Below are 144,179 nucleotides of genomic sequence, written 5' to 3'. Positions count from 1 at the left end.
AAAGGTGTACGCCTCCACATACTTATATTGCCAATGTAAAGGCAGCATCAAAGAACTGTTGTCTTAGTATTGTTCAATACAGTATTGCAAAAAGTCCATTTGTCCAATACACAGTATGCCATTACAATTACATGCTATATAACTCCATCTTGCCTTATTTTCACCTTTTCTCTAATTCAGTGGTTTAAAAATATTTAGACCTGTTACTTAAGTAAAATTATTAATGCTACAAAAGTGTAAAAAATCCTGTAAAGTGTAAAAATCCTGCATTCAAAATTAATTAATTGGGTAAAAGTTCAGAAGTATTGTCCGCAAAATGTACTTACATTTACTTAAAATCAGTTCAAGTTGTAGATAATTACAATTATAGATTACACATTTTTGCACATTTCTTCATGTGTACTATTTGTATTGATATCTATAACAATGCATCATATTTCATTTGTTAATCATACTATGTAATGTGTGTAAAATCTAAGTCTACACAGAAACCAGTGACAGATAGATGTAAAATAACTAGAATGAAAGGGCTGCATAGATGGGACTTCAACCCTCCTAGTAGAAGTGGAGTAGATATGTGAAGTTGCACAAAATGAAAATATTAAAGTACAACCACCTCAAAATCGCAAATAAGCATGATGCAAATGTACATATCCATGGATAAACATTGTCTTTCCTCTGTTTCCCTGACATGAACTGCTCACCAGACCAGCCAACCAAATGTATTTACTGAACTGATAGTATATGATGGATTATTACAGAATAAACTTTCCAGAGGTACATAAAGCATTTAAAATGAGCTCTGCCTCCTGCGGCTATCAGTAAAGTCATGCTTACATGTTAATGCATTTCTTACAATAATACACAAGTATGTAATGATACAACACTCTAAATGGTGTTAATCTGCCTGATGAGTACTTCTCCTTTTGATGCCTTAAATACATTTATTTTTATATTCACTTTTTTTTTCTTCTTTTTTTACACTTTTACTTGTGCAAAAGTTCAAAAATCAAGATCAAAAAAGAAGTTAGGGAAATTTGTAAGAAATTGCAGATGAGTTAGAGTAGCAACATAATTTCATATGTTTTATATTTAAACATCATAATGAATTTATAGTTTACTACCATGCCTAATTGAAAGGGCCGTTTTTGCTGTGTATGATGAGATGTGAGTTATGATGAGTGGCAGGTTGCAACATGTGTTATTAAGTGTGACTACGTTGGACACTTTGAGATGTCACACAGTGGATGGACTGCAAATTAGCCAGGTTTGTTGAATATTTATCATGTAGAAAGAAAAAAGCACATTTGTTTGAAACATTCGTACATTTGGCACTGTATAAACTCACAAACATCAGATCTAATGTTGATCAGTGTATATCATGGTGGGCCCGGCGCCACGAGGGTGCTTATCCCCCTCAGTTGTATTTTTTCACCCCTCTGTTTAAGCTTTATGTATCTATAGAAAAATAAGCAGTATAATTTTAGAGAGAAAGAGAGAGAGAGCTGCAAGCCGCAAACAGCTGTTTCTATGTGCCTCCCACTGCTGATTTTGACAGAGAATCATTTATAAATTCAAAAAATATTTAGTGCTCTGCTAGTGCTACATTCTTATATGAGTGCTCTGATTGTATGCTTTCTGAGGATATTGCATGGTTAAATCAATTCATTTTATGAAAAAAAATGGCCCCCTTGCAATTTTTTAACAGCCCCCTCAGTCACTTCATCCTGGCGCTGGGCCTGTATCATGGCATTATTGTGGCTTGAGAATATTGTGCTGATTGATACAGTACATTTGCCAAATCTAGTGCCTCTGACTAATGCCTTTTTTAAATGACAACCTGGAATCTTTCCATAAAAAGATAAGCAGAGGATACATTTAAATGTCATGTCTTACAGGGAAAACAAAACAACTCACAAAAACAATAGAAATCAACTGTTGTTAGTGCTGGATTTAATTGCCTATTGTTACAATGTGTGACAATATTTTCAGTGTGGCTGCATAAATGCATGATAGTGGAATTTGTTTTCAGCTATCTAAAGGAATCACTGTCCGTTTCCCACTATCAATGATAAATGTTAGGTTATGGTGTCAATACCTCGGAAAGAAAGAGGGAGAAAATCCCTAAATCCAAGTAGAGATCCCACTTTCACTACTTTAACCTTTTCAGCTGTGTTGCCTGCTAGTTAAATCTCTCAGTCGCTTGGGCAAAATTAAAGAATAAAAAACTACTATCCATGTGCAGGACACAGCCGAGCTATAAAGACTCCGAACAGCATGAAACTGAACCAAACAGCAGCATCATGGTAGTTCAGCTTAGGTTGCACACCAGAGATCCCAGTCCTAATCCTGATTCAGTTTAGTGCCAAGGTGTTCACAGAGCACCACAAATAATTTCTTTGTTTGTACTTTGAACGAATGCTGGCACAGAACACCACAGCATTGATCCCTCTTTGTATTACCTATTTTTCTCAGCTGGAAAAATCTATTGCCTTTGTGATTACTCTCTGAACCTGTACGGTACAGAGAAGCCTGTTCTCTGAGGCCATTGAAAGTCACTGTGGGAAATGCAGGAAATCAGTGACTGAGGCAAAAGTAGACCAAACTGTTTGAGGTGGAAAATGGGCTCACAAAAAAACTAGTCATAATAACTCCTAGGAACACACTAGATATCACCAAAACTGATGACTGAACTAAACAGTATTCAGATTATATAAGGGCGAATTTTTCCTCTTAAAGGGAAATCCAATTATGTTGTTGACCTTGGTGGAAAATAACTGCTTGTGTTCCCACAACCATAAACTCTGAAAACGCAAACACAAGGCTACAGTACAGGCTCAACCCAGCTAGTTTGCACAAAGCAATACATTTTCACAATTCATATTTTAACGTGAAATGTATTCACTAAATAATTTCAAAATATTGAGGAAATAAGGAAAATTTAATCTTGTAAACTGCTATGACTTGGTTTAATACTGTTAGTCTTGGAGTTTTGACCAAAGGATGAAAAAAAGAGATAAAACCTTCAATTAAACTGTAAGACGCACACATGAACAGCACCGAGCTTCCAAATTTATTCCCTTCACTAATTTATTTTCTAATTTATTCCCGTTTATCTTCGTCATGAACATAATTGGGGGAATCAGAGTGTTTGACATGCTGTTATGGTTTAAAGCCCCAGGAGGATATGTTGGATTTGAACGTTTCTGACTTTGGAGACCTCTACATATAGTCTTGCTGCTGTTTGTTGCTGGGCGGGTAGCGTACAATTGTCTTTTAGACTGTTTTTGCTTAAAACAGGACCCTACTGTGGCTGAAACAACAATACTATGAGAGTGGCGGGAGTGAACTAAAATAGTGAGCTGAAAGAAGCTATAAAACTCCAAGTATTTGGTAATTTTCAGTGAGTTCATCATTACAAGTGATGCCTTTCACATTACACATACTTATTTGATCCATTGTTATTTCAAAAATATTGATTATAGCTGCTTTAAGAATTTAATATGTATACATGTTACACAGCTGGTGGTTTGATCCAGATGTCTCACAAGAGTCTTCAACAGTTTCTTAATTTCTGTCTCTCTATCTCTGTCCCTGTCCTTCTTTGTCTGTCTTGCTCACTCATTCTTCTCTCACAACAGCCTCCCCCCGCTGCGTTGATAACAACCTCCACAAAATACCCTGTAGAAAACACATCGTCCTTGATCCAAGATTGCAGCATCCTCTCTGTTCAAAGGCATTACTTCCTTTCTCGGAGACTTGGTTACCAAACAAGAGAGAGAGATTACAGGGTGCTTTATTGATTCATTGACATAGCTTAGTCAGTCCAACCTTGGATTTGTCTGAACTTAAAGGTGGAGCCTCGCAGTCTACGAAGAAGCTCTGTGGGAAAACTTATACCTGTTGCTACAACGTCCACATGTCTGTACTTCTGTTTTCCAGGAAAAAATAAAAATGTTGCCTCCCTTAGTTGAATAATGGCTTGGAAAAGTGACTGATGAAATGTTTATACCACAGCAATATTCAAAGTCAAGGCAATCAGAAGATGAAGTTAATGACAATTCATCATGCATTGCAGCACTCATTTTGTGCAAATCAACTGTGCTTTATGAGGAATGTTTGATTAATTAAACAAAGTAAAACTGTTGTTTAAAAGTTTACTTTAACCTGAAATTCTTGCAAATTTTAATCTCACAAAACCACCTATATCTAAAGGAATTCTGATGATTCATTTATCAGTTTGTACGGACTGCTGTGATGATGATTATACAGTGATATACGTTGCTAAACATTTACATTATGAGACAATACACTATACTGTGCCTGAATGTGAGATGTGACTGTATAAACAGTTAACAGGTCCATTGCAAATGTACTGCGAATTAGCAGCAAGTAAACTGAGATCATTTAAATGAGTTGAGAATGACTTACCTCATCATTCTCACTGTTACAAATGCACAGCTTGCCCCCACTGAATCTTTATTATGTCTTGGCAGCATGCACACGCATTGCCTACAGTAGTTTAATCTTTTTCACAGTTTTCCCATTCTCTCCAGTTTGTCTGCATGCTGTGTTTTCAGCCATTTGTTGAGGTGGGGCAGATTATAAGTACAAAGAAACAGTGCAATGTGCCTTACCTGCAGGCTGCACTTCTGAGTCGGGCCTGAGAGGGAGAAGCCTCCCCACTACGATCCTCACTCGGTCAACAATGCAGCTAGTGTCTGTATGACATCTCTTTTTCCTCAACTTTCTACCCACTATGTGTTCTTTTTAAGTATGCAGTACAACACTTAGGATTTTTTTGTACCAGTATTTATGAAGGGAAGGTTGACTGATCATGTATGCTCTTTTAGCACCACCTGCACTCATATTCACTCAGTTACACCCCAGAGAGCTGCCCTGTGAAATCAGTCTTCAACTGTTATAGCAGCTCCATGAGAAAAATTGGGGATTATATGTCTCTCAAAGGCATTTCAGGAATGGCATTACCCACTGTACTTATAGGATCTTTATGGTTTTCTGCTATTGATAATAACTCCATCTGTTGACTAAATAAAATATTTGTGTTTATGCTCCCTGTTCGGTTAATGTTTAATGACATGAACAGTTTACACTCTACAATTATATACAAAATACGTGTGTTGGGTTTTTAAAGACTGATTCTGATATTAGTTTTACTAGATTTGACAGTCTGTTGCTGTTGTTGTTGTTGTTTGACAAAAAATGAAATAAATTAATCAACATAAAAGGTATTCTCCACCAGAATACAAGGGAGATAAAGTTCAGCTTGAGAGTTCATTATTGACCTTAATGTGGCTGAAGGAATTTACAAAAAGTATAAATTAACACTTAACTTAAATAAAAATAATGTAAACATTTGTGATTTTTCTTGAATACTCAGAAAATTTATTTTGGTTTGGCTATAGTGGCAAGTCAAGAATGTTGTGGGAGTGTGGGATCCAACCGGAGAACTCATGATCTCAGTGTTTCTCAAATCCTGGCTACTGTCCTGAATGAAACAACTTGAAAAACCTGCCACAGATGCTCTATCATGTTTGCTGTAGTTTTGAAATAAAGGGAGATGCATAATACATGAGAACACGTACAAAAATATGCTGATCACAGCTGTTGCAGAACACAGTTCATCTTGGTCAAGCCAGGAGTTAGCAGGCTAACCAAGCGATCTGTCCCTGAAAGATTTTGTTGATGTTTTCTCTGAGATATTTGTCGAATCTAAAGTATCTCACACAGGTAAGAGGCTCTGAGAGGTTTTTACATCCCAACTTGACAAGTTTTAAAGACTCAGCAACACGCAGGAGAAATGGGTAAACAGGGAGGAAATGTGTTGATTTGTTTTTCTCCTTGAAAAAAGGCGCTAGTATGAGAGCTACACTGGGACTCTGAGGTTGTATAAATGAATACAAAATTGGACGGGAGTGAAAAGGACATGAACAGTGATGTCGCCACTTCAGCTCATTAGGACTTTTAGCCTGCAGCCTCAGCTATGTACAAACCGCAGTGATATAAAACACTGCAACACCTTCTTTATTCATACTCGTATGATACAGTAAGTGTTTTACTGGAATTGTCTGGCATCTCTCCAAAGACGGCAGAGTTATTACATGTAAGGAACAGGTGGCATGTGAGTCCGAACACCGCCCCCCCAACCCACCACCCCCCTTCCCCTTCCTCTTCCTGTCTCTGAAGGTGTCTTATAGCTCTCAGAGGCAGGATGCATAAAACTTCACGGCAGAGCACAGGTTTAAATTTAGAGGTGACTAAAAAGTGACGATGCATAAACTGTGAATGTTCATAAAATGCTGTATGCACCACCATTGCCTTGTTATTTATTTACACAGTGACACTCACAGCAGAAGTAGATATCAGCAGGACAGGATACAGTGATAGCGCAGCAATTACAATATGTCACTTCTGTTTGACAGTAAATAAATGAATGACTCTATCTTTCCCCCCTTTTTAGATAGGCATCAGTCTTTTTCCTTCATGTAATAAAAGCTCCACTGTCCAAAATCAGTGCAGCGATTGTCAAACTTTCCTAAGAAAACAATTTTGAAAATGTAACAATTATCCACTAAAATAATAGTAACGCAGTGTAATAGCATGAATGACTGAAAAAAAAGGGTTTGTATTATTCTTCAAATTTGAAAAACATAAGACGACTCCGTTGTAACTGTCAGGCGCTGTCAAGCAGAAAATATTGCAAGCACATCCTTTGGGAGGCTGGTAAGCTTCGCTGAAACTTATCCTCGCTTGATATAAAATAATGTCTCGCAAATTACCACCAACTTCAAGCTGAAACCTGATTAAGAGACATTCCCCAGTTATGAAAGATTAAATGACTAAAATCATGTGAAAATATCAAGAGATCAAAGGAAGAGCTTTAGTTTGATGAAAGCTAAAACTGTCAGTTGTGGATGAGCCAATGGAGAAGGAAGAAAGTGAAACTCTTGCCAAAAACTCCAATGAGAAGATATTTCTCAAAGGGTAAGTATCAGATATTTTTAGAAGTCAGATGCTCATGCTTCACATCATCATCAAAAGCAAAGAAAAAGACTGATTGGGAAATTAGATTAAGAAAAGTGATGTCAATATAATTGAACGCATTTTGACCCTCATCAACAACAGTAACCAAATTTTATTTTTAATGTGTATACATGGTGGAGTTATAAGAAATATTTTTGTTATCATAGGAAGAAACTATTTTAGATGATATAATAATTGATGTAATGGATGGCAGGCTCAATTAAATATGTTTTTCAACTTGATCAGATAGTCTAAAAGTTGAAGAAGATTTCTGTTATTGTAAATATTGTTTGACATGGTGACAAATTCGTTTGCTGCTGACCTAACCTGGTAGTTATCTCCTGTGTCTCTCTCCAAAGAACTTTGTTTATTTCCTGTGGTGAACCTAAAATGATGGTTCCTTTCATCTGCTGTCAAGTCTTTGTTGTGGCGCACATTATGCCAGCTTGCTTTGTGTTGTCGCATTGTTACTGTATATCACGCTCCCTGTCAAACAGTATTTTCTATTGCCAGTGTATTTACTGTGCATGATAATGTGTTTGCTATCTTGTGATTAGAAATGTTGATGGAAAGTACAGTAAGCAGATTACATTTTGCAATTCATTCACTGTTATCATAACACTTCAGTTCTAACCTCGACATTTTCTAATCAACTGCTATGTTTTTGCTTCTATTACTCAACACTGATTTAAAATTCAAAAAAATCCAAAACTTTCCCAACTTTTTTGGCCTGTGACCTCATGTAATGGAGTAAGATCAGCTTGTGACCTCTTGTCACTGTTTATGTCCTTAAAATGGACTTGAGTTATGAGCAGTTCAGCCAAAGACTGAACTTCTCATGCTGTTTCATTTGGATTTTTAAAGGCCTGAAGAGGTGAAAGTATTCAATATTATACAGAGAAAACTAAGAGCAGCTCTATTAGGCTGTACTTAGTAACAGTTCAACTGGCTGATTGGAATAGCATTCATTTTGCATAAACCAAAGTATTGGACAAATAGAAATGTCGACCTGATGATGCTGTTAGGTGAAAAATCAGGCCATCACTAAAGTTAATGGGATTTATACTGGGCAAAGGGATATCTGTACCAAAGTTCATGGCAATCTAATAGTTGTTGAGACATTTCATTACAAATGAAAACAGCAATCTCAAAGAGGCGCCCGAGAAAAAGTTGGGGCAACATGAAAGTCAGACTTTATCCTCTTAGGGACCATAAATGTCTAAAATGTCTGCAATGCATTGAATATTTGTTGAGATATTTCAGTCTGGACGAAAGATTGACTGACCAGTAAACCAACATTGCCATCCCTCGGTATGCCACTAGCATGGCTAAAAATAAGCATAATTTGTGTACCAGAAATGCTGAAGTATCCTTCTTATCCCTCTAATCACCTTGTTACTCCTCAGATAGGTTCCTGCCTAATGGTCCACGTTTGAAATCTTGTTCAAACAACACTTGATAGCTAGGAGTTTTAGTAAACTAAACTTGGTCTGACTAGTTTAAAAAATGATATTAAACGTTTTAAATATGAGAGGCACCGAGCTGATCTGAAATTCTGATTTAAAACCTGTGTGTGTTGCACCTCTTGTATCCAACAAAACATACTGTATCTGTTTTAAGCAAGTGCTCAGTTTAAATAATGAATTCCTATCCCACAGACAGTCGAATCTATCCATCACAGAAACCATGTTGTTGCATAAGCCCAGAGGAGATATTGGCCTGTGAGAGCAGGAACATCTGTATCTCCTCTATACATCTTATGTGCTGATGCAACCATTTTGCTAATCTCAACTCTGATTGTGGAAACTTTGTGGAGATATTTACAGAGGAGCAGCTCTGTGTAGCTAAGATTTTTGTTGCTTGAACTCTGAACTACCCCCGCACATTATTAGACAGTGAACTATGCACTCTCCTTTAAGAGGACACCGTTAATTGAAACACCATTCCCACTGAGATATTAATGATGAAATCACTGCAAGCCTGTGTTTGTTAATCACAAGGCCTTTGAGCTTGGGTGGGACCACTCTCTATGTGCCATATAAGGAACAATACCAGAAGAATAAGAAAGAAGATCAGCAGAGAAGAGTGTTGCTTTCCTCTGGATAAATAGCAGGTTTTAATCTAAAATGCCTTTAGCAGCTTCCCAATCTCTTCAGCTAACTGAAATCCTGAGCCACATACACCCATGTAAGTGATGACTCAGCTGCTGCCTGTGTGAAACCTCAGCTTGTACCTGCAGCTACATTTAGGATCCCATGACAAGTCCTATGGGTGTTTCACTGAATGAACAGATATCCTTGAATGCACATGCTGCATTCACTGTCCCACAGCCTCCTCCATCCACTCAGCACAGTCAGAGGTTTGTGCCTTGGTCCAGCATGACATGTCATCCTTTTTTTTTTTTTTTTTTTAATCCCCTCAGCTGTAAAATGGCTTCAGCCTCCATTGTCCAGTCGACTGTGTTTTGCTGTCTATCTGTCAAGGAGACAACTTCCTCCCTGAGACACTGTCATTGGTAATTATGGCCTGAGATAAACTCCGCAGGAACAGCTGGAGCCAGCCTCCAACATACAGCCCCAAGGTCAAGCTCTGAAGGACATGCAACAGAAATGGGCCACTTGAGGAAAACAGCCATAACAGTAAAGTTGAGTGTCCCTGTGCCAGGTTTTTTTCCCATTGGGGGTTTAATGTAGCTTCTTTTAAGATATGTCATTGTCTTTATAACATAAACTCTGACAAACGTTCCTTTTTATTGTCAAATTTTCCTACTCATCTGTCCCTCAACATCTCTGTTAGCTGTGTTGTAACAGTTTTATGAAGCTTCAGGTGAACAACTGTAATCAGTTTTATGCCAGCGTCTGTGATGGAAGATATTTGGCTCAGGACTGAGTCAAAGACTGTGCTTTACTGTCCCGGGCTGGGCAGCACTTAGAACTGGGAGCCATAACTCTGCCCCCAGCTGACAGATAAAGTGAGCAGGTAGTAAATAATAAGAAGCAGTAGAAGACCTTGGAGGTGGCCCCTGAACTAATTTAATGTCCCTTCTTCTGAATTTAAATTAGGCTGTAATCCACAACTGCTTTTTCAAATCAGATAAATATGCTTTCAGTGCTGTTGTACTCCAAGGCTGAAATGCAATGTGTAGGCTGGTGGTCACCGCTGTGCTGCCTCACTTTGCACAGTAGGAAACAAAGTAAGAAATAAGATACTCCATCACAGATTTTGATACATCGGAAGGAGTCTCGGTAGTATTAAATATTCATGAGACGAGGCTTTCTTTCAATAACTACAAAAACGTCTCTGTCATCAATCTTTGTCATTTATCAGACGAGTGCTCACTTTCACTTTGGAGAAATGAGGAACTTGGGCATATAGATTTCTATCTGAAATCAGTAGGAGAGAAGTAGAAATCAATAATAGGGTTTGTTTCAAATAAAGAGTGAGTGGCACCAACCAGACATTCAGAGAAAAAAAAAAAAAGAGAGAGAGACAAAGTAACGGAAATAATCTGTCTCCTTCCGTTTATGTGTTCCACTTCAACATGCTTACCAAACAAAACATTTTTGACTGTTTCCACTGGGACACATATCGAATGAAGTTAGTGATTCATTTAATTTTCTGGGAAAATGATATAACCAGCATACCAGCAGACAATGTGTCCTCGTTTACCTTCAGATGCTTCTTAACCACAAGAACTAGCCTATTGCTCACGTTTTCATATAATATTTAATATATTTTTAGTCTGAATTTAGACGAATCTACTCTGAATGCACAAATTATCATAAATATAAATGTGCTCATTCTTGACCTTTGAAACAAAAAAAATTGCTCAGAAAATATGCAAAATATAACTGAGCTTTCACAATGACAGCTGAGCAAACTCCATCCACTGAGGAGGACGATGAAATGTGGTTGAAAACACCCACAAACCTAGTAAGTTGACTATGAGTTAATATTTTGTGGCCAAACTACAGTTTCCAATGTCAAGTTTCACACTGAGCTTTTAAGGCAACAGTGATGAAAGATCCTAAAACTGCTCAGTTTTCTGAAGAAGACTGTCAGATGTAGTTGAAAGTTTCAAAAAAGCGATTAAGTGGACCTTGACTTGAAGGGGAACTCCAGTTTAATTGTCAACTTCATCCTGTGAAAAAAGATGTCTAATGTCTTCTGTGGCTCTGAAGGAGCCTCTCTAAAGTCTGAATGTCATAGTAATGTCATCAGGATTATCTCATGGAGACTACAAATTCATAAAAGGAAGCCTGCAGGGAGCACGGATTATGAAAGACGTGAACATTTAGGGTCTAGTGAAAGATGCTATTGAGTTGCATTATGGGTATACGTAGGATCCAGTGTTTTTACTGTAGATCTTGACAGTAAATGGTTGTGAGGTAGAAAAGTCAGAATGTGTCCTGCAGCCTCTGCTGCTTTGATTGTCTGCCTCTTGTGAGACCCCCAACTTTTTGGAAGTGCAATACTAAATCACTGAAGTACCCCTTAAAGATTTATGTTTGGTTTGTTTGTATTAAGAACATCTTTTTGCACAATTGATATCTCAACTCTCTCGTCATCTGTGATAATCTCTATATTTCTTCTCTGATGCCTGGTATAGATTTAATGAGGAACATCTGTACGCTATAATGCTTTCACAGTACCTGGATTAAACCAGTAATTGTACAGCATGACAACAGATGGTGTTTCTATTATCTAGTTTTCAGTTTATATCTGAATTGATGGTTTCAAGAAAAAGCAACTATGCAGAAATATGAATAAACTGAAGCCATGTGCTGACGTTGATTCATGACTACATGTGCCCTAACTAAAAAAAAAAAACCTTTACTCAATGACCACTTATCTTTTTCAGGAGCTTTCAAGCAGATCTCATTATCAGCTTTAGCTGATACATTTAGCTCAGGTTGAGTAGATGGTGATGAAATGCAAAACATTGCTGATTATTTCAGTTCTTTTCTAGAGGTTGTGGTCAGGAGAAAACTGGACAAACAACTGACGTTTTGTATTTCTTTAGCCTTGAGACGTATGAGCAGGAAACACGGGTTGCTGTCATGAGCAGTGCTGGCCTTTGATGCCTGATGATACAAAACACAGTGGCATGTAATGGGGTTGCAGCGGTGTTATTATGCAAAAGAGGCGGGTCAAAGTAGTGTGAGAATGGCAGAGAAAGCATTTCTGAGCGTTCAGATGGCCCATGGGGGGACAGCGAGAGGACAGTTGATGTTAGCATCCCTGGCCACCTGCTGCCTGCTGTGCAGCGAGGAGTCCAGCGAATCCCTCCTCTAATGAAATTTGACATACTGGAGATGACAGGTGCCATGACAGCACTCTGCCAGGATACGGTGGAAAGGGGAGGGGAACGTGAATTCTTATAAGTTACCACACCTGTGCACCCCTGCTCTGCTGTTCCAAGGTGAGAGAGAGTGTGTGATGGAAGTGGTGGTGATTTCTAAGTCGACAGGTGATACATCATTCAGCAGTGGGTCCGCAGAGGTATACTCTCAGCAGAATAATGTCAGGTGTGAATGACATCTGAATAATCGTGTGGCATTAATGTATGAATGTTGAATGGACCTTGACCTGATGTAGTTTATACCTTGTAGATTAAGGTAAAAATTGTCCTCGAGACAGCATAACGGTAGAGAATTGACTGCAGAGAGTTTGTACACCTGTGTGTGTGTTTGTGTGTGTGTGTGTGTGTTTGCGCCCACACACACATTTATGTCTGCCTGTGTGTGTGTCTAATTTGAATGATGTTTCTGTTTTTACGTGCTTTCAATTGCGTTGTCAAGTCTACCTAATTAATTCGCTGTTGGAGTCTGTCTTAGTGAATCATTTATCTCCGCTCTCATTTCACTCACAGATACGCACCTCAGTTGCTGTCTTGGAATTGTCACCGTGAGCAACTTGTGGTCATGACAGACATGACATTTCATTTGATTTTGCTGTCTGTCTTTCTAACGTTCTTGTAGTCAGCTTGTTAAATATCATCAGCTTTATACACGTTAATCCTGAAAGAGAACAAGCTCTTAAAGCAACTAGTTGAGGCTTTTCTTCTCAGTTTTTAAGAATTATCTATTATGTATAAGTTTAAATTTGAAGGTTGCTTCATAAAAATGTAATTTCATTAGTATTAGTGGGAATGGAGAAAATGCTCTTGTCTTATAATCATTAAGACTTATTAATGAGTCGCTAGAGTTTATGGGCTTGCATTGTGGCTACATCTACAACTAGTTCATTCATTCAGTTATGGATTTATGGTCGGGGCTCATATCTGATCTGAAAGACGGCTCCATAGTCGCCAAAACAGGCCACCAGAAGTTAAGACACATATCCATTACAAAAAACTATAAGTATCACAACTTACAAAGCACTCTGAATTATTCAAATTAGAGCCAAATTAGAGAATACAGAAGAAGCCTGAAAAACTCTTTCAGAGGATGAGCAACGTTGGAATGAATGGGAAACTGTCACTGTTTTCTTTTTAAAAAACATCTTTATTGAAATTCAGAACAAATAACAATTACATATGAAATACAGTACATAAAATGTGACCAGTGCCAAAGTGCAAAGTTCATAAGCCAAGTATTTTGAGATTTGTCCAGACTTCTCCTCTTCCGGAGGTCAGCAAGTATCTGTTTGGTTGCAGTGTCGCTGTCGATTACAGTCTTTTGTATTATCATAGGACATCTTGTTTACCACAGTTTTAAACATAATTATCTGTATCAGTTCTGTATGTTTGGATGGCAATTTATCAAAAATCAAATCAAAATGTACACCATGAGCTTTCAATTTATCCCAACTTCCTGAGCTCTGTAACAGTCCATTAGAAGACGCTGCTGTATCTCATCATCATTGCAGTAAATCATCGGACATTTTTTTGTAGTGACAGAACAACTCCAAGACACAACAGCTCTAACAGGAAGTCTTCACAGATATCAGCCACCAGACGTCCCTAATGCTTTCTGACAGATTCTTATCTTTTAGTTGTTTTGTTGTTTTTTTTATCACTTCTGTGCTTTCACTATAAGTCAAATTTTTGTAATGAATTAATCCCCCATATTTAAAATCATTATGTCCTTATAAATCATTTTGCTGGGTCAACCACTCCAGTCTATTTATAAATGTTGGTATTGTGTAATAAAATCTCCGTATAATAATTTATAATAAGGGCCATGTCTTGTTTTGCTTCTCCTTTTTTCCACTTCAAAAGATCTCCAACCCAGAGAGCATTTCTGGTGATGGCAGCAGATGTTTTTTTACAAATACAATGTTTAATCTGTCACCAAACTCTACAGCACCCAAACCACCAAATTCTTTGCTTTTATACATTAATTCTATTTTAGTGACTTCCCTGGTTGTTCCCCAGATTAAGTTGGCACTCTGTTTGTTTAGTTGGATTATTATTTTGTTGGGTGGAGAAACTGTTTCCACTTCTCATAATATATCCATGAACCGCACAGCTGCTTAGCATACACTGTACTGCCAGAATAAGAGCTCTGGGATCTCAACAATGAGAATTAGAGTTTCCAGATGTTGTTATTAAAACTGTGCTCAAATAAAAATTCATGCATTCACAGTGTGGACCCAGCGGAAGTGATAGCCTTCAGTGACATGAAACGTGAAACGATGAATCTAGGCCAACTCTAGCTTGTGATTCGGGATGTTAGACTTTCTGATGCCATAATCTGCTCGTATTTAGAACAGCATGCAGTTGCTGGATATTCAATTACCTCATGTGACACTCTCAATGACGTATGGAGGACATTATCTGAGGCTACAAGTGCAAAAATAATGGCATGGATATTTTTCAGGTAATATTTCAGGGGCAATAGTGTTTTCTAGGATATTGTTGGCTGGAGATTCTGGCTAAAAGTTTGTTTTGTTGGTTTTAGTCTTAAAACATGTACAGTAAAAATTCAAGCATATAAAATAGCTCTTCTGCTTGTTTTATGCATGGAAGCACAATGTATTTTTGTGCATTTTTGTTTCTTCCAAATGCTGCTTTTGAACACCGATGATTGTTTATCCGAAATAATTGTCATCTTCTTCACTCATGCTTAAGGATCATGCAAGTGTTTTTGCATTTTTTTTTATATCCTCCTTGCTACATTTGATTTGAGATCTCTGCTGCAGGCTGCTACATGCTTGTAGAGCAGCTGACTGCTGTTGTATTGTGGTGTGTTCACATGCTGTTCAAATGACTTGGGAGTCTGCTGCTAGAAAGGACCTTTAAACAGAAAATGTACACAATAATTTACACCATGTTGAGCATGCAATATATATATATATATTTTAAGGGTCACATCAAACCAAACTGTTTTTAATAATCTGCTTTAACTTCAAAACGTTAGCTGGTTAGCTAGCCAGCACTGTTGATTATTTAACATTAAGTAAAGAAAGTCCACAAACATACTGTTTTTACTTACACTATCTACAATATTATATATAATAGGACAGCTTTATTTGTTTTTGAATTCCACTGGACAGATCCTTTCTTTGAATTCCCGTAAGAGGGAGGTGAGTATTTTTTCAGACTTTGGTATCGGCCCTTTCATCTCTCACAGTCTCACAGTGTGAGTGACAGCATTGAGGCTGGCCAGACCTAACACTGGGCTCTCAAACTTTGAGAGACAGATGGTCTGACAAGATAAGGAATTAACAACAGGACGAAAAACACTAAAATGACTTCTTTGGTTATTGTAGCTGGAGATTGAGAGACTGAATACACACCCCCTCTTTTCTTCCTCCCTCTTTTCTCTCTGTTAGACACACACAAACACATGCGCACTACCCTACACACACATACATACACACACACACACACACGCAGCACAAAGCCTGGACCCCCCGCTGGTGCAGTCAGATCAAAGACACAGAGTGTAAAATGCATGGACTCTAAAGGGTATTGTCTGAGGACAATTATATTAGCATATTAGTATGTGAGTAAGACCGCATTTTTAAATGTTATTGTGTAACCAAATTGGTGTTTAACCTTTGTGCATCTATTGGCAGTGTGGGAAATCATCTCAATAGCTGATTAGTCATGAATTTATGCTGAAATAATAATTGCTGCTAAACCGTGTGTTTCCTGAAGATTTTATGTGACACATTATCACCTACAATTTATGTTTAAAATCATGATTGTTTGACCGTAGTGATGGGTTAAGCATGTGAAACTCAAAATTTAATTCCCTAAGAGTCAGGAGATATGAGCCGCCATCTTAGGCACAGAGGAGAAGCCACCATTTTAGTTCCACACAAAACTCTGCTTGTTTTGGTTAGTCGATAAAAAGGGCCTGACCGACTTTTTCGGCAGGCTGGTCATCAACTGAACTCAGGAAACTCTTATTTTATCTTGGTTTTTCTGGACATCTTCTTTTATTCTTCTTTTGTTTCCTCACTTAAAGTATTCGCACAACCTTTTCTAAACAAGCTTCAGAGTACCTCAGTATCTGTAGGTAACTCGAAGGGTAGTAACTGAGAAACTGTTTCGTTTTTGCCTTTTTATATTTTTGTACCACTAAGCCTTGCATTTTATAGTATTTTCTTCTTGAAGTTTTGTCGTCTGGTCAACAGAGCTGCCAGCAAGTTCTGTTCAACTTCAGCCACCATCACGACTCAACAGAAGCCATATTGCCAGCCCACATCTGACTGCCTTGGAGAACCGGGAGAGTGACGCATCAGCCTGGAGTGAAACCACCAGACCTGCTGGTAGGCCCAGCTGTCAGGCCCTCGTTTCTCTCGGCGACTAACTGCACCCAGGGTCACCTGGGAACACCGCCAGCCCGGAGGCACCTTCACATTGTGGCCCTGCAGGCTAACAGACCTGCAACTTGCTAGTAGGCCGCACCAGTAGACTCAAAACTGCCACAACTTTGGATTCAGTCAGAACGCTCTCATCTCTACTTCTTCAACAAGTAGGCAGAATCCACCACTTTCTGTGATTAAGAGTTGATGTTAAATAGAGATTATTCCATCTTAGAGAAGCTGAGTATGTTTACTAGTGTCCCACCACTTTATGATAACGCTGAGTCACATACTCCACTTCATTATTGCCCACTTAGTTAAGGTTTATCTCACCATTTAAAGGTTTTCAATTAATTTGTCTAATTCTTTTCTTACATTATGTACTCATTATTAATGCTTCATTTATTCAGTTATTGGTAGGCATTTCGCTATTTTATTTCAAAATTTAATTAAAGGATAAACCCCTTGAGATGCACTGTCTCGTGAGGAGGTCCTCAGGCAAAGTTAACAAAATTTAAACAAAACAAAATACATAAGTAGTAATGAGAATAAATTAAACAACCCAGTGACACAAAACAATCAACATAGTAACATCATCAAGGACATAAGCTGTAATTATACTTTCCGCGTCTGCGAGTCTGCAAGGGCCCACGAGAAGATTTCGTCATCAGAGGGTGTACGCGTACGCTCAGTGTGGACATCCGCAAACCTCCAATTTGTTGTTACCACGCAGACTTGTCCACGCTGGTCTGCACGTTCACAATGCTGTCTTCCTTTAAACGCCGATCTACTGCGCATGTGTGGAACGCGTCCTCCAAGCGAACTCCAGAGGGTAGTATAAACAGAACAACTACGCGTCTGTGGTGTTCGCAGCTGTCCGTGTACACGTCCGCTCGGGAGTATAAATGAAGCTATATACATACACATAAGGGCTCTCACTCTACATCTGTTACAAGTGTCATCTGTACAAAGAATGAATTAGAAGAAAAACACTGAACAGACCAAATAACGTTATGTCAAAGTACTGAGTCTACTTAGAAACTAAAAATGAAGGTAAATACAATCAAAAACAAGAACAAGTACATTTGAGGTAAACAAGCAAAGAAGTCTTGAAGTCATGGAAAGAAGTAATCGATCTAAACAAGTCTGACGGTGCTTTAAACTTAAAAGCACATCTCCCAGTCTCTTTAAAGATTCTAGGCACAATAAAAAGGTTGTTGAGTGTGTCTGAATGAATATGATGATCTGAATGGAACTAAAAGATGTTTTAGGTATAAAGGATAGTTAAAGTAAATGCAAAATAAAGAGCAACCAATGAAAAAGTCTCCTAGAGTGAAGCAGTAGTCATTTAAGTGTATCATACATGAAACGATGAAGGACACCTAAGGACAAATCTACAAATATAAACATAAATATTTAATAAATGAATGAATAAATGTCCTCATTTATCAGCAGAAGTTGTCTAGTTTGTTCTTTGGAGCAGAAGACAGAGGTCCTTGTATCGGAAAGAATTCCTAATCCTGGTTGTGAGACTGATTCATTTAACAATATTTATTTTCCTCCTAATGGAGATGGTGCCCCAAATTTCTTAGTAAATTGAATATAAAAGTAGTTAATACTCCTACAGTTGTATATTGAATGGAAATAGCTGAACACTAAGTTACCTAAAATCAAGTTTACAGTAGATTTAGATCAAGATTCAACAGTGTCAGTGTAAACAGTATTATTGAACTCTGCAGACCTTCTATAATAAATCAGCCATTACAAATGACTTGTAGAAATCCCATGAATAAGTTGCAGCAGTGGCATCTCATATGTGTTTGTGATAAACCTCAAGCAGCTTGCTGACAAGTAAGTTATAACACAGTGACAATTTTCACAGTGCTTGACTCATACATTTGCTCTCATCATTGATGGAAAGCAAAAGATCCTCTTTTATTGACTGGTTGTTCCTAGACTTTGTATAGAAAATATACATTTTTGTATCACATTCACTATAGGAAGCTTCAGTTTTTCTTAAAAGACCAAACTGTGTGTTTTCTTTTGGATTTAAGAAGCAAACTCTACAGAGAGCCGAACCATCACTGACTGACACTGGTTATCTGACTCTGACCCACCACTTCAATATTTATTTGTCTCTCCTCTCTGCCCACTGCTTGTTAAGTAAGAGACCTTTGCAGCTATGAGACACTGCAGATTTGATGTTAACGCATACATATACACTGTATATATATATAACACTGGGGAAGAGGAAAGAAGAGCATGGAGAGAATAGTTCACATCCAGCTTCCTTGGGCATCTCTCTTTTTAGAGGAGGTGTTGATGTGTAGGCCAGTGTATTTGGTAACCATGGCTACATGACGACATCAGAGCCACACTCAATCTTCATGATGTGCATATAATGGGAAGATAGACATTGTGTGCAGTATTTAAGTGAAGTGTGGTCTGCTGCCACAAAATGAACTGCCACATCAACTGCCTCTGTGTGAAACAATGCACATTATTTTGTTTGATAACACATAAAATAGCTCAATAATTATCAATTTAAACTGATGTTCTTATGAATTTGTCACAATTAACAAGAAGCTCACAGCAAGTTATTCTCACATGATGTGATTAGAGACATAAAGTATTATATCTAACTGCCGCAGATAATTAATGGCACCTCCCTTAATGTCTGTCCCTTGTTTCATATTCCACCACAGAAATGTTGAAAAGTAAAACTATTCTTGCCCATTTTAAAACTGTTTTCACTCCAGCTGCAGAAATTGCTTCATACATAATACATCAACTTTTAGTTATTTATTCATTACAACTGTTAGCATCGTTACAGATACACACTTTTCATGCAGTCCTCAGTCTCCTGGTTCCTTTTTCTACGCCATTGCTCTATGACACCAGCGTCACTTTTTCACTTTTTTCTCTCTCATGTTAGATGTTGATTTATCTATTTCAATTTAGATATCAAGTCTGATGAATGATGCATAGTGGTTTTCTTGCGGGTAAGGGAGTATCACATTAATGCATTTCTGTTGGGTTTATTACAAACATAATATATGGTACATATTAATAACTCTTAAAATACATGTAGGCCATGATATTAGAAAAGAGTGTGAGGCATATGGTCAAATGAAAACACTGGATTTTTGTTGTTTAAGAGGCAGCAATGCATGTTTTACAAATCTAGGCCTTTCATAGGTTTACATATAGATACTGTAACAGAGCAAAATCAATTTAAATATTTGCTACAGAAAGAAAAGGTACAAACAAGTGTGATGAAGGTGCTCTTTGGTAGGGAACACAAAAGTTAAAAACATAGACAATACGTGCATGTTAAAATAGAACTGGTTTACAACCCCCGCATAGCAGCACAAACAGCCATCTTCAGGGTGTGTGTGCCGCTACGCGTGGGTTGTAACTCAGCTCTATTTTAACATGCAAGTATTGTCTATGTTTTTAAGAATTTCACCATGAAATCATAAAATAACCATCTGAATAAAGGTTTTTAAACTTTTTTGCCAGAAGAGTGCTTTGGACCTCTCTTCTTTTTTTTTTAAAATATTTGCTATACAGAGTGTGGAAAAGCATATTACATTGGGTATTTTGTTTGTTACTCATTTGGCTTCCAACTTTGTTTTTGTTTTTTTTTAATCTATATCCATTAGACAAAAAAGAATACAGTATAAATTAAAAATGAAAAGGAAGACAGATCATTATTAGTTGTTGAAGAATTACCTTGGTGAGTCAGTAATCCTTGCTATTAGAATACATATATAACAACAAAAATATTTGAATTTGTATTTTTTATCTGCTTTATGTTTGCACATAAGAGTTTAGATTTTGTCACTCAAATCGTTTTTCTATTCACTGTAATTTGGCACAGAACTTGCTCACAGCGCCGTGTATCACTTTGTCTCATGTTCTCTGAGAATTTTACAAATGTGAATGTTCAGAGTAGAAAGTTAATTATCACGTTGTGGTCCCAAAAGTCACACTTTTATGTCACACTTTTACATTTTTATAAAACCAAAATAACACCAAATATCCAGAGGTTTTCCACCTTCCAAAATGTGTCGGAGCAGACTGTTTCTCAGCAGCGACTTTGCTTTCCTGCTTGCACTTTTATCATCAACCTGTCTGGACTTCAGCAGCTTTCTCCTAATCAGCTTCCAGAGATACTCTCTTTGGCCTCTATATGTCTTCAGCCTTCCCAAATTACTGAGTATATCTCCACTCTTGCTATCCGTCCACAAATTCAAAACCTTGACTGTCACACAAAGCCGCTAAGGGTCTCCTCACCATGACGTGGTCCAGCCTCTGTTCCTTTCACCATCCTTCACCATCATGAGTATTGCTCTGTTCAGACTGAACCCCTCTACTCACTGGCTTACCAGCAGAGGAAGTACACTCACTGCATAGTTTCACTCATAAACAACACTAAATTATATCCTCTCTCACAAATCTCCCTTCTCTACTGCTATAATATGCACTCAGCAAAACAACAACAACAAAAAAAGTTATATACTGTGCCCTTTGGTTGTTTTTTTTTTTTTGTGACCTTCTCTCACAGGAATATTTTCAGGGCACTGCGTCTCTGATTGTTGTACCTTTTACTTTTAATTGCTTGTTATGTTCTAATTGAGGCGGATTCTATTTTAGATATAGTTTGCTCTGAATATAGGAGTTAAAACTGAAATCCCTCAAGTAAAAGGAAAATGTGAACGTCATCATCTGTCATAAACTGTCTGGTACTCAGTTCATGTTTTACAGCAAGTCAGAAGTAAAGCACAGATTTCACTGATGTTATCGATCATGAGTGTTGCAGTAAATGTTTGAAGGTGACCTATCATAAGCTCATGCTGGGGTATGCCTCTTTAAAAACTGTCAATGCTCTGACAAAGAGGAAACACTGCTGTAAGTCCAAAGCTTTCTGTTTGTATTTACCCCTTTGACTGCCAGGCAGAGTAAATTTTTTATTTTGACATTTTTCTAATTCTCCTCTCCACAATAGCAAGCTGTTATTGTAGCAAAATTATGCTGCTACAAGCAATTATGGCAAAAGGGCCCCACAAGCTGGGCTTAGTGAACTATTGTTAGAAGCATCAATCCCTTCAAGAATATGAGATTTAATGCATGAGAGGTGAGACTTTTCATTCCACTCTACTGCAATGAAGCTTTGTCCAATATATTTGTTTGGGGCTAAGGTATTGTGTTTGTTGGCATGACAATTTATTCCTGGCCAACCTCATTTAAATTGTCCCAAAGATAACATGCTTAACCGCACAATGCCGTATTGCGTTTTGCCATACGTTTTGCAGCTGTAACTTTTTTTTTTTTCTCCTAGAAATATGTGCATTTCAGAGAAACAATGCTTGAATTGTGGCCTCATTTTATTTTGTATTTAGCTATTGTCATGTTGGCAAAAAGTTTTGAATTTCTGGAAACAAGGAAGGTGCCCCAAAAAATGTCAATATTAAAGCTTGGATGGTCCTGTGTGTTCTGCAGGGTTCATCTGATAAATTTGTTTTCAAAAGCACAGCAGATCCTATTTTGTTCATGTCAGCATTGTTTCCAGTGTTGAGGAAATGACTTTGACCATATGGTATTGTGTCTCAGTCCATTAAGGAACTCTTTAGCCACTTATGGCTATATGCTGTTTATTATCATAGTTAAATGATAGTACCATAGGCAGAGGGAATTCCTATCATCAGCATGGAGTCTTGGTGGGATGCCCTTTTTGTTTAAAATGAAAAAATGCACTTTTCTACTGGCAGTTCTGCACTTTTTCCCTAACATGTTGCCTGTATCTATCGTCTGGCCAAGGAAGCCTTGAATGATAGTCATTTACCCCAAAAGAGGTAAGATAAGGCGCTTGTGACTAATATGCTATTTGTGACCCCCGAGGCTGAGCACTGACCATGAGTATACTGTATATCCATGGTTCTGGCGCTTGCTGTGCCTAACATCGGCTTGGCTGTCTAAGCCCCAAGTGGGTTAGGATTAAGGTTAGAGTTTCCAATGCTGCTGCTGAAACTGCCCACAGGCACAAGTGCAACCATTTCCTTCCTTATTGGTCCTGAAGGAAAGCCAAGAGTTTGGTTCTCCTCAGTCTGCAGGACCAGGCCATTAGGAGCTGGGCCTCTGGTACACCTGGGGTCATGGTCCACTTCAAACTGAAAGATACAAGAACACACTGCTACCTCAGGTCTCCACTGTAAAAATAAGAGTAAGAGAGGCTTGGTGTCTTAGAGTAGCTACAGATTTTTTTGAGTTATTTAGTGCTGGTTTTTCAGTGTCACTTATTTTGAGATGACAAGTGTTGATTGGAAGGTTGGTGGTACACTTGTGGAGCTGATATAGCTCTGGGGCGACTGCTCATAACTAGTGTGTTACATTAATTTTGTATAAACACTAGCATAGTGTTGATTTTAACACTCAAAGTTAATTAACAATGATGTTGTGTATAATGGAGGCCCTGAAAGGCAAGGTGAACAGGTTGTTTTTTTCCTGCCACATTTACCTGATTTGAAAGACTAATTTAAAGAGACTATAATACACCATAATAGTGCCAATCAGGACATAATGGTAAAACTGTCAAACTGTTAGTTCACTCAATGATTTTATAAGGTTGTGTATTCCATTACATTTCTTTTATTCACTGTTTCATCCATCAGCTGTACCTGCTTATCCTTAGATTGTCGTATAGGGAGCTGGAGCCAGTCCCAGCTGACATTGGGCGAGAGGTGGAGAACACCCTGGACAGGTCACCGGTAAATCACAGTGGTGACACAACCATTCACACCTACGGGCAATTTAGAGTCACCAATCAACCTAACCTGCATGGTTTTGGACTGTGGGAGGAAACCAGAGCACTCAGAGGGAACATACGAACTCCACACAGAAAGGCCCCAGTCAGCCAGTAGGTAACCCAGAATCTTCTTGTTATGAAGCGACAGTGCTAACCACTGCACCAGTGTGCCCCTTTTACTCTTCCATTCATTATTTTATACATTATTATACCTCCAACTTTCTTCTTCAAGGTCAAAGGGCTTTGGAGCCTATCCCAGCATGCTTTGAGAGGAAGGCAACAAGACACCCTTGACCACTTACAGGGCTTTTTTATATTAACATGATACATATCTATCAGTGGCGACTGGTGACTCAAAAAATTGGGGAGGACAGGAGGAAAACCAACATGGAATCTTACAACAAACCGCATCAAACTATATCATTGTCCCCCACCTGATGAAATCGGAGGGGTGAGGGGCAATTTTATATGCCAAAAAACAATTTGCTTTCAAAAGCGAAAACCCCTGAGTGGTGAAAAGGCTGCTTCTTTAAAATACATTTACTATATACATAAGAAGAAGAAATATTTTAGTCGTGGAGTTCTCATCAAAAACAGGCAACATATCACATGATTTACACGTGTTTCCTATGTATTTTCTTAGTAAACAGAAATACATAGTACTACAAAGCTTATAATGTGATACAGGTACAGATCAGTGGTGAATACAAGAAAGACTGAACACTAAAAACATTCACAGATCTAAAAGTGTAGATTCACATCAGAAAGTATTAATGCATGTATCAAATACATGACTTACACACTCTTATCTATATGCACCACATACAAAATATAGTCTACAAAGCTGACATGTTAACACTTGTTATTCTAGCTACTTTAAGCTTATTACTCATTAGACGACTCAGCTTAAAAACGAACTGAAGAAATTGTCACAAGCAAGCAGCAGTCACAACAACAACAGGTGACTGAACAACCACTCAATTAAAAACTGGATCAATTCCACATGAATGAGTGAGTCCAGACAGCTCACTGTAACTTCAACAAGCAAACTACCCACAACACATTATATGATCTCTGCTGCATTCTTGTTAAGGAGATAAATTCACAAAACAGCCACAGAGAGACATTTAACCATCAGAGATGAAATTAGCGACCAAAGAGACAGAGAGAGAGAAGCTGTATCTGACTCACGTTATCTGATGTCTTCTTCTTTCTTTCATGGAGATGAAGTATCCATGTCATAACGTCCATTTGTGGCTGTTGGTCATCTTGTTTGTTAGTTAACAGAACTTTGTGGCAGCTGGTTAATCAGTCTGGTATCATTAGCAACAAGCTAACTCTCCCGGTTGTTTCTCCGGTTGCTTCTCTCTCCAGCCTCCCGGTGGCGTCCTGCTGCTGCTGTGCCGCACAGACCAAATCCATTCTCCCGTTAGCTTAACAACAGTCCTTAATAGTCCTTCCATGGATGTATAAAGAGTCCTTCAGGCTGCTACAACAAGCTAACTGTTGCGTTGGCTAACGGAAGCAGCTATCTACTGCTAGATAAAAGCAGTGAAACATAATTTATCTATATTTTACCAGTCTTCTCTTAACAGTTTGTCACACTCGCGAATGTTACAGTGGAGAGAATTGAAGATGAAACTATCATTGGACCAACTCGATGTCAATATTGCATTCTGATTGTCAATTGGTTAGGGAGGACGTCCTCCCTTGGAGCGTCATTTTACGTGTCTTGGCCAATCATAGATTAGCATGAAAAAAAAGAGGTACATTAAATTGATGTAGGAGATCCCACTCTGAGGAGGACAGCAGGAGCCCATCCTCCTCTGTCCCCCACTCCCCCTCCACTGCTCCTCACCACCACTTCACACAGACTGCCCTTTCTCTTTCTGCCCTGCAGGTGTCGCTGTTGAAGCATTTTAATCACTCTGAACCACATGTTAACCTTGTGGTGATACAAGGGGAAATGTCAGGAGATTACCAAATTCATTGGGATATCATCTGGGAACAATGAATGTATGTAAAAAAATTCATGGCAATCAATCCAATTGTTTTTGAGCTATTTTAGTATGGACCAAAGTAGTGGACTGACCAAATAATAGACCGACATAATATAAAGTCCGTCTAAGATATGAAAAAGAGCCAATGCAATGCTTTCTGTGCAAACAACTACTAACTGCATTTTGTTTCCTTGAGACTTAGAGAGGTTTTCTTTTTTATAGATTTTACAATTGACTATTTCAACCTGGGGATCGCTGTGTGTCCTTACATGATCAGAGGTACAATGTGTCAAGGATGGTGATTTCAGAGAAATTAATACAAACAGCAGACACTTAATGTTTTGTGTTTTTCGGATTATTATTGTATGTGTTGCAGTACAAATAGATGAATGAGTTTGTTAGCATTTTCATCCCTATGTGCCTGTGTATCTTATCAGTGTTTACATGTGCATGTGCATGCATATATTAATGACATTCTGCAGCATCATAGAGACATATGAAAGTGCTCACTATAATGATTATTTTGTACTGTCCAATTGTCATTAATGAGTCCTTTATAGTAAGTTGTTCACTGAGGATCTTCATGCAGACAAACTAATTATTTACCAATATAAGGAAATGTTCCACATTCTCACACAAATATTCCAAACAGAGCTCTGAGTTATAGATGTAACTTTCATAGATTCAAATTAAACTCACCAAAGCTACCAAGAGAGTGTGATTTCCATTCCTTCATCTGCAATGTTTGTGACTATTTGAGGTCATGCATATTTATAAAGAGTGAAAGCCCCAAAGTAATGAGAATATATTGCATTTATCTTGTTACTGTCATTTTAGTCTGCTCATATAGAGACAGCTGCACAACCATCCCTGCTCCATTTTACTTGTGCATTTCAGTTCAACTTCAGCAGTGATGAAGAATTAATACAAGAAAATTATGATACAATAAACAACATTTTAAGCCAAATCAGAAATGTGAGTTGACAGCTGAGTGAATATACATATTGTCTTTTACTCATATTAATGAAAAAATACCCTTGAAAAAATATGTGAAAGCAGTGAGCAAATAATAAAATAGCAACAACATTTGTTAAAACATTTTTTAACATATGATTTCAATTATGAGGGCACATTAAAACATATTGCATGAGAAAGAGCATAGATTTTAAAAGAGGTTCTGTTCTCATATCATTGTTTACCTTGTGGATAGTCAAGGGACCAGTTTTCTCCTCCTCTTCAAGTGATTGATCAAGAAACGTCTTTGACAGTTTGATGGGAGCTTGAGTGATGGGCATCCCTGACTGTATCCCACCTGTCAGGGTGGAATGAATTGTCCATCCCATCAAAGATCACCTTTGATCTTGCTGGTGGATAGTGGAAAGGCACAAGCATAGGACTCAGTTGAAAAAGCATCAAATGATGTTACAAATGTCCTAAAAAAAAAACCCACTATGAGTTGTACACCCAGTTTCCAGTCAATTTCATTCTGTGGAATTGCCCACTCCAAGCTATTTCATATGTGGAATTTATGTAATATGGTTTAAAGGTCTTTTATGAGATTCTCACATGATATTTTTATAATTGGGCACCTTGACAAGATGCCCCTGTGACTGACTCAAACTATAATTAAATCATTTTGCCTTCACAAGTAAACAAGACTCAGTGCAGATCTATGAACATTTTAAATCAATGAAAAGTGAGCATGACCTCTTCAACCTTCAAGTGTTGATGTGTAAATATGTAAGCAAACAGATTTAGAAGTGTAATCTGTCATGGGAATTTGCAGTGTTTAAGTTTCCAGGCAGACTTAAATGTGATTATCCCAAAGACAAATGTTTCTTCTTGTTGCAGAACCCCTCTCACCCTCACTGCTTGCTAACAACAAACACAGGGAGTAGGATGAGCCTGGATGCCTGGCTTACCACGTACACAGACTGGTGTTTGGAAGCCCTGATAGAAAAGAGCTTCATGGCGCCGCTTGAAAGAGAAGCAGCGACGCATCTGGGTGGTATAGAGGTAAAACACTCACTGGACTGGCCTGGACTGGCCTGGACTCACACACGCCCACCACTGCAGGGACCTTGGTTCAATTCCTGGCAGCCTCTGGTCTAGAACAAAGGACATTGTAGGAGGCCAGCAAGGGATCAGATCCCTGTTGCTGCTATCATCTTATACTGGATGGACTCTCACTCCTACTGGGTGGTTTTGGGTGGTTTCACTCTCCCAGTGAGAGTTTCTGTTGTGGCATGGTCGCCTTTGAGTTCAGTCCAATGAACATTGTTAATGCAGGCATTGAGGAAATACTGAGCCGCAATGGAGTCTTGGAGGAAAAGGAGAGCACTATTACTGTCTTACAGCTGACTGCAAGCCAGGCAGCTTGTCATCTACGCTGCAGTAATCTGTTAGTGTAACACAACACAGGGTGATTGGATACTGCTGGAATCAGTGGCTCCTCATGCTTTTGGACAAAAGAACATTTATAAAAGCTTAACGGGCATCACCTTCAACTAAACAGCCAAATTTATCGCATAGTTTTAACAATTTGGTACAGACATACCAGAATCCATATACCTTGACTTTTTCATGCAAGTCAGGGGAAATGCATATGGTTATTCCACTGTTGTTGATGTGTATCTAAAGATCAGTCATTTCAGAAAATGCCCCAAAACGACATATGCATATGTTGAGGTGACAAAGCCCTCTAGCGGCTGTAATAATTATGAATCTTATCCAGGCTCCTCTTTCCCTTGAGGAAGGCGCTTAAAGTAGAACTGCTGCTCTTCCTTTTTTGAAAGGAACCAGTAAAGTTGGTTTGGGCATCTGGTTAGGACGCCTTCTGCCATCCAACTGGGAATAGACCAGGGGCAGACTCAGAACACGCTGGAGGGATTATCCCATCTGGCCCAAATCAAGTCTTGGGATCCCAAATTAATCAAGTGGCTGGAGGGAGGGACGTCTGGCTTGCCTTACCTGACTACAGCCATCCCAATCCAGACCCAAATGAGCATGCATTCCAGGCTAAGGTTTAGTCTTTTTTGCTGTTGTTTTCCCTTGTCTTCTTATAGAGCTCAGGCAAGGTTAGGAACCTATGCTGCTGTGAGCCTCTAAAGCCCTTTGAGATATTGAATGTGATTCACGAGCTAAACAAGTAAACTTGACTTGACTTGCTTTGCTATTATCAGATAATAAAGGTGTGCATCTCTCTGCTCCTCAGAGTCCTTTCAGCCTACACAGCCATCATATGAAAAATACATTTATGCCTGTTATGCAGTCATGCAGAAAGCAAATGTGACATTTGCTTTAAAAGCTATTCATCACTGCCATTGTATATCACAATCAATATATAACCTATCAAGACTTTTTGGGGCCACATTCAACTCATTTGATCATTTGTGGCTGTTTTTTTCATTATTGGTAATCTATAGTCATTATGGTTAACTGCAGCTATCATTTGTCATAATCTTCTAATTTCATGGTCAGAGATCAGGCTATGAACTGGAATAACATGCATACTGTATACACAATGGAAACCTCTTATAGTGATCACATCTGTCCGAATTTGACACGTCTTTCAAATTGATCACTATAAGCGGAAGATTATTATAACCAAATTTTTTTCTTTTTCTTTATTTTTCATGCATATTACAGCTAATTGCCATTTGTATATTTATTACATGAATATAAATTGATGAAACAGACAGCATCACTATTTACTGACTTGTACTGACTGTGATCTAGTTTCTCACCGCACTCTGATTATAATTCTTGATATTAAAAGTTTCCTTGCTGAATATAAAAAATTAACGCTGTTATTTGCTGGGCCTGATCCCTACAGTTTGAGCCTCTGACAGTCACCATGTGGATGCCACAGCATGGTTAGCAGAGTTAGTGGCTAAACAGAGCTAACCTCCTGTAATTGCTGAATTACCGCGGCTGGTTGTCTGAGAGGCTGTCGTGGGTTATCCACTTGAGAGACTGCGTTATCCACAGATATGGTGACGGATCCTGAGCTGTCCGAGCTCAAGACAGAGCTCCTTACCATTGAGAGCCTGGTCAGCGAACTACTTAACCGGCAAGCTAAACTGCACTCCCGCCTGGTCAAGCTGAAGACTGCTGGACAAGACCCAAAATGAACACCATAAGTGGACTACTTGATTACTACAAGTGAATTATTTTAACAGCATTTGTATAGGAATAATTGTGTCCCATGCTTTTTGATCCATATAAGCGGTTGATCACTGTAACCATGGTCACTATATATCACTATATCACTACTTACAGGGTATCTCCCTTGCCTATATTTAATCTGTTTGGAGGTTAAAATACTCTTAACCCATGTAACAAATAACACTAATATCATGTTAATATTAACATTTATTTATTCTTTTGAAATCCTAAATTTCAGTCTGTGGAGTTTTTGCATATTGTGAAATGTTGTAATTTACATTTTTATTTCCCAGAATGCCTTTAGTGACTTTCAGTCGATTCACCTGGATCTGCTGCATCCAGCTGGGTTTTATGTGCACTTAGGAGGAGAGAGCAATATTCATGATTGATTACTTTTCAGGCAAGAAAAAAACTAAAGCTGAAAACCTAACATGTCTGGTGGCTACATTACATTATAGACTGCTGCAGGTGGAAAATCTAGTGCGGTATCTCTATTTCCTTTTCAATGGACTGCTCCATATATGATTGCTGGATTGCTGAGCGTCAGTGAAAAATGACCATTACAGGAAAAGACCTTTCTTTATTATCCTTACAGAGCTGAAACCAGAACCCAAATCATGTGTGAGATAATTTATGGGGTTTTTTTACTGTTAAACATGTACCTGCCCTTATTATACTGTGAATGACATCATTCAAAATTGGGAATTTATAACAGAAACAACCAAATGGACACAGAGATGCATTGTATATCTCAACAAAGGCCACATTTTTCAATAGGTTTTTGTGTCTTTTACGTGTGTTACCATCCAGAATACGTATTGCAATTATCCATGGAATTGCTGGTTGCTCATAGACCTACATCTACTGCATCTGTCACAGTCAGCTAATGTGTTTACCTAGCTGTGTATCTACCAACTCCCCAGTGCAATGAGGCCACAGCTAGGGCTTGACCTCCATCGTTTCTCTTCAGTGTCGACCCTGTCCTCTCTTTAGTCCGTGCATGTGACCAACACGAAGGTAAAGGTTAAGACTTGTGCTAATGAATTAACTGTCCAATTATAGATACCACAGTTGCACAGACATGCCCTTTCACTTCCATTTACACACACTAGGACTGCCTGCATTCCTCTGTTTACATCATTCAGCCTCTCCAGGAGGATACTGCAGCAAGTTTAGCCAATATTGCATTTATTAAAAAAATTTAAAAAAAAAAAAAAAAAGATACAGGAATAAAAACACTGCCAGATGTAAATGACTAATTTTCTCAGGTGTTATGATCTCAAAGATCACCGTCTCTGCTGTCAAAGATGACAGGAAATACAGTGTGACGGTAACTTCCTATATAGTCAGATTCTTTATTGCAAGACAATAAATGTAGATGTTCTTTTTCTTTTTACTTTTACCTACAGCTGTTGTCTGTATCTATGGAGGCTGCTGATTTTCTTTTTCTTTTATTCTCCGCTCTGACAGTTAAGAAGGCATCTTGGCTTTATTTCACACCACAGCAGCTTGTGTTTTCATATTTGTCTCAATAACTCCTTTTAAGTACCTGCTGCTATGTGTTGTTTTCCCCTCATTATAGGCAAATTACGGCTCTCTCTTTGTGTATTATGAAATAGTGAACCTAATGTAGATCAGTAAACAGCCGGAGGGCCCTACCCACTTGAGCCTTGAGTCTGTCTTCCTGTCAATCACATATAATTGGATCAACAAGACAAAGACATGGACAATTTATGAATCATTTCAGGGGAAAAATGCTAAATCAAATGGACACACACGCACTCAGGGATGTCCATATGCAAACGCTCACACACAATCAAAATATTAAGCACATGTACTGCTTTTGTAATACTATACTGTACTATACACTAGATATACAGTAAAATACTGAATGTGAGGAGGAAATAGCTTTACTTTACAATTTTGTCACACCACAACCTAAAATGTGGCACCAACTTCTATAACTGAAAGCAAATAAAAGTCTCAAATTGCTCCCCCCACCAGGATAAGAATTGATGTGTTTTACGAGCAATAGCATGGGTTGTTTATGCTCCAGCTCATTTTGCGCCTTTAAATCTGTTCCTCTTGTTATTGTGAAAGGCTGCATCATTTTATGAACCATCTGGACTAAATGCTGAGTAAAGAGTTATGCTAAAGCTTGATGTGTAAACACAACCAGGACGGAGGTGAATCAGCCCATTGAAACAAATTTCTGGCAACTAGCAAAACATATTTTGGGATTTCTTAGGATATGCACAGTTTCTGCAAGGAAGATTCACAAGGGAAAGGGACAATTGTAGTGTGATATGTTATGCATTTCTTTTTTTCTTTTCTTTCATTCTTTTTTTTTTCATTTTAATCGTAAATTAAAGGTGCAAAGTTACATGATAGCGCAGCACAAACAAGATTTAAAATCACCCCAGCCCGTGGTGGCACTTGAACAAAGGAGCATTACACCACACCTCGTCAGGTATCTTCACAGCCATGGCATATGTAAATCCTGCAAGTGAAGCGGTGTCTGTCATAGCTGTCAACACACTATTCTGTAGAGACTTCATTCAGCGCAGGTATGAAAAACAGACCTTGTTCTGGCGCTTTGTTTTTGTCATTTACTGAAAATACACTGCAACATGTCAAATGGAATAGACACTTATTCATCATTCAGCTGTAACAAGTCCATCAGCCACATCCTACAAACTAAATTCAGTTTTATAACAGAATGTTGCATCAGCAAATACTGGTTGTATTGTTTTTCTAGCTTTCAAAACACAATCTGGGCATCTCAAGGCACTTTAATGCTTTAAAGATGCTGTAAAACACAGCCAGATGCTAACCTGTTTTTTGGTACACCTAGAACCATATATCTTCCTGAACCACATCAAGAAGGCATATTCTACCCATAGCTTTCATTCCTCTAGGTCTATTTTTAAGTGAAGAGTTTCCATGGTAACCCGAGGTGCAGGTATTGCTTGTTGAAAGTGGTTTTTGAGGTCAAGCCACGGAGTTAGAATCGAATAAAATAAGAAAGAACCAGAAACAACAACCTCACCTCCAATCTTTCTTTTTAGCTGCATACTGTAGTCGGTGAGGACATGAAAGAGAAGTGTTTGAACTGGTGATCTGTATGAGACAGGTGGTAAGGGGAGGTGAGCATACCAAACTGTTGCTTGATAGATGCAAGCTGAGATTTGGCAGTCTTTGTGAGCTGGAAAGCTTTGTCTCAATTCCACTGTTTCCCTTCAGGGTGTTTTTCAGAGCTGGCCAAAATATTCATTATGGTGTGCACAGACAACCCCATTCTCTTCATTTGAAGGGCATTACATTTTGACCCAGACATGTGAGAAAAATTAGCATTGTGTTTAAGGCAAAGTATAAGACTGATCTTCGACTATTGAAGTGCATGAGTGCCAAGCAGCCATTCTTTTTTTCTTCTCCAAAGCCTTGAGGACAAAAGAAATGATGACTTGACTGCCAAACTGGATTTCTTGACTGGTGAGATTGTCCAGAAAAATTGGTCAGGAGTAAAGACAACTGCATTGATTATATTGACTGCCAGTAGCAATAATGACAGAATGAAATGAATAGTTGTGGGAATTATTCAATAATCAAATGAAAAGCCATTATATCTTTGAATCCCACATAGATAAAGCGTAAGTATCCTTCACTAAAATCTATTTTGAGTGTGAGTATCATTCCCTGATTTACCAAGTCATGTTCATCAAGAGATGTTCACTCTGTTTGATACTATAACAGTCAAATATACAAAATTAGAGTATTTTTGTGGTAATTTTAATGGCAGCATGACAGGTTTGGAGTCCAATATTGTAAACTCTGTTTCCCAGTAGTTATGTATTGCTAATTTACAACAGTGAATACATTTTGGTAGAAGTGCAATGCTGCATTTTTTACCAACATTCAGTATTGAGGAAACATTACTGTTAATTAACTTAATCTGCCGGGTCGCCAAATATTCATAACACATCTACAACTTGTTAACGCATTCATTTTCTCCAACAATATCCACTCTTACAATACAATATCTGCTCACAGTAACCAAAGTATGATAAACATTTTTTTATGGTTATGTAACAAAAAAATCACCTCCCTCGAGGTACACAAATTCACTTCATTCGAGAAAATGTTGCCTGTGAACATAATCCAAGCAGCAATTACATTTGCCATCATAATGTATTTGGGGAAACTGTTACAGTATATAAACATCATTTCTAGGAGACAGGGTTGAAAATACCTCATGTCCCCTAGGGCTTAAAACCTGCATTAAGACATTTTAATATCTTAAAAAACATACCATGATACCATTGTAACTGCAATATAATGCTTCATATTTGCCACGGTGGTCAGCAAGGGTCTGCGTGACGTGGATTTCATCATTTCAACAAAAATGAGTGAAGATGTCCATATATACAGACACCTAATGTAATATAAACACAACAGAATGCGTCTGTTGGCCATGTGCACTGCCAATTAAGTATATCTGATCCTTTGGTGGCTAACACAATAACAGGTATCCTTATGTGTTGGCAAAAGCTTCTACTCTAATTTGAAACGCCAAACTTCTTAAAGCAAATTACTGACATTTTAGGTTGATAGCTGGCATGCATGTCAACACTCCACTTGAAATTCCTTGAAATAATCAATGTGTGATGTTTATGCATTCCAGGCAGGTTTGTAGGGACACATCGGCACATGCACAAGCAGATGTTTTCATTTCTCTTCAATAAAATACATCTGACAGATAACAACAATTCAAGCAATCCACACAGATTATATGTTACTGTGATCAAATCTTTCATGTGTGTTATATAATACTATTGCTTATCTAAGACATTCACGTTTAATTTCTGACACTGTATGTCCTGTTTAACAAAGAAGTCTTTGCTCATTGATTCAGGAGGGTGACAACAGAATAATGTTTTAACCACTGACAGATTATGTTCTCAAATCTCATTATGATAATATGTCAGCCACATGTGGTTATATCTGTGGGAATATGAAAAAAAACACACCAAACAATAAAATGGACAACAGTGGCTCATTTTGAAACTGTCTCTTAGAGTGTGTTTGTCCTTTAAGCCTGAATTGGAGGATAAAGTCTGTTCTTTATATCTGACACACAAAGCTTTCAAACACCTAAACAGCTTTTACTTAAGTGCTGCTGTTGTACCTCGCCGTTACACAAAGTTATGGGGTTGAAACTGACCTGTTAACATTGTTTGCAGAGCGTCGAGTCCAGGAAGAAAAAGCTTCCTTCAGCCAGACAAGAAGAAAAAAAGGATTTATACAGATGCCAGCATTTACAAATCATAAATACCTTTTTCATAACTTACAGTCTACAGAGACAGACTCCACAGACAGTCAAGGAAATGTAGTTATCTAACGTGACACAAAGAGTTACACAAACTCCATCTGGCGTCAAAACATTTCTGCCCATGGAAAGAAAATTAACAGGATGAACAGAAATCTTGCAATTATAGAAATTTATAAAATTATATATAAATGGCAACTTCAAATTACAACACAAAATAGTGAAACCTACTATAAAATTGCTGAAAAACCCAAAATTTCAGTAATAATATACCCCTATGATCTCTAATTTTCCTGAAGTCCCTTTTTTGTTATTGTCAAATCTGATGGAGGATGTGATTGACACTCCGTCCAGTGGAAAACCTCCTGGTTAAATTACTCATTTTATATATATATATTTATATTTTATATATTTAATGTTAGTGAAGACTGGTTAAAGGTGTGACATGCTAACATGTCTATTATGATAACTCCAGATGTCAAACTAGCTGCAGTTTTGGACCTGAATAGGAGAAAATACAGAGGATATTTTGGGCAAGGTAACTTGCAAAAGCTTGACTGTAATGCAGGCAGTCACAGATGAGATGTAAGCTCTTCATCTTTTCAACAATGTATTCATGTTGGAGGTTGTACTTGTCCAGAAATTTAGTGTAGTTGTATTCTAAATATAAAAGCCTGTCAGAATCTTTTCATGGTTACATGCAAGTGACATTTTTGAGTTTCGCTACTGGTCTGTTGAGCTTTAACCAGACCAGCATGAGCATTAGTCAACACAAACAATATGGATTTGTAACAGTTTCAGTAGATTATTACAATCATTTTGTCTGTTTCACCATATATTTCAGCTTTATATGCTGTTTCCTATTTGGATCATGTTTACCCAGGCTGCCAATGCTTTCTGAAAGGATACTGTATGCACTGTAGATCAGTGCTTCTCCAGAAATGTAGTGTACCTTGGCTTTTCACGCTGTTATATTTAGTCAAAGAGCATTATGAGTCATGGCTATTGTTTTGCTTTGCTGTGCCTCTTGTGTGCCTAATCTGGCCAGCTGCTAAATCTCTGTGATTGTCCTGCTGCAGTGAATCAGTCAGTTTCCAGGTATAGATTTATAATGTTTTGTTCTCCTCATGGTAATCTTATCTCCCCTCTTCTCCTTCTTTTTTTTCTTTTCCCTGCTTGTCTCCCCATTCCCCATCAACCCCACAAAGGCAGGAGTATTAATCAAAAGAACTCTGTCTCCCCATTCCCTCCTAATAAGTAGAGAGTGAATGCATGGCTGCCTCCATCACAAATAGCAATGAGACCTTAGACTCCATTACCACGGGTTTGTTAATTCATGAAGTGGGTTTCTACTTGCCCCCTCCTCTCAGAGGTCTCCGGTTTCACATGGCCTTTTTTTCCTTATTCTCCTTGATTCTTGATATATTTTGTGCTCTCGCACTTTCACTCCTCTCATTTCATTGTCATATTTGAAGCAGAAGAATATCATTCCGTTTGGGAGTGCTTCAGGTCCAAACCATGTCTCACTTCATAATTCAGCAGCATACAAGGTACGAGTTATTTCTGGACATGCAGGAATAACAGAGAAGCAATCGTGACACTTTGAGAGCCTTCTACCTGCTAATGGACTTATCTAAATGGTATGAGGAGGAAGCCTAACATCATTCAGCAATGTTTAGTCTATGGACTCCATGTTGTTCTGATTTTTTTCAACACTTTGATCTGAAGAAACTAGGCTTACCTAAGAATGCACATTGTTTTATGTTTTGTAGATTGCATTTCTTTCCTGCATTTATCTGAGCTTAATTTAATAACACAACCTTAGTCACCATTGGCACACAATAGCTTAACCAATGGCACAGTAGCAATAAGTGTGCAGGACAAGAACTTTTTTGGTAATGTTGAAGTGCCCTCTGATCCGCATGCCAAATTACCTCTTTCACAGCCATTGGCAGTTGCCCGGCCTGTTTTTTAGTTTGATTGATGAATTTGCTGCTAAAATCATTTCAGCAGTGCCAGTGCGGGCTCAGTAGACGATGGCAGGCCCACTAGCCAAGAAAGCTAAAGTAAAGGTTCAGGCATTCCAGTCCTTGTGGACAGACGAGCGGGGTTTTTGTGTTTCAGAAGGACCGTGTTGTGTGTACTTCATGTCTTGAAAATGTTGTTTTAGCCAAACATTGAGTATTAAACGTCATTTTGAGACCAAACACAAGAAAACTTTCAAGGATGAGGCAGACAAGGCCAAATCCATCAAATGTGCTGTTTCCAGGTATGGGAAGCATGCAAACACCCTCAAAGTCTTTGCCACTGCTAAAAATCATGCTAACGAAGCAAGCTGTTGCACTGCAAAACATGGAAAGCCATTCACTGACGGTGAATATATTAAGGAGGTTTTCCTCTGTAGCTCAGAAGTTTTATTTGATGGCTTACTGAACAAAGAGACAATAAAATCAAGAATAAAAGACATTCATTCCCATATCAGCCAGAACTGTTGAACAATGCATCGAAGAAATAGCAGAAAACATTGGCACGCAGCAGACAGCTGGTTTGAAAGAAGTCTTGGTATTTAGCATCACACTTGATGAGAGCGTGGATGTGAATGACATACCATGTTTGGCAGTCATGGCAAGATACTGTGATTTGACTGTAAGGGGGCGTTTTGACGAGCGAGGGATTGACATTAGCAAGATTTTTGCAGTGACAACAGATGGTGCCCCAGCCATGGTCGGGAAACAGAGGGGAGCAGTCACATTAATTGAGGAACAAGTCGGTCACCCCCTCATGAAACTCCACTACATAATACACCAAGAAAACCTCTGTGCAAAGATGTCAAATTTAGATCTTAATGAGGTCATGGCTACAGTGGTGAAGGTTGTTAACTTCATAGTTAAGCAATCTGCTCTGACACACCGACAGTTCCAGTCCCTGCTCAAGGAAATGGACTGCTCATACAAAGATATCCCTCTCCACTCAGCAGTTAGGTGGCTAAGCTGCGGAAAAGTTTTGGAGCAGTTTGTCAGCTGCTTTGATTCCATAAAGGCCTTCCTGGCTGAAAAAGGCCAAGACTGTCCAGAACTCGAAGATAAGAAGTGGTTTGTGAAACTTATGTTTTTCACGGATATTACTGGACACCTCAACAAGCTCAATCTCCAACTGCAAGGTGCAGGGCAAACTGTTTTGAACATGTTCGACACATGGCCAGCTCTTGTTGGAAAGCTGGCAATGTGGCTACCTCTACTTTCCGTAACTTAAGACGATTAAGGGAGCTGTCCACACAGCACAGCACCAGCATCGCTGAAACATGCAAATACATCAGCGAGTTTGAGTTGGAGTTCACAACACAATTTGGGGAATTTAAGTATGGACCCATGTTCTCTTTCTTGATAAAACCCGATAGCTTTGATGGACATGAACTGGATTTATCTCTGATAGACTGGCTGGATTCTCAGGACATGGTAATGCAGCTGATTGAGCTAAATAGCTCAACATTGTGGGTGACAAAGTTTGCAGAACTACGAAAACAGCTAGAAACCAAAGCAGAGCATGATCACGGAAATCGCATCTTCACCTGCTGGATATCTCTATCGGAGAAGTTTAGCTGTCTCAGGAACACTGTGCTAGCTTTGCTAACAGTGTTTGGATCAACATAGCTCATTGAACTGATGTCAAATTGTTTGTGCTGCCCACAAACAACCGTTCATTTCGTAGCCTTTGTTGAGGTTGTTCTATGGGTTGTTGTTATTGTTGTTGTTGTTGTTGTTGTTGATTTTAGATCGGATTTCAGCTTGAATACGTAAAGATATATTTGAGAAGTTGAAATTTTGAATAAAGAACGAGAAGAAGAAGTGAAATCGTACTACTACTGTTTGTTTACGTAGCCTCCTGGAAGGAGGAAGGTTCTGGAAGCTAACCAATCAGAACAGAGTGGGCTCATTGGGAGGGGGGCCTTAAAGAGATAGGAGCTAAAATGGCCTGTTTCAGACAGAGGCTGGACTGAGGGGCTGCATAAAGGACCAGTATAAGATAAATGAGTTTTTTGAACTGTAAAAAACTATGCAGATATTCCAGTTTAGCCCCAGAGTATAATTATAGACCTGGAAATGTGTATGATAAGTCCCCTTATGCATTAACCATATGTGTGTTTAAGTGCATTACTTACACAATAAAATAGCTTTTTGTTTCATAATAGTCTTTTAATTATCAAACAATAAAATAATCTTTTGCTTCATCAGTGATCCACAGAGAAGTGCAGGTACAGGTTACTTAATTTTTCTTGGATTGCTGAACCAGCTGCTCTTAATACAATAATATCTGCTCACTGCAGCCTATGGCCATTGCACTTCAGCCTTCCTGCTGTCACTGACATAGATTAAGGGCCCCAGTAATATTTGCAGAGCTCATTTGCACTCTGTGTGGCACATGAAATTGCCATTGACTGCAATCTTGCAAGCTCTCAATAGCCTCACATCGACAGTGCTTGTTAAAACTGCACCATGAATAAGTCCTAGGATAGGGACACACGCCTCAGGGGAGTCCAAGATGGCTAACAAGCACATTGGGTATGACAACTATGTAGTGCACATTGTTTACACCCACACTCAATGCACATATACCCATGGACACACACACAAACACAAAGACCTAAAACTGAAATGTTGAAGGGAAATTGAGAGGGAGTGTGAACAGAAGTGAGTAAAATTAGCTTATTAAGCAAAACACTTAACGCGGGCTGCAGCCTCCAAGTTACGGATCACACACAGCACCAGTGCCAACAAAAGATCAGGTAGTCAGGATAATGATTGTAAAGTGGTTTTGAGGTAGCAATTAACTGTCAGCCATCACAATAACGGCTGTTTGTCTTGTCTGATAGTCTATAACAAAGGAAATCTTGTTCACACAGTTCCTCTCTCCACTTCTATTCCTCTACACTCCTCCTCTGCACTCTGGTGCATTGCCAGAAAATCAGATTTCTCACATGGGCAACTTTTCTCCTACTGAGAGATTATTTCAATAAAAAATAAACAGTCTTCCCCCGCAAGGAATGATCACAGGCCAAATGATCCACTCAGAGAATGTGGCTTTAAAAATGAATAATGCATATGTTCACTGTTGAATTGTATCTAGCTTCCAAAAAAAAAAAACACAAAGGGGGGAGGGGGGATATCTGTCATGCTGCCTATTTTATCTATTCAGTCTGCCTATCAATCTATTAAAAACATGCATTATGTTTGTTAAAATGTGCATTTTGCATTTATGTTGGTTTCATGTTATTTGAAATAACATTTGTATCATTTTTTACAAAATTTAAGACTGAATATGCCTGAAAATGTCAAGTGGTATAACCACAAAAAATGAGAAATATTAAATATTTTATCCACCTAGAGAGTATATGTACATGTTAGGGATGTTTAGAGAGCCCAGTATTTGTATTTGTATTTATATTTGTTGAGGCAGCAAAATTACTTATATTTTTATTTGTATTCGAATAAAAGTGGAAAATACAGTTTTGTTTTCATTACACTTTTAATTTCAGGATATTAAGGTGTTAAAATAAGTGTTTATGAATAAACTATCTTACGAAGGAAGTCCCCACACCAGGTCTTGAGCTCAAGTCTCTCAGATCATAAAGGATTGCGCTGACTACTGAGCTAAAACTAAGTACAATGAGAATGTGCAGCCAGATCTCTACTTATTTATACACCCATAACACAGAGACAGCAGAGCATGTAACGTGTAGGGAAGAACTTCATAGGCAATTCTTGCTTTGCACTTTTCATTTATTGCCTATTTTTTACAATTTAACTTTGTGAAAAGGAGAATGGGAACAACAGGTTATGGAGAGTCCCTTGAGAGCACTTCCCTCATGTCAGTAACTCAGCTTTATCTCTGGTGAACACCCCCAACTCCAGGAGTGATGTCCAAATAAGGAAATGTGCGTCATGTAGCAGGTGGATGTGACTCCCCTTGTTGAGACCTGCTGATAGATGTAACAGCAAAGCAGAGGAGAGAGACTAAGATAGCAATGTAACCAACCTGCGTGCTGGTATTTAACATGTTTTTTTTCCTCCCAAAAACAAATTATTTTTTAAATATTTGTACAAAATAAATGTTCATAAGCAACCCATTTTTGTGCTTTGCTGAATAACGCAATTGTATTCGGGCATACCCCTAGTATATGTAAGTTTACTCATAAAAACAATTACTTAATTTTAAAATATCACATGAAAATAGATTTTATTAGAATTATCTCTAAATTTAAATTTTATGTGATTTTGCAATATTGAGCAGGACATATGCTGAAAACATCTCTGTTTTCTAATCATCTTTGACAAATTATGTAAAAATTGTTTAAAAAAAAAACAAAAACAAAAACTACACTGTTGTTACACTACAATAGAGGATTACATTTTTTTCCACATTAATTTTCCTGTATATTATCATATTTTTATGAAAAATAGTGTTACGCTAATTGACACAAACCAGTTCGCCTGACCATGTTCCTTCTAGAGTCAAAGGCCATTGTTTGTTTGGGGGCAAATTGGGGGGCTCGTCCATCTTTTTGGGTCCATTTTGCACTAAAGGGTATGTAGCTTTGTTGTTTGATTTGCTACTGCTGATGTTCATGATTGTTTGGTCATAATTTGTTCCACCTTACATTTGTTGGCTTTTGGATGGTTCATTTTGATACAGATCTAAATTTGTGAATGGAATTGTCATCATAGCTGACATCACTCGGTTTAGGGAGGGTTTCCCTACAGTGCTGTCCTGTGCGCATTATTCCTTTCTGTGTCCAATACTGGGAAATGGGTGCTTTTGTTTGGGGGATGCAGTAGTTTGTAGTTATTTTTGGCAAGGTGATTTATTTGCACAGGGTGGGGGAGTATCCCTGTGTGTGAAAATGGAAATCAATGTAAGGTAAGTGTTGTCTGGCTGGTGTACTGAAAGTTATGTTGACATGAATGGGTGTTCCCGTCAGGGTCAGTGGTGTTACCCCTATGGATTTCGTCTTGTTTGTTGTTTTACTAGTGCTGCGGAGACCATGGTTAGAGAGTACATCCATGGTTTAGGGGTGGTCACCAGTTTCTGGTTGCTCTCCCTCACCACTGGGCTTCAGTGTGTAAATACCCACCACCAGTAACTGCATGAAGACCAGGGTTGAGTTTAAGCGGGTAGATTATGGTTAGACAGTCAGCCAGAGGGGTGCACTCGTATGCTGTTTATGCCATAGTCTTTGGCTTGTGCATCAGGGAAGCATTCACTATTTGTTGCATTGATTTCACACACCCTTGAGTAAATATGGTGAGTGTGGAAGAAATTTTTGCTTGATTTTAGATCTATGTACAAAATAGCAACTGCTGAAGATAGAATATTATGATATTGATATTGGCGATAAACATCTTAAAGAAAAAGTGAAGGCCATTTTGAAATCACATTTATTGGAAAAGAAGGTTTTGACTTTGGCTCAAAATTGGCCTCTAACTGAAAAACTTGTAATTGGAGTCATGGTGTAACTGGGTACACCATTTGACATATCAATTTAAAATAAAATTTGACAAGCATTATTATGGACACCTATGTAAGCACATGACCTTGGTGTGAATATTTCAAACATAATTTAAATAAAAGTAAATACAATTTTTTACAATTATGATAAATGATAAATATTTTCCTGGTATGACCCCAGGAAAACATTTATCAGTTCCTAACCTTGGCATGAAGCAGTTAGGGGCAACACAGGTCCTTCTCTGTGATATAATTTCCTGTTACATGGTCTTCTTGGACAATGTTAATAAAATGGCTCCTTGACTGGCTTGGTTACACTTCAGGAAGTTGACTTGACTGACATGATTCCCCAAATTAATTATAATATTCAGAGCAATGCATTACTTTTATTTTCCATTAAATAGTTCTAATGTAAGATTATTCCAAACTAGCTGATGGGGTGTTTTATTGAGAATTTTACCTTTTTATGCAAGTTTAATTATTTGGTACAAAGTTTCTACACCACATTGACATTTTTGCCATATTCCCTCAAATATTCTCTCAAAATTGATTATAACCATACATTTTAGACCAGGTTCTCAAAAAAGGATGTGTGCAAGTAATTTGTAAGTTTTTCTTCAAATAACGCTTGCCCATTTAACCCTTTGAAATTTAACTAAACCATATGGACACAAAAAGTTAGTGTCACGTCATTGACCCTAAACCACTGACTGTATATAAATATTGACGATGTGTCTACACTTCCTACCAGTAAAAGTGAAGACAAAATACCTCCTTTCCGGGAGCTGCCATCTTGCTTGTGTGATGTCATTTGGAGCCAGAGTCTGCCCAGTAGAGTAAAGCGGGTGCCCCTCCGACACGCCCCCTCAGCCATCCCGCCGCCTGACAGAGGTTGGAGAGCGGCTGTCACAGCTGTCAATCATGACGTCACACCCCCTTTTTATATCGTCAAATAACTCATTAAAAACAAACTTATCAGAAAAATGAGTACTCGGACAATCATCAGCATGATAAGAATTACCTGAAATGACAGAAGCCATCTTTGGGAAACATTTGATATGTACTTTGATTATTCTAGTTTGGCCCATGTCCCATCTGCTAACATGGAGGGGGCGGGATTTATGATCTATACTGCAGCCAGCCACCAGGGGGCGATCAAGATCTTTTGGCTTCACTTTTGGGGAGCTGTCATGACGTCCAACTTTATGTACAGTCAATGCCCTAAACCTTCAAGAAATATAATAATACTGCTCTTTAAAAAACGAAATATGCAGTTAAAGCAGGGGAGATAAAAGCAGCAGTAAAAAAAAAAGAAAAGAAAAAGACAAAAAAGGTCTTGTAAGGGGAGGTCTTGCAGGCTGTGTATTTGTGACATACTGTTTTTGCCTCTGTGCATGCTGTTTAGGTAGAAACATCATTTAATGTAATCAGGTAAAGTCTATCCAGGATAAACATAAGCATATGGTTTCATTATTCTATCAGTAATTTAATATGATTTTAAGAGGAGACATTTCAGCGATGCGTATGAGATATTGATGTATACTGTGCAGCAGTAAACATAACATCAGTCCTGAATCAATGAAGGATAAGAGTTGCATTAAATATTAAACACAATTTAAAATGTATATCAAAGTGCACCCTGTAAGAAACTATTGATGGACACACATAAGCTACAAAGAAGAGCTACTAAAATACATTTGAAGATAACTCCTTATCCTAACTCCTGGATCTTGATGTTTTTAATTAGCATCTGTGCTCTAAGATATTGTACTTGAAACTGGAGTCCTCCCTGTAGGAATTTTATTCAACAACATCTGCCCTGACTCTAGCATTAATTAAATAAACTCTTAAATTATCAGCAAGCCAGTTATAATATCGTACAATCAAACCCCAGGTGATCATGTAGTTTTGTACTCAAAAGGCTCTTACAAATTCCTTAAAGCATTGAAGGATTATTTCTAATCGCTGCATTTTCCTAAAGCCCAGAGAGTGAGTGCCGGTTCAGACACAGTAACTGTTAACAATGTTTTTTTTTTCATCCATGTTCTTGTGGTCTTGTAACATTTGCAGGTTGCCATTAAAAATATTGCCATGGGTAATGGAACTCAATCATTTTGGGTGCTAGCCCAAAGAGTCTATTTGGCTGGCATCCTGCACTATTTCCAGTAAAGGTAGAGTCAGTGATTCTGGAGAAAGATTATTGATATTTAAACTGAACACCCAAAGAAATTCATGGACACACTTTGCCAAGGCAATGACCAAAAGAGAAATATGGCAGAATTCAGAGTGATGAGTCAGCTGTAGAGTCACTTCTGTTCCTCTCACACTTCATCACAAGGGGAAAAAAATTCTTCTCATGTGAGCACAACAGTCCATCCACACTCTCCGCCTCTCTGCAGCCTCCTCACTTCTCACCTGACCTGCGTTCTGCATCTGTCCACAGAAGCAGCCGTCAGCTCCACGGGAAGAAATCAACAGTGTATTTATTGATTCATTGATATGGCTAATAAGGTCAAAACACATATACAGCAAGATATTTGTGCGATTTCAACAGCTGCCTGCTAAGATTATGTTTCAATAAACCCGACAGAAACAGACTTGGAGCATAAAAAAAAATGCGGGCAGTCTCTGTGAGACTGTCTCAGATTCAGTGTGGATTGATATATTTAATAAAATGGAAGGGTATCTGTTCTGTGAGAAAACACCTTCTATGTGAATTGGCCACAGCCTCGCTCTCTCTGCAGTTTGCTTGCCCTCCCCCATCATTCAACGGGTGCTGGAGACGGGAGACTGTCATGTCCTCACAGACAGCTGCTCTGATGACTTCCCCCTGTCCTGTGCACGAGCACCAACGCCCCCTGTTGCTGAACATCAGATTTTTTTCAGCGCACACACAGATGTGACAGCTGAGGAGATATTTGCCAAATTTGACAAAAAGTGTATTGGATTAGAATCACCAACTCTACCCTTAATCCCCATTGAAATTTTGGTAGGTGAGGATAATTTGGCACAGTCACAATCTGAATTATAACAAGAAGGAGAAAGCAGGAGAGGAAATTATTGTCACAAGCCATCACAAGGACTCCGGATTGGGATCCGAACACTTGGGTGGCGTATATTTTGCTGTGCATTCAGCACAATATGTATTACAAGTCTGATTATAACTCTTACTCTACACAGTCTAACGTCTTCATCTTTCCAGAAATGTAATGCCCAAGTGTACCTAAGTACAGCAATCACAACGCTTGATTACTTCAATATTTCGGGGGGCTTGTTGCTGTCTTACCAGGAGTTTGGTGAGTATGATATCGGTTTGGTCTTTATGCATCCAGTGAAGAGACTTGTCTGGTATGTGTTAGCTTGGCACAGGAGCTAAAAGCTTGGGAAGGCAGTTAGCTTCCACCCAAAAAGAGGAGAAATGTAATTCCCAATAACTCCAATAACTCTCTGTCTCTGAGTTAGATGAGAAGATCTGTCCATTAAATATGAAGCTACAACCAGCAGCAGGTTAGCTTGGCATAAAGACTGGAAACAGGAAGAAACAGCTAACCTCTGTCCGAAGGTAACACAATCTGCCTACCAGCACCCCTAAAACTCACTAATTAACTAATTAGTAATTCATCTCATTTTGAGATATAATGTGTAAAATCAACAACCCGCCATTTTACAGCAGGTTATGTGCCAGACTATGGCTGTGTCCCAAATCACTCCCTATTTACTATATAGTCCACTACATTTACCCTACACCATTTTATTTGAGTGTCTGAATGCTGTGTGTGTAAATATATCCACTGTACAGCAGACAATGGAATGACAGAAGTACTGCTAACGATCCCACAATCTAATCCCCCACATTTTATAGATGTAAAAATGGCTGCTGTGCAACTCTACAGCTGATGGTGATAATGCAAAATGAGTGAGTGTCTGGAATCTCAATTTGCTGCTCACTGTTTAGTGTCTATTATATAGGGAGTAATGAATAAGTGAATAAGGGAATGATTTCAGGCAAAGCCTATTTCTTCGAAAGATACAGTCACTTCCTGAAGTTGCCATTAGTTGCCTGGCAACCTCACGGTGAGGACAAGACTTCAGGAAATGACTGCTCCCGGGCAAAAAAAATACTTCAGAACATGACTCCACCATAATCTGCAACTGCGGATTAAACAAACAAAACAATAACATGTGAATTAGGGAGCTTCAGATGTGCTGGTAGACAGATTTCACTATTTTCGGACAGAGCTAGGCTAGCTGTTTCCCCCTGTTTCCAAATTTAATGCTAAGCTAAGTTAACCATCTCCTGGCTCTGTGCTAAATATTTAACAAACAGACATGAGCGCAGTATTGTTCACCTCATCTAACTCTCAGCAAGAAAGCAGTGTATTGTAGTGTATTTCTAAAAATATCAAATTAATTCTGGACCTGTAGTCCATTCTGCTTAGGGAATTTTACCCATCCTATTCAGTCAGTTGTTTACAGGATGTAATGAAGTTTAATTATATAAAATGGTGTAATTCTTGTAACTTTGTGCAACATTAATCACGTCATGTTTTTTGTAATATGTATATTTTCATTTTCGTGCCCTTTGTAAAATGTTCACTTTGAGAAAATGAAGACTGTGATAATTAGTCATGTGACTCAAATGTATTTATCACACCTGTGAGTACTCAGCAGTTGTACTGAGCAAACCTGAAGAAGCTACAGGCGAAACGTGTTGTTCGCTCTTAATAAAGTCACAGTAAAGTCATTACAGTGTGCGGTGGTTAATTTTGATTTTCATCAAATTAATTCCTTTATGTGCTGAGTAACAAAAGTAATATAACAAAACAGCTAGTATAACTAACAACTTTTAACATTAAGTAATTATTAAAGGAATGAAGTTACTTTTTTTAATGACTTTTTTTAAATGACACACACGTTATGAGTGACTAATGACAATTTCATGTAACTTGCCTAACACAGATTATTTAGATATCTACGACTTCCCTCATTTACAAAAATGTGCACACACTGATAACATTTTCTGCTGTTTTAGTGACAGTATCAGGAGTATCATTAAAAAGATGGCCTAATACAGATCCAATTATGTTAATTAGTGTCATTTTTTTTCTAGAGATGCATTTCAGGGTAAAATTATTTCTAGATAACTGCAGCCAATGTAAGAGGCCGGGGGGGGGGGACCAGCCAAACCGCCTGCCAAAACAGACCATTAGCAGCTCATACACTGATCAAACCCACATCCCCATTATCTCAACCAGCCTCTTCATTTCTCATGCAGAGCCATGTTAATTGTCACTCATATCTCCCATCTTTAAGCCACTCATCTTTATTCAGCTGATCTGATTACAGTTTGCATTTTCAATTAATGCCACAACCCAGAGAGAAAGAGAGAGAGAGAGGGGAGAAAAAAATCCAAGGAGAAGCTGATTTCCAGATTGAGTTTGAAATGTGGACTGATTGCAAATGAAGTGAACAAGAGCTGGATGCATGGAAAAACGCCAGAGATGCTGTGGTCCATAGCTCTGGAGGAGCACATCTGGAGCCCCTCCAAGTGCCCTGGGGGCGTCGCTAAGAGGAGCTCCACTCCCTGGCTTCGTCAAAAGCAGCGATGGGAGAGGGAACATTTAAGAAAATAGGAAGAAAAGAGAGAGAGAGAGAGAGTTGTCTGGCAGGGTCTGATTTGTACTGTTGAGCAGCTGTTCCTTCCACAGCTTCCTGTTTTTTCAACCCTAGAAGAGACACTTTGTCATACAACCACAATAAGTCTTACGCATTTTGCATCTTTATAAAGTATTCATCTGTTACTGTGCTCCAAAATACTTTATTAATGAAATGAAAGTGATCATCTGCAAATGTTCACTTACAGTCTAAACGCTAGGTCAAATTTGTTGTTTGCATCTCTTTGAAAAACGGTCAAAGCAAGAAATTGAGGCTCTTTGAGGGATGGTGAGTGCAAGGTTAGAGGCAGAGTGGAGGCAGAAATAGCACTGAAGCTCAGGGTGAGCAGTACATCCTGTATGAGCAAGAGGTGATGTGGAAAAGGGGTCTTTCTGAAGGCAAAGAAGAAGATGCCTCATTTGGATGCAGTTAATTAGAAAGGTTGATTGATTTGATGGCACTAGCGGCGCGACAGCAAAGTGCACTGGTCTGTGAAGGAGTCCACGCTCAGGTCGATATTTAGGCCTTCCAGGGAAGCTTTAATAACAACATTAAAGGCTCTATGAAAAAGCCCGTCTCCTTTTTCTGTTTGTCTTCCAGGAAACAGTCTGCACATGATTACACAAATCCTTTTCAAATAAATTTCTGTTTGCACTCGCCATGACTCTGCTCCAGATAGCTAGTGAAACACTGCAGTGACTTTAGTTTACTTTATGCACTTGTATCAAAGAGCATTGATTTTGTTTGAGAGACGTAAATAAGCCATTTTAATGAAATGCTGTTTAAGACGTGCGGTCGTTCAAGAGGATATGAGGCTCTTCTGATGATGATACACTTCATGCCCCTCTATTTATCACCTTGGGACTGGCTTATGTATTAAAGCCAGACTCCTGTTGAGACGCTCTGCTCGGAATCTATACATTATTTTCTTCACTCTGCATTTATTTCAATGATTTACATGATTTCACATACTAAGGGTTCAGCCATCTGTGAATCTAACCTATTTCTAATCTCTAACCTTTTTTCTAATCTGTGACATTTGGTTATTACATGAATGGGACAACAAGGACATTAAGATTCCCCATATAAAGTGGAAAAAACTCAACTATAATTGTAGTTTTGTTCATTTTTTTAAAAGTTCAACCTAAGTGGGATTATAAAAATACACTGTATTTGATCTGAGAGTTCAAATTTTGTGCCCATTATAAAAAATCTGCAGCCCCTGGGCTTGTCAAATTAGAACATAGCTGTAAGCAACATTATAAGAGCTGTAAAACATTCTTCAGGAATTTTAAAGGCATGAAGATAACGGCCTCAAAGTTTTAGGCTTCAGGAATACAGTAACTGAATGCACCTGCTGTATGTTAGTTGCTATTGAAAGGGAGAAGTGTAATGTTGTTGAAGCTTCTCACAGCCAGGAGATACAGAGAGAGTGAATGTTCTTCTCACCTTCTGTTCACAATATTTCATCTCAACTCTCAAAGGAGGGACTAGTTTTTTCACAACATTGTCCTCCACGGTGCTTCCTGTTTTCACATAGCACTTTAAGACAGATAAATAATTATGTCTATGACTATTTAATATCTGTTATCTATTGTTTTCCATGATTGAAACACAGGATAATAGCTCTAGGTATAGGTACATATAGGTATATGTATAATATATAGTAATATATATTTTTTAATAACCAACATTTTGAAGATGCAAGGTTTTCATCCAGCAACCGCAATATGCATACGCACCTGAAAGCACAGACAGATAGACAGAGATGGGTATAGATATACTCACACACACATACACACACACACACACACACACACACACACACACACACACACACACACACACACAATCAAAACAATAAAAGTCAATCATTTTCTTCTGACATCCAAATTAAAACTAAGCGTCCCCCAGAGGATTGTATTACCGGAGTGGTGCATGCTTATGACAGCTTCATCACAGTAGTATGAAATGCAGACCATGCCAGAGGGACACTATTGTTTACCCCCAAACCATTACCAACTATTTTATCTTATAAATCATTCTTTGCATTCACTCCACGCCTTTTTTTTTTTTTCCACTGTGTGTCTGGTGGTTTATTAATACTTGCACCCTTCATGCTCGACTGAACGAGATGAGCCCCGGACTTCTGGCATCATCCATGCACCTTGTCATGCGGAATTGATTTTGCTTTGTTGCTTTTGGGCATCTACAAGGTCCAAAACTGTTGGCAGATGCCTCATATGTATGTACATTGTAGTGTGCTGCTTATGTAACAAAGCCCAGTCTGACTTTGATTATGCTGCATATATGAGCCACATATGACCAAGGTTGTATAATTTTAAAGTGTTACTTCTATTATTTTCCAATTTCAGCTTTGTGTAGCATTAACAGAGCTGAATTGAATTATTTATTTATTTTCCTGTCTTAATTTCAGTTCACTTCATATTTTGAAAAGCACATCACTCAGGTTTTTGCATGATTTTATTTGAATCTCAATAAATCTAAGGAATAAGTTGCCAACTTGTTGAGGAGTAATTATCAAAACAAAGGCTTGAAGTTGTTGTCAAAATCAGCTAAATATTCAGTCATGACTTTGAAAATCTTAGTTATATATAACACTAAGCTACACTAGTGTTATATATGTTGTTGCTTCACAACAAACTCCTCCCGGCACTCCTCTCTCTCTGAATATTTAGCTGATAGTTAACACCTCTCATCTCTTGCGAGATTTCAGAACAAGAATTCTCCTTGAGCGAGACTTGGTTGGGCACAATAATAAATAGAGCAGATCAAGTGAAAGTTAAAGAAAAACATTTTATTTCTCTGTATGATCCTTTCCATAATGTTGTCAGATGCTTATAATAACAATCTGAGCCTGTCAGTGGCAAAAACAAGCATTTTTAGTGGACATACATTGACGGGGTACTATTGTCCCAAAGGATTACATGCCTGTTTCGCGGCTGCTGGCTGGAGCGCTCTTGTTCAATACTGGACCAATTTCAGAAATTATTGTCCCCATTAGTCACTTAGACACAAAATAATGGGAAAATAGGGTCTATGTTGAAAAATACCAAAGTTTCCCTTTAAATAAAGGTGAAAATGTTTTATTGAAGTTCTGCTTCCCTCTGACACACATTTAATGTAGTTTTTTAGAAAACTACAAAAAATATAATGATCCACACTTAATTAACTTTATGACTATTAATTTTATTGCAGTGTGACGTTTTTGTTCACTCTTTGGTTTTGTTTAAGTGACACAGGTAATAAAGATAGCATTTCATTAAAATATTCTTATATATACAATTTAATAAAATGATTCAGAATCTCTATGAGATTGAAATAAAAGACTTGTGATATTGAGCTGTCCTGAGATCAAGGGAAGCAGCTTGCCTCACATGGCTCTCTAAACCACTGAATGTTTACATGATCAATCCATTTTATCAATGTTGGCAGTCAATATTGTAGAGGCAACCTCGGTGTCAAATTCTTCTTCCAATTCAAGGATTCTGTACTACATGAGGGCAAAACACATACACTTCAACAGAAATTATGTTTTTATTTTTGTGATGTTAGATTATTCACTGAAGATAGAGATCTCAGGTCTGAGGCAGATACTGCTGCTGCTGAAAGCACACATCTCATGCTTCTCATCATTTATTAATTCATATATAATGCGTCAGAAAACAAATTCTCAAACTCGATGTTCTGACTTGTGTCTTCATTGTACCATACATGTCCCATGGGACAAAAATGGTGGGTTGTTATAGTGGTGACTTTTAAAACCTATAGTTTATTTATGTTGTTATATTTAGTCATATTGCCTCTGAATACATTCAACATAGTTGCCTCAAAAACTGTCAGCTACTTCCAGTAGCTACTACCAGTTTTTGGTTTTCTCTCTCTCTCTCCTCTAGCTTTCTCTCTGAAAACCTTTGTTTTTCTGAAGTTATTCAAGCAGGTGAGAGCTAATGTCAGCATGATGACCATTTAAAAGAGCTGATGAGATATCGGTATTCTGTAAAGGCATGCATGTTGATTGGCTGCTTATTCTTGAGGCTGCCCGTGACCTTTCGAGTCAATCAGAAAAGAATATAGGAAGGCCCTACATGATGCTTTGGGATGTATTGACTGTTTTCAGCAGATGGTAAGAGCCATTTCAAATCCCGGTGGAGACTGAGAGGCCCTGTGCCACCCTTTGTTCCCCCACACACATTCACACATACACACTTCAGGGTTGACACGATAAAATCAATCTTGCCATGACAGTGCTTCCCCCCAGCAGCTAGGGGCCTAAATTTATTGGTCTAAATTAGGATCTGACCCAACACCTTTCTCTCAGAGGAGACAGGATGTAGTACATTTTCAGAAGCAAATATTGGACACTAATGTCGGCAAAATGAAAGTTTCCCAATGGATACCTACAATATATATTGCCGACTGATGTGGGAACTTGCCTTAATCCTCAAACACACTGACTGTCTTCCCTGTGAACTATATATTGATAGCTTGATTAGAACTGGCAGACACAATCATAACCTCCTGTTTAATGTACATAGATTTTATTTGTAAAAAAAAGAATATTGTAGCTTATTAATGGTCATGATTCATTACAACTACAACTCCTCTAACAAGGTATCAAAATGCTGTGAGTACTTGTACCCTATTGCTGCCAGGGGCTAAGTGCTTAGCTCAACTAATTAACTCAAGTAAATTAAAAAAAAAAAAATAGAAATTATGATTTGATTAAAAAAATGTATCCACATAGTAAAATAAAGCCAAATAGGATGTATTTTCTTGTGACACTACATGTTGCACTAAATTGAAATAGCTAAAAGTAATGGATAAATGGCTGAATTTGTGAGCTAAAAACCCGGACAGTTAAAAGTAAACTGATTTGTAATAATTAAAGCGTCAATATTTTCTATAATTTTATGTAATTCTATAATTCTATAATTGTATTATGACCATATGTAGTATCAGAGGCATTGCTTGTAGTGATGAACCTAAAGAGAATTATCAGCGACTCTGCAGCTCCTCATGGCTTTATGGAGCTTTATAGCGATTTTCAGCTCACTGTTTAGCTGTCTGGCTGCAACTATACTATTTTGTTCACTCACTATTCACATAGTGTCGTTTTTGGCCACAGCAGGCTACTGTTTTAAGAGAAAAAGCTCTAAAAACACACTGTACACTACCTGCTCAGCACAAAATGGCAAATAGACAAAGTTAGCGACTAGCTGGTGAGCATAGCAGAGCATTTAGCAGCTAAAGAGCCAGATATTTCCCTCAGGAGTTGATAGAGACCAAAAACAGTGCATATTGGACTTACATTCAGCAGGTGGACAGAGACATGACTCCAAATGAATGCTAATGATGCTCCATAACTGCTGGATGTGTAAAGGAGCACCTGTTTGCTAACAAGTTAGCCACTTAAAAAGAGACAATATTGTGTTCAGATCTTGTTTCTGCTGCCCCCAAGTGGCCAAAAAAATTAATGTCGGTTTGATAAACAGTTGGATAGTTTGCTAAAAGTAACAGATAAGCCATTTTAATAGTAGCTAAATAGTTAGCTAACTGTAATGGATAAGCAGTTGAAAAAGTAAGCTAAAAGTAACGGATGAATGGTTGTGTCCAGTTTCTCCGAAACTCTGAAAGGTGAATGCAAACCAAAGACCTGCATTGACAATTTAATTGTATGACAAATATACAATTTATTTTTGATACAATTAGTTACAATTAGATAAATGATAGGTGGTGCCAACGAAGGGCACTTGAGCTCATCTGATAAGGTTTTTGGGGGATCAGGCAAAAAATGTCGGGAGCTGTCATAATGTGTCTTATATTACTTACAAAGGATGAAGGATTTTTCTACTTAGTGCTGTTTATCTCCCTTTATTTTACTCATTATTTCATACAGGATCAATTTCCTTGAAGCACACAAGCCATTCCAGAAAACTTTTAATGAAAGCGCTTAGCGGGGTACGATTCTGCGCCTCCTTAAAATCTACCATTTGTTTACTGTTATCAATATGCTTAATGAGCTGGAAAATAACCTGCATTCAAATGGCAGCGGTTGGTGTCCAGCCCTTCCATTGTGGTGGTGAAAAGTGATTCACAATTGCTCAAAGGGAGTGCTGCAATCAGAGCAAAACTAACCTCCTTATTATGGACTCCAAGCTGTCATCTCCATCAAAGAACCTTAAAAAACTATTTGCCGTCTTTCAGAAAGCATATAGTTAGAGCAAAGCTTGTGTGGAGCTGTCTTGGATCAAAGATTTGTGAAGGTCCAAATAAAACATTTTGATATTTTTCAAGGGCCAGGTAAGGTCAATGATGCCTTTCCACATTATCCACACTATTGTTATGGATCTTGTTTCTGCTGCTCATGTATTACTGAGTAAAAAAGTAAACAGGAAAGATGAATGAAAGCAGATATTTTGTTAAATAGTATTAGAATGATAGGAAGTGATTTATCTTTGGCCCTTCCTGAATAATTTAATTTATCAGTATCAGGTAAATATAATGTAAATATGGAAACAAGTCATTAAATACTTGTTTTGATAACTCTGTGGTGACTTTATATAGTTACATATTGTCAGCCATTATAATAATGATACTGACTGTGAACCATTATCCAGGCTTGCCAAGATTTAATCCAAAGTCAAAGCTGCACGCAGTCTTGCATCATATGTTTGATTATTGTTACTCCACCCATTTAATTTTCCTGCCACCACGCTGACTTCCCTTATGCAAGAGTTAATTTGTCCACTACAGGTTGATATACCTGCAGTGCACGCCGACAAGATTTCATTGCATTAATAATGTGACACTTAATTGATCTCTGTGGGGAAAATTGTCAATTTGCTTCCCTCCGCAGCGTTAGGTCAGATTTCAAGGTCAACATCAGAACAGCAGCAGCCTTGGAGCTGGAACAGATGAAATGTGGCTCAAAGACACACAGGCACAATGAAAACGCCTTACATTTGTTTTTCTTTTGTTTTTTCAAGTTAAAGAGGAGTGTCTAAATTCACCTTGCTGGCTTGTATATGTCCACATCTGCAGTGCCATCACCTCACCTTTTATCATTTTAGTGTCAAATCCTTTTTGATCTTAAGAAATATTTTACTTAAGAAATAAGTAAGAGTAAAATTTTTAGTCATATCAAATATAACTACATCTACAATCCTACATCTAAATATCCAGTATAAGTTATAGCAGGGTGGACATTGTGAATGTTTTGCTTCTACCAACATTCTCACATTTTTGTACTGTATATTAATATAATATTTCTGAAATGCATTGTCTAACATTTTATCATTTCACATGTCAGAAAGTTTGAAAGAATTATCAACAGTATCTCCCACCCATCCCTCCCTCCCAGGTTCAACTCTCTTTCCTTCTGTCCCACATAAAATAATATTAATGTATAATACTAACAGTGATGATGATCATTGTCATCATAATGATAAAAGCATTTCATGCAGTGAGTTGATTTATTACATAATTACAAACAAGATGTGATGAAAGATACATTTAAATCCTCCATTTATGTCCTCTAAAATTTGAGAGGCATTACTGTGCTGATAGAAGAAAAGAAAAGAAAAGAAAAGAAAAGAAAAGAAAAGAAAAGAAAAAGAGAAAAGAAAAGATTAGTTCATATCACTATTAACTTTAGGCCCAACATGGATCAGCGTTCAGATGCTCCATTTAGTTTTCCATTGAGAAACTAATACTCTAATAATTTAAGAAAAAAAAAGCAATATCCTTCCTCTGTTTTACTCAGAAGACACATAACTCTGGAGGTCTATGAACCTGAACTGCAAATGATCTTAAAAGGATGGTTTTCAGGTGCATATATGCATCACCGGCTCCTTCACACCTGTGCATTAGTATCATCACTCTAGCAAATCATTCAATCTGGTCTCCCTGTAGGTCTAATTAAGCCAATAATTCCAAACCCTCTCCGTGTGTCCTCTGTCATTCAGCTGTGGTCTGCAGTCTGGTGGTTTTCTAGCTCCTCACCTGTTCCAGTTTGTGAAGTGGAGCAAGGAGTGGAAAGGGGAGAAATGCTTAAGAGAGATGACAAAGCGAGGTAATACCCACAGGGCCAAGTAATAGACGGCCTTGGACACTAGTTATGATACATGTCACTGGTGTTTCCACAGCAGCAGCTCGGCAGGGTGCTGGAGGAGGTGAACTCTGCCTGTCTGCTGGATACTCCCTCTGATCCGCAGATAACCAGTGCAGCGAGTGGAGAAGCCCACTGGGGGTCTGGACTGTAAGAGTGGCGTTAGACACTTCCCTTCACCTTACAGTATGACTGCCACTGCCCTTGATGTCTGAAACATGTATTAGATAAAATATGTATCAGCACTTACTGGTAAGACAATCACTCTGCCCTGTTTTTGATTTCTTAGTTTTCTTTTTCAGGAAACATCGACGGATTCTCAAATCACTTCACATTGACATTTCAAGGGGAGGAGACGTATCAAAGGCATGGGGATGAGTGTGATAGTATGAATGGTATCCACTGCCAACAGCATATCAGGCTAGATCCCAGTCCATCAGTCCATGAAATATTCATCCGTAATTCCAAAATGTCTGTCATGAATACTGTACAACAGAAATTGTGGGCCACAGTAACAGCAGCATGGTAAAATGCAGCCACATCAGTGTAGGATATAAGAAATATTTTCTTGCTCAAACTGGATATATAGGTGTGTTTTTCACCATTTAGGATGCAGGGTAGTTGTGAATTAGGCCTGCAGAAAGTCTCATTGCCTCAGTATCATGTTTCTTGATAAGGCAGAGCTGTCACAGTCACATACTGTGTGCAGCAACATGTTCCTGTTGCACACAGCTCTGAATTGAAGCCAAAACCCCCCAACTAACCTGCCATCGGACATGGTACAGTTACCACAGGCCGTAGATATCCACTTCCTTAGCACCCATTAGCAGGCAGCTGAGGATTTATCACTAATGTCAGGGAGGCATTAGCAGACCTAATGAAATTTCACGTTGTTCTTCAAGCAATATTATCCCTGTGACCCCACTCTTTTCACTACAGCAAGGTTTAACTGCTGAATGTCAAACAGCTGGCTAAGCCTGTGGCATCAAGCTTAGTTACGTTTTTTATATCTGTGCTCATTTGGATTTGTGTTCCTCTCAGAATAATAGAAAATAATGACAAACCCCCCCACCCCCACCCCACCTCAGCCCTTTTCAGTCTGAGGTGGGCTGTGAGTTAATGACATCGGGCCATGTTGCACTTGGCTGCGTCCCCACACATAATTATGGTCTGATTGTCACAAAAATCACCCGCACTCGCCACTATAGCTGCTGTAAACTCCCCCCTCAAGATTAACGAAAAGGCAAATTATCTTTAGTGTGCTGAGGCTCCAACCATAACTGCCCTGAAATGAGTAATTAAAATTTAGCTTCATAGGTGCAGCCTGGAAATTAATTGCCATGCCTAAAACACAAATTCTCATTTTGCATGAGATCTATTGCCAGATGGAAGATGTACAGTATAGTGATGTGCACAGTGTTTTTAAGTGTGGTTACATGGATGAATGAGGAGAGAGGAGGAAACCCAATTAACATGGCCATTAACTTTATAAACTATAAATTTAATATTATATTAAAGATATAAATCTAAAGTACAGGCTATAATGCCCCCTTTGTTTCTGATACAGTTTTTATTATTTAGATATCTTCCAGTAAAACACAATAATAATGATTTATTTTCTATCTTCATTATTTACGGCTGTAATCTAGAAAGCTTAAAGGACACATTTTCCATAACTGACACAGCAGCATCCACAGTTTTGCTTGTGTGCAGAAATGCTAAAGTTTGCTTTGTATGCTCCTCCAAAACAAAAAAGCATTTTGAGAATAGACTATCTCTGAGGCCATCAACACAAACAGCAAACAAAACCAAATGAAAATTCTTTTCTGGCTCTGTATACCTTCTGATGGATGCAACGCTGACTATGTGTGTTTTTGCATTTTTCAAACATCCGTACTAAATCAATTCCCTGGAAGTGAGGAAATGGTGCTGGATTTGCCACCGCCCACAACATAAGACAGCCTTCAAATGCAGACAGTCTGAGGTTCAGAGTTGGATACCTGATTACGTTCTGGGTTAGGGCAACTCAAGTTCAGCCATATCAAAGAGAATCCATTACATGTGCAGCATATGGAGAGGTGGGGTGGGTAGTTGACAAGGGCAAGAGAGCACAAGAAGACAGAAGCTTTTAATAAATAAACATTGTTTGGGGTTGGGAGCGTGGGGGTGGGGGGTGGGTTAAGCAATTAAAACTCAAAGCATGTATGGTTTTGGATTTTTCAGACAGTAGTTTCAAGCTTTTCATTTACTTCACCTTCTCTTAAACTGAGATTCCTGATGGAGCCACCATTGTACAGCACTGGGATGTCTCTTGTGTGGTGAGGAGATACATGGAGGACTTGGCAGACTAAAAAACCAGGACACACACCTCTCTTGTCCCGCCTCTCCCTCCTGCAAACCTCTCCTGGGACTTACCTCCAAGTTCAGGTGGTTGGTCGTCATGGTAACAGCAGAGAGTGAGGGCTATTTGCATTGTTTCTGCTTTCATCTCTAAAACCATGTCATTATCCATATAGTACAGGTACTCGTGTTTATATATGCTCCAGCCTGCCTGATTGTCAGTCTATTTGTCCGTCCGCCTGCTTGTCTATCGTCTCTTTCTGTCCAGTCGATCCCGGCACCATTCCTCCATCACCGATTCATTTGCTGCATCTGCTTCTCTATTTGGTGCACAGCTGGAGCACTGCATGTATCTGCACCCACTTTGTTCTGCACCCCACTCTCTATTAATTACTAAATTATAACCACACTCACACACACATACCATGAAACCTTCTCATTTAAATTAGTCATCTACACACCTGACAGCGTTTACAAAGAGGCCAGTCCTTGTGTTATGCCTGTATTGTGTGACTGAACACTCATATTACATGTAAAATGTGCAAGGAAACAAGCTTGATGACAATAATGTGATCTCAGTGCTTTGAGGAACACCCAGGTTGTGAGGAACACTTCTGACATCTGCTGGTCAAGATGTGAACATCACAAAATATATATATAAAAAAAAAAGTCAAATAAATGGACAAAAGGCTGCTGATGGCAGGTAGAAGCGGGACAAGAAAATGCGGTTGACTAACTCACTAATTATTGCTCTGCAGGAAAGATATGAACTACAATTTATCATCATAAAACATGCAAATATTGAAATACAGGTAATATTTTCATAATTGTGGTTATTTACAATAGCAATTTCACATCCAACAATGAAATATGCATTTTGTCGACATGCATCTGCATCAAACTTTACTCTAGCACTACACATGCAAAAGCGCACACACACACTTACAATAAAAGCCAGAGTATGTGTGCAGAATCTGCAATCCTCTAGCAATTTCTGCTTGAGCAAATCATGTGATGATTATGCTGAAAATCTGAACACTCGGACTGTTCCCTATGAGATATCATTCCCTCAAGAAAAAAAAAAAGAAAAACCTGCTCAACCACATGCTTACTGCCGCACTAATTGGGAGGTTTTATTAGCTATCAGATGAAAGCTTTTTTCTCGTTTCATTGTCTCACCTGTACATGTAAAGGAAATAGTCTGGTTAACATTAAAGTGTACAAACATCTGTTGGAGAAAGCGTACCTGCAGCATACTTCTCTCTTGGGACCTAATCTATATAGAAATGAGAGATTAAGGCCTAAGAGACTTGTGTTTTAATCTGTCCATACTGTATATATTTGAGCGAGATGAAAGTGAGAATACACAGAGGACTGTGAAAAGGCCCTGGAGTCTATTGTGTTGTATTGTGAGTCTGGATATATGCCAGCATTTCATGAGAGGAAGAGCAGCTGTTTGCTGAATTCACATATCCATATCCAACAGCTCGGTGTTTTGTCTACATCAATTCGCACCTCTCCACTGCATGGTTCATTTAGAGAATAGCAGAATAGCGATGCTTTATAAAGTCATCACGAGTGGAGAAGCCAATTTAACCTGTTAATGTTGTGTTTCCAGGAGTCGCAAGCTCTCCAAATATCAGGTCTAAACAACAGTCAGAAATATAGGCTCTAAAATAGAAATAATAAACCTTGACACTGGTTTAAGTATAATATTATGATGTTCCACTTCAGAATAGAGTAGTGAAAAGTTTAAAAAGTTAGGCCTATTGGGTTGACCAGATCTCAACCCAATTGAAAACCTATGAGAGATTTTGGACTGATGTGTTAGACAGCGCTCTCCACCACCATCATCAAAACACCAAATGAGGGAATATCTTTTTGAAGAATGGTGTTCATCAGCCATGGCATTGATTCTACAAGTCTCTGGAATTCTTCTGGAGGGATGAGCACCATTCTTCAAAAAGATATTCCCTTACAGAGATATATATTAGATATTCCCTACACCATTTGGTGTTTTGATGATGGTGGTAGAGAACACAGACTAACAAATCAGTCCAAAATCTCCCATAGGTTTTCAGTTGGGTTGAGATCTGGTGACTGCGAAGGTCATAGCATAAGATTCACTTCATTTTCATACTCATCAAACCATTCAGTGATTCATTCATCCTTCATGAGCTGTGAATTGGGGCATTGTCATCTTGGAAGAGATCACTCCCATCAGGATAGAAGTGTTTCATCACAGGATAAAGGTGATGACTCAGAACAACTCTGTATTGATTTGCAGTGACCCTTCCCTCTAAGGGGACAAGTGGACCCAAACCATGCCAGCAAAATGCCCCCCACAGCATAACAGAGCCACCAGATCCCTTCACTGTAGGAGTCAAGCATTCAGGCCAGGCTTTTCCTTTAATTTGTCACCCGTCCGTATTTCCATATACACTATATGTTGTATATGTCTCAAAAAACAAAACAGTTGCCTCTTTACACATCCAGCAGACATGGAGCAATAACAACATTCATTTGGAGCAATATGTTCGGTCACCTGTCATGTCTCCACCTACTCCTCCAAAATATCTGGCTTTAGCTGCTGTATGTGTCTAACTTTGGATATTTGCTGTTTATTAGAGGGTTTGTTTTTACTACAAACAGCTGCCTGCTGCTGCTGCTGCTGGAAATAAGGTTGAAGAGAGCAGTGACTTAACAAAACAACCAAAACAGTAACTAAAGCTGCAGGTTGTAAAACCAAAACAGTGAACTGGAAGATGCTGAAATGTTCAATAGAACTGAACGGAACCAGCAACAGAGTTAAGTGATAACTTCTCTGTAGCTTTGCAGTACAAACAGCCCAGTTCATATTAAACACAGTCTTTGATCCATTGTTATTATAAAAATATAAATTGGTGCAGCTTTAAAATTATTTAATGATTATCACTTACAAGACTAGATGAGGGTGTCTCTTGAGTATAAATGCTTATTCTGAAAAATGAAATCATTAAGGACAATGAGGTTTTTATATGCATAGGCTAAATGGACAAGCAACACGCAACTTTTTCTAAAAGTAATAAATGTATGTAAGTGTAAATACTTTGCTTCCTCCCACTAAAAATGTCTCAGACTGCTCTCATATTTCAGTACTTCATACCTCCCTCAGTGAGCAGTTGATGTCACAGGAGCAGTGGGCCCATAAAGAGTACTCATGGGAAAGTGAGTCACAGAGTGGATGCTGCAGACAGGATGTGAGGAAATGATGGGCAGTGGAGAAACATGTGCTGGCACTGAGAGCTTAATCCGTCTTATCGATGACAGGTCAGTGTCTCCGTGGAAGCCTACGATCGATGGCACTTGACCCCCTTAAATATCAGGAGTGCCGACATCCCTCTCGTCTCCATGTCACGCCCAATCAGGATTGATTGCAGCACTTCCTCCACGGACAAGTGACTGCTGTTAGTTCCTCATCTTTAATAATGATGATGCTGCACATTCATCCCATAACAGCTGTCCGTTGTGCTGAGGACAGGCTTGAAAAACATTGTTTTGTATCGTACCCTATTATACAATACTCTTTCATTCAACACCAAATCTCTAAAAACACAGAAAGTCATATTATATCATATTGTCGTGACATATGTATATTCAGGCCACACAGTGCATGAAGATCTGTATATAGCTCCTATTTTAATATGATGTTATGCTGAACATTTTATAGATGTGTGCATATATTTACATGTCACATGTTGACATATGTTGTTACACCACATTACCAGATTTCCATATATAATACATCTGAAATTGCATGGAATAAATTCACCAAATGCAAAAACCTGAATGACTGAATGCCACAGAAGCAACACTAAGATAAGTAGGGTTTTAGTCTCTGGTAAGTTTATATAATTTATATACAAAGTGTAAAAACACATTATTGTTTTGGATCAAAGATCAAGGCTTAGATACATAGTTTTCTCATCTGTCACTAACTGTTCTGTTTTTCATCCAAATGTATGAAAACTGTTATTCAAAATGTTGCCAGGTTTCCTAGAAAAATCTTCTCCTGTCAAAATCTCTTCAAAATATGATATGATGATATGGATGATGGATTTTAAGTGAATGTTCAGAACAAACAAATAAAAACTAAACTATTCACGAAGAAAAAGGACACAAAGTTAGACACTGAGGAACTGATTTTTTCCCCCACCCTATTATTTTGTTGTGGACATGACAAGTGCACTACAGAAACAACCAGGACCCTCATCCATCTCAATCACACTGGATGTGAGAGGGATGTTTTAAATGATCTACTCAAGAACTGTTGAACAACTGTCGGAGGCTCTCGAGTGTCTGTTAATCAGTCTTCAAGACACACATCCTTCTACTGTGCTGCACAAAACCATTAACATTGTCATTTACCATGTGACTCACGTTTAAGCTGTTATGCTGTAATTGTTTTCAATAGTTGTCCAAATGTCTTGTCGGACATTTAAGAGATCAGTGTGGTTGTCTGGCCAGAAACTGCTCCCCGCAGCCTGCTGGGAGGCGAGACCTGCAATTTTGGAGATGATAATGTGGGAAACTGTAGCAAATATGTGTAACAGAGTCTGTATAGTTTGTGATTCCACTTGCCATAAATGCAGTAGTTTTAGTTGGTTGGTTTAGTGGTTCATAGGCGTCCTCTCTCAGTGGGTGAATGCCGCTGGTGGAATGTGACTTTGCCAGCTCAAGAGAGATATGCCTGAGGTTGGTGTACACCAGTGCTTCATGCAAATATCACAAATTGAATATGTCACCTGTATGAACGTGAAAAGGCTGCTAAGAAATGCAACAAGTGGATGTAATGCATTTTAATCTGCTAACCGTTTTGGTCAGAATATGTGAAATCATACACTCATCAACAAAGAGGCTAGCCATTATGCTAAAATAACTTTTATAGTGAACTGGCATAATGGTTTGACTAACCAGCTTCAGTTACATCAAGTTACAGAGCTCATCCTGGTGTGATGCATGAGGTGTTGTATCAGGAAACACTAGCTACAGTCAGCTATAATTATTACCTTTTCCATGTGTCAGATAAAACATTCATTATGTAAGCTGATAATTATAACTATACTTATAAAAAGTAAGCTAAGCTACCATTCAGACTTAAAATCATCACTACCAAGGCTACTAACTTTAGTAGCTCTTAGCCTTGGTTGTAGTATACTAGATATATTCACAGTAACACCTAGTTTGTATCATACTAACAGGCTAATCAGAAGCAACATTTTTGCAAGTCAAACAGTCCGTTCATACTGTATGTATTTTTCTTAAATGAAAACATATTACCGTAATATTGTGTTCATCATTAGCTTGTAGAGCCAACAGCTGATCTTCTATTGATTGGAAAAATGAAACTAAAATCTCATGATTATCGTATGATGCCTTTCCATAAAGTGCAGTACATTTCATACTATTCTTTTTATCATTTGTGATCAGTCTTGTGAATAGTTCCATGTGCTCTGACCTGAAGGACTCACTGATTGTTCTCTGAACAGAGTGTAGAGGAACATGGTGTCTTATAGTTTATATTTGTCAAATAAAGAACACCTGTTTGGTGTCCTCATAGGGCCTCCTAACAATGTCACTGACCTTTTCTCTGACATTGACTGTATTTCAGTTTGCAGGATGCTCAAACAGCCAAACCTGGAGCCCTGGAGATGTGGGCTGTGCGTCATGATTAACGCTCCTCTCTCCCAATCTCTGACAAGCACGAGGGCCACTATGCCCGTGTGATACACTTCTTCCCAAATTGAATCCTCTCCTCTTTTTTCTTGTTTGTGATTTAATCGCACTCGCTACCACCACTTCTCACAGGACGCCTATCCTCTTTTCATTTCCAGCAATAAAGTATTATGGTGAGCTGACTCCCCAAATGCGTTCAGTGGTTTTTGAGGTCAACACGGGTATTCATCAACGCTGTTCCCCATTGAGGATGTAATGATCAAAGTTTGTGTGCCACAGACATAGCACAATTTACAGCACCCCCAAGTGTCCTTGCCCATCACTCTGTATGTCGCTAAGCTTATCATTGTTCAGCCAATTATATGACCCGGTGAGAAGATTACCGTTGCCGTTCTGTGCCAGTGGTTTGCCAAATAAATAAGTGCTTAATGACCCTCTCACTCCGCCTTTTCAACTTAATTAGGGGGGGGGACAGATTTGCTGGATGGATGACTCTATAGCAACAGACTGTGAATCTGAAACAGGGGACTGCCAGCCCTTCATTCATTGTGTGTATTGGTTTCTTCTGCAGCTGCTTGATTGCAGCCTGAGCCACTTAACTATAGCTGACCACCAGAAGGCCCAGCTGTCTGGCTGCGGCCATTCCAACATCCTGCTTTAGCACATCTGAGGAAAACCGCTCAGACAATCGTGTAACCGATTCTGTAGGTTACGTATATATGTTTGTGTGTGTGTGTTTCATTGATCAATTACAATCAAATATACTTCAACAACGTCAACGTCAACTGTTGTTGCAACGTCAACAACTGTTTTTACAGCAATGAGGGACTGTAAATGAGGAGTCACTGCAGGCCAATAATACCGCATCTGGTGTGTTCAGGGTTTACAGATTACACATCAGTGTGGCACCCTTCAGTAAAAACAGCATGACGTAGAAAGAAAATGCTGCTCATCATTGGTTATATTTGTTGGCAGATGTGGCTATTGACATTGCTCTCATGTATCATAGGCTATAGACATGAAAAATACAAAACACTGGCTACACTAAATATTTGATGTTTTTTTTAAAAGAGAAACTGACTAAAATACCCCAAATAACAGACAAAAGATTGACAGTAAGAGAAATATGTTGTGCCTGATGCAAGACAGACAGTAATTTGGTGGTATTGATTGTTGGCTAAAATGGTTATCCTGCTTTCACATAGCTTTTTATCACCTGAGGTCCTCAAAAATCAGCGGAAGAACCTCTGCTCCTCACACTTTACATCTGCACAATCCATGTAAATTTCAGTTTCAACACAGCAGAAGCCAAAATTCAATAGCTTCTCAGAATAAATAGAACAAGATTAGGGTGCTTAAAGTGAAGGTGGTTTCCTCTTGTTCTTTGTGCCAGGCAATTACAGTTTTATTCAGATACAGCTGGTTAGATGGACTCCTTTGTGTTAAAGCTGTCTGTATGACTGAGAGCGTTGTGTGGCTTGTATTGAAGTAAATGCTGTTTATGTCTTGACATTATTACCTTTTTACATCACTGCTCCTTCATGCAAAGCCACAGCTTTGCAGTGATTGCAAACACTGCAAATAATTTAGCTGTTCGGCTGCTTTACTTAAGGCGCATGAATATTTCCTGAATATCTAAATATAAAATACTTAACCACTGATACGCTTTCTTCATGATTTTTCCCCGGTTAAAGGAATTCACCAATATTCTGGGAAATATGTTTGTTGTTTGCTTTTTCTGCCAGGACTTGATGAGAAGATCAATATATGAATACTTACTAAGCGCTCAGCAAAGAGACAGGTCCAGCATGTGATTAGCCTAGCTTAGCACAGACACTGGGAGCAGGAGGGAAACAAGCATTGGGAGCATAGACAGGATATGTTCAGTTTTACAAACAATTTAGGGTGGTGACATCATCATCATAATCAGCCTAATTGAGGCAAATGAGCAATCAGCTGGTACACCTTATTCGCTGTTGATTCTTAGACACCTCTACCTGCTCTTGATGATGGTTTTAAAACAATATCAAAAGCTTGAAACAGAAAATATGCCCGTAACTTTTTTTTATATATATATCAGTGGATCTCTTGGTTTCAGGAGCAAAGATGTGGCCTACAGCACCCCAAATTGTCCTGTTTTTGTGAACATGGCTGCCAACACAGACATCCAATTAGCCACCTCGGTTTGAAGTCACAGTATTATGATGGTTTAAATATGCTTTTAGAATATGTTTTTAATGAAGGAAACACGTCCTCTGAGCTGCTGCACAGAAATAGAGACTAATGTGTACATAATAAGAAAGAAGTGACTGGTTATCGGTTGTGTGTCATCAAGCACCTGATTCAGATGATGAGACACAAATCAAGTGTTTATATCATTTCCAAATAAACTAGATCAAGTTTAACGTTGTCTCTTGGCTTTTGCACGCCCTTGTCCACCCACACAGGTGTTTCCACTTATTGTGTCTGATTAGACTCTTCACAGCACTATGTGATCATAGACACACCATGAATGATTGATTGAAATCTGTTCTGTTGTTGCTGAGAGGTACATCTCAACCATTCCTCTGTGTTGTTCTATTTTAGTATTTCAGTATTTTTATGACTTTCTTAAGTTTACAAGTTTACTGTAGAGAGATGACAGGAAATGAGCAGAGTGGGGAATGGCATGCAACAAAGGTCCCCAGTTAAAGTGGGGATGTCTGCAGTCCAAGGTCATTAACCCCAAGATGTCCCAATCTTTATTATTCTTGTTGCAGTCTGGTAATGTAGAGTTTGGTGCAAAGCTTCACATAACTTCAACCTGCAGGTCTAATCAATCTTGCAATCTTTAAAATACATGAAATGCAATTTTTCACTAAGCAAATGACTATATTTTGCAAATTAATTATTTTAAGTTGTGTTGGTTTTTTTTTTGTTGTTTCTGATGTTCAACTGTAAAGTGACATCCTGTACAACTTGCAGTACGAATATGTTTTATCAGTGGGATTGGTCAAATAGCAGAATGTAGAGAATGGCCAAAAAATGCAAATGCAACAAAAAGGTTCCTCATAGCACCAATGTGGTCATAAATCCTGAGTGAAGAGGCTACTGATGTTTTATTATTGTACCAAATGTCAAGACTGTGCACCAGCTGTTTTTAAATCCATCACTACATTTGTTTGTCTTTCTTAAGTACCTACTAGCTAGTCTCAAACTAGTGAGTCACTAAATATGGTTGTGCCATTAACACTTATGAAATGCCTTAGCTAGTAAACACTTCAGTAATGTGTAAATTGGTTGCTAGAAAACATCTGTAGTGCTGTGAAGCAGCCAAAACCAGGCAATCATTGTAGCACCACAAGCTGTAACATAACTTCTAAAAATAACAGTTTAAGAGGCCTAAAGGTAAAAACACTTCACCTCTGATCCTTTGTGAATGTAGGTCTGACTTTGTTTTATTTATGTTTGCAAATCCTGTGTTTTAGAATTAGTAGTATTAATGCAGTTTACAGTGAGAAGGAAATATCCAATTATGCTGAGGTCACTGTGTGATTTGAGGTGTAGTGTGTTTTTTTTCTGTGAAATTTAAAGTGTCAGGTCCAATATGTCGACAATATTCCATGTTACATCTTTCACTCTTCAATCTGGTCAGATATTAGCAAGCTTACGTCAGCTTTGTTGTTTTTATTCAGATAGGTTTGTCCATCTCACAGGAAAGGTAAAGTTATAGTTGTGACACTGATTATTGCTACATAAACTGTACATAAACTGTAAAATACACCCCCTAATAACATATTATTAATGCTAATATTTTAAACCGAAATATTTCATGTCATAACTACTTTCACAGTTAATATGGATGACATATTACATCATACCAGACATATAAATGTGTTTTAATGCTGCTCAACAAAGACACTTTTTTAATTGAGACAAAGATGCTTCAGTGTAAACAAACTGTTATTAACCTTTAGCTTAAATCAACTAAAAATGGATCACTCTGCTTTGTCCTTTGCCCATGTTCTGATTTGGTGGCTTAATGTTTTCCCTGGGATTATTAAATGTTGTATAATCATTCACATCTCGTTAAAATTGTAGCCTCTCAAATGTTCAATTTTTTATTAGCATATTTGGTTACCACCAGGAGTCCCAGCTGTTTGTGTATTTTGATGGTCGACTCCAGCTGTCCTCTGAAAACTGCACATAAAGCTGTCGTATGCACAGAAACACAGATTCTGTAGATTCCTGCTTTATGGGCCACTCAGGTTCAAACAACATCCAAATTATTTATAATACAGACAAAGATAGCACTGTATATGAGACTGTGTGAAAGGTGGTGAGTGGAACAGATGTGACTGTAACCCCCATTCAATCTTAAATCTCTCTCATCACCTTTTGCTTGATGCAAAGTGGGCTACAGTGCTACATTTATACAGTATTCTCTATCAGAAATTCTTGCCATCATCTGTTTCAACATTAAAAATAAAATAGATTGCAACACAACAAAAAGCAGAGCATTCCTTTCAGATAAAACATCCAAGGTGCTAAACGTCCCAGGGCCAGACTCGCCCACAGAGTTCAGATCGTGCCCAGCAGGTACAGAAAGTGCCGTCCTCATGAATGAGAAGTTAGGAGTGTTTGAGAGACCCGAGTGCATCGGCCTGTAGAGCTGCCCAGCAGCAGGGACATGTCTGTCCCTCTGTGAATGTGCTCAAGTGTCCTCAGTGGACTACAACACCTCTTCTGCTGGATAAACGTCACAGTATCCAGAGAAAAAGGTGCGTTAAGATGTGTTTATCAACACAAATATGCCAAGAGCTGGGCATTAGTCCAAGTCTCCCACTCTAACTCATACACACACACACACACACATACAGTACACTCAGCCAATCTCAACACTGCTGTTGCAGTCCAGCTGGCACTGAAAGGACCGCTTTGATGTTGGTGGAGGCCAAAAAATCTGCTGGAATTGCATGAAGGGTGGAAGTTGTGAGAGATTCTGCCTGTAGTAAACATATTTTAACCACTGTGCTGGAGATAATGTTGAGACATTTGGAACAAAAACATTTAAATGATTGCAAAGATTCCTAAGATCTTTTTTTGTAGCAGCGTGCGTCATTTGGATCAGCGTTCATGACCGGGCAGACTGGACACTTTATCTATTAATTATGTCAGTCTAATAGAAATGAAATATTGAGGACATTTGTATTCAGGGATTTGAACATGAATCTTAACGTAAAAACAACAGTTTCAATTTTACATTTTACTTACTAAAAGAGTATAAAGACATTCATCAAACATTCAACAATTACTGTTATGATCACTGATTTCTTATTTCTGGCAGTTATGTAATAAAAAAGAGATGTACCATTTTTTTGAAAAAATTAAAAGAGGATATGCAAGAGAGATAAGTGTTCATCTATTGGTCCATTTACACAAATAATGTGTAATAAATTGTTATATGGGTCTCAAAACCAGTCATCCAAATCATTAAAATGCATTATTATCAGGGCAAAGTGAAAGATGCTCAAATCATCAACTAGTTTACCAGACTCTCACATGAGCCAAAATTCCCATAAACAGTATTTAGACTGAACCAGAAAAACAAAAACTAATTCTGTACATCTGCAGCTCTCTGGACATTATCATTTGAGGTAGCTAGCCTCCACTGAGGCTGTAACCAGGCCCGTGTCCCGTTTTCAGAGCACTGATTATTCTTTAGCTCTGGATCAGAATGAATCAGTGATCAAAGACCAGCTGGCTTTTCACAGTAGGAATCCTGAGCACAATCCCAGATATGAAAGAGAAGTGCTCTCTGACACCTGTTGATCAAACTGAAGAACTACAGCCACTTCAAATAAGAGTTATTGATACAGTAAGTGCATCAAACAGCGCAGCGCCTGATCAAACATGGAAGAAGAGGTGATAGTATGTGAGTATGACAGCTTTCTAGAGAACTTTTTTTTCGGTTCTGAAGAGATTAATTGTAGCTCAGATGTTCCTTGTGGTGACTTGACACTGAACAAGATTCATGAAAGGGTTAAAACACTTAATGTGATATCTCTGTGATGCATTTCAGATGTCCAAGGACCCGTGAATTCCTGACCTGATAAGCTGTCAGGAGCATTGCCCTGTCTACAAATTGTGAGTTTGTGTGTGTTTGTGTGTGTGTGTGTGTGTGTGTGATAGGGAATTGAGAGAGAGAGAGAGAGAGAGAGAGAGAGAGAGCGGACAGCCTCAAGGTTATATGCCATTAAAAACAAGACTGCATAAATTCCGCCTAATAATTCATAATAATGACTTCCCTATTTGTCGGTAGCTTGTTTATCCCACGTTCATTAACATGCCAGTCTCATGGTGCTCATACTGCAAAATGTCTTTTGAGTGGGAGTGAAGGAGAGTGATTAGAGGGCATATGGAAATTATTATAACCTGCTGAAGTGTAAGAATCCTAGATCCACAACTCTCCCATACAAACCCCCTTACGAACACTGAGGATTAAGTAAGTAGATTAGTAAATAGAGTCCTCTGTGTTAAGTGCAGCTCCAGTATTGGTGTGCTTGTGTTTGTGTGTGCTGCTATCTCTGCTTTGTCATGTTGAACTCTCTTGGCTCTCTTTCTCCTTGGCCGTCACTTCCTTGTTCATGATATAAGCCTCCTGTGGTGCCCTTGAGTACAGAGCCTTGATTTCTCAAGTTTTGAAGCCAAAAACGATCATTCTGGTTTTTCTTGGTTCTTTCAAAACATCACTTTGTTCTTAGAACAGACTAAATATTCAAGGAGTTATGAACTGATGCTCAAACACATATTTTTGAACTGTGAAGTTTCACAAACTGAAGATATCAAAGATGGCAAAATCACCTGCAACTAATGTAAGCTCAGGCAGAGTGGAGCGAATGTCTCAGTTATTCAAGGTAAAAGAAGAAAACATCACCCTCAACCAAAGACAAAAACGATGCATGACGAATGTGTAATCATAGTTAAAGTCCAGCCAGTAGGAAAAAAAGTTTTGCTCTTTTCATTTCATCTGTGCTTTCTTACAGTATGATATTGTTGGGCACGACAGTACAGAAATGACAGAAAATGGGGGAAGAAGAAGGACATGCAACACAGATCCCTAGCCAGATTTGATCTGATTTGACATAAGGTAAACGGCTAATGAGTGTCATTAGGGATGCGACTAACCATTATTTTCATCACTGATTGATCGTTTTGTCTACAGAATGTCAGAAAAGAGTTAAAATGCCTGCTATACTTTCTTAAAGCCCCAAAAGACAGTCCAAAATCAAGTCAAGTCAAATTTTATTTGTATAGCTCAATATCACAAATCACAAATTTTCCCCAGGGAGCTTTACAGTCTATACAGCAATACAACACCTTCTATCCAAAGACCCTTGAACCAAATAAGGTAATACTCCCTAAAAAAATCCTTAACGGGGAAAAAATGGAAGAAATCTCAAGAGCAACAGAGGAGGGATCCCTCTCCAAAGAAGTTGCTCCTCGCTGTTGAGCTGCAGTACACTGAGGAATAAAACAAAGGGACTCTCAGAACACACTCAGTGCCCCTGTTGCCAATTACCTCAAATGCCACGCTGATGTGTGTTTGCTCTTGAACTCGCTCCCTGAAAATGTCACTTTATGTGGAAATAGTAAGTAAACAGCATTTGACACCAATTGCTGCTTCCACCACTTTCAGTAATGACTCCAGGCCTGCTCTGACTCAGCCCTGATGTGTTTGTGCTCTTTATGCGTTTTCCCATGTTGTCTTTCTCACTTCGTGTGTTGTTTTCTGCTAGTGTGTGTTGTGTTGCTTTATATATTGTGTCCCGTTGTTTCATGCTAGATTGTGTCGTTCCGTGATGTCGCGTTGCTCACACTCTCCTTGTGTGCTCTGACTAGCAGCAGGATGCTGACAGGTCAACAGCCTCCCACCCAGAGGTAAGAAGAACCTTGTCCCCAAAAGAGGAACCTCTAACAACATACAGTAACAAAGCAGGTGAAGGTGACCGCATGGGGTGCGATCACACCTACAGTCTGTTATTTGGTGCCACGTCCACACAGGTCTGAATGACACTTTTCTCATCTGACCCTGTGATATTCTAAAAAAAAAAGCAGAGTTAGTCCATTTTACACTAATATAGGTTATTATTACTATTTATCAGTCAAAAGTTTACATCCATACCAGCATTTTCAGATGTTTTCTCTATGTATTAAAACACCAAAACAATAGCAAGGCCAAAAACTGAGAGAAAAAACAATGTTTTAAAATTTATCTGCAGAAGTGTGGACATGGCCTTATAGTAAAACTCTCTGATCCTGCTCCATGTAAACATGACCTCAGCCCTCTTCCAGGTGAACTGCTGTGTAGCTTGTTAGGACTGAGGATGTAATCTGAGAAAACAAAAGGAAACTACATCAAAAGGAGCAGTTTTATGAGAACAGGGAGACACAGCGTTGATATCTTATAACCAGCAGTTCCTGAGAGCAAATGTGTAGTCTGGACTGACAATTCCTTCATGAATTCTTCATTTATGTGCCAGTTTTGGGACCGTAGCAAAAACGCTTTTACAGTACCAATGATCATCATGTATTGTAGATGTGTTTGTAAATGTATGTCAGCATGGTTAACCCACTTTAAATTGCATCATTCTCGCTTGCCTTAGGCTAAAATAAATAAGAAAGTACCACAGAATTACAATAAACTGCTCCAAATGCAATTTAATAGTGTATTATCCAAAGAGGAGTTTCAGCATTAGCTGTTACAGCCATGCTGATAAATCCAATAAAGAAGCCAAAGGGCTAAACCACAGCTAATGCTTGAAAAGCAGCATTCATCTAACAATCAACTACTAGAATAGGTGTAACCACTTGTTTTTCACATTCTGTCAAGCAGTTATGAAATTTTAATGTGATGTAACTCTCTTTTAAAATTGTGTCTTTATGCTTTTTGTCTGGAAAGTCTCTCCCTGTGGTGCTTGACCTTCTAGGTGTGATGTGATGCTCAGCATGGGGGTTAGCGTGAAGACATGGGTTGGTTCGCTTGTCCACTTGCATGAATTAGTCTCTCTCTGCCTGTCAGTGTTTTTTCTTCTTCTTCTTCTTCTTCTTTCTTTTACAGGGTTAAACATACTGGAACTGTGCTCGGCTCAGAGGTTGTCAGGGTGCGAGAGTCTTGGTAAACAGCGCTGAGCAGTAACCTCTCCAGGGAGCTGAGCATGTGTGTGTGTGTGTGTGTGTGTGTGTGAGTGGGATTGTTACATAGCAGCAGTGAGGAGAAGGTGTTGCTGATCTGTTAGCATGGGTCACACTGGCAGGCAGGAGCAGCAGGATGAGAAAGCTGTAAATGGGGTCAGGGTCACTGACAGCAGAGGAGATTAAGTTAAGGATGTTGGAGACACAAAGCTTTTCGTTTGACAAACTGCCGTAAATGGGACTCGCGGTTCCTTGTGATGTAAGATTTTGTAAAAGTGCATGTGGTTTAACAGCAAATAGGCTGTATTAGACTGTATTAAACCTTTTTTTCCATCAATCCTTTTTCCAGGTTGACAGGCTACCCTGTGAAAGGCTTTTCCAGTGGAACAACAAACAGAAGCATCCTGTGTGAGCTTCAACTTCATCCACAGTTAAATGAGGCTGTGGCACCGATTAGTCATTAGTTTTTTTTTACTGCTTTAGTGATAGTTTAGGAGATTTTATGTGTACTTTTGGCTGTCCACTGAGCTGGACATCTGTTTGAAACTAAGTCTTCCTCCTAACGCTCTACATTTACTACACTTGCGGGCTAAGTCGCAATTCATAACACTAGTGAACCATGCAAACAAAGTACAGTTTATTTTAGAAGGTCCGAGTTATCTGGGTGTCCTCTTAAGAGAATTAGTACTCAGATTTCTATGAGTCAACATAAAACACATTTTGCTGCAGTGTAGAGGAGACAAGCGAAGCTACAGTTGCAGCTTCAGCAGCAGCCTAAAACTTGATGAACACTATCTTTGCTTTGCTCGGGGGTTTTTACAACCACAGTGAGGTTCGCTGCCTTCAAGTGCACATGTGTACTGTATGTGTATCCTAATGATTGAAAGTTCAAAGCTTACTTCTTGTTAGAAGTTAGAATTGTTGATTCATTTTACTGCTGTCAGTTGGATTGTTAACAAAATTAACATAAAGCAATTAGTTTTTTTCTATGTCCAGCAGCGCACGGACAGAATGAAGAGGAGAAAATGTACAGCAGACATGTATTAAAAAGCAATGCCATGATGGAAAAATGTTTCATTACATGTAAAAGTACTGCATTTAAATTTTTTAACTAATTTAAAGTAAATGAATCAGCATATAAGACCATAGCTGTGGTTTTGCATGTTTGAGCCCATTCACAAAGTGAATATTTACATTTTAGCTGACCAATTAGCAGACATTTGAATTTGAATGTATTTACTTTTTTGAGCCATCCATGGTTTCAGTTCATTTCCATAAAATATAAAAATATATTAGAACCCTTGTACCCTTGTAACGTTATTGAGTTGTGAGACCTATCACAGTCAACATCAAGTCTGCATTATTTTTGTCAGATTTACTATATTGTTGGGAGGGTAAAAAAGTCAGTCTGTACTTAGATTGCTTTATTACACAAAGATCATGTAAAACTGATGTAATGCAGACATGATGTTCACTCTGAGAAGTTTTAATGGGCTGCTAATAGATTGTCATATTGAATGTAATGAAAGGTAACCAGTAGATGCCTGAACTGGTTGGAAAAACACATCAAAAAATCTGCGAATATACAGTATGTGATCAAAAATGGTCAACCATGTGGACATAACTTATAGTTAAGGAGCTAAAACATGCAAGCCCACTGGTATAGTTTTTTTTAACAATTAAAATGGTTATTTGAGAAATCATTTTTTCATTGGATCACTGATCACATTATGTAGGCTTCTTTGGCAGTATGACACAATACATCACATGTTATCTCATATATTGAAAACCGTAATGTGAAAAGTAGGCCATTAGATAAATTTAGAGCAGTGGTTTTCAAACTTTTTCACGTCAAGAACCCCTAAACTGACACAAATAAGAACAGGGACCCCCATCTGATAAGATTTTTGCTTTTAGATGTTTTATTACAGAAAGTGTATGAAACCCATGACCACAATAATCATACATTTTGTCATTGTGTTACTTATGGATGGAATTATAGTGAAAATAAATTATTCCTCTTTTTGCTGGGGTCCTGGGTAATACAATTCTTTTTGAAAATATCAAAATTAAAAAAAAAAAATAGTCTACTCATCAGTACCTCACAACAGTAGCCTAGTAAAAAACAGTTATTTTCCAGCCTTGATTTATTACAAACATAAATGAGTGACAGCATGACTTCACCACATCACTTCATCTGACAGAGCTTTTCATGATCTCCACCCACCAGACGTCACATCTCTGCAGCTCAGCTGTCAAAGAAAATTCTGCCTGTGTTTCACTTTGTTGGCTCTTCCAGGCGGGCAGCTTGCTCGCAATTACGACCGTACCTGAAGGCAGCATTAACGCTGCAGGTGGGAAAAAACATCAAAAAAACAAGAACAAAAAAAAAAAAAACAGCGTAAAATTATTTAGTGTTTTGCCTTTGACCTGGAATAAGACACTGATTTTACAGAGCAGGTTTTTATATACATATATCTTTAACTTTGAGGAGATTCAGCGGAGTTTTTTGTTTTTTCTTTGTTTTGATATTAATCCTTCAGTGAGTGGCCCGGTGTCATGGCTCCCCAGGCAGTCTGGGTCCTGGTCGTGCTGTCCGGTGTCCTGAGTGTGCGCTCCTGCTGGGCATATACCTGTCCGGCCATCTGCCGCTGCAGCGCCGACACTTTTCAGTGCAGCAGAGACACTCAACTGGCCTCCCGGGCAGCAGCAACATCCGTGCTTCGACTGTAAGTAACCCAACTTTCTAGCTTTGCTTCTGATAGAAAACTAGTCTAAAATCATCTGATACTTTACTGTGAGCCCATCAGTGCCCTTGATCTTTTCCTTTTGTCTTTTGTTTTTCCTGTTGGGACTTATTATGGCTATAAAGTTACTTTATGGTGTCACTATCATTCCCCTTGTAACACAGGTCTTATAAATGTAATTTCTGAGGGACACATTAAAGACGCCTTTCTGTATTTGCTTCTAGGTATAAAGTTCACATGTGGAGTTGACTTGAGTTTTACTTTTTCTTACAGAAGACTCACTCATCTGCCCTTGAAAGAAGTTCCCACTCATGCCTTCAAAGAGCTGATCAACATAACAGTAATGTAAGTTATTTATATTTAAGACTTACTCTGGAAGAAGCAGACAGAGAGAAAAGTAGCCTTAAGTCAAAAAAGCTTGACTCAAGAAAGGAGACACCTCTGCTGATAAACCCTTTGGCCTTGATGAAACATTTAAGCAAGAATGCTGACTAACTAAACATAAGCTTAACGTTTTTAAATGATCAGAATTATTATCTATTGTGATTTAATTAAAAATGAATTAACTGTAATCTGATTAATTCAATCAAATGTAACTGCTAGTCTTGAAGTTTGAAGTTTGAATTTAAAAATGTATTGAAAATATATTTGACTGATCCTAAAGGAACTTTTATATATATTTATATAATAGATGATAAATCATGTCAATAGTGTGCTTTAGTTCAGCATTGTTCAAACAAATCAACCATGAGGAAATATCATACTACAAGGGAAAAAAAGCAAAGTCTGTGTTGGTCCAAATTTTAAATACAGTTAAAATATGCTTTGCCTGCAGCGCCACCTATTGGCTCATGTGTACAGAGCAAAGAGAAAATCCTTTAACCAGATATATTACAGCACCAGTAAAGAAGTATTTCTACACAAGGCTACACCTCCAGCTGCTCCTACACCTGACAGCAGAAGAAGTGGAAATTGATTTAAATTTATACCAATCCATACTGCATTATTACAAATGCTCTTCAACAGCCCTTTTATATAGACAATTCATTATTTTACCAGACACTTTAAACAGCCAGACAGTTAACAGGGCTGACAAAAAAATTTGTAGCTGTGGAAAACAACATAGGCTTAGAAAGAATAATGAAATCTTTACAAAACATCCTTTAAATTTGAGACGTGTTTTGAAAAAAATAATGTTTGTCAGTTATAACCCAATGAACTCTGACTAAATAACAACTCAACTATTACATCAGGTGTTTACTAAATGCTTTTATCTTGAGTCTAGGTCCAGGTAATAGCAACAGGAGGCGAACATTTGTGTATGACTATTCATTACTTCATACCATGATTACATTTCACTTTGATGTCTTTGCTCTGTAGTTTACTTCCTATGGTGTGATCAAGGGAAACACCTTGTTAACTCAGCGAATGGTTGAGCACAACCCACTCTGTCACTTTTAATGTGGAAGTTTCACCCACATGCTTATGTCACCAGATTTCAAACAAGTACTCTGTTTACGATGAATGCCTCAGATTTTCCAAAACACTTTTTTTTATCAACTGTAGATGTTATGAAGATGCACAGTTCCAAAAAAAGGTAAAAGGTGAACTTGCTGTCTTCATAGGACGGGGAAATTGAGTCTATTCTCTGTAAAAATATGTATTGAAAAGGAAAAAGTAGTTAAAGATTTTCCCCTTATTGTTGTATGTTGTGTTATTGTCACCATACTTTGGGGCTTTTCAGCAGCTCCCATACAACATTTTCATAAATGTACCAAAATTCTTGGCCCAAATGGTTAACTGGCCTGCAAATTTCCATTAAATCCAATTATAAATGAATGAGATATTTCACTAAAAACAAACCAGGCACACCAGTAATAACATAATCTCTTCTTATTTTCTCTAGAAGTGGGGATTAATTGCTGATTAGGTCACCTTTATTGTGTTTACAGCCACTAAATACTCACTTCTAAAGCCATAACATCACCCTGAATAGTTTTACTGAATTGGCTTCACTATTTAATTAATATATCATTTACAGTCTGATAAGCAGATATGAAACGTTTGTTTGCCTGTGGTGAAACCATTTTCAAATTGAGCCAGTTTGTGTTGATTGCGTTTGACTTTGCTCTCCTCCTCAGGGACGAGCTTATCAGTCGCACATACTTACAGTACTTACATGCCATAGGTTCATTATGTTCCAATACACAGGGCAAATTCAAATTTCCTCCCAGCAGATGATAGTTTTATGTGATAAAATACACTCCACTTTCAGTGAAATGACTGTGCTAAAGCTACAAATGTGGACTTACAATAAGATGTTTCATTTCTTGGTTATGAAACCTTCCTCATCTAACCTGTGTCAAGGTAGAATGACACGGCGTTTGTCACTGATGACGCAAACTGATAATCGTTGGCACAGCTTGATCTGGACAATCTTTTTTTTTTTTTTTTTATATGAGCCACAAGTGGTAATTATGACACTATACATAATGCAATCAGAGGAGAGAGTGAAACCAAACATAAGCAGCACAGATGGAGTCGTTTAATTGTTTCTAGGTTTAAAATGGGAGCAGAGTGAGGTTAACCTAAGAAAAGTGTCGGCTGATTACAGTTGAGTGGGAGTCTAAAACGACAACGGTGATTACGAAAAAAGTAGATGGAGAGCGGCTCCTGAGAGGAAGCTGTGCCTCCATCAGAAAACAAACTGTTCAAGGACAAATCAAGAAAGTCTTGTTGACTTTGTTTGTCTCGGAACGTCTTTGTTTAGTCCTCCTTTTTAAACATCTTCACTCAGTCTTCTTGGCCCAGATGCATCCATGATGTATGTTTGGAGCTTTTCCAAACATCAGGTGAAGTGTTTGTGCCCTAGAAGTGTGAATTCATGGTGATGTTTGTGGTATTTTCATTTTTCCCTCATGGTTTGCATCCCAGTATCAATCAAGTCTGTCCTATTTTTAAAAAGAAAAAGTAACAGGCACGTGCATCACTCTTAATGTTTGCCTCACTAAAATTCCATATTCACTGGCTTGATCTTAGACATTTCAGGAGTAATTTGTTTACAGCCTCTTGTTAATCGGTTGATTGATGTTGAGCCATTTCTTTGTGCCACAGCGAGATTTCCCAGAGCGACTGCATCACGCAGATACGGAGACACGCGTTCCTCTCCCTCCACAGCCTGGCTCAAATGTAAGCGACACCTTCCATCGCACGTCACATTCAAGCCGCAAATTGAAAGCAATTATTCATTTGAACAGCTGGTATGTGTTTTGCATTTCATTTTAGTTTCACAGGATTAGTCTCTCAATTACAAAAGCTGCGTGTTTAATCCTTGACTTTCACAGCGGCTGGTGTATGAATGGGTTGGTTTATTGACATCCGCTGACGACAATAATTATAATTACTGATATATTTCTTATTTTTGTTCCTGTAGTTTTGTGCAGAATATCAACAGTCTGAGGATCATTGAAAAAGGTGCCTTCACTGACCTGCCCAAACTGAAATATTTGTAAGTATATGATTCTGTTTTATGTGATCGTCAGTGACCTTTTTAAACCTCACTGACCAGCCAGTGCATCGGTCTTTACAAACTCGTACTTTGCAGCCGAGCATTGTTCAAACCCACAGAACTTTGTTTTGAATTTAGTTGAGACTCCAAAGTTTTCAAAGATGCCAAAAAATATGGGGGCAAGGGTATTATTTCCATTTGATGGAAGGGCTCAGTCATTAAAAACAGAGTCTTGGTTTTGAATATTTCACTTAGTGTTAACATCATACAGCTTCACTGATATTTTTAAGTTAGTGAAATATCTCTACAACAATTGGATGGATTGCCATGAAACTTTGTACATACATACTGTACCCAGAGTATAAATCCCAATGACATTGACAATCCCCTGACTTTTCCTCTTCAAGTACCAAAAGCAGGTTGAGTTAGTTTGTTTGTGTGTTGTATCATCCTGTGTGTGTTTCCCTGTGTGTATTTGTATAATGGCCCAACTAGGGACAGGCATTACAAGCTGGCCTAGGCTATAAATGTTGTGGTATGTGGCACTGCTCCATGCTATGTACTTCTCCCCATAAAAATAAACATTAAATAATAAAATATAAGAGTTAATGAGAGACAAGCCAACAGAGAGTATGTATGACAGACAGTGTGGGATTCAGTATAAAAAGGATGTTGTGGGGTTTTAAAGAGTCACTCCAGCTTATGTTGTCTGTTTGTGTCATCATAAACTGAGGGGATGGAGTTTGAAGCATGAAGGCATTTAACAGCCAGAGAGGGTCTGATGAGAGATGCTGTTGAGTTGCATTATGGGAATTGTAGGAGCCAGCATTTTGAAGCTTGACACACACAAAGGGAATAAAAGCAAAGATATCTCGGCCTCTGATGCTTCGATTTTGACCAATTCTTTTCATAGTTTGTCTCTTGTGAGTCACTGGCGTCCTCCTTTATGTACTGTCAAAAGCACTGTCTGTGAAGAGGACTTGTTTCTTGATTGTTATGATTTTTGCTTTTTTTTTTCTTTCACTGTACAACCACATTCAAAAGCTGTACTGATCACTTGACTGTATGGACTGTATTAATATATCCATAGTTTGCACTAATTTTGGTTTTATGTCTTGAGCACAGTTGCTTGTTAAGTAGAATTTTAGGTTGCAGATCAACACTCACAGCCTCTATGATCTATGAAGATATTCTTAATTCAAGTTGTACTCTAGTAAAGATTGTTTTTAAAAGTTAAAGGTCACAAGTGATGATGTGATAAACCACATTTAGCCTGGAATACTTTACCAGCTGGCTCCTGAAATTAGTATTTTCTGACTGACTGAGACAAGCTCAGTATCTGTGACATTTTGTGGCCACTTTGAAGATTTCCTCTTATCTGCTCATGATCATCTGTCTCTGCTGTGTGTCTCCACAGGAGCATCTCAAACACAGGGATGATACACTTCCCAGACTTCACAACTATCTCCTCCTTGGTGTCCGATATTATCCTGTGAGTAATCCCATTTTAAAATAATGTGCCCAGATCTGGATTAGTGTGTTTCTGCATGTTGCACAACTGCATGTTGTTCATGTTTTAACTCTGAGTGGAGCCCAAGTTGTTTATTCTGAGCTGGGTTTTACTTTTATCTATCAATGTCACGATGCCACTAACTCCGCCACAAATCCTCTAACTGGGTCACAGTTCATCAAACTGCTGCGTTTTTTTTTGGTTTTTTTTGGTATGAATATACATAATTTTGTCTAACTGATAACTTAGCCCAACAGCCTGAGTGCATGTTATCTCCTCCTTGTGCAGAGAAATGGCAGACAACATGAGGATCGAAACCATTCCTGCCAATTCTTTCCTGGGAATGACGGAGGAGTACGTTGACATGTGAGTACAGGAGCCAAATTCTTTTTCTTACCACATTATCAAAACTAGGAGCAACAATTTTTCACCATTTGTCAAGAACATTTGTTTTTTTTTTTGATGTGTCTCAATCTGCTTATGTAATTGAATGTTCAGTTCTCTAACCTTGGTGATGGGTGCCTTTGACAGCAAAATAAAAATTTATAACATTGTGTCCTCGACAGGAACCTGCTTAGAAACGGTTTCAAGGAAATAAAGTCTTATGCCTTCAATGGAACCAAGCTCAACACATTGTAAGCATTTTGATAATCAACATGTTTTTTTTTCTGTCATACTGTGCCAACAACAACATAACAGGCCGATACAGTTTACTGCTGTTAAGTATGTTGTACAGGTTTCAAGCTTTTCTTTTTCTAATCATAAAAACTGAGTGTACCAGTAAACAGACGTTATGTAAGACTAAACAAAGATTGGATGACCCGTTGTTTTCTTGCTCTGCCCCGTACTGCTGAATGTTGATGGGGACGTGATATGTGCAGACACCCTGCAGTCTAAAAATAATGCTCATCTTCCTCGGTGTCAAGTTGAGAAAAGAAAAAGTAGATGAAAAATGGTTTGGGGCGTTGTTGGTCGTTAATGTGTCATCTTTGATTTTCTTAGATATTGTATGTTAACTGCACAGCTACAGTTTGGATTGGAGGTCATTTGAGTGATATTTGATTTTTATTTATTTTTTTTGTCTTTTGTAGGATTTTAAGAGACAACAGGTATCTCACTAACATTCAAGAAGATGCTTTCAAAGGAGCTTCAGGTCCAATTTCTCTGTAAGTAAAAATAATTCAAGTTGATCAAATAAATAAAGAAAATGTCATTATAATTTCCTGGCCAGTCAGTTTGCAAACTGGTGTTAGAGTTGTTCAGATCCTCTACTCAAAGCAGCTATTATCAATATTTTTATATTAACAATGACATGAATACTTGTATGTGAAAGGGGTCGCTCAACTGACTCTGCAGTTCCTTTCAACTTGATGGAGTTTTTTAGTGTCTTTCAGCTTATTGTTTTGTTCTTTTTTTTTTTTTTAGCAAGCAGCTTAACTGTTTTGGTTCACTTAACTGCTCTCATAGCATCAATTTCAGCTGCAGCAGGCGGTTGTTCACAGTGAAACTCTCTAAAAACACACTATACACCACCTGCTCAGCACCAAACAGCAGACAGACACAGTTAGCGACTATTATGCTGTATTATATTTCACTCAGGAGTTAGAGGAGACCAAAACAGAGTTAAGAGGACTAAGTTTTAAATTTGCCAGATGGACAGAAACATGCCTTTGAATGAATGCTTCATATCTTCTGGATGTGTAAATAGGCAAGTGTTTGCTACCACATTCACCATATTAACTCAAAAGGTGATAACATGTCAATATTGTGTTCACAGCTAGTTTCAACTGACCACTGCCCAAAAAAATGTACTTAAGTAAAAGTACAGAGGTTTTGTTAGCCCCTTTTAGAGTGTTGTGTGTACATACACTTTTTTTTTAGTTTTTTTCTTAGCTTTCTACATAGTGCACAGTAAGGTGAGGCAAATTAATTTATATAGCACATTTCATACACAAGGAAATTAAAAGTGCTTCCCCAAAATCCAAAAGAACATGAGAACAGGAATAAGAACAATAAAAGATTAAAAAAAAAAACAAGTTAGTTAAGTGCACTTTAGAATATGTACTTTAGAAAGCATTTTAAAAATCTCTGTTTTAGTGACATTATGACACATGTTGATGAGAGGCAAAAACATTGAGGAAAATGTTCATTTTGCAAAGTATCCGTATTAGTGTGGACAAGGCCCAAAAGCCTTGGCAAGCAGATGTGTCTTTAATTTAGATTTAAAGGTTATCAGCATTTGACCTGACGTGTCAGATGGTTTGTTACACAGAACCACTGGAGAAGTCGTCCTTGGAAAGTGTTTGGAAAAGGGCAGGAACTTTCAAAAAATACCTGGCAGGTGATTGGATGAACCGTCTGTCTATCACTGTCTATCATTGTCTTACCTTGCAAGGCAGCTAGATTCAAGAGATCACAAGATCCCACGAGAATCCTTGTAGGATGCTGATTGGTGGTTTGGACACAAGCCGAACCTGAAACAAGATGGATTGTCCTGTGATCTTGTGATCTCATGAATCCAGCTGCCTCGCAAGGTAAATCGGTATTGTCTCTAATCTGAAATCTTTAGGTAGTTTGTTCCAGATGTGAGCAGCAAGACATGACATGAATTTAGCGACACCAGGACTACTCAGAATGTTATATTATTATCATAATGTAATTTATTATAATATTGAACTATTACTTATGTGTTTTTGTGTAATTTTGATGTTGTAGTTTGTCAGAATCAATTTTAAGTACTTTATATACTGTTTAGCAATTCCATCCTTAACAGTGGATCATAAACTGGACATACAGTATATTTGAAGGTAAACTCTACATGTCTATATATACATGTATGTCAGTATTCCCCTCTGAAATGGACAGGAGATATGGAATTGCCGAAAATGGAAATAATCAAGTACGAGAATCTCAAAATTGTACTTCAGTACAGTACTTGAGTAAATGTACTTAGTTACCACCACTGTTAAAAAATTAGTCAGTCTTGTCAATGTTCATGTTCTACAGATACAAGGTTGAAATCCAAATGCAACACATTTATAATTGTGCTGAAGTTAAATATGAGAGAGGACAATCAAAAATTTTCAATCTTTTGTTGTTTAAATCAACAGCATTACGGTGACAATATTTGAACTGGGTCAGTGAAGCAAGATTAATATTCATAACAATGTTTATCATTTTATTGTATAAACATTAGGGTGGTGACAGCCTGTCTGTGTAAACAACCAACAAGGCAGGCAGCACTGCTGAATACTGATTAGTGAGCAAATAGCCAAGTCTGCAGAGCATACAGCTCGCAAGGTCTCTGATTGTGAGAAACCTGTGTTGTAGATATGAAATTTCCTTATCTTGGTTATGAATAAGTATTTGTGGTGTTCACAGACGCGCAGGAAATGCCAAAGGTCTTCCGTCTGCTTGTGTGGTGTCCACTGTGGTACTTTAGGGTATTTTTAGTTTTAAAGAAAGCCAGGTCACAACTTGTAATCAGCTAAATAAAGGCGGTATTCAATCAAAGTAGCTGTCAAAGTACATACTGAATGTTATTTTGCTTTTGATAAAATGTATTCAGTACTCAGTAAATGTCAGTAATTACAGCCTCTTTTCTGTGATGAAACATTTCTGTTGTGAATGAGCATCTCTTTAGAAAGACAGCATGATTCATCTCATTGGCTTGATGAATATGAAAACACTGTGAATGAAACCTTGGCTACTCCAGTCACTAGAGCTCCATAAACACCTGTAGGAGATTCTGCAGATTTGCCTGAAACAGCATTTGTCACCAGCATCAACAAAACACCAAATCATGGCTCCTCTAGTGGGAAAGACTGGTTTTATAACTCTCAAGTTGAGTTTAAATTACAAGTGAAATCCAAGGCGAGGCTGTTCTCGTGACTTGTAATAGTCCAACACCTTATTATAACAAGTAGTAGTATCAGTAGCCATTTTACTAAACTTGACTGAAATGCGTGTCTATGTTCTCTGCATGTGTGATTCAGGGATGTCTCCTCCACAGCTTTGAGCTCCCTCCCCCCTAAAGGGCTGAGGCAGGTGAGGTTTCTGAAGGCCGGCTCCGCTTTTGCTCTGAAGAGCCTCCCTCCACTGGAAAGCCTGGCTGAGGTAGAGGAGGCTGAGCTCACGTACCCCAGCCACTGCTGCGCCTTCCACACATGGCGTCGGAAACAAAGGTAACTGACCTGCTCACAGCGATGTAACAGATCCATTCACATCTGCATAAAGAACAAAAGCTCTGTCCAATGAATGCAGAACATCTGCAGTTTGGTAATTAGCAGTTTAATTTATTGACATACTGTGAGATCTAACCTTTTCCCTCCTTTTATATTTAAAGGGAAAATGCCTTGAAGAACTTCACAAAGTCTTGTGATCTCAGCAAAACAGAAATGTAAGTTACTTCAGTGTCCACTTAGAGACTATTTGAAAATTATTTGGGTGGGAAGAGGGGGGGGGGGGGGGTTTGAATCTTATTGTTCACTTTTTAAAAAAAGTAACACCCCGTCCAGCATTATTAATATTTTGTTTGGACCCTTGCCTTGATATAGAACTAATATCTCAAACTAAGATGACACTATTGAATTGTTATGACTTATTTTGCCATTTTGCCATTGATAACAAAGAATTTAAGATGGTGTACTGTAATTTAGACCTTAATGGAATGATAATTTTCACATAGCACACAAATCAAATAATAGGAGTTGAATTGGAAGTAATCAAAATTATGGAAAATAAAACAAGATGCATCCTGTTTACTAAATATTGCAGCTGTTACTGTCAATTTACGCATGACATTTAACTTTTTTTACACATTTAATTTTACTGTAGTTCAGGTTTATGTCCAGTTGCAGACATAACAACAACATAACAGACATTGTGATGAGAAAAACAAAGCCCTGATACAGAGATGCAATTGTTGTCCTCATATGGCAAAACACACAAAATCCATCTTCTATGAAAAACTATATATATATATATATATATATATATATATATATATATAACTCTGGGATTGTTATGATAACTTCAACATCTGTATGTTCTTCAGAGAGCCCACTGCAGATGGTGTGAACGGTATTAATGACATCAACTTTCAGTATCCAGACCTGGAACTGGATTGTCTTAACGACCCCTTCGTCAAGTGCATGCCAAAGCCAGATGCTTTTAACCCTTGTGAGGACCTGCTGGGCTTTCGCTTCCTGCGCTGTCTCACCTGGATAATCACAGTTTTTGCTGTGACTGGTAACCTGACTGTGCTGGTTATCCTCCTCATTAGCCACCATAAGCTAACCATCTCCCGATTTCTCATGTGTAACCTGGCTTTTGCTGACTTGTGCATGGGGCTCTACCTGATGCTCATCGCCTTCATGGATCACCACTCCCGTCACCAGTACTACAACCATGCCACTGAATGGCAGACAGGCCCCGGATGTGGCATAGCGGGGTTTTTGACAGTGTTTGCCAGTGAGCTCTCAGTATATACACTGACTGTGATTAGCCTTGAACGCTGGCACACCATCACCAATGCCATGCATGTACACAAGAGGCTGCGGATGCACCATGTGACAGCCATGATGGTGGCAGGCTGGGGCTTCTCTCTGCTAGTTGCCCTGCTCCCTCTTGTGGGGGTCAGCAGCTACAGCAAAGTGAGCATCTGCCTGCCCATGGACATCGACACACTGGGCTCTCAGGTTTACGTGGTGGCTGTTCTCATTCTCAATGTTTTTGCTTTCCTGGTGGTCTGTTACTGTTACATATGTATTTATCTCAGTGTCCGCAACCCAGAGCATTCCGCACGTCATGGAGATACTAAGATTGCTAAACGCATGGCTGTGCTCATTTTCACTGACTTCATTTGCATGGCACCCATCTCCTTTTTCGCCATCTCTGCAGCCCTGAGAATGCCCCTCATCACAGTGTCTCACTCAAAGATCCTGCTCATCTTTTTTTATCCCATCAACTCCCTCTGCAACCCTTTCTTGTACACCATCTTCACGCGGGCCTTCAGGAAGGATGTGTGCCGGCTGCTGAATCGTTGTGGCTGCTGTCACGCCAAATCTAACTTCTACAGGTCACAGACTCTGGCTTCACACCTCACCTGTAACCAAAAAGTGTCCACCAGAAAACCTCACTCACTTAGCTTCTATGCCTACATTAAGAGGAAAGGTTGCTTTATAAACAAGGGAACCACATGATCAATAACAGATAATTTTATTGTAATTATTTTAGCTGTCTTGTAGCATTTCTTCTAAGTTTAGGTCAGGGTGTCAGTCTTGTACATGGCATGCTTCAGATCAGATTTGATCTGGATCAGTTTACAGAGTGAGAATTTCATCAGTCAGGGTCAAGACACCTCAAATTGAAGACAACAGGTGCTGCAGCCTCCATTTCTGCACATATAATGTGGTACAAAGAAGCAGATGAGTGGAGCAGGAATAGAGAACAAATAAAGCAGGGTTTTTTGGGGGTTTTTTTTGCAAAGCTATCTTAAATCATATTATCAATGATCATTTGTTATTAAGATCAAGCTATATAAAACAGAACTTGTGTGAGATGTAAGACATGTAGTTCTATAGAAGATCTTTAAGCAGAGGTTATTTATTTTCTGTCCATATAATAGTCAAGATTTTAAGCATGAATGTGTGAAGTAAATATGATCAAATGAAAGTGTTTGTATTAGCTTGTCTGTTCAGGCTTTTTAGTCTAATGAGTGTTGGGTTGTTGTACTCAAGAGACATTCGAGCTGAGAGGCTTGAAGACTGCAGACATGCCAGAGCAGCCACAGGAAGCCAGTAAAAACTGGGGCCTGGTCCATAATAAACAATTACTGCTGTTCAAAATGTCCCAGGTTCTTACAATAAAACATTCTAATTTTAAAAAATGTGGTCAATTATTTATGCTAACCGTCTTTTTCAATATTTTTATCCTATTAGCAACATCTGTTGAGACTAAGATTATATCAAGGTTGACGTGCCAAACCTCCTGGTACTGTGTTTCTGCCTAAAACTTGCTATAAGAGCATATACAGTGCTGTTTGAAAGTTTGTGAACCTTAAGAATTTTATGTATTTCTGCATAAATGACCTAAAACGTGGTCAGATATTTACACAAATCCTAAAAATAGATAAAGTGAACCCAATTAAACAAGACAAAAAAAACAACAACCTTTTCATTTATTTTTTGAGGAAAAATATCCAACCTTACATATTTGTGTGAGGCAAAAGTATGTGATTGCCTTGCTTTCAGTAACTGGTATGACCCCCTTTTGCAGCAATAACTTCAACCAAACTTTTCCGGTAACTTTATCAGCTCTGCACATCAGCTTGGAGGAATTTTAGCTCATTCCTCTTTACAGAACAGTCTCAACTCAGGATGTTGGTGGGCTCCTTTGCATGAACTGCCAGCTTCAGGTCCTTCCACAGCATTCCTATAGGATTAAGGTCAGGACTTTGACTCAGCCATTCCAAAACGTTATCTTTCTTCTGCTCTAACCATTCTTTGGTAGAACAACTTGTGTGTTAGGGTCGTTGTTTCATGACCCACTTTCTGTTGAGCTTCAGTTCACAGATAGATACTGTGACATTTTCCTATAGAATGTGCTGGTACAACTCAGAATTCATAGCTCCTTCAATGATTGCAAGCCATCCTGGTCCAGAGGCAGCAAAGCAGCCCAAACCATGATACTACCACCACCAAGTTTCCCAGGTGGGTTAAGGACCTTATGCTGGAATGCAGTGTTTGCTCATCGCCAAACTTAATGCTTCTCATTCAAGCCAAAAAGTTCAATATTTGGTCACATCCATACACAGAATATTTTTCCAATCACCTTCTGGCTTATCCACGTGGTCTTGAGCAAACCGTGGACGGCAGTAATGTTCTTTTTGGAGAGAAGTGGTTTTTTTCCTTTCAACTCTGCCTTGCACACCATTGATGTTCAATGTTCTCCTGATGGTGAACTCATGAACATTGACTGTAGCCACTGCAAGGGAGACCTTTAGTTTCCTAGATGTTACCCTGGGGTCTCTTATGACCTCCCGGACTATTACATACCTGCTCTTGGTGTGACTTCTGTTGTTCGATCACTCCTGGGGAGGGTAACAATGGTGTTGAATGTCTTCAATTTGTACACAATCTGCCTGACAATCGACTGGTGGAGTCCAAACGCTTTAGAAATGGTTTTGTAGCCCTTTCCAGCCTGGTGAGCATTAACAACTTTTCTTCTAAAGGTCCTCAGAAATGTCCTTTGTTTGAGCCGTGACACACTTCCACAAACCTGTGTTGTGAAGCTCAGACTTTGACAATGAAGACCCAGATTTCTTCTCTTTTAATAAGGCAGGGCCTTCCAGACTCACACTAGATTGTCATCCCATTGATTGAAACACCTGACTCTAATTTCCCCTTCCCCCTACTTTTGCCATGCACAAATATGTAACATTGGATCATTTTCCTCAATAAATAAACCAATAAGTGTAAAGTTTGTTTAACTGATGTCTCTTTATCTAGTTTTAGGACTTGAACGGAAATCTGATCACATTTTAGGTCATATTTATGCAGAAATAGGGAAAATTCTAAAGGGTTCACAAACTTTCAAGCAGCACTATATTTGAGGATACTTTTTTTTTTTTTTAAACTTAGGTTGTTATGAGTGACACATGTCCAAATACATTACTCAGCGCCATCTTAGAAAGTGATGTAACTTTTTTGTCACCAGTGCAAACCTGTCCTGCACAAATAGGTTTTCTTGACAGGATTAAGGTCTTTTTTATGCTATTGTTTACTGTATTCATCTAATAAGGCAAGTATATAGGATGATGGACACAGCTTTGCATCAATTCAGCACACTCTGTGGTCAATGTATGCTCAATACATAGCTGTGGAAAATGGTCTTTCATTTACAAAACCTGGTGCCACAAATCCTCTGTATGTGGCTGAGAGCTATACATAATGCATGTGGGGAAATTCTATAAAATATTCTGTGTGGGAATCACACACTAGACACACAGTTTTGGACTAACAGGGAAAGATACAATGACTGCACCAAAAGATGTTGCTCGAACTGTGACTTTGGAGCGTACAAGTGAATTAAAAAAAAAAACAACTTCAGCAGCAAAATGATTTTTCCAGGGGTTTGTCACTTTGATTTCTTTGGGTTTTGATTTTTTTCTGGAGCCGTCACCACCCCTCCCACAAATTCTTCCATCTGTGATTAGCTGTGAGTAGCTGTGGGACTAGTGCCCATCAAAACTACACTCAAAAAATTTATCAATTTTAGCATGCATACTGGCATTCATAAGTGCAATTAATTTTGTTTCATAACACTGATAACAAAAAATCATTTGACAACAAGGCACTGCAGGCTTTGTAGAGGGTTCCACAGAAAGAAAAGGGTTCATTGAATGCAACACAGCAGTACGGCTCGGTGTATTTGATGCATGATTAAAGGCAAAACATTACAACGTTTGAAAAATCAAACAGCACATTGGGTACCATCAAAGCAACATGATCATGGCAGAAGAAAACACAACAGGTCAAATCGTGTTTTGCTCCACTAATGAAGAAAACTAACATAAATTCATGCTGTTTGTCTCAGTACTTTGAATTCACAAGCACTGATGTAAGTAATTGGCTGTAGCATTGAAAATGACTAGCAGTACGCTCTGATAATTGCTGTGATAACATAGTGACAAAACAAAAAAACTAAAGTATCAGTAATTTTGCACAGCAGTGTCTTAACTGCCTGCCTTGAGAGCAAAATTACACCACCAAGAGGTCTACATTTACTGATTGTTTTCCCTTTTAAATTATTGTTTCCTCTTTCAACAGGATTATCTGATCTGTCCAGGAGAACTAAAGCTCATTACCACTCTGCCTCCCCAACAGCTTTAGAGAACACGTAGTCTCTTCCGCCATAACACATCACTCCATCTTTCAAATGGAACTTCCAGCGGTTCTTACTACGGTGAATCTGCAATGAAGAAAAAAATGTACAATATTGTTTCATATACAGTTTTGTTGAGAGGCAGATAATGGCCAGCAAAGAAGCAAAATGTTCTTACTTTGTCATACTGGCAAACAATTATATTGTCTGTGTCAAAGAGATCTGGGATGTCTTGTTCAATCACATCATCACCTGAGTTCAAAGGATCCTGTATAACAGAAAGTGGGTTGTGGGAAAACATCCATCAGAAACTGTTAAAACATGCAATCACGTTCATGCTGTTGATAAAATATACATGCTGCTTCCAAAAAGTGCCTCCCCTGTAGGAGAGGAAGCAGAGTTCAACTACAGTTTTCTTTTTAAGGACTTTAATGGTAAAAAAAATAAATTGCAACTCATGAAAATGTATGTTACTCTCACTGTCTCTTACCTCCTCCTCTACATCAGCGAGCTCATTGGCTCCTTCGCTGTCACTGCTGGAGGAGATGCTGTTACCGCCACTGCTTCCGTCTCCTTCCTGCAGGGCCTTTATGGCCTCTGCGTTGATTATACCCAGAAAGTCATTCTCTTCCAGAGGAACTCGCTCTTCCTCCTCGATGTCAGAGTCGTCTGCGGGACCATCCAGCTGAACGATGTCCGACAGTTCACTGTAGTTATAGTCCAGGTCCAGCTTAGGAGAATGAGAATCAGCTTTATTGGCATAGTGTGTTTACACATTTAAGGAATTTCTTTTAATGTACTTACACAAAATAACAACAATCTTCAGAAATGAAATGAAACCCTTTCTGTGGATTGTAAAGAGGATACAAATAATACAAAGAAGTGAAGAGTGCCGAGATAAATATTAAATGGTAAAAAAAAGTAACATGTTACTTTATATACATATAGTACTATAGGCGGTTATGAACACTATATAGAGCCTGTTCAAATACACAGTAATGAGTGAAATGTATTGCACATTTTGTATTTTAAACTAAAGAGAGATCATGCCATGGTATATAATAGTTGTGATAATCAGTAAATGGAAGTTTGCAAATAACTGCTATAATAACAATACTATTCTTTGAGTAATTTGAGATTGCTCACCTGATAGCACAGCAGTCTCAGGCATTTGAGTAATTCATGTGATTCATTTGTTATCAACAAACTTTAACTTGAGAAAGCTTAATATTAATGCTGAACTTATCATAAATGGAAAAATTCAGTTGAATTGAAAGGTGAACTAACTATACTAACAATTTAGTATTACACTTCCACAAGGTGTGAGAACTCGTGAGATAAAAAGAAGAATAGTATGATCAAAGTCATTGCAGCCTAGGCAGATATACAGAGATATCCTGACTGGTATTAAGATAGGCTCTGTATCCAGATAGAGGGAAACCAATGTTAAGATGTTAAATCTGTATGCTATCAGATCGGCTGCATCTGGAGGTGGTCTGGCTCAGATTGTGATCAGATCTCAGTGGGGAGTTAATGCAACCTGTACAGTCTGACCAAAGAGATCTCAGTCAACTCTGCCTCATCCTGCTGAGTGAGACAGGCAAAAAGGTACCAACATGGCAAAGAAAAGATAAGTAGAGCCCAAGTAGCGGCAACACTTCCCATGACCTGTGCTGCACTATGTTTAATTAACACGAGAAAACTTATATAAGCATATCTTAATAATTTTCCTCAGACTTAAGTCATCATACAACTGTTTTCATAGGGTGAGTTGTACTCCTCATGATGAGTAAACTGTGTATAAAATCTGTGGAGTGCCCCTTTAACAACCCATTCCTATCTCTGTTACCAGTATTTCCTTAAAAAGGCAGATATTCTCTTCAAATTACCCCAAGAATGGCGTCGGACTGGCTGTCAGTCTTCGCGGGAGCAAGATTTCTCGCCCTTATGGCTTTTTCTCTCTCCTCCTCGATCACCTCTTTGAGGATGTCATCTATGTCTCTGGTCTTTAATTGAGTCGTCTGTGTCAAAGCCTCCTCAGTGCTGATCTGGAAGTCTAATAACTGACTGCAGGGCGAGGAGGTCATACTGAGGTTTACGGGCTCTGTACTTGGCTCATCCTCTTCCGTTGTGACGTCTGGCTCTGGAGAGGGGGCTGCCTGAGGTGGCAAGGTCTTGGCAACAGGAACTTGTGGCTGCAGGGGAAGGCTGCTTTCCTGACTGGGGGGTAAAGTGGTGTTTGGCTGTGGCGGCTGAGTGACAGAAGCAGCTGGCACAGATGATGGCCCCAACTCCTGAGGACGAGCGGCATTGGGTGGGACTGTAGCTGACTGAGGGTCCGGAGCTCCCTGTGTGGGTTGGGATAAAGGTTCCTGACCTGCCAGGGCCTGAGTGACCACCACAGGGACGTTGACCTTGTAAAGTTGACCTTAGTGAGACAAAAGGGAAGAGTGACTTGTGTATTTTTTTTTTTACCTATTAGTCTAGTTTAAAAATTAAAATATATTTCGGCCCATTACAGGTGAAGTCATTGTGTACCAGAAGCTGTTTGCAGGGTGACTCCAGCTGGTATCTGCACAGGGTAGGATAACCCAGCAGGGAGAGAGAAAGTAGCGAGTGTCTCCGAGTTGTTCTGCAATTTAACATTATGTGCAAAAAGAAAATTCAGCATTTTTTTTTTTTACAGTATACTGTAAAAAATAGTGGGCTAATCAAATATTTATGCAGATTCTTGTCTTAATGATGTTTATCTTTTATTAATGTGTTGACAGAATTGTATTTGGAATATTGTTTGGACCTAATGTTTGTATTTGATCATGTAAAGTTTTATATAATTGTGATAATTAAGTCTATTAACTAACTACTCAACAGTGCAATACTGACTTTTTAAAAATGCATTCGTGACCATAAAGGAATAATTCAGCAGACATTTTGGGAAATACGCTTATTTGCTTTCTTATCAAAAGTTAGAAGATAGCTTAGTTTAGCATAAAGACTGAAAAAAACAAACAAAATCAGCACCTCTAAAGCTCACTAATTAACATGTTAAATCTGCACAAAAAACCCAAGTGTAAAATGATATCTTGTGGTTTCAGGGCAGTTATGTGTCGGACTATTTCTTGGCGGGGTGAAACTGAGGGGTTATCAATCGTCTAACTATCAGCAAGAAAGCAAATAAACATATTTTCTAAAATGTTGAACTATCTCTTTAAGGTAAACTGGTCAGAGAGGTGATGCAAATCTTGATGACACTTGCCTTGACTGGGAAACTGCGGATATTCTGACTTGCGGGGATCACAACTGAGGCTGGGAGCAGAAATAAGAAAAAGAAAAAAAGTAGGTTAAACAAAAACCAAAAAAAATGAGCCGTTCTGCCTCTGCATTACTTCAGTTATGGTAGTTAGCACCCTTTATGTACATATTCATACAATACATATCTAAATTGAGAGCTAATCCACTGTAACCTTACACACACTTGTATTTTTTCCCCCATGCAGGATACATTTAAAGTAACTGAACAATTTTTAAATTACAATCAGTGATAAGCTGCATGAACTAACTTCAGATCAGTTAAAATGTAATCCAAGGTTTACACTTATTCATTTGATAATGCTTTTGTCCAAAGCGAAGCACAAATGAGGTAGAAAGATGCTTGTTTGTTGAGAAGCAATTAGTTCCCATCTATAGCGTGTTACCTGTGAGTTCTTGATCAGCCTGACTGTAGTTGGCTGGAAGCTGCAGCACAAAGTTGGATGTGTTGATGTTGTTTTTCCTGAAGTCTTCCATTGCTCTTGACTGCATCATCTTTGACTCCCAAAGCTGCACAGCAGAGGACACAGCAGTCTGTCTTCCTGCTATGGCGTATACTTCCTCGCTAGATGATTTAACTTTGATGTAACTGACAACCGGAGTCAAACTGAGCAATTTATTTCTTTTTAAAAAACGAAGCAAGGATTATATAGAATATAACTCACATGTCTTAAATCGTCCAGGGCGCGATCTTCAAGCCCTTCATCCAAGAAGAGCTCCCTCATACTCTCAATCACATCATCAATTATAGACAAGTAGAGTTTGGCCTGTAATTATTCACAAAAACTGTAAATCTGCCGTGTTTAGTTTCATGAACCAAACTCCATTCAAATATCTGCTATATTTATGTGGTTTGTGGATGGCTGAGGTAGACTCCTGCATCTGCATGTGACTCGAGCCATTTTCTAAACTTATAAAACTCAATCTTCATTTTAGCAGACAGAACCTATAAAAAAAAGCTGTTTTTTTCTTGCTAAAATTTCATTACATCTTCAATCTCTCTCCACTGTGCATTTCTGTCAATTTAAGACTAACATTTCCAAGTTGAAAGCTAACTGAAACAAAATGTTTTATAATGAGACAAAAATGTATTTAATTATACTTTTTACACAGGGAGATATAGAAAGCCACATGCCCTAATTGACAGATTTTTGGACGAGATTTAGTTTGACACCATGACGAATGAAGCTCCACGCAGCTATTCCAAATAAATTGCTTTGCTGAAAGTGCCATTTACCTCTGAATATAAATTGTGCTTTCATGAGTGTATTTAGGCTACTTAATGGAAACACTTGAAGCAAACAGCCGCTTTGCTCACCACTGGGCCTGTGTTGGTCAGCATGATTCAAGGCAGAAATACCAGTGGACCGGTGATAATGGACTTCCATCAGCTTGAATAGCACGATACACGCAGTTAACAGCCACAAAGTCAAATTGTTTTGCCTGCAGCAGCTTGATGGAAAATGCACACACAGGTGATAGTAATCAAGCTCCACAGAGAGGAGTGATTGGAGCATGTTTACTTGGATGATGGTGAGGCAATGATGGTGATTCACTGCTTGGGAATATTTCCTGTCTTATTTCCATTCCCCTTATCTATTTAATTTATAAGATAAACTTAAAATACGGTTGGAATTGACAATATAATTTAATTTAATACAATTTCACTGTGAGAACTTTGGTAACTTGCTGACTGTGTAGACCAAACCACATCAATTCTATGATAACATTTGAATCTTCTTCATAACATTTGACCTCACCTCAGTTACTTTACTACAGCAATGAAGCTCACAAAATATACTCATTGTATGTATGAGTACACAAGTTATTTAACAGTTAGGTTAGTTATTAGGTACAAATTATATATTAAAAAAACAGTTAAGTGTTTAAGTGTTACGTTGGTTTAGTTGGTAAGTACAAACTCAACAGCCTATTGTTGGTTCATGTTTAGTTATTATTTGCAAAGATTCTCAATAAATTAGACTCTTGACAATTCTTTAACAGACAGAAAATAGTTTTCAGTGTGTAGTTTTGTGTACGAGCATATTGAGCAACCGTTCATTCTTTCTTTGAAACGGTTATGTAATTTGGTAGTGTACCAGAAATGTGCTTGTTGCAGAGCTTTTAAGAAACAACCTAATATGCTGACATGTAGCCTCACACACAAAACTACACACTGAAAACTAAGTATTTCCTGTCTGTTAAAAAATTGTTAAGTCTACTTTATTAAGAATTTTTGCAAACTAACAACTATGTATGAACCCAAATAAAAGAAGTTGGCACTCCCAACTAAACCAACTTAACTTTTTTCTGTTTTTTTTTTATATATAGTTTGCACCATCCTTTCTGTAAAATGTTCTATCAATGAACTGCTAAATACCTGCAAATTACTCAGAAAAACTTCCAGGAAATTAGTATAAAATTAAAAGACATGTACTGATGTGCTGATGTTACTTGCTTGTTGTGGTTGTCCAATCCCTCAAAGACTTCCATTCAACACAGAACTTTTCCACGTCTTCTTTTCTGCTTATTTTCAATAGAGAGGTTTCACTGCTGCACACTTTCTACAGCGCTGGGAGCCTTGTACAGTTTCTGATCCCATGAGTGTACAATACCAGGAGTTAAAAATATTTCACCCTTTACAAAACACTTCATTTTGAACTTGGTGCTCAATAGATTCATAGCAACAGCGGGAGCCATGACCCCTGCTTCCTCCGAGCATCTGTTAGGCGTTGTTGGCACCCTTTCAACATTGTAGGTTGAGTCCTCTGATGAGGATGAGAGTGTAGCAACATGAGATATTTCTGTGCATAATGCAGTTGCTGAGACCAACAGGTACCTGTCACTTCACTACAAAGCTACTCTGGGCTCAGATTGAAGATCTCCTATGAATTCTATGAAGGGAAGCAAAATTACAAGAAGATAAGAGTCTCCTTAGGCCCCTCTTGACCCATAATCATACAACAAGACAAGGTTTCTTTAGCACTCTACATGACCCAAAACCTGCAGGTTGAAGCTTTGCTCAGTCTCATCACCTTAAGAGATAGTGTGAAAAGTTATCTGCTAAAAATATATATAACAGCAGTCTTGTTGCATGTCAGCGATGTAGTCACCAAGAGGCAAATTCAATTCAGGGTGAGATACTTCACCCTTCTGTACTGTGTGCTATCAAACTATAACACAGTGTGCAGCACTTCTGAAAATCATTCCTTAAAAATGATAGTTTATTGAGTAGCAGCCTGTCAGCACTTACTGCTGTATATCTCAGTCTTCAAAAAAAAACTGCAATGATGGTAAAAATTGATTTGAGTTGTGCTGTTTTGACACTATAATTACAATATGTTACTGTGATGTGTGTATAGTTCTTCAGGTTTATGGGGATACAGCTGAGGCTTAGTGTGGGCCGTCATGTGCAGTTTTTTTTTTTTTTTAAAAGCATTTTGACACTACAGCATGGCTTTCAAGGCAAAAATAAAACTGCCTACATACAGGTGTGTTGTATAGTGCTGGCAGTTTGTGCATAGATATTGATTCTACATTTTTATTACATGACTGGTGATATTTTAGGGTTCATTGGTTTTACTGCAAACATCCAGTTTGACTGCTGTTGCTGCTGTTCGACTGTGGGAAACATTATTTTAAACAGAATCACATAATCATTATTCAGTAATTATGATGCATCCTGCAATTAAAGTGTTTTCATTTTACACTATACATGTGAAATATTAATAATCACCTTCTACATATGTGTATGTTTGTCGTCTGTGAAGAAGTAAGACAAGTCATTCAGGTTTAATTCAGCTTTTACTCTTGATGTACATAATATCCAGCATAAGCCAGGTACCGCATAAAAGTCATCATTGAAGGCCTTATTGTTCACTATGAAGTTTCACCATTTTTTGTTGTTTTTTTAAACTTATTCACGAACCAGAGGCAAAAAAAGATCAAATAATAAACATTTGATTTGCTTAAATAAAGTTACAGTCCTCCAGAATACAACCTTAGTATGAAGTCAAAGGTCAGCTCAAGGTAAGCAGCAAAAGTAATGAGTTGCATTTCATGCAGAAAAAAAAGATGATATCTCACTTTAAAGGCAGCTTTAATAATAAATTATATTGGGACCATATGTTGCACATTTTTGTTAGTTTCAAATAGTGTTTATAAACGCACTTTGTTTGGAAAAAGTAAGACTGTCTGCAGCTGCTTTTTGGAACAATGCACTTCTGGCACAACATATTTAATGGTCTGCTGGTTGTCTTGTGTTGCTTTGACAAACCACATTATCAAAGTGTTGTTTGCCAAACATCTATACTCTGCAGAATATTGAGATGCTTAGAGCACAACACCAAAATACTATCTTGGCACTAGCACAGATTTTACTACAAACATAGAGTCTTCAGAAATCTTGAAGCACAGTATGTGGAATTCAAATATTTACATAAACTCGTTTAAGTGTGCAACAAAGGGCCTAACTGCAAGCATGAATCGAAAATGTGCTTTTCTACAACACATTGAATACTGCTCATTACTCAGGTTGTTTATCTCATACAGCCCATTTGGCATACATATATTCAGGCTGCCAATCATTCTGGAGGGCAGTGCAGATGATGCAAATGCAAGCTTATATACAGTACTCATATAAACTGAAATTTTACAATTAAACTATTAAATGTAAAGTGCTAGGCAAAAGGACCGTGTTAAATTGTCTAAGAATTATTCAGTCTCAGTTAAGAATACAAAACCTCCATTGGAAATACTACCAGGCTACGTGTAATTAGATGAATTCGCCACCAGATATAAGCAGAAAGTCCCTCATCACCCTTGTTTTTTGTTCGTTTTTTTCTTCTTCTTCAAAGCTTCTTTAATCATCACTGTGTCATACAGCCAGATTGCCTCTGTGACTCCGTTTCAATCCATTTCTTCTCCACTTCCACCTAAAATAGACAGAATTACATTAGTTTTGCTAATAAATAAATCATGCTAAATCATAGCATCTACAGTAGGGGTCCTGCATGGATATTTCAAGGTATAAAGATGCAAAGGAAACATCTTACCTGACAATGATACCGTGTCCAACTGGTCACATGTTTCTGTGGCTGGATGTCATTCTTAGTGCCCAGTGACTTGACTCTGGTCTGTGACACAACTGCGCCCATTATTTCACATTCCATTGTGACAAAGGGGTACCAGTCATTCGGGATCTCCTGATCAGATCCCAGCTCTAGCTTGCAGGAAAATGAATGAGGATGATCAACAGCTGCAAAAGGGGAAAACAAAGGTTACTTGTAGTGTAGTTGGAGTGGCATACAACATATTGAACACATCCACAAGAAGCCAAGCTAATAATATGTAAGATAGTAGCGCTAGGCTAAATTTTAATCTCTCAAAAATGTGTTACCTGTATTCTTTGCGGGCAGCCTGTCAATCCTCCAGACAACGGCTGAATATACATTCTCATACTTGACGGTGCCGATTGAAACCTGCATGACAGGCTGCGAGTCTGCAGCGCTGATGGAGCCCAAGCAGGCATTTCTGTTCATGCGGGCCTTCAGTGACCTCTGTCGCAGTAAGGCCACCGTTTGTGTCACTTTGACCCAGTCGCCTGGTACCGGCACACGCACCACCACGTTCTCACAAAGCGGGTACGAGTCAGACACCCCCGTGGTGGAGAGGAAGGTTGCCGACATGTTAAGAAAGGCCTGGAGCTCCACGTAGGCACCTTGAACTGTGACCACGGCTTTGATCGAGAAGGGTATTTCTGTGCAACCCAAAAACATCGTCTTGTAGCGCATCAGCTCCACCCTACACGCATCAGGAGGGGAGAACTTAATCAGTCGAGACCTCTGAAACTCTGACTCGTTCACACATTTGTGAAAGTGGCAGTCTGTGATCTCCATACGCAGTTCACCGTCCTCCTCGGAGCCGTAGCTGGAGTTGAAGCGCAGCAGCCCGAGGTCGTTCAGGGCCAGAAAACAATCCCCTAGTCCGTTCAGAAATGCGAGACAGTGAATCTGTGTGAAGGCTGTCCGCTCCATGACTCCTCCAAACTTATCCAGTTGTATCCATATATGATCCGTGATCTGCAACGACAGCTCTTGCTCCTCGTAGTGCCGCCTCTGTTGGTGGGGCACGGACAGTTTGAAGATTTCCTCTTCCATGGAGACGACCAGATCCTCCATATCGTCGTGCACTGTGGAGCCAAACTTGAGCAGCTGCTCCGCCTCCGCCTCATGGTTAACCTCCAGCTTCGGGTGGTAGCGTTTCTTTTCTGTGTATGAGAAATGTTCCACCTTTACTGTGAGGACTTTGCGGGGCTCGCCATGGCTTTCCAGTTTGAGGTCTGAGAGCCTACATTGAGGGAGAAGTTGGAACTCTTTGAAAGGCTTCTCCAGCCCTTTCTCGTAGTACATCTGCAGCACGCCTCCCGCCAACAAGCGGAGATAGATGGGACCCCACTGTCTGGAGGACATGCGGTTCTTTTTTTCTGGAATCCTGAGCATTACGGACCAGCCGTCTCTCTTCTGGCTGCGAAACAACCCCCGAGGAACAAACTGAGATGAACCATCACTCAGAACCTCGTTTTTGCAACTTAGCCTCCTCTCCCCGTCTCTTTCAGTCCCTGCTTCCTGGTCCGTCTCTGTTCGTAGGCCTTCCAGTTTGTGGCAAACGTAGGAGAAGGAGTTCTGGAGGTGGTCGCGTGGAGGCTCACTGCCATCTTTGGTCCGAATAAAGAAACGTGGTAGGCTGTTGTCAGATTCTGAGTCTGAGGAGGAGCTGCCCACATCTGCGCTGTTTGTAGAGCCATCCCAGAAGGGATTAAAGTGTCCTGATCTCCCCTGGAAAGAAGGGAAAGGGCTTGGTCCATCTGAGGTTTGAGTCGGGGCCTCTGGCGCAGGGGAGGGAACAGAGGTGGTGGATGTGGTGGAGAAACTGTGGAAGAAGTTGTTCTTTTCCCTTGTGTTTGAGTGAAATGGGGATGAGCTGCTAGGAACCCCACTTACAGGAGTGCAAAAGGGCGTGTTACATGGTACACAGGAACTGCCACTAAGACTTGAGTGGCTTTGAGGGGATTCCAGGGAACTGTTGAGGCTCCAGGAAGTGTCTCTGATCGGAGGAAGCACTAATTTCAGACCATTGGGACGTGGTACCGATGCTTTGATAAGCCCTGGTGACTGCAGGGGTTTCTGAGGTGATGAGAGCGGTGTGTTGTCATCTTCAAATGTGACCCAGTTTGAGTGATTTGTAGAACACATAGCTGACCAGTGAGCGGTTCGAAACAACAGTTCCTCCTTTGTTAACTGTCCCCCACTTCAGAGGCCTTCTCTTCTGTAAGAAAACAAAAGTAGAAGAATTAGACAACACTGAAATAAAAGCCATTTCTTCAAAAGGTAAGTTTTTCAGATTTTCCAGAGGTAACAACATGATCTTGAACAGATCAGCTCTGATTTGCAAGAATAAGTCACTTTATCCTGTTGGTAGAAAAAACAGAGAGAACTCTTGGGGATATAAATATTGTAAAACATATTTCCTCAAAGTACTCCATTAAAGCTTAATGAGAGACTGACCTTGAAAACTTGGAACAAGTATATATTTCAACTCCACAGTTAACTAAGGCTTGTTTGATGTAAAGGCTGAAATAAGTGTTCTGCAGTTCACTGTCAGTGGAGCAGCAGGAGTTTTTCTCAGTGACACCACATATTAGAGGCTTATTGATTTCTTAGCTTTTCATACAAACATTTATTAACTGGACTGTCCTGTTGGACAATGTTTATAATGTATGTTCTTTAAGCTATAAAAATGTCAAATAAATCTCCCTGGAATCCTTTAATCGTCACATTCTTGTTTATCCTGATCTTGTCTTTGAACTTGCTGCAGTGATTTAACACAGATTGTAATTAACAACTTTACAAATGGGTCTGTCATATGTGAGAATTCCAATAAATGCTAGCTGATATGATTTGTCTTTATTTAGATAATTTAGCAAACAATAAAGAAAATGATACAGTGCTGGAGCCTTTATGGTCCTTTGTTGTCATTTCTAATGTAGGCTTGAAGTGGGGAGTATTAATATATTTATACATGGATGAGGCCAATATAACAGTACTGATTCTTCACTTATTGTTGATCTTAACCATAGTGAGATTTTGCGCTACAAATTATGACAAACTGACAGATCACAATCAGAGGATTGTGATATATTGTGATACTGAGGTGATATGTTTTTAGCCATGCTAACATCATGGCTCTATGGATGTTGGGCTGTCTGTCAGTCTGTCCACCACTCTGGTTCAGACTTATTTATCTCAACAATTATCAGATGGATTGTCAAATGGTGTGAAATTTTGTACAGATGCTCATGTCACTGCAAGGATGGATTGTAATAATGTTGGTAACCCCCTTAACTTTTCATTTAGCACCATCATCAGGTCAATAATTCAACAAAAAGTTTATCCAATACTTCAGTTTATGACTAAACTCCAGCCAAACATATAACAATCCCATCAGCCTCAGCTGTACTTTGTGTTCAGTGCTAAGCATGCTAACAGGTGAACATGGTAAACATACCTGTTAAACATCACCATGTTAGCGTTGTTATTGTGAGCATGTTAGCATTTAGCACTGCTGTGCTTAAGTAGAAGCTCCTTACTGCTACTGGAACTGAGTATTTAAGAAAGATAAAGGAAGCATTTCGGAGAAAAGAACACTTAAATGTTATTAAAAGGAATATAATTGCAAAAGTTTTGGAAATTCAAAGGTTTTGTACTGCAAATTAATGAGATAAAATGTTGCATTTTAGAGTAAATGTGCTTTGAGATGAAAATGAACTAAATGTTTTATAGCAAGCCTGCTCTAATGTTTGCCTGAGAAAGTTAACCATAATCCTGCCACATTAACCAGCATGAAGTCAGCTGTGAGAACCAGGTATAATGTGGCAAAGCAGCTGGCACTGCGTGAAGTTTCAAAAGGAACAAAGCTGTTTAAATCTTAAACGTGCTTTGTGAAGATCAATGTTCCATCCACTCTGGTTGTGCAGATTTTGTTTTTGAAGAAAACAGAGAAATTAAATATTAAAGAAGTGTGGGAAAGCTGCTAAACTACAGTGTTATTCAGGCTAATGAGCCGATGGGCAGAGAGTAAACATGTTGTAATCTTTATACAATCTTGCAGTTAATTTTCCTGCTAGTCAATCACGATCTATCGTTTGATGTTCTGGCAGCTCTGCTCTCAATAACATCAGGCCACAGAAAGCCACTTTCAAAATATGTTGAACCCTCGACTCCCCATAAAAATCTTGAAAAAAAAAACTGAAAGCAGAGAGCCTCAATTACAGCCTCTCTACTCCCTGCATGATCACAGCCATGACTTGCATGACGGAGACATCCAGTGGCAAGTTCCTCCCACTATAAATAAATAGGGAAGTGGGGGTTCTGATTTAGGGTGGTGGATTGACAAGTCTTCAGTCAAAAACTGGAGTAGATCTTTCTAATGAGAGGTTGTTTGCAACGGCATGCAGACATTTCCACGAGTTCCCTCCTTGCCTCTCCGTCTTACGGACTCCCTCAGTTTTTGGTTCAAAGAGACGGGCACAGAGAAGGATGAGTTCTCCACAGGGGGTTACTGACAGTGTTTCAGACTTATTCCCAGTCTGCCGTCTCTTCCTGGGCTCTCTCGCAGGCGGTACAGAAACGAGACACTGCTAAATCTACAGAGGACAAAAGAATACATTCCTCACATTCCTCTGGGACAAGCAGCTTTGCACACAGGAAATACCAGCACGCTGTATTCGTGTGAACTGACAGCAAATATTATCTTAATCTAATTTTGATCACATTTCAAATATGCACCAAATTAACAGGTCAGAAATGCTGGTTAGTCTGGTTAATATCGGTGTCAAACTTAACAAAACAGTGACAGAGGAAGTCTGAGAAGCAGAGAGGGTTAAAAAGGCTAATTACAGTAATTAGGTAGGTCATAAACATTTGAAACATGTCACTATTTTAACCTAATTTATGATCTCAATACTTGGGAGGTGAGAAAACGTCACAAGGTAATGCATCTATAATGTGATGCAAAAACAAGAACTATAATACTAAAGCACAAGTTTGCTCAAGTTTCTCTTACAAATGCTGTAAGTGCAGCGCTGCAATTAAGACAAAGAGCAGACTGCAGCATCTCAGGGTTTATCATCACTGACTATTACTATACTTATCATACATTATTACGGTTGCTGAACAAGGGGGAAGGTAAAATAACAAGCTCATACGAGAGAACTTGATGACTGAAGTCACTTAATCATTATATTTGGCTCAAACTAGGGATAATATGTTGCCAAATGGTAGCATTTAGAAAGAGGCTAGTCAGCATTTTGATGTGAGAGTCCTCATACCTACATGAGCTCCAAACAGACTGGATCATGTGTATTTAATGTGCCAAGTGGAACAAGTTAGAAAAATTATGAGAACTGAGTACAAACTCACACAAATTGTAATCCACAAAGAGGAACTTTGATCACATGCTGAAACTAAAAGATATGAGAAAACACGTTACAACTTTGCACTATGCCTAATATGATCTATCTTTATTACACTGTTTGTAACAGTAATTTACTTTCATTGTTTTATTAGAGGCCTTATATCTACCAACTGTACTTCCTGCATTGATAATGGAAGGGGGAAATCCTTAGATGACATGAACCTATTACAACAAGCTGCCTGAAAAATGATGACTGAGAGGAAACTAAAAAAAAAAGCAAAAAAAAAGCTGAATATGTTTTTTTAAAACCATGAACTTTAACTTAGGAGACAGATGCTTCCTGATGACAGAAGATGGGTTCCTGATTGATTCTCTGGATATTTCCTGGACACTTGCACTGTGGAGTGCTATGTTTTTCTTGGAAAAACATATATAAATAACATAAGAGACTACCCCTATTTAGTTTGACAGGAGTAGACTCCTGATGTGACCACAACGACTATGTAATCTGGTGCAGAGCTGAAATGTGATGACCCATTTCCAGCGGCAACATGAGCTCTGTCAAACAGAGCACAAGAGAAAGTTTGGGTACTGCTGGGTTTTTCCCCCGTACACATTCAAAACACAGAATAAATAAAAATTACACTACTGGTTATTTGTTTCTTAAAGATCTCCTCCACACATGTATTAAGACATACAAAAATATTCTGCTTGACATGTGTGTCTGGTTTTTGCAGAAAAAAAAGTATGATTTCCATGTTAAAATCCTTAACAAGACATCTCCTCCTTCACCCTCATTAAAAATTCCATAAATATGCAAATATTTTTCATTTCACACGTTTAGCTGTTTGACACAAGATGTCTCCTACTTCACTGTAAAGTTCATTCTCAGTGTATGTGCACTGGAGGCTTCTAGTTTCCATATCGCAACTCGTGTAAGTTGAACATTGGACCAGGATTTGCTTCCAAACCAGTTGTGATGTCACAAATCCCGCTCGTAGGCTCACCCCCTGAAAGTGGATTTTCAATGTGCTCAGAGGAACTTTCCACTTTCAGCAGATGAATGTGAAAACAGCCTTCTAGTGTCAAACTCTGCACACACGTCACTCTGCACAGTGAAGCTCAAACATCAAACTGAAGTAACAAGAAGAAAAACACATTTTTGAGTGAAGGAGGACTTTAAACTCCAGATCAAACATGCAATGCTGGAAAAAGATCCAGTGAGAATGAATAGGAGACATTTGTGTCCACTATAGCAAACTTTTCCACTGTGACGCTGCTATCAGTTTGCTCAATTATTAGTTAATTGTTAATCATTATGACTCACTTACAGATTGACTAATACATAGAGAACATATTTTTATATGTATCCTTAACCTATTACAGACCCAGTATCTGCTTTAAAAATGGACCAAAATGTCAAAATTACACTCATTCAAAATACAGACATATTAACAGATTTATGTTGAAGAAGCTTGAAACATAAAAATGTCCATATTTCAACTTAATGGCGTCAACATGAGCGGATTCATCTGATCCTGTTTAAAAGCTTCTTGAAACATTGTTACAACACATTCCTGCAGCGCGGGGTCAGTAAACGCGCCAGACAAAAACACGAGTTAGCTTACCGGTAAACAACATAATCTTTTTTTCGCCCATAGCAACTCGGACTGGAGAGAGAAAACAGTACAAGCATGCTGTCATCCACAACAGAGCCAGGCCCGTGTCCCGGGACACAGAGGCCCACCTCTGGGCTCAGTTCTGCGCCATTGTTTTGATGCGAAGTCCGGAGTAAAGTTGTCACTCTGCGTTACTTTTGTCTGACTCCACTTTGCACACGTTTCACATGCGCCATACACTCACAACAACATCACAGTCAGCATTTATTAAGGGAAGAGCGGACCAAAACTGTTTTAGGTCGTTTCTAACCTGAACTATCACAGCTCTCTTTACAAAAAAAAAAGACGTGAATGCAACCAAATGTTGTAAATACTCACAATTTCGCAGCGGTTTGCTCACCAACTCAGGTCATGACTTTTGTTTTGATGGACGCGTCTGAACGCTGATGTCGGCCGGTTTTCCTCAAAATGGCAGAGTGTAAATCCAGAGAGTTTTAACAGCGCGGCGGGCGCTTCCCCTCCCGAGTTCACTCAGACTGTCCTCCTCCAGCGGGACATTGCAGGAATGAACTGCGCTGCGCTGCATTCACGACCGTAGGAAATATCGCTACCACGGAGATGGGTGCACTTAAACGTCGCAAGTAGTAGCGTTAGATTACAGTGGATACACAGCACACGCACTCCACTAGTGTAAATTAAGATGATCAGCATAGTGGTTACATTCAGCCGACTGTAAGTAGACAATGGAAATATAATTCAATTAAAAAAGCCCATGTTGTGTGAATGCTATTATGCTGAATTTAATCCATTTCAGGGTACGCAGGGAGCATTTCAGAGGGAAACTGAGCTAACACTGTACATTACATGTAACAACTTCGAATTTTGCCTACTGTCAAAGAGTCACCATTTTACGACTTCAAGGATGGACTTTAATGAAAATGTGAACCACAGTCCGTACAAGAGATGTCACGATTTAAAAAAAATAATAAGAATGTATTTTTAAGAATTTACTTCAAACTCTGTTCTCGTTTTGCAATACATAAGTATATGATAGACCATTTCAAGCAGGGTATTTTGGTCACCGTGCTGCTTGAATCTTAAAAAGAGACAAAAAACAACCAAAAATATGTTTTGTGACGTCAGTTTTGTCCATGTCACCAGCCGAAAGCTCTTGAATGCACAGACGAAAAAACTTTCAAGTGATCTTTACTGTTTTTTTTTTTACTCCTTCGACCTCTGAAGCAGTGTACCAAGGAGCACATAAAAGCAACATGAATTCAGCTAGAATGACATAACACGTTTTCCTTGCAAAACAAAGTGACGGCATCAAACAGTAATCCTCCAGTTCTCATATGTCCAGTTAAATGGTGCTGCCTCATTTCCCAGTGGTCAGGGTGTGTTACATGCTGGGTTTTTTTTTTTTTTTTTTTTTTTATTACAGGCAATTTAAAATTCCTACAACTCTCAGACATGCAGCACAAAAGTTTAGGTCAGACACATTGAAGGATCAGTAATAACCAGGTGATTCCTGTTTCACTGTTGAGCAAGCTTTTTTTATTTTGTTTCACATATTAATATGTGCTTTTGAACAGGTTACACTGTGAGGATACAAGTATTCTTTTTGATCGGTTTTGGGGGGCGTTGGCAAATCTTTGCGATCAAAGGTTTGCTGGCAGGTGTAGACTGGCGAACGAGAGGTTTGAATGGACTGCTAGAAACCACTGCTGGGCCTTTCTTTCATTCACCTCATCATGTCGGTACAAGCCAGAGAAGTTCTGTTGCACTGTAAACTTTAACTGCACTCATGAAACAGGTTGTCTAAGCACCAGTTACAGTATAGGCCAACCCCTCGGACACTTCCCAGTAATCCTTATAGGAGACACCCAAAAAGTAGCTGCAGATTTAGTTTTCCAAAGTTTGTGGAAAATTTTTGTAACCTCAGAATAAATGCCTTTTTGTATATATATATATATATATTTTTAGAAATGATACAGTACAATTATATCTTAATTCCAAATGAGTGTATATTCACATTAACCCTTTTTATCCGTACAGAGTACAACATGAATTTAAAGAGTGCTGTGCTACACCAGGCTTCTGAGTGCACATCCACGTTTACTTTGGTGATAAAAATGACTATTGTTAAGAGTAACTTCACATAGACAGACTGACACCGTTTTACAAGCTCCGACTTGTCCATCCTGCCCTTTCCTTCTAGGTAAACACAGTTAATCAGTGCTTCCAGGCAGACATCTTTTTTTTTCTTTTCTTTTATCCAGCTCCAAAAGGACTGAAAATTTTCCATAATAAGGAATGAATTCAAGTGTTTTTGTTAGTTCTTCATTGGAGGTTTTAAAGCCCTTCTTCTCGTCACATATATGCATGTGTTAGAAGGGATATTATGCTGTATGTAAACATACAGCCCCTTGGAACCACTTGCACAAATAATCTCAAATTTGATCTAAAAAAAAAATAAATCTAAGTGTATTAAAACAATACTCACATGTTGTAAAGCCTGGTGCCACAGTCACACAATGAGACAACACTCTGCACACATACAGCCACACCAACATTTACTCAAGTTAACCTCCTCCCACAGATAAGCAGTAAGAATGCAGTTTCAATTTCTCTCACATGTACATTAAGCAGGAAAAGTACACACATCGATCAACAGGGTTTGGTCTTCAAGTCTTAACTTCAACTGTTTCAAGCTGTTTATCTTCCTCTGTCCCTTTTTGGGGAGGAAAAAAAACGGTTTCTCTCCCATCCTGCTTTGGCCAAAAGGTCAAACAGCAGCTTCCGGTACAGTTTGAGAATGCATGTTTAGCAAATCATGTTATGTTATGTTATAACTGGTGCTGTGACATGGAAAAGAGGAGAAAAAAAAGAAGCTTCTTCGGTCAGACACGTTCAAGCCCCCACACAGTTCATTTGTATTGCCACTGCCTGATAATGGAGAAATCTGAGGCTCATGTAGCCGTCCTGTGCTTGTGGTGATGGTGGTGATGTTGGTACCAGGACGCTGCTGGGAGGCTCCACAGTCCACATCTTCCCTCAGGGTGCCCTTGTGATCCCAAATGGAGCCGGTGTTTGGAGAGCAGCTCTAGCGACCTTTGTTCTTTTTGGCGTTTCCCTAAAGAAAGAAAGAAAAAGAAAAAGCTCAGCTCTGCAAAAAAAAAAAGAATCAAGATGTATCTAAGACTCCTTGTTGTGTTTAAGGTGAAGTAGCTCAGATTTGCATTCCGTTTCAAAATCTTGAAACATGCCGGGGCTGGTTTCTGGCCTTCACGAGAAAATTGCTACCTTTAGATGATAAACATGTTCTGTCCTGCGACTTCCCTACATGCACTCATCTGTGTGCATGCAGTAACAAGCAAACGTAAAAACCAGGCCTCTCCATTTCTGCAGCTTTAACTTAATGATTTTCTCAGATGGTTCCAGCAGGTGCTTTTCCCATCAGACCCGGCGGCAACCACACCGCCACCAATGACCTCCCCAGTTCACCTCGTAACTGACAGAAACTTAACATCATCACGTTTCAGTCCAAAGCCTGAAATGATCCCTCACGCTGCCTGAGGCCACTGGATTTTTATTACTTCTGTTTAGTGATATAGAGCTTTTGGAAACCAAAGTAAACAAAACAAACATTTTAAAAGGCTTAAAAAGAGTTTGAAACCAAAAAAGAAAAAGAGAGACTCCAGAAATCTATCTCTGTGCTTTACCTTGCTGCCCAGTTTAAGCGTGTCGATTTCCTCTCTCTGTTTGCTCAGTGTCTCATTCATACTGCACAAGTGGTCGCTCATCATGCTGAGCTGGTCTTCGTAGCTCCTTTTAGTCGTAGCCAGCTCATCCTGTATGGCAGACAGCACAGTTACAATGAGATGTGAGTGTCTTCTGCATCAGAAGAACCGAACAGTCGTGGGAGGAAGCTGATGTCTATACTGAGACGGGAAGCTCTCGGATAACGAGGCTGCATTTTACCTGCAAGCGTGTGATGTTCTGATTAGCCACTTTGACCTCCTCGCTCAGAGTCTCCCGTGATTTCTCTGCAATAGCTAATCTCTTGGCCAAAGCGCGACACTAGAAAAGGGAAGAGCAAAGTTAAAATAAATAAATAAAAGAGTGTTGTCCCCGGATAGGTATACAGCATAAGTAAAAGGCTTTTCAGATCTTTTTCAAAAGCCGCAATAAAAGCAGACGTTTCTTTGAGAAATCAAAATATTTGAAGACGGCGTCAAAGATAAATGCACAGTTTGAAATAGTGACAGTTTAATACCTGAGACACTGACTCAAAATCAGCTGCATTCCTGTTGCTATGATACACAGCGCAGATGACTGACATGTCAGTTAGTCACAATGCGACAGGATGTCACTTAAACAAGTATCTACATTCAGATCAAGCCTCACCATAATACTAAAAATAGTAGGTGTCAGTTTCTCAGGGAAAAAAAAAAAGGCAACACTTAAATACGTAATACACACAAAGAAACACGAAGGACAAAGAGGAAAGAACAAGGAAACAAGGTAACACACTGTTAACTTCTGGGTCTGTTTCTAATCTCCCTGTTCTCAAGCAAATTACAGAAGCAGACAAAAATAGTTGGAATGATTATAGGAAGGAACACATGAAGGAACAGGGTGACTGACTGTTCTGCATCTGCACTAAATGTATCTGGGTGTTTAAACAGTACCCGGCCCTGTAAGAGTTTCCATACTCTTACCTTGATTACTTAAAAAAGCCATGTGTGCTATGAAAAGGTCAGTTCTTGTGCTATGAGGAGTCTTTTTTTGAGATAAACATTGGAGTTAGGGCGTCACCTCAGAGTGGAAGTGAACAGCTTTGCTGTCAGAAATCTGGAGCTGAGTGGTGAGCTCTCCGACTCTGGTCATGTAGTGAGTCTTTATAAGATGCTCCCTGGACTCCTCGTCTCCCACCTGCAAACACAGACACAACGCTCAGCTAGATTAGATTTCTCTCTCTTTTTTTTTTTTTTTTTAACTTCATGAAAGTGCTGATTTCAAATGCTTTTAAAGAGCTCGTAATATAAATGTGTTCATTTGTTAGTGGATGACAACTCACATGCTCAACTGTGGGTGTTGTACACAACATACCAACCTGATGACAAGATATAAAAGAGATATATCAGAGAGATTATAAAATCCACTTCAAGCACAGACAGGCCTCTAAAACGGCAATGACAAAGTAGCAGTGTAGGAGATAAGAACAATAAAAGCTAATATGCTGTGACTAGTGATACAACAGCTCTGGATTGTGGGTGCCCCGTGAACTCTGTACTGACTTGCATAAACAACCGTATTCTTCTGTTCTGCCACATCAGCACATTGGAAGTCTGAGTTTTATTAAGCAAAAACTTGCTTAGCGTGGGAGCTACAAGCAAGAGCGATAATACTCCCTTTGTTGAAGCAAGTCAGACATCCATGCCACGGGCAGAAAATTTCCTCTGCAAGCAAAAATGTGAAGTGCAACAGCCAGTAAGAGCGACTGTACCAGGCTGGTGCACAGCGTAGTCTCTTTTCCTGCAGCTTTCAGCTCAGTCTCCGCTTCCTCGTGGCTCTGTTCGAGCGTGCTGGCTGCAGCTGTTTGCAAGTTTGGACTTCCTCCTAGAGCCGCCGCGAGCTGCGTTTCCAGGTCCGCGATGCGCTGGTTCTCCTTCTCCAGCCGCACCTTCCCCAGCTGGGCCTCCAGGAGCCAGTGCTCCTTCTCCTGCTCCAGCCGAGCAATCTTCTCCTGGCTCTGCTGCACCTGTGGGAGGCCACCGGGGAGAGGAGAGGAGCGGACAGTGAGCTCGTGGGAAGAGGGCTAAGCAAAGGTTGGGAGAAGTGAGAGGGCAGCAGTATTTAGGGAGAAATGGGGAGACTATAAAACAAAGCAGTTTGTAATAATAATAATAACAATCTATCTGTGGAGCAGATACACAAGATTACAAGATTAATCTGATTAAAGGAAAACCTAAAAAAAAGCTTATGGGGCCTGATTCTGCTATCCTGAGCTCTTTAGACAGTTCCTTCCAAAATCTGGAGGCTCAGATGGCAAAAGCCCAATATGATTTATTCTTCTGCTATGTCAGTGTATTTGAAACTGTGTGACTGGTGCTTCAGTGATGAATTTAAGCAGGCTGATATGGATCTAATCACACATTTGTCTAAAGTGCCTCATATGTTTTCAACTTGCTCGGGACAGAAAATGTACTGCCTTACTGGAAAAGCTACTCAGTTCACACCCTGTCCCTACAGAGCAACTGTCTAAAATATTACATGACTGTGTTGTATTATTTTGAGGCAGATGTTGCTGTTTTTGTTAAGATTTCTGCAACATTATCAACAATCTATTTCAAAATCCCCATACTGTATTTCCTCAGCATCCAGTGATGCTATTGGTCTTCTGTTTCTAATTTGCCCAGATTTCCAGTTTCTTCTTTTATCTTAATGTGACCCAGTGAACACAAAGCCACATAAAAAAAAATGCACGTGGAAACATGTCATGACTCTGTTTTAATCCTTATGTTATTATACCGCTGCCTTCATGGCAACCAAACCTTGCTGGCACGCTGACTCATGCATGGTTACATGGTCCACATAACACTGAGGGCCTGCTTGTAGCCAATAGCCAGATGTAACCTTTCTTTAAAACTGATGTACAGTAAAAAAAAAAAAAAAAAAAAACCTTTAAATGAATCAAATCTGAACCAACGGAAATAGTATAAAGAGAGAGTTTTATGAAGCAAAACTGAGTGTCATACCTGCTGAGTGAGACCTTCTCTACTCTCAGTGGAGCTGGTGAGTATACGACGGTTTGACAGGGCTTCTCTGTATGGAACAGACTGTGGCCGGGGCTGAATGACAAACAAAACAGCAATTCATAAAGGAAAAACATGCATTTTATATTAATATTAAACTTTTATTTGTAAAGAACTAATCTTGAGTATAAGTTACCCAGTTTCAAAGGAAAAGAAATAAATAAAAAAAAACTAAGAATAAAAAAATGTGGACAAGACCAGGTGAAACATACTAAAATATTAACAAAGGTTTTCTCATTAAAGGATATTTTGAGAAGTAATTTATAAGATGTTACACATGTAGCCTGGTTAATCTTAATGTGCAGTGTTTTGTTGCTTTAACTGCAAAGCTCTGGTCACCCTTTGTCACCAGCTGAGACCTGGAAATACCCAGCAGATTTAAGCATAAACTAACCTTTCTGATAGCGTGGATATAAGCAGCTGCTTTCTTTTTGTTGGCCAGCATGCTCTCTGCTTGCAAGGGGTTGAGGGCTGCTGTGCTGCCTCTTGGACTGTAGCCCGGTGACGTGAAGAAGTCCAAGTTGTTGCTGAAGAAAGTGGCAATCTGCGAGAAAACAGGAATTTTGTCTCATATCATTCAAAGAAAAAAGAGATATTGGCATCCTTAATTCATTAAGGACATTTCTTGATGCAGATACTCAGCATTCTGTTGTGCCTCAAATTAATCAGTGTGTATACGGTAGGGGGATGATTCCACCACCAAGGATGATAAAACGTCTGAGCAATTAAGCTTTTGCCTACAGAGATGTTAGTTCTCAAAATGCAGCTCACTCCACATATCGTGTGCCAGTGTGTTATTTAACGCTGCAGCCCACCGGACTGTGCCTTCCATCAGCAGACACATCTCAGGCAACGGTTCACTTGATTCACAAAGAGAAATCATTTATCGCTTACCCTGACTGGGGAGCAGCTGTACGAACCGTGATTTGGATGGTATCTTTGAACATTTAACTGCTGCCCACCTGAGTCCTGCCTCTCTGTGTTCTCACATCAGTGGCAAATTACCGTCATGATCCAGTTGCAGAGAAAACCCACTGCTACTTACAATTAAGCCTTGATGTGTTGCAGCCGACAAAAAACAAGACTAGGTCAAAACCTAGTATGTGGCTGGACCGTGTTTAGAACACCAGAGGGCTTTTAATTTGAAATGACGGATACAGGAAGTGGCGACACGTGGCGACACCCGGCGAGTGGTGTAACTCAGTCTGTCGGTGATTCACTCATTCATTCAGTCAGTCACGGACTTCGGCGTTTATAGGCCTGGCCCCTGTGGTCCAGCCATAAACACATGATATAGGAAACATGAACCTGGCTGCTGCCTGCCCCCTGGTGGCCGTACCTTGCCAGTGCTGCTGTTCAGTGAGCCCAGAGATCCCAGCAGGCACTCTGTGGTGGTGCAGAGCTTCTGGGTGACAGTGGGGAGCTCCTGCTCTAAGCTGGCCTTCTGGTTGTAGTGCTTTGACATTTCTGGACACACAGGGAGGAAACAAAACAGCAGGAGAGGCACTTATACCACCTGTTGACTTTAATTCACCAGCTATTTTTTTAGTACATTCTGCAACAAAGGGCTGATAATTTAGGATGCTCTTTCACTGAGTGGGGTGTAAATGATGATGTATTATGGATTTTCACAATGTATAAACATTATAAAGCTGCACGTTTGTATTATTGTGCCCACAAAGAAAGCATCAAAGACAAACAGCAGTCTGCACAAAAAGACATTTCCACTCAGCTAAATGTGGCAGCTGTACAAAAGTGGCTCTTCTCTACCAGAGGGAACTAAATTATACTTCCATTTGGCATCTCAGTGTGATAGACGATGCACTGAAGCCTCTGGATATTTACTGTACAAAAATGGGTTTGTGGGTATTGTTGTGAAAATATAAAATCTGTCAGACTTTTGTGAATGGCGACCACAGCGAGGTAGCGATGTGAGGGAATTGTTTGGCTGTGTCACGCTGGTTGTGAAGTGGCTGCGGGTCAAAAAGGGCTCACGGTGCTCCTCACCTTTAATGGCGTCGTGAAGACTGTGCAAGCAGGCGGCCAGCTGGGTGAAGACAGCGGAGGTGCTGCTCTGTGGCATGGCATCCTGCCGAACACCTGAGACACAACGCACGCATTTGTAAAACAAGCATCTTATCACTTCACAGACACATCTGTAAAAAAAGGAGCCAATTCCAAACAGTAAGAAAAATAAAGACATAACTGGGATAATAGAAATTTCAGGTAAAAAGAGCTCAAATGGCTTATGTTAACCTACTGGGTAAGGCCAAAAGGTTAATGTAGTTCTGCAGTTTCTCAAACACAGAAGTTACTCTCTTCATGTCACTCTGCAACTCCTGGTTTTTCGCACTAAGGGCGGCAGTACAAAGAGGTGCCTCGCACTCTTCCTCCAGGCTGGAAGGAGAAAAGAAGAAAGCCATTAACACAGCCTCCTCCACTCCATTTCTGTAACACACACACACACACACACACACACACACACACACACACACACACACACACACACACACACACACACACACACACACACACACACACACACACACACACAGTGCTGACCTTTTCAGCTGGTAGGGAAGAATCTTTTGTAGAAAATGGGTGTACGAGGAGAAGTTATCAGCAAAGCTCTTCAGTTTGACCACAGTCTCCTTCAGTTCAAGAAAAAACAATTAATGGTTGATTATATACAAGCATTATTTTAAAAAAAAAACCCTGTACAAAAAGCACTCACCAGCACTGTGACAGTGTCCTCTGTGATGCTTTGGTGTAACTGCAGAAAACTGTCCTCCAGGGGGCGCACGTAGGCTGCATTCTCATGTAGATACTGGGAGAACTGGGCAGAGAGAAAGCTTGTACCATGAATATCATTTCCTATATACAACCAGTGTTACCATCTTATGTAGTTCACATTATGATTCATGTGTAATGTTTGTATTTCTTGTTTACAGCTGCCTAACCTTCTGGTTCAGAGGGGAGATTTGCTCAATGGAGGAGTCCAGAGGATAGATGTGCACTCTCTGCTCTGTGTATGAGTGGAAGTTCAGCAGAGCAGCCACAAGGTCCTGAATGAAGCCCAAAGCCTGACCTGCCACGTCCCGGGCTTTAAGCTGTATGAAGAAAAAGAACAAACACAAGCCACACTCCGCTGTATTAGTTGCTATGCTATGGCTTGTTTTCTTTAATATTAATATATGAGTATCTGTGAATTCTTGAGCATTATTGTCAGTGTCCTTAGCTGTTTGTTAGTACCAGAAAAATTTCTGAAATGATAAAACTGCAAAGTCTGTTTTTTTAAACACAAATCAGAAAATGAGAAATGAGCTATAATTCCAAGTTACACAGGTATTATTGGAGTTAAAAAGTATGTGCATGATAAACACAGCGACACATTGCTTTTGTTTTCTCACCCACCTGGTGTCTCCGATTGTGTGGTGGCACATTTAGACTGTTGAAGTCACTAAATTCTGGAGGATGAGAGAAAACAGAAGTTATAACCAGAGCAGAACCTCAACTTTGAACTTTTACTGACTCAAACAAAAACTGCTTAAAAAGGTTTAGCCTCCTGCCACCTCACGTGCAGAATTACAGTTTGGTGTAACATTACACTACTTACTACAGGGCAGGAGTGTTTTGACGGGATCAGTGACAAAGACATAAATGTCTGCAAATCGATCTAACCTTTCGTTTTTTGTCTGAGTGGCTCAGCGCCAGATACTCACTGGTGTCATTGAAGGGCACTTTCTCCTGGATAACACTGCTGCTTTGTTTCACCTGTCTGTTGAGTTCCGTCTGGCACCGCCTCAACTGCTGCTGACTGCGGAAAGAAAAATAAACAACAGTTTAACCTTACACATTAACTTCATTAAGTTGTGAACCAGAGAGAACTGTGAATAAAAAGGCAAATGTACCACTCTTCTGTTCGCAATCTGCACTCTTTCGCTTCCCTCTCCAGAGTCTGTGCCTTCACCTGTCAGAATAGAAATACACACTTCACAATTTCCACCATTAAAACTGACACGTTGTTAATCATCCTCCCGTCTCATCCTCCTCTCTGCCTTTTTCTCCAGCTCATCCTCACCTCTAAGCGTGCCTTGTCACTCTGCAGCCTCTCGATAGTTTCCATGTACTTAGTGGTGAGTCCGTCCACTACAGCCTGGTGCTGCTCGGAGTCTTTCTCCAGCTCCTCTAGCCGTGCCTTCAGCTCGGCCTCCTGCCTCCTGTGCTGCTCGTCTGCTTCGTAGAACTGATCAGCGTACAGAAGAAAACAGAGTCGTCACATGCACTGACTCCCCATTTTCTTAGGTTTCAATACTAAAGAACAACCCTTACTTGGATATGAAGTCGCTCATTCTCTTCTATCTTTTTCTGCAGGTCCTCATCAAAAACATTCTGGGTCTGCATGCCATGCTGTGAGGGGGAGTCTCCTTTGCTCTAGAAGAAGATAAAATAGAGCCTGTTGATCACAATCTTTTGGCTTTATAAACATTGTGTTTAATAATGATCCATTACTGTAGTTTGCACAGTTCATAATCACTCCTAAAAGTAATATTTTTGCTATCAGATTAACATTATGCTCATGCACAGGTTGTACAGAGGAAACATCCTGCTTCCTCTGTAAAACCGTGTAGGCACTCCCTTGTATTTCCCCCCTCATGATCACCTTCCCCTTTTTGCCCTTGGCTTCACTAACAGCCAGCTCCTCTTGAAGCAGCTCCACCCTCTTAGCCAGCTGTTGGTTTCTGAAGCTGAGACTGTCCATCTCCTGCTCCTGCTTTCTCAGGCTCTGGTCACGCTGCTTCAGCTGCTCCTGATGAGTAAAAACGAGCATAATGAATAACACAAGATGGTCGTAACAATGCTGTACATGGGTTCTTACAAACCAATATGCGAGCAAATCACTACCTCTAAATCACAATGATGTCAGATACTTTATACACTGTTGTTTACAAAATTTGTAGTACTACTTTGATTACTTTACCTTTAAGGAGGTAGAGTTGGCCTGTTCATCCACGACTGCCTTCTTCAGCACTTGGTTCTGGGCACGGAGCTGTGAAAAGATACAGAGGAAAATGTTGAGACATACATCAAACATAAAACATAACCAACAGTCAGTATTCTTCAGGCATCTGACTGTGAATAAAAGTTCCATAAAGCTTATTCTCTGACATTTTTTAAATCTTGAACTGTGAAAATAATGTTAAGTGACGTTTTGTTAGCAGTCCACACTCTATATCCTAACAGCTGAATGCAGCATCTAGAGCCTAATTCACACTTGCCTATTAGACAGACAGAGCGCCTCTGTCATACTGCTTGCTTGTGTGTGTTTTTGTTCTTTATCATATTCCTACTCATTACACTTCACTAGAGCAGGTCAGATGGTCTTTAGCACATAGTTTAACTACCATAGGATTATGAGTGGCAGTTACATAGTCAGCACTTTCTGGGCAGGATATGGTGCTTGGCTAAAGGGGAGATCAGAGTCAAACAGGAAACAGCATGCAATCCCTGTGGTGTCAGCTGATACAGAAACACAAGGCTTCACTGTCACTTGTTAACAATTAACCTTTAAAAAAAAGTGGAAAGCACTTGAACACAGGGTGTTTTGGCAACTTAAAAAGTCCAACCTGAATGAATCTGAAAAAATCAAAACAATGTTTAGGGTATGAAACTCAAATATGGTATGACCTAAACATATTGAAATCGTAAAGATTAGGACATTACAACCCCAAACCTGTGAGATATCTAGTCTTCTATCAAAATGTCAGTATATCATATCGATGTATGCTCAAATGCCACTTTAGTACTACCTTGCTAAAACCAAAGCAGCCCTGCAATAAATCCTGTTTTAATAAAGTTCAGTTTTTGATTAAACTGTTTCAGAGAATGTTGTTTCAACTTTATGAACATTTTAGTGTCTGTGGTTTGTTGGTGCTGTTGAATTGTATTGCTTTACACTGAGAGGACTTTGTGGTGTTATAACTGTTTTAATATTATCTGCTCTCATGCATATAAATGAGATGGCCAATAAATTATGAACATTTCTCAGTATATAAGGCAATACAAGTCAACAGAATGACCATAAAGTTTATAACGTTAGTGCTGAGTCAACATTTCTCTTCAATGGTTTCAACAAAAACTGTACCCACATTCACAGTGGTAGGATTTATTGTTTTAGACTGTATTATTTATGACTTGGTATAACTAATAAACTAGCAGCTGAGTGTATCTGATTACACTGACAAGAAATCCAGCGTTACATGGTGAGTTTCAACTAGGGCTGCAACTAACAATTATTTTCATTATAGATTAACCTGTTGATTATTTTCTCAATGACTCGATTAGCATTTGGTCTATAAAATGTCAGAAAATGTCGATAACTGTTTTCCAAAGCCTAAAATGCAACTCGAATGTCTTGTTATGTCCCAACCAACTGTCCACAACCCTAAGATATTCAGTTTACTATCACAGAAGACTAAAGAAAGCAGAAAATATTCACATTTCAGAAGCTGGAATCAGAGATTTTAGTCATTCCTTTCACAACAATTAATCTTTATCAAAATAGTTGGTGATTAATTTAATAGTTGGCAACTAATCGATTAATCGTTGCAGTTCTAGTTGAAATCCACTAAAGTAGCTTAACCTTCTGTGTCTTATGTGTGCGAATATGCTACACTTGAATTTTCTGGTCCACCTTAAAAGTGCCATAACGAAAATTCAGTTTACCATTTCATGTCACTGTACCATGTTCAGAGATCAGTAAGAAAAAAATGCCAGTCAAAACGAATAAAACTCTCGATTATCATATTCTGTGATGTCCCATGTCATATTAGAGTATTAGTTTCTAGAGACTTTTTTTTTTCTGAGCAGGTAGGACCGAAACAAATGGGAAGAAATAGCAACTGATAATCAGTTAACCATGAGTAAGAGAAAAATGCTACAGTTAAATAGCAAGTCAAAGCTTGATTGTACAAATACTTGATTGTATTTGTTTTACAGTTAATTAATTAGCTTGAAAATGACTGAACAGCGCCATCTACAGGAGCTGTGGCACTTTTTAAGGTGGACAAGGAAAATTAAAAATAAGCTGTGGAAAGACGCCAGTTCAGCGTCGTAAATAAGCTTGAATAATGAGCAATACTCATCTTTGGTAGTAGATACAGAACAGACACAGTATTAGCAGGTGGCTAATGACAGCTAACGTATCGGCTATAATGAGCGAACATAGCTGCTGGTTTACCTTGGAGTACTCCTGTGCCAGCTTGCTGTATTTTGTTTGCAGGTCGGTAACGTTAGCCATGGTTACTGGAAACGTTAGTCCCGTTATTAGCAGTTGACTCTATGTAACGTTTTCCCAGCTGACGGTTGTCCAAAACGTTTCTTCACACTGTCAGTTGCTTCAAATGTGACGATGGAGACGGTAAGCTTAGCGGCAACCAGGCTAGCACAGGTTAGCAAGCCCGCTTTTGATATTATTACGTTTTTCAGGGCGGCTTATTCCGTTATTTAGTAACACAAATCTCGGATACATTGTGACAGGAGGACGGTCATGAGTCCCGGAGAAAGTACTGGTTGGTGGTCATCTGATTTAACCAACGCTACTTTGTGAAGCCGGATGTTATTCCGACTTGACAGCAGTGCTTTTTTTTAACTTAGCACTACTAGCTAACCAGCTAGCAGCTAACTAGCTATGTAGCAAAACAAATCCCGACACCGCGAGCACCACATGTAGGTCAGTGTTATCTGACAGCAGCCGTGTAAACCTGCTGCGTCTGCAAAATCTGATTAAAGAGAGAGTGCAGCTGCTGCTGAGCTAGCGAGGCAGCCTTGACAGTCCATTCATCTCGTGAAATACTTTCATTTTTCTAACCCGCAAAATCCTCCCCGCATGAGATCCGAGCAGACACCAGCACAGAGGTCAGAGTTCAGAAAACAGCAGACTAGTGAGCGGGTGTAAGAAGGGCGCCGCCTAACGTTTGAAAGACTAGGAAAGCAATTAAGACGGATGGATTCAGATTTTACATGCAAAACATATGATCATATCAAATAAAATTATGCTACTTTTATATAAACTACCCGACAGTATAGACAGTTGTTCAGATTAGCCCCATTTCGACCAGCAACAACGATAAAATATTGCTTTCACATCAGAATTAGATTTATTTATTGGCCAAGTAGCAAGTATAAGGAATTCAGTGTGGTCCAGATGTCAACAGAAAAAGTAATAAACATGAACATTAAACAATAAATATAAACAAAAACATAACAGTGTAAGAAAAGAGACAGTAATTTACATTTCTGTGAAGTGAGGATGGACTATGTGCATTCATACTGACATGATAAAAAAAAAAAAACTATGTGCAAAAAAGCAGAATATAAACAGAAGTATGAATACTAATGTAGATATAAATATAAATTTGAGTGTAAATAAACTATTTATGTGTATTAACAGGATAAATACATTATGTAGAGTTAACTAATAAAAAAAAAAATACATCTACACAGTGCAGGACAGACAAAGATAAAGTATACACAATATAAATTAGATTGAGATATGGAGGTGAATATCAATAATAATAATAATCCAATAATATTTGCTGATCATACCATTTTGAAATATACTGTAATATACTGTACCTGTTTGTAATATTAAAGGTAATTGTTGGTAGGTCTGAATATGATACCAACATCACACAAAAAGAAGATTCTTTCCGCTTCTTTTACCTCTCCATTAAGAGCCCTAATGCCATTTACAATTAGGTGCTGTGATGTCACTGATAAATTATTTACTGCTGAGGTTGCATTAACAAAAACAAGGCCAGAAATCACAAGCGGCTTTGTTGCACAGTGTAGGATGGTCATGACCTCGTTTGGGCTTTAAGTGAAATGACATGTTGCTAATGCAGCCATCACCACTCAAATCCTACACGATTAATTTCACCTAATCCATATATAATCTTTTCATATTTTCACCACATCAGATTACTATTTCTTTAAAGAAATCCTAACTGTGTTTTTCTTATTACATTTGTAAAAGTATGCAAAAAAAAAAAAAAGGTTTGCGTGATTATTTTGTTCCCAAAATTTAAAAAAAGACATTTCCTCTGCTGCTGTTTCACTACTCCTGATCTTAAATGCATACAGGCAAAACACAAACTCTCTCACACGCACACCACAGCCAGTGGCTCCAGCATTGTCTGGTTGCCTGGCAACTGTCGGCGTGGCGTGGTTGCTAGGGCCCTGTGTGGGGGGAGGAGGGGGAGCGGGAGGGGTGATGCTGCTCTGATTTCCAGCTGAATTGAGGCAGTCAGTAGGGAGAAGCCCCCCTCTTCCAGTCGACACACAGGACTCTATTGAACAATAGAGCTGTGCCAATGGGCCTGAGGCTAGTCAGACAAGCCCTTGTTCAGGGTCACACTGTGTTCATCCCACAGTCCTCCATGACTAATTAACTTACAGCGAAGAGTGTCGTTAGGACATCTGATGATGCATCCATCACTGGCACAGCCCTGGAATCTATATTAATGTGAGGTGCATTTCTGGCAGCCTGCCATGTCGGTGCATTCAAAAGACACGCTGAAGAAAAAGGGAAAAGTGTGGTGGAGCCGCCACACGTACTGCTGAGCACAGCTTGTGCAGTCAAAACAGCCCTGAACTGCTGGACTTGGTGGGAAATATTTGCCAGCTGCAACATGGTTATGTGAAAACTGAGAAAGTGGCCACATGAAAAGGCAGCTATTATAAAGAATAGACTATTATAAACTGGGATGTTAATCTTCTGGCCTTCACAGCAGGTGGCATTGTTGATCAAAAAGTGTAGGAAGTGTTGGCTACTAATGTAACTACATAACTAACTGAAGGCATTCTTGTGCTGTGGACGAGAGTTTGGAGGACAAAGATTCCTATTTGCAGTGGTAAAATGTTCAGACTAGAACAACAACAACAAAAGATGCTCACAGTGATAACAAGAACAGGTTTTTATTAATATTTTGTAATACCATATATAATGCAATTGCATATCTTTGGCGAAAATAAATCTTATAAACATTTTATCAACAGAGGTTAGCATACAAAAACCAAAAAGGTGTGTCGGTCCAATAGACATGGCAGACAACTGACACAAACCGATACTGGGCTGGCAGCTTTGTCAAATGCAACAAAATGTTCATTATACCCATAGGTACTGCAACAGAATTTTAAAGAATCACATAACCAATATTCAATAACAGCTGTTGAGCAATGAAGCAACTGGGTTTTGAGTTGTTTTTTTTGTTTTTTTTTTAGTCCTGGGACTCCGAAATGTTCAGGTGGGCTCATCCACAGACAGTTCAGCAACCCTGTCACTCTGAGACCATCATAACCTTTCGTTTGCAAGTGCTACAGAAAGAATGAGTGAGATCTCCAACCATTTTCTGCAGTTGTCTCTAAAATGTAACTACACAGCAGCAGCCTGGCGACTGAGTTAGTCTGTTCCAGTTTTCAGTGATATTCAAAACATTTCGATACACCCCATAACGTTACCTGGAAGCATGAGTTATGAGAGGCAGTCTTTTTTTTTTTTTTTCCTTCCCCAAACAGTTCTTATCTGTGACAAGATTGAGAGCTAGTCTTCAATTTGTGACTACTTAAGTCATAATATCTAAACATAAACGATGAGACAAATGTAAAAATGATTAAATCAGCTTCAAAGAAATTATACAGTACACGGGGAATGTGTCCATTGGAAATTTTATACCCCAGTTGTACGTCAATTTTGGCAACAAAAGGTTTCAGGATTACTGTTAATCAACTATCCAGCCTAACAAAAAAGCAAAAACAAAACATCAAGAAAACCTGGCAGTCATGGTTAAATTGAAAAAAAAAAAAAAACACCCGCTCTAAAGACAGTAGACATTGGCAAAATACTTAATCACTATAACATAGTGAGAGGAAAAAAAGGTGTATTGCTGTAAAATAAACAAGGAGAAAAACAAAATACTTATCAAGAAGTTCACAAAGGGAGAAAAATGGATGTGCCCAGTCATTCTTTTCAAATGACCAGTGTTTGATAGAGTATGCATTCAATAATCCCATAAATTAATGTCATAAATAATGATTAATGAACAATAATTTGTTCTTTTTTCACAGCTAAACAAGACCAGTGTATGTAAGTATTACTTCTGGGAACTGCAGCTTACTCTGCTAAAAACAGCTCCCACTCTAAAGTGACAAAAATAAACCAAAGGATTGGTTAAGTCACTAAACTGACCAGAGTCCTCTCCCATTTCCTGTTCCGATTATTCAGAAAACTAGGGCATTGTTGCTCTAAATCATGACTACGTTGTGGCAGCAGGGGGGATATAGTGACCATGGCCGTTTGCAGTTTTTTACATCAGTGGCACGAGAAAATGTTTGGCACTGACCATGCATGCTATACTAACAGTCACTGTGACACAATGAGATGCCTTACTTTTTTTTTTTTTTTTTCCAGTGGGAAGAAATAATATAATTGTCTGTTTGTTACTGTTCAAGTTGTACGCTCCCATGCTACCTTGTATTATAAGTTGTGTGTACACAGGCTTTTTTATTTAAAAAGCTCAAATGAGAATCGAGGCCTTCAACACAAGTGGCTTGCAACTTCCCCTCAACGAACTGCATGCAATCAACTGACAATAAACACTCCATTTCACAGCTTGAGAAGAGAGCGAGCACTTCCTTATTTTGTTCGAGGAGGAAGAGCAAAGACGAAACACTAGTGGCCAGCCAGAACTGAGGGCACAACATGAGAGCAGCACAGGTCTTCCAACATCTCGCCTGCGAGCGACTGCACATACAGAATCCAGTTCTCTCTGGCCACGGCTTCTCGTTCTTTACACTTGACTGTGCTCTGCGCCTTTTTTTTTTTTTTCTTTTTTTTTTTTTTTTTAAATTTCAGCCAAAACAGACACACCTTCCCTCAAGTTGAGAATTGGCCAACAGCAAAAATTAGCTGTGTAATTATGTAATTTTCTAAAGTACATGGTTCAAAAAAAAAAAAAAAACATGGAAAACACATATGGAGGTACAATCAAACTGCAAACTCAAAATAATGGAGCGGAGAAGCTGTGTTAATTTACTGTCCGCTCCAGCTCTGCATTCAAAAAGGACCAGAAGTAAGCAGAGTACCCACTGGCCCCTAGCATACATACAGTACTGTACAGCTGTAGCAAGGAGATCTGTCATTCCACCAATCATATTCACTGGAGCAGTACGACTACTTTGTCAGTAAGAGAAAAGCAAACTCTTTCCTGTCACGACCGTCATCTCAGGTTTAGGCTGAAGTCATCAACATGCACTATGATACACACACACACACACACACACAAAATAAAATAAAAATAAAATCTACGGTGGGTAACCTATGAACACGCAGTGAACATCTGGCAATACGGTGGCAGATGTTCACTTTGCATAGGCTGTCACCAAACACGTGAATATATGTTCTTTGTCTTGCACAATAAACGTCAAAAACACACTGATGAATGAAAGGGATTGACAGGATGAGCAGTGAATTTGCAAAAATAAAAAGAAAAGAAAAACAGCTTTCATTTGTATAACAATGTAATGGCCGCACAAAACGGAGCGAAGTAGTTTAGCTAACTTTGCAACTAAATTTGGCAGTGGCAGAGTAATACTATTTCAACATCTTGCTAATCCTGAAATAGAGCCAGAGCTCATGTGTAATAAGTTTATCGCATAACAAGATCATAATACTACTCCATTCATTCTCTTAATTGTAAAGTTTAACTAGCATACTCGACTCTGAAAAATGCCACCATTAAATAAAGTCAAAAAGTTAAGGTTGTGGATTAATTATTGCATCTCTCTTACAAGAGGATTCGTAGAGTAAGGATTCCTTTCAAAAAAAAACAGTGGCATTTTTTTTTCTTCTTTAGCACAAAAAAAAAGAAAAAAAAAAAAGAAAAACTGATAACACCAGGAGGTTAGATTTTGTCTGTTACAAACATGCACTCATTCGCTTCATAAATAGATTCACTTGGAAGAGGATACAGGTTTGAGGAGGAAGCATGCAACGCTTTGAGTTATAAAAACTTCAGCTTTTCCCATTTCGTCTTTCAGAGGAAAAAAATTCTTGAATCACAATCGTCTAATCCAACAGAAGCAGGCAGGTCATTTTGGATAGGTATCTTGATGGTTCTCCATAGCCCAAACACCCACCCCGGCAGTTACCCCCGAGTTACAAAAGTCTCTATATGGCTTTGTTCTCCTGTGTGAACGATACTATTGCCATTTGTTTTGTTGGACAGGGATATCCCAAACAAAAAAAAGGCTCAAAATGGCCAATGAACGATCAGATAAGGAGAAGGAGGCACACTGGGACACACGATCAGGGGTCAGAGGTTAGGGTTCAGAGGGTCCGGAGTCTGATGAGGGGTAGAGGGGGGGGGGGTCTTCATTTCCTGTTAAGTTTTGTGCTCTTGACAGTGCGTTTGGAGCCCTCCGTGCAGCTGCGTATACCAGCGAGGTGCAGCAAGGAGCCGGCCGCTTCCTTCAGCTCCTCATCCAGCTCCGGCTTGGCCTCACGTCGTGCCCTCTTGCCGGCGGGCCACTTGATGGCGGGCGGACGCCGCGAAGTTTGGTGGACGCCCCTCTCGTCCCAGAGGTCGGAGTCCTCGTCGCTGTGGAAGCCCTCGCTGCCGGCGCGGCGGGACTGCCTGCGGTCGCAGCCTCCTTCGTCGAGGGAGGACAGGGACGAGGAGGAGGAACGGGAGGAGCAGCGCTGCAGGGCTACACTGCTGTAGTTGTGGTCCTGCTTTGGATCGCTGCTCACCAGGACAGAGTCGGGTCTGGAGAGGTCCAGTGGGCTATCAGAATTGCCTGAGGAGAACAGAAGAAGTAACGAGTGATAAGTATACATTCGAATGCAACACCATATGTTACAGGCCTATTACAACATTATTTTCCTTATTGTATCACATTATTTTCCCTTGTCTTAGTTGTTTTTCAAAGTGAATGCATTGAAACAAATGCTGTCTGAGGGCAGAGAGTTATATTTATAGTCATGTAAAACTAATTTTACAGACTATAGTCTCACTTTGGTTGGATTAAAAAAAACAAAAAACAGAAGTAAATCATAATGTCACATTACAGTAAACAAGCTATTGGGTCAGTTTTTTCCAAAGAGAAAGCAGAAATCAGTCACAGTGAACCACAGACTGTAGCTCACTTTGTTTACTAGTATAAAGCAGAACTAAGACTGGTCTTAACCCAAGTGGGAAAGCCTCATTTAAAAATATCATTGTGTTCAAAACGGGGAAAGTACATATATTAGCGAAACCCAGTCACATTAAATGGTCCTTTGAGGAGTTTTTGTAGTCAGTTAATAAAATCAATTACAAACAGGCTAAATAAATCAGAATGTAATGTAAAGTATGTCAAGTAATAAGGCAATAACAGCCGGAAGTTTGAAAAATCAGAACAGCGACTTAACAAATTTAAAAACACAAGGATCATGCACTGATAACACTTTCTCAAACTGACTTTAGCTGACTATTCTTAGAATCAACCATTATTCTAATAAGTCTTAAAAGAGCATGCCTACAGGAAAAAATATATGCAATAAAGCAAGTTGAAAACTTTTTTTTTTAATAGCAGAAACACACTTTTAAGAGGACAGGTGAGGGACACAACTTAAAACAGCACACAAAATTAAAAAAAAATAATATTTAAGCAATGGTGGGGTGGCATGTCAGGAGAGTAAGAAGAGTGGGTGAAAAGTATGGCTGCCTGTGGATTTCTCTTACATGGGTCAACGTGGTGCCCGGGGGCAGAGTTTAAGAGCATCATGGCAGTGGCAGCATCAATGTCAGACTCTGGAAGAGGAGAGAACATGCATGATGGTCAGTCCTAAGGTGTGAAAGCATGGCAGCATGGCGTCTCTACTAGAAGGCAGGGGTTTCCTTCAGTAATGTTTTACTAGAGACATAGTGACCCAATCGATGCTTACTGAATGGATTGGATATGCAAAACAAAGATTCACCAAAACAAACCGGAAGATAATTTCAAGCTACTGATATGGAGAATGCATCCGATCTTTTTCAGACCTGACAAAGTGTCTAAAAGCCTCATAGCTCACTTCTGGGGTTCTAAATTATTAATGATTACCACACTCAGCACCAGCAGAACCTCTGCCTGTCGTCAAGGTTACAAATCCAAGAGGCAGAGGAGGGGAGAGGGAGAAAGAGAGGGGGCTGAGACATCAACTGGGAGCCTCTCACCACTATGGTCTAACATGAGGCATCAATGACTTTAAAGCAACAAATCAAAACCAAGAGTTGAAGATAAAAGCACAGTGACGCTGAATGTTCTGTGACTGAAATGTGCAAAAGCAACACAATCACAATACTGCACAAACATAAGATATAAAAAATATAAAACTGCACTGATTGGAATTTCTGTACATCTGCGGAACCGGCGGCTTTTATTGGATGTATCCAAACTTAAGAGACAGACGGAAGAAGTTTGGTTCAGTCTCACCTTTAAATGAGCAGCCTTGTAGAAAGAGATGGCGTGGGGGTGAGGAGGCACTGCAAAAAGTGAACAAAAAAGACATGAAGGATGAGTTTGAAAGCAGGTGTAAAGAAAAGCCAATTGTGATCTTTAAAAAACTGGATTGTATTAATCACAAGAGACCTCCACAATAAAACTGTTAAGTGGAACTTCTTCACTGACAATGAAATATGGTTTGATCAGCTTCCTGCTTCATCGCAGCCAATGCAAAGCATCATACTTCACAACATCCAGAGACTGACTGATGAACGCTCACCTGGGTGGGGAGGCGGGTGGTGTGCAGAAGGCATGTGCGGCAGGGAAGTGCTGCTTTTTAAGGGCTTGGATCAGGTTGGGGCGGTACTCGGGGTCGACACACCAGAGAGAACCTTTTCCATTGGCCTGTACGAAAGAAGAAAGAGAGTCAAGCTTCTAAGCCAAGGTCATGCGGGATGTAAAGAAAATACGCCTGCAGCTACAAACTGTGAGGGGAATTTAGATTTACAGTACATCAAGGAAGTTGTTGTGAGTGTTTGGAAAAAAAAAAAGTCCTGAATCCTGAGAGTCACACAAACAAAAAGTTAAACACTTGATTAGAAAGTTATAGCTGTTTGTTTTGGTGATCTGTAGATGTAAGAAAACCCCCAATGACAGGATCATTATATATTAAAGGGGACCTATTCTGCTCATTTCCAGCTCCATATTTTTATTCTGGGACTCCACTAGAGTAGCTTTGCATGATTCACAGTTCAAAAAACTCCTGATATAACTTATACTGGCCCTTTATACAGCCCCTCAGTTCAGCCTCTGTCTCTAACAGGTAGTTTTATCTCCTCTCTTTAAGGCCCCCCTTCCGATGAGCCCACTGTGTTCTGATTGGCCAGCTTTCAGGAAGCCTGCCAAGGGGAAGCCATATCATAGTCATGCTAAGTTACTGCTGATGAAAATCCAACATTTCCTTCTTTTGCCACTTCATATTACAAGGTTTTAAATGAGGAAATGAAACATATTCCTCACAGAATCAGTGGAGCTTTGTTAGCAGCACTAAAAACCAGGCGACACAACAACACATGGAGATATTTGGAGATCTTTGTTCAGCGGATCAGTTAGAAATAATGCAGGGAGGAATAGTACAAGCAGAAACTGCCACAGTGATGATGATGATGTTTGATGAAGAGCTGCAGATGACCAGCACACCTCCAACAGGTAAACTACTTATTTCATTTTGCCGTGCTGTGTAATGGAAAAACATTCACAGCGTACCACCTCAACTCCAGTCATGGCTCGGTGTGACTACAATGGAAAACACAATAATGTTAGAGGAGAGGAGCTGTGAACTTGCGCGCTGTGCCTGGAGCAGATGACCATATAAAGAAGTCCATCACAAGCCGACATTGGCTCAGGCTGAAAGTAGAATAAAACTTCCACATACTTTATATATTTATATGACTGAAAAAAAGGAAAAGTATAATAGATCCCCTTTAAGAAAAAGGTCAACCCTTAAAGATTAGTCACTGCACTACAAGTTGATTTTATACAAACTTCTATCCAAAACATGCTCTACAAAAACTGACAAGCTACAAAAATATTGAAAATGTTGGAGCTATATACCCTTTTCAATCCATCAAAATGTGCACATAATTGCTGATTAAAGCATTTAAATTCAGAGTAAAGTATACAGAAGACTGTACTGAAAGCATAGTGGTCTGACAAATTCCATTACAGTAAATCACAATGTGCATGAAAGGCAAAAAAAACTTGACAGCATTATTTCTTTGTAGATGCCAACAACATAAACAAGACAAGAGAGTGAAAAAAAAAACAAAATACATAACTAAGAATGCCATAACAGGCTTAACAAAAGGAGGAAACAAGTGCTCCACAGCGCTATGTGAGGAATGAATTTGTCTGTTGGTGATGTGTGCTAACTGTCACTTTATCTGATGGTGGCGTATTCTTGCCCAGTCTGGGAGGAGGAGGGAGGGAGGGAGGGAGGGAGGGAGAGGAGGGAGGGAGGGAGGGAGGAGAATAACCTTGACTCAGATTACCAACCAGCCCTGATGCAGGAAGAAGGAAATGTCTCCATGGCAACGGAAACCACCAGCTCAGTGTCATGTGAAACTGGTGCTGGTCTCTCAGCAGACGAAGGGCTCACGCTGTGCACCTGCATGCTGAGCGGGCCTGCACCGCATCGTGTTGCTACTCGCTGAGTGCTAACCACCATGCCCTCCCGCGGTGGGAAAATATCAGGTCCTAGCCAGGCACAGCCTTGGCACCACGGGCTCTACCGGTCACAGGTCTGAAGTCATACTGAAGCTCAATATGGCTACCATCGTGTCACTCCGTGGATCAGTTATAGTAAGGTGCAACGTAGAAATGAAGTCTCTTGAAAACCTTTTCTTGCCACAAATTCAAACTACACTTTCCGGCTCATTTCTTTACTTTCCTCTTCCAACATGTTTTTCTTACAAATATTTGGACCATTACAAAATCAATAAACTCAATTTGTTGGTCAGAAATCACTAATTTCCCCTTCAGATTACAACGTTTGTGCAGGATATGCATAGTGTGCTTATCTGTTTCTCACAAGCATGTGCCTTTTTCTCTCTCTCTCTCTCTCTACACAGGAATAAAAACACAAATAAGCGTGAGTGACACATAACTCTGCCGGGACAAGCTGACAAATAATCTTCCTACAAACTCCTCTCTGAACTTTTGGTCACATTTACTTCCTTCTCGCCGTGTGAACGATGACTTTTCCCAACTGTAGGACGCTTGTCTGTCTGGTGAATCGGTTGCACTACCTTGTGCGTATGAAGATAAAGTCCTATCTCAGTGTGCTGTGTTTGCGTTTCCTCTGAAGGAGTATCTGCGACCTTGACTGGATTCCAGCCTTATCGCAGCAGAGTCAGAGGTCCCTGCAGCTGTGTTACAGCCCCGGACACTGTGACAGGAGCCACACTGCTCCCTTACACTGAAACTCACTGTTCACTGACAGTCTTCTGCTACGCAAGACATGTTTTGGCCCATGGAAATTTTAATATCACCTAACAAAAGGTATATTTATGACAAGTAGCATAATCTAAAACAGCAGTTTTCTAAGTTTAAATCTGTGTCAAGTGAGTGAAAGTTAGGAGACAGTTTGCTAACCTACCTTTCCTAAACTCCTCTCCACCTTGCGGAAGCATTTGTTCAGGGACAGGTTGTGACGCACTGAGTTCTTCCAGCCAGTGGGAGCATTGGAGAAATAAGGGAAGTGCTCAAGAATCCAGCCGTAGATTTCCTTGACAGGCAAAGACTTGCTGGGAGACTGCTCAATGGCCATGTAGATGAGGAGGGAAAACGAGAAAGGGGGCTTAGACTTCAACGAGTCCCGCTCCCTGCCTCTGCCGTGTGAAGAAGATGAGGAGGATGATGACGCGCCCTGGTTGGCCCCGTAGTCTCCCTCGATGTCGAAGAGGGGGCTGCCACTGGGCTGAGCTTCAGGGCCGCCCAGAGTGAAGTTCTGAAGCAGGTTCTCATGGAGCCAGTTGAGGTTGGTGAGCTCCTCATCCTCGTTACCTCCAGTCCGATCCACGCTGGTCGCCAGCGGACTGGACGCGCACTCCGCCTCGGGCAGTGTTCCCACACCACAAACACCTCTGAGCCCTGTCCGCTCCTCTTGCATACCCGGAATTTCCGTTTTCTTATCTGGTGACATCCCAATGATTGGACCCATTAAATCAAAGAGGTCTGGAGAAAGAGAGAAAAAAAAGGTTGTTAATGTTAAACAGATCACGACAACAGATAGACAAAATCACAGTTTTTGATGGTGAGCTGATCTCTAAAACAAAGTTGGCGGTATGAAATAACTGGATGCGACATATTGGAATGATGTGCTCTCCCAAGCGTTGACCTTGTTTTCTTAAGTTTTCCCTGAGGGCACACCCCCTGTAGCTGTCTGCCTCTATCCCACTCCCCAACCCTCTCCTCTCACTGCCACTCTCCTCCACGCCTGGTGAGGACGGAGAGGCTCTCAGCTCTCCCCCCCCTCTTGACTCCAGCCGAAGGACCTTGGAGGAGTTCCTCTCAAGCAACTGAACCGACTTAAGGCTCCACTCCTTGACGCCCACCTCATTTCCAGACGAGACCCAGCTGCTCGTTATGTGTAAATGAGCATGAAACCATCAAGCGACTTCAGAAATGAGTGGAAGGTCTCCATCTTACGGAGTGGATGGCTCTTACAGACTGATCTTCATTCAGCCAGGATCAAGTCTCAATTTGTCACATGCCAGATTAAGTAGTGTAAAGAGGCTACAAACCCGGGAGTTGTCAGTCATTAGAAAATTCAACATTGCCAGCAGCCCTGTATCATTAACCAATTCAACCCAAGAACCCTTATTAATGAGACTACTGTGCTTTTTTACTTCGGCTCAGACGAGGCACCCTTGTCATCTTGTACATAAACAATGATCCTGTCAATGTATTGTTGTGAGTAAAGCAATGAAAAGATAAATATGAGGGAACCAAAAACAAGTACTCAATGTTCATACCGCCTACAATGACACCTATATTAATGCTAAATTCACAAAAACTTTATAACCTTTTTATCTTCAGTTGTAATAAGTTTTGCTCAAAGAAGTCTATAAAACCTTAAAATATTAGCCATGGTCTTGCACGCTGGCTGGTGAGGCCAAGAGTACAAAGAGACCACTCTTTGGCTCAGCTCACAACAAGCTTTAAGTCCTGGGTGTCACCATGACAACCATGCCGTCCCTTCAATTAAAGAGCAGAAATCCCACAAACAAGAGTCAATAAGAAAATAAGTAATCCATGCTGGCTGGCTCTGCCACAGACGACCACTGAGCAGCCACCCTGTGAAGAAACGCTCCCCGCTGCACCTCGCGTGTGGACACCAGATGCCCCGGTCTGTGGTGGTCTGGGATGCTGTGGATCGAGATAGAGTAGGGCTGGAAGGGTAAAGGCGCGCAGAGTGCGGTGGATAGGCATATATTTTCATTTCTGCGATAAGATAAGAATTGGGTCAAACTCGAGAGTGTTTGCACAGCGGGTGAGACAGGAGAGGGAGTGTACACACAAACACACAAATCAGTTTGTCAAAGCCAGTGAGTGAGGACAGGAGGGGGAAACGAGGCATTAGTGCATTTACAAAATGACCACTCAACTCTCAATGAGGGGATAAACAGGCGGCAGAGAGATCCTGTTTTGGTTTAGAGTGACTTCTAAATCCAAGGCCGTGATTTCTTTAGACTAAAAGCATACCACATCTTGTTTGCTCTAACAGGTGAGGTCATGTTAGCTACGTCATCCTACGCTCAACTTATCAGTTCTCTATTGTCTGTGTTTTAATGTGTCAGCACCACTGAAGATTCCTTCAAATCTGTGTACCGCGTTTACTTCTGCGAGAAAAGGAAGTCCGTCAAAAAGCTTTCCAGGTCAAAGGCAAAGGGACAGGCGGAGTGAACATAGGAAGAGTCATAACAATAGGGAAATCCTTTTATGGAAAGGCAGAACAAGTGAGAAAGAGAGACTGAGATGTGTGTGTGTGTGTGTGTGTGTGTGAGTAAGAGGGAGACTGAGAGACACACAAACAGCAGAGACTGAGTGCTGGTGAGGTAGGCTGTATTAGTTATCTCCAGTCTAGGATGAATCACAGCGCAAAGTAGAGCAATCAGATATGTCAGGAAGCGAGAGAACTGCCCATTTGCGTTAAAGGAGAAATCTCCGCTCGAGAGACTAAAACACAAAAAGATATCCCTTGACATGACAGGTTCCTACTCTGAATGAATTTACAAATAGAGAGGGGACCGAGCAGAGAGCCGAGGCTACAGTACACCCTTCCAAAATTTCAGACCAAATGTAGCTGTGTTTACAAGCCAAATATTGTGTACAATTAGGGGCTTTTTGTCTACAAAGAATTTATATATTTGCAGAAGGATGAAATTAGAGGATACCATTTGACAACAAGCCAAGGCTAGATTTAAACTAAATAAACTGTAGATATATAGATAATGTAACCAGCTTACCAGACGTCCTCATTTAGACTGTTTCGTGTGAGTTTAAGACAGGTCTGGTTGCCTAACACATGCTGTCGACAACCATTTAGTCACAGTCAGCCACAAAGCACAGGTGTGGCAAAGAAACGCTCGAGTCTACCTTTGATTAAAAAGTGTGAGCAAAGAGTTTTTGTGAAGCTAGAGTCGACTGTAAACACTTCATTCTGTTGCCCTTTCTTCTTAAAAAGGCCACGAATGTAAACTTGATTGAGTTTTGTCGCTGGGAGAAGAGAACAAGTCACGGTCTGGGTAAAGCCTGGGGAAAAGTGTCAGATCACTGATTAACCTTAAAGCACAAGAGAGCTTCACCACCTCAGTCCATCTCCACAACCCTGACCTCTCAGCTGGGCCCTTGGGTGCCAGAGTGTGCTTATCCTCTTTGAGTAGCTCCTCCAGAAGACCGTCATTTGAATATCAACAGAAGGCAGGGTGGACGGCTGACAAAGCTGCCTCGCATCCAGCCAAACACAGGAAGTGTTTTACCATGATTGCAGCTGGTCAATTACCACTGCTGTTGCGATGATCGCGGTTATCATTGCTCTTATGAAAAAGGCATCAAAGAGAGGGGGCTGGGAATGCAATGAATTATGGGACACTAGAGTGTAAAGAGTATAAAGAGAGAGGGGAGAGGGAGCTAATAAGCCGAACTGGCCTGTTGACTTCAGCTCATCCTTGAAAATACACCAAAGCTGCAATGGTGCTGACCTGATGGCTCATCTGCAAGTTAAAATAGCCCAGCGCACCGCCAGCCTCATCATATTCATGTGCAAACAGGCAGGGACTAACAGCAGGTGCCAAGGCACATTTTTTCCCCCCTTTCAAACTGCTCTTTTATCCTGTTAAGCACTTAGCCCATTCAAAAATACACAAAGACATAGGGAGATAGCTTTAAGTGGCGAATCAAGCCGTTGATGTGTCAAATATGTACGGAGGAATGTAAAGGAGACGATAGCGCGCATCAAAATGAAGAGGTACTGGTTTGAGATGTTTTCTGGGAGCGAATCTCACAATCAGGACTCAGTTGCCACGGCAGCCGATGTTGTAAGGGAAGCAATTGTGCTCATGTCTGTGCATGAAGAGAGAGCTAATGTGGGGAGATCAATACAGGCGGAAAATGCTGAGGCCAGCAGTCTACTGCTGTTCTCCACAAACCTGTCTGACAAAGAGCAGTGGGAAAGGCCACAGCCAACCTGGATGTCATGGGACTAAGTACCATGAAGGCATACTTTATAATACCAATATGCTCTTTTTTTTCCTTTTTTTTTTTTAAGTAAAAAACAAAAATACACACAACTTAGCATTTTTATGTGAATAGCAGAACAGGATTTCATAACAAAAACTCAGCGATTTTGCATTTAACTGCTTTGATTTTATACACTTATGTACTCACACCACACCCTCTTCACACGAAATAAACCAGTCGACACAAACCAGTTACACCTCTGTAACAGATACATAAAGGTGTGCCGCTCAGCCCCATGGCGAGGGCTGTTATTTGAAACCCTAACTGATATTTAGGTGACTACCCAGTCGGGCTGGAGCTCTCTAAAAATGTGAATGAGACAAAGGGGGGCTGAGCTGGACTGGGAGAGAGAGAGAGGCTGTTCTAGAGCGAGGTAGCCAAGTGGCAGTCTTTTATTTTATGGGAGGGTCAAATTATGTCACGGCAAACAAAGCGTCCATTAATGTGAAGGCTAATCAGGCTACTGTTGAAGTCTAAATGACACATTTTTAAATAAAACTGCTCAATGGATTAAAACGATCTACTCGGTGCCCAAGGTGAAAGCAAATGAAAAAGCTCGCACAAAGCATTACAATTGGCCCCAAACTCGGCTCATACAAAGGAGCAGTTGTTTTTGCTCTAGTCATGTTTTAGAAGCGTTCAGTATTCACCTCACAGTTTCAAACAGAGGACCGGGAGGGAAGGAAACACCTCCTGCCTGTTGAGGAAGTTCATTTTCAGAAAACAAAATTCAGACTTCACACAGGCAGCTAGGCCTAACTCCACACTAAAACCGGAGCAACGAGAGGTAACGTTTATTGAAGCAGCAGTATTTACTTTGGCAATCTTTGGATTCCAGCAGCGTGTAGCTTATAGACTGTGTCAGATGCGTTACTGACAAACACCCCAGGCCAACCTGATGTAGTGACAGATGCAATTACGACAACGGTCGGGGTTAAACAAGCAAACAAAACAATGGAGGGCGATTGCGATGTTCATCAGAGACACAGACTTCACACACTAATTCAAACTCAAACACATAGGACTGCACTTCTACTGTCAACAGAGGCTAGGCCTTCCAAAGTACAAGCCAACCCCCAGCCAACACTGAAACCTTATCTCTTGGGTCATGTGGCTGTAGTTCAGTGTACAAACACACCAATCAACATGTACATCCGTCTCATATACTTTCAAATACCGAGGACTGCAGTAATTACAAGGCCAATTGCTTTAGGCCTTCTGTCCACTGAGGTCCAAATCCTGGTAAAAAAAAAAAAAAAAGACTAAAAAGGAGATTTTTTAAAAGCTTCAATACTTCTGCAGACAGACTGAATGTGCCTTCCGCAGTTCAATTCAAGTTTCAACATAAGCCCTTCCAGGAATTTGCTCTTTTGTAAATACTGTATGAGATTACTGTCCTTGCAAATACAGCAAATGTTTGCCATTTTGAAATTTTGTGTACAAGACACATAGAAATTCCAACAAACCCCTCCAGGAAAAATCAAGTTATAAAAGCCTTTCTTCCCAAATCATTGCAAACTCTTGTGAAATCCTTCATGGAAAAAAAGGGCCCAAATAACAAATTAAAGGACAGTTGAGTACATTACTGAAGCTTCTGTGGTGAGGAAATCACTACAACGTGCATACACAGCAAAAGATGCACATCCAGGTAAGAAAGATGTTTTGAGCTCAGTGCTTTTGCCCCAGCAGCACTGGATGTCATATGTTTGTCTCTCACTGTTGATTCATGAACATCAGCGGCTAAATACATATTTAATTGTTTTAAAAGCCAGGTCCCGATAAATCAATGAAATGCTGTTTATTGTAAGATTTGAATTTCTTTACTAAATACCAAAATGCTACTTTTAAGCACCTTACTTTGTTCAGAATAAACATTTTTTTCCCTGCAAAATAAGCCACACTTCTCATAAGAATCTGTGTTTAATGTCTTAAAACAGAGGTTTGATATCCAGTCCTAACTTTTCACTGAACATTTCACAGAGGCTACGCCAAATGAGTTGCCATAATCACAGGACAGCATGGTGAAATCAGAGCAACTAGTTTTATAACAGGTTTTTATTTTATACTGCGCATGGCCTCACTTACATCCTCTGCTCAAATAAAGTTTACTTTAACAACATTTTTTTGCAATAAATCACCATGGTGATCTCATGACAATGCCAGACTTTTAAAAATAGAAAAGCTCCAGACATGCTCTAATAAACTGAGCTCCATACTTATTGATGGATGGAGCTGTTTGAAGTCCAGATCACAGTGTAAAACTCTTATTCAAATAACAGTGAATGTTTTATGTTTAAGTTTCTTTTTGGTCAAACACTACACCAGAACTTAACCGGTGCTGCTCTATTTTCGATATATTTTTGCACCCCGTTCACCCCCCACACATCCCAGAAGATCCTCATCATTTGCACACGAGCGCGGTGAGCCCTGCGTCGTTGTTGTCATGCCGCCGTCAATTAAATAAATCCCGTTAATTCAGCCAGGGGTGACGAGACAAAGACCCATTGTGACACAGGACACAGCCGTGCTTTCCTCTTCCTTTCTCTCAATCAAGGAAACGGTCACATCTAGTGTTGCTTTCAGTGAGGCAGGTCCTAATGGGCTGCGTCTTGAGTCCACCCCGTCAGAAATGAGACAGGCACAAGGACAGTCAGGGGGTTAGAGGGGCAGGGACGAGAGGAGGGGGCCTGTTCCCAACAGAGTCTGTGCATAACCACTGTGACCAATCAAGAGATGTAAAACAATAAATAGAGTAGACGGAGGGGCGCCACAACAGGAATACACACATTGCCCATATGTAACTTCTGTAAATACACACACAGAGGCAGGCTGGAAGAGGAAAAACTGAGGAAGAAACTCAAACATTCCCATTCAAAACATGTGTTTTTTTAGGTTTGGACAACTAATTCACAACATGTCCTGTCTTTTTGTTGATGTCAAGACATTAACTATGGCAAATTGTCCCCAGTTTATAAAATAATAACAGCTGTTAAGTGGAAAGCTTAAAAAGGCATAAAAATAGATGTAATTTCGCCGTGTCCTGATCTATTAGGAGATGCAAAACGGTGTGAAATATCTCAAAAAACAGACAAGTAGATCATGACCAGAGAACCCAAATAAAGGAGGCAACACATGGGTGGAAAAATGCCACTACAGTCGTGAACGTTTGCATCCTAAATTCAGAAATACCAAGTATATTGGATTAGCAGAACATCACAGAACCAAGACAACAGAGGAGACTACAGACTCCTCGGGACGTCCCTCCCAGCAGACACACACAGGGGCTGTGATCAGGTGGTGAAACACACACACACACACACACACACACACACAGCATCAATCATTCAAGGCAGTCAACGCAAAACTGCAACGGGTGCATCCGAAGCAGTAAACTCAACAGGCCAAAATAGGTCGACGTCAGCAGTAGGAGTTGGAGCTCACTGATTGGTGATTGATCCCAGACAGATGTGTGATTGTTCAATACGACAACAAAGGTCCTCATAATGAGATGTAAAGAAGATCAACACATTCTTTATAAAATAACAGACTATGAGAACTTACTGGGGCTAAAAAAAATAATCATATTATCACTTACACTTATTTTAGATGATTTTTGCAATTTAAATGTGCCGCAACACTGCAATATGCACACCACAGCATAATTATGGGAACAGAGTCACTGAAAATGAGCAAAACCTATAAGCTTCTTCATTCATCAAATCATCAAATTATTTAACCTCTTTCAATTACAACCATAATGGCTTCATCAATCCAACAATTTAAAACACTCTGCATAATCACAGTCACATATGACTTGATAATTACAGGGTTTTCAGAGAACAATAGGTTATAAAGCTTCGAGTTATAGCTTTTCTCTTTCGTCAATCTGTGAGAAAGCTCTGCAGGTTTAGACTTGGTTAAGCAATCCCACAAGTTTTCTCATATATGGGTCAGCTTTCGTAATGAATTAAAAACCACGGTCCCTCCTTTAGCTACAAAAGAACATGGTGGATTTTAGAGGACGCAACCTTTCATTTACTTTGGGTCAGAGTACACAATTCTGTGATAAGACTGATTACATGACAACACCACCATTTTAAATTGCAAAGTCTGTACCACTCTTGCTTAGATAAGGAGTAACAAATGCAAGCTACAATCCAGCGTTTGCCATGGTACTTCCTTATGAAGATGTTTTATATATGCAGTATATTGTGCTGACTGAACAATAAAGCAGTACTTTGTACACTAGAAATTCATCTCATGAAAACGCTGTGCTTTGGTGGTCTCTTTTGTCACATTGCTTCGCAGTTATCATACATACTCTGAGGAACATCTTCCTGTTACTGTCAATAATGCCGTACAACTTCTTAGAAAAGTGACACCAATGTGTTTACCGAGTTGTAAAAAGTGTGGCATTCTTAAGAGGTCTAGATGAGCGTGAGATGTATTTGATACTACTGTGTCTATTACAGTGCTCACCTGGTGTAAAATATCCCAATAATGTGAAACGAAGCCTGTGTCAGTATAGTCAAAACATGGACATTAAGCAATGCATCAAAGAATACGACTGTCAGGACTCAATACAATTAAACTCTGTTTATTAAAAATGTTAGCATCATGGCTCTAGGGATGGCTCTGTCTGTCTGTCAGTCCACCACTTTGGCCCAGACTGAAATATCTCAATAACTCAACAGCTGTTGAATCTCCTTACAAAACTGAACGGCAGTCCATCCGTTAAATTTTGTAAAGAGATTCATGGTCCCCAAATGACGAGTCCTAATGACTTTGATGATCCCCTGAATTTAACATCTAGTGCCGCAAACAGGTCAAAACTTTTACTTATCCAGTCAAATCTCTCAACATGTACATTATGGATTGGCATTAATGGTCCGCAGACGATAAATCTAAATGACTTTGGTGGTCTGACTTTTTCTCTAGTGCCTCTGGGTCAAAATATCAGTTTGTTGAATACTTTGGTTCATGACGAAATACCTGCAAAAAATTCATGACATTCCAAACATCCTCGGCTGTACTTTTGTCCTGCGTATGGTAGCATGCTAGCACGCTAAACTAAGACGGTTGACATGGGAAATATTAGAACTGCTAAACACCAGCATGTTAGCATGCTGACATTAGCATTAAGCTAAAAGCACTAAGGTGTTGATAGGGACGTCCAGTTGGAGTAACAGATTTATGCATTTAACAGCTTATCAGACACTAAAATACTGCACGACGATTCGTAATACTCAGACAGGATTTTACAACTCCAAAAAGTTTTCAATGCGACAACTACTTCCTCTTTTGATGATTGTGAGGAACACAGCAGACATACTCCTTTAATTTACCAGGAATGTGCGCTTGTATGTTTGTGATTGGCCAACGCAGCGCCTTGCCGGATGACGTCCCGTTGCATCGCAGAAAAAGTTGAACCTGGTCCAACATTTTTGTCAGGCCAACAGACTGCCAATAATCAAATGAATGAGAGGGCTGCATTTTTCACGTAGGACTAGACAAGTTAGAGCACTTTCGACAATAGCAAATGACACTATGACTGATGTAATTAAATGTCACATTGAGTGATTGTAAATTTCAGTTTCAGTTTAACATCAACAAACGCATCTGTCTCTCAAGTATGGCAGTTTCCTGTACGCAGCCCAACCATAAAGAAAAACATAATACCTCAAACCATAAAAGTGATGCTACTTTATGTTAACAACAATCCTAGAGGCCTCTTCAACCAATCAAAATAACCTTATTATGAGTAAAGATAACCTATCTTTACTCACAATAGTTCAAGTCCCTGTAGTTATTAAAGCTATTTCACATCAGCAATGACAGCATCACTGGGTTACGACAAGTCTTATTTATAGTAATGAATGTCAGTAAAGTTAGCAGGCCCTCATCTATTCTGGGAGGTAGAAGTGCTTACCCTTCAGAGGCTTCTGTACATACATACAGCGGTGTGATACATGCTAACCACAAACAACAACAAAGACAACAGATGGTTGTGACCTACAATATGACCGTGGAAATTCTGGCGATAAAGTCAGACTCATAACATCTGTCTCTTTTTTTTGTCTTTTCCCCCTTAATCTCCTGTTGCCTTTGTCTTCTATTTATCAGTGGGGCTTTAACAACTGTCGAGCAAGAAGAACGGAACAATGTCAGTCTATATTAATGTCATAACCACACAAAAGGGGTACAAAAAATAAATCCCATCACTTTTTTCCCTAAAATATACACAGAAACCTTAAAGCACAGAATGAATTTTAGATGAGATTTGTCCATTCCGGTAAATACAACACTGACAGGTAGCTGGTAGAGAGAGTAGAAGGACAGACACGTGGAATAACAGAAACTATACAGTATGAAGACATATTCAGCAACAACACACACTACTGTATATATCTAACTGGATATTTTTCCTACACTCTGACATTTGTTTGTAGAGCACTCTGCAGCTATCTGGGACAATCTTGTGATAATCCATTACATCATGTGCTTAGCCAGCCAGCGTAGCCTCACAACCTCTGGTACCATGAATATATACCACGAATTATTCATGTCTTTAGAGATATGAGGGCAGAAGATGTGCCACCAATTAACACCACCAACAAAAAAAACTTCATTAATATTATTATCTACTACAACTTGAGTAATCAAAGACATTTAATGAAACGAAGTCTTACTACTCCAGTGGGAAAAATACACTCAAAGTGCTGTTAGCAAAGAAAACTAATATGCTTTGTAGCTAATACGAGATATATACTGACATTATTCACCGCGGACTCAATGCTACAGTCACACACACACACATACATACAAGCAGCCACAAGCAGTCACACAATGAGGAATACAAAGTTACACGGAATGACGTGGACTATTGCACAACACTTCCCGACAGACCGGACTCGTTACGAAGTATAACTTATCGCCGGTAAACGACATTATTAGTTTTAGCTTTAACGACACCAACTTCAGCGTTAGCTCAGCCAACACAACCCGTGAAGCAAAGTAGCGTTAGCAGCAGTCGCTCGGTGGCTCATGAAGGTAAATCTACCGCTAGTGTTAGCATGATATTTTCTAGACTATTATAGTGTTTCCATTTTATTATATGTAACGATGACCATTGTTCGCTGCTATATAAATATCCCTCTGCACAGTTCAAGCTTCGAGTCCGGAGAACACAGAGAAGTAACATTAGCTAGCTGGCCACATGCTGTCGCTTGCTCTGCCATGCTGGCTGCTCTAAGCAAAGTCACTTGACCACATTTACTTTTAGCTTGTTCGAAAACACACACACACACACACACACACCACACCGCGTCCTGCCGAAACATGATTCAATCACAAATAAATTAAAGAAAAACAAAAACGGGTTCTATACTTACAATCATGCACGGCGTGCCTCGGTGCGGTATGTTTAAAAGACACGACTGTGCGCAGTTTATTCCGATGTCTGTCTCACACAATGTCAAGAGATCAGATCAGCAGCTGCTTCCTCCATACACGCAGCGCGCAGATCACACAGCGCACGGCAACGCTACCAAAACCCCTCGCCGTCGTCATGGCAACAGGCCCACTTCAGCCAATCACAGCCCCTCCCCTCCTATCTCCCCTGGCAACTGCCGCAGCGCAGGAGCTCCGCGGACGCGCACGCACGCCATCCTATTTTGCATCGTGCAGTGTGCTTTCACTTTTTATCGCCAGCTGCTCGTAACGTAAGATAGAAGAGGGGAAATAGGTTTTTATAGTGTTATAAACATGTCTGTCAAATAAAAGAAAGGCACTATGGATTGTGAAGTAGTAATGGGATGGATTATTAATTAATAAAGTGTGTGAGTAATCAAACCGGACGGGT

The 144,179-nt window shown here is 39.4% G+C and overlaps 4 protein-coding genes across 5 annotated transcripts; 1 reads left to right on the top strand and 3 right to left on the bottom strand.

Moving 5' to 3' along the window:
- The first annotated feature begins 75,534 nt into the window (after positions 1-75,534).
- LOC137196886 (lutropin-choriogonadotropic hormone receptor-like) lies at positions 75,535-91,082 on the top strand. The gene is made up of 12 exons (XM_067609833.1): positions 75,535-75,976; positions 76,166-76,351; positions 76,643-76,714; positions 79,484-79,558; positions 79,803-79,877; positions 81,295-81,369; positions 81,676-81,753; positions 81,954-82,022; positions 82,479-82,553; positions 85,383-85,571; positions 85,733-85,786; positions 86,444-91,082. Exons 2-12 carry the CDS (start codon positions 76,182-76,184, stop codon positions 87,588-87,590), a joined length of 2,079 nt encoding a protein of 692 aa, XP_067465934.1. The 5' UTR covers positions 75,535-75,976; positions 76,166-76,181; the 3' UTR covers positions 87,591-91,082.
- A 96-nt stretch (positions 91,083-91,178) lies between these two features.
- Positions 91,179-107,243, bottom strand: ston1 (stonin 1). Its single transcript, XM_067609834.1, has 11 exons — positions 107,052-107,243; positions 99,980-101,907; positions 99,636-99,838; positions 95,247-95,348; positions 94,968-95,091; positions 94,529-94,578; positions 93,811-93,904; positions 93,162-93,700; positions 91,763-92,002; positions 91,451-91,540; positions 91,179-91,359 (listed from the first exon to the last, which is right to left on the bottom strand). The coding sequence occupies exons 2-11, from the start codon at positions 101,832-101,834 to the stop codon at positions 91,252-91,254; spliced, it is 3,405 nt and encodes a 1,134-aa protein (XP_067465935.1). The 5' UTR covers positions 101,835-101,907; positions 107,052-107,243; the 3' UTR covers positions 91,179-91,251.
- A 961-nt stretch (positions 107,244-108,204) lies between these two features.
- Positions 108,205-121,416, bottom strand: ppp1r21 (protein phosphatase 1, regulatory subunit 21). Its single transcript, XM_067609832.1, has 22 exons — positions 120,732-121,416; positions 118,473-118,541; positions 118,155-118,301; positions 117,824-117,925; positions 117,573-117,737; positions 117,403-117,461; positions 117,214-117,308; positions 116,906-116,958; positions 116,452-116,601; positions 116,226-116,327; positions 116,054-116,142; positions 115,752-115,888; positions 115,499-115,591; positions 114,831-114,958; positions 113,886-114,035; positions 113,435-113,527; positions 112,183-112,437; positions 111,754-111,789; positions 111,492-111,608; positions 110,655-110,753; positions 110,396-110,524; positions 108,205-109,806 (listed from the first exon to the last, which is right to left on the bottom strand). Exons 1-22 carry the CDS (start codon positions 120,789-120,791, stop codon positions 109,777-109,779), a joined length of 2,358 nt encoding a protein of 785 aa, XP_067465933.1. The 5' UTR covers positions 120,792-121,416; the 3' UTR covers positions 108,205-109,776.
- Positions 121,417-123,453: 2,037 nt separating this feature from the next.
- On the bottom strand, positions 123,454-143,882 carry foxn2a (forkhead box N2a). Of its 2 annotated transcripts, none has more exons than XM_067609830.1 (6): positions 143,710-143,882; positions 132,174-132,751; positions 129,297-129,421; positions 129,008-129,057; positions 128,275-128,343; positions 123,454-127,348 (listed from the first exon to the last, which is right to left on the bottom strand). In XM_067609830.1, exons 2-6 carry the CDS (start codon positions 132,735-132,737, stop codon positions 126,924-126,926), a joined length of 1,233 nt encoding a protein of 410 aa, XP_067465931.1. In that variant the 5' UTR covers positions 132,738-132,751; positions 143,710-143,882; the 3' UTR covers positions 123,454-126,923. The 2 variants fall into 2 exon arrangements, with proteins under 2 accessions (XP_067465931.1, XP_067465932.1); XM_067609831.1 differs by lacking the exon at positions 143,710-143,882 and adding an exon at positions 132,915-136,900.
- Between the last annotated feature and the right edge of the window lie 297 nt (positions 143,883-144,179).

This window comes from Thunnus thynnus, chromosome 14 (assembly GCF_963924715.1).
Source record: "Thunnus thynnus chromosome 14, fThuThy2.1, whole genome shotgun sequence".
In the NCBI taxonomy this organism is placed as follows: domain Eukaryota; kingdom Metazoa; phylum Chordata; class Actinopteri; order Scombriformes; family Scombridae; genus Thunnus; species Thunnus thynnus.
The sequence above is the reverse complement of the archived record's forward strand: the minus strand, read 5'-3'. Positions and strand labels throughout refer to the sequence as shown.

Excerpts from the sequence above, each read along its gene's own strand:
- foxn2a (XM_067609830.1), bottom strand. The coding sequence starts at position 132,737 with ATGGGTCCAATCATTGGGATGTCACCAGATAAGAAAACGGAAATTCCG. Across the intron at positions 129,422-132,173 it reads TGGAGAGGAGTTTAGGAAAG|GCCAATGGAAAAGGTTCTCT; the intron begins GTAGGTTAGCAA and ends TCTTTCGTACAG. Across the intron at positions 129,058-129,296 it reads CCACCCGCCTCCCCACCCAG|TGCCTCCTCACCCCCACGCC; the intron begins GTGAGCGTTCAT and ends CACTTTTTGCAG.
- ppp1r21 (XM_067609832.1), bottom strand. The coding sequence starts at position 120,791 with ATGGCTAACGTTACCGACCTGCAAACAAAATACAGCAAGCTGGCACAG. Across the intron at positions 116,143-116,225 it reads AGGACACTGTCACAGTGCTG|GAGACTGTGGTCAAACTGAA; the intron begins GTGAGTGCTTTT and ends CTTGAACTGAAG. Across the intron at positions 115,592-115,751 it reads TAACCTTTTGGCCTTACCCA|GTGTTCGGCAGGATGCCATG; the intron begins GTAGGTTAACAT and ends GTTGTGTCTCAG.
- LOC137196886 (XM_067609833.1), top strand. The coding sequence starts at position 76,182 with ATGGCTCCCCAGGCAGTCTGGGTCCTGGTCGTGCTGTCCGGTGTCCTG. Across the intron at positions 76,352-76,642 it reads GCAACATCCGTGCTTCGACT|AAGACTCACTCATCTGCCCT; the intron begins GTAAGTAACCCA and ends TTTTTCTTACAG. Across the intron at positions 82,023-82,478 it reads GGAACCAAGCTCAACACATT|GATTTTAAGAGACAACAGGT; the intron begins GTAAGCATTTTG and ends TGTCTTTTGTAG.
- ston1 (XM_067609834.1), bottom strand. The coding sequence starts at position 101,834 with ATGTGTTCTACAAATCACTCAAACTGGGTCACATTTGAAGATGACAAC. Across the intron at positions 93,701-93,810 it reads CACCCTGCAAACAGCTTCTG|GTCAACTTTACAAGGTCAAC; the intron begins GTACACAATGAC and ends TGTCTCACTAAG. Across the intron at positions 91,360-91,450 it reads TTGTTTGCCAGTATGACAAA|ATTCACCGTAGTAAGAACCG; the intron begins GTAAGAACATTT and ends TCTTCATTGCAG.